The 143370-nt window shown below is 45.5% G+C and overlaps 4 protein-coding genes across 6 annotated transcripts; all 4 read left to right on the top strand.

The window, feature by feature from the left end:
• Positions 1 to 16718: 16718 nt before the first annotated feature.
• TTR (transthyretin) lies at positions 16719 to 21566 on the top strand. The gene is made up of 4 exons (XM_036885806.2): positions 16719 to 16866; positions 17676 to 17806; positions 19292 to 19427; positions 21296 to 21566. The coding sequence occupies exons 1-4, from the start codon at positions 16798 to 16800 to the stop codon at positions 21401 to 21403; spliced, it is 444 nt and encodes a 147-aa protein (XP_036741701.2). The 5' UTR covers positions 16719 to 16797; the 3' UTR covers positions 21404 to 21566.
• A 34327-nt stretch (positions 21567 to 55893) lies between these two features.
• On the top strand, positions 55894 to 121553 carry B4GALT6 (beta-1,4-galactosyltransferase 6). 3 transcript variants are annotated; one of them, XM_036885780.2, is made up of 9 exons: positions 55894 to 56144; positions 85691 to 85807; positions 91952 to 92065; positions 103585 to 103709; positions 108237 to 108353; positions 113830 to 114017; positions 117002 to 117124; positions 117408 to 117509; positions 121281 to 121553. In XM_036885780.2, the coding sequence occupies exons 1-9, from the start codon at positions 56030 to 56032 to the stop codon at positions 121411 to 121413; spliced, it is 1134 nt and encodes a 377-aa protein (XP_036741675.2). In that variant the 5' UTR covers positions 55894 to 56029; the 3' UTR covers positions 121414 to 121553. The 3 variants fall into 3 exon arrangements, with proteins under 3 accessions (XP_036741675.2, XP_036741655.2, XP_036741665.2); XM_036885760.2 differs by having other exon boundaries at positions 120795 to 121553; XM_036885770.2 differs by having other exon boundaries at positions 118024 to 121553.
• LOC118912537 (RWD domain-containing protein 4-like) lies at positions 63650 to 67919 on the top strand. Its single transcript, XM_036885791.2, has one exon. The coding sequence runs from the start codon at positions 65313 to 65315 to the stop codon at positions 66060 to 66062; it is 750 nt and encodes a 249-aa protein (XP_036741686.2). The 5' UTR covers positions 63650 to 65312; the 3' UTR covers positions 66063 to 67919.
• A 3895-nt stretch (positions 121554 to 125448) lies between the features above and the next one.
• LOC130684207 (coiled-coil domain-containing protein 86-like) lies at positions 125449 to 130252 on the top strand. The gene is made up of 2 exons (XM_057504330.1): positions 125449 to 125580; positions 128981 to 130252. The coding sequence occupies exons 1-2, from the start codon at positions 125449 to 125451 to the stop codon at positions 130250 to 130252; spliced, it is 1404 nt and encodes a 467-aa protein (XP_057360313.1).
• Positions 130253 to 143370: the final 13118 nt, after the last annotated feature.

Raw genomic sequence — 143370 nt, 5'->3', positions numbered from 1 at the left:
GTGCATCCTACTAATGAAGGAGAGAAATCCCAGAGGTACTCGAATATACAAAAGGGTTCACAGTCACAATGATGCCACAGCAAGAGAGCCACAGATCGTGAGTCCGTTCTGTCTTTTTTTAAAAGAGGAGTGTTTTCTAACACCTCTCACTCCCCAATTCCCTGCTGATCCTGCAGCTCCCATCCTAGAGGGAATGGGAAGCCAGGATGGGAAGAGCGATGTCCTCAGCTTTAACGGTGAGACACGGCTCCTGTTGTGTATACATCATTTCCTCCTGCTCACTGGCTTTCACTCACCCAGTGTGGCTCCCACAGTGTAAGGATTGAAATTGCAACCCTTATACATTGCTAAGACACTGGGATAATCCTCCAACCTGATTCGCACCATTTTTTACTGTGGCTTTCCCAGAAAGTCTGAGCTCTAAGTGCAGAGCACCAGCAAAGCAAAGTTGTTAGTGGCTTTGAATGTCACATCTCAGCCAAGAAGCCGAGCACAGGGTCCCTGTGCTCTCACGTCTGCTCCCCTTCCTGACAGGTGCAGCCTAAGCATTAGGCCCCCAAAGAAGCAGGGAGGCCATGCCTGGGCTGGAGAAAACACCAGGGCGGCGACATTGTGCAGCCCCTCCCGGAGCCCCCAGGGCCACAGCAGGCCGGCTGCCTCCAATTTTGGGGATTTACCTCTGGCTTAGCTCCAAAAGCTGCTCAGGAAAAGTGTCCAGAGCAATAACCACAGGGCAAAGCCAGGGTGTAATTACTAAGAGCGAGCCCAGGTGCGTTCCAGAGCACTTGCCCCTGAGGGTCCTGTGCGCCAAGCAGCGAGCCTGTGGTCTTCCAGCCCTAGGCGGCCCTTAGGGCCCCTCTTCCAGATCCTGCCTCACTCCAGTCTCTCCACTGAGGCACGGGAGCATTGCAGCTGACTCAGTATACCCTCTGTTGAAGTCGCCTGCTCTATGCCCCCCTCGTTCTCTGCTAGTGGTGGTCACAAGCCACAAGACAGGCACCAAGCCAGTGGGACCAGCGGAGGGGATGGGCAGAGGGAGTGGGGAGCTGAGCCCACAAAGGCGGGCTCTGGATGGGCTGTGAGGCCTGGAAATGTCAGGACTGAGAGCCCATCTTCCTTCCTCTCCTCCTTTCCCTAGGTCTTCAGCTCTTATGTGTTACTCTAGCCCCACTAAACTCTTTCCCCCACAAAGCCTTCCTTGTAGTGCTGCAGCCCCACACTGGTGCCACTCCTCTGCCCACGCGCATTGGGTGACCTCTGTGTGAACTGCCCCCCAGGCTCTTCATTCCACGCCTCCCGTTCCAGGTCATAAACCTCATTCCTAACAAGGGGTTTTAGCCTCTCAAGGACAAAATTAGGCTTGAAGTTTCCCTTGTAGCTGAGACCTTGTACTGTACTTCACCATGAGACATGCACTGACTGGGTGCTGGATGCCCCCCGCCCCCACCCAGCACACCCCCACCCACCCACCCAGCACGGCCCCACCCAGCACACCCGTCACAGATGCAGGCATTGAGGCTCTGGCTGGATTCACAAGAGCTGCCCCTTCAGGACCAAGTCTGTGACCCCAGGGACCTTGTACACATGGCACAGGGCCTGCTCCTCAGCCCAGCCATTGAAGGGGACACTTCACCCAGACAAGGGGTTACTATTTTTCAAACATGCACACACACATTTGATTCATAAAATACAAAGTTATTTCACAGCATTGCTGACTTTTTTGACTTTTTATTAACTTTTCTTCATAAATTTTTTTCTAAATAGGTAGATATTAGAAGTACAGATCCAGGAAATATTTTTACATTGAAAAAAAAATTCCTATGTCTATTAGAAAGGGATGGAACCACTGAGCCAGACAGCACATGCCAAAGAGTCCCTCCTCCACCCTGCAATTCACCAGACAACAAGCTGCTCACTGGGGCCCAGGGTCCAGATGCCCTAGATGTGGACTCAACCTGCCTCAGAGTTAGTTCCTTTAAACAGGTATTTTTTGAGCTTGCTTAGGACAAAGTTTAAATGCTGCTGATGCAACTGTCACCCTTGACCTATTCACTGGGAGCTGCAATCACACAGTCTAGAGCTGTGATTTAAAATGTTCTACTTAGCCGACAAGGAGCAACAAGGCCCAGTTCCGTAAACATAATATTCTTCATGTAATTGTAGATTAATGATGATAACAAAAAAAAAAAAAAAAGAGAAATAAAAGGGGGATTATTCCCTGATAGGATAAAACTAACTGCAAGTCAATGATTAATGCATGCTTTACATATCCTTAATTTTGATCTTTCAAAGGGTGTCAGATGATCAGCTATGGAAGTGCATTTTTCTGATAATATTCCTTTCTCTTAAAAAAAAAAAAAAGCAGTTCCTGTGTAATGATCTCCAATAGGTTCTTCACAATGGTATAAAGGTCATATCAAAATGTGGGCAAAGGGTTTGTTTGTGTTTATACAGAGGATCAAAGCCTAATTTGGCTACACAGAAAACAAATTAAGATATGATATGAAGAAGAACTTCCAACATCAACATCCTCTGGAAGAGTCATTCCAGAAGAGGAACATCAAAAAACTTCAACAAAGTTCCTGGTGCTGCTGCAGTTGTAGCTGCAGTCATCCCACCAGTTCCTGGGCTTGCCATTGGGATGAAGAAGGAGATATCTAAGCTGGCCTGTGCATACAGTAAAACAACAAATTTGACTGGATCTATACTGTCGGAACTCAACCAAGAATTAGGAGAAGTGCAAGTTGCAGTGCTCCAAAATTGTGCGACTATAGACTATCTATTGTTAAAAGAACACATGGGATGTGAACAGTTCCCAGGAATGTGTTGTTTTAATTTGTCTGATTTTTCTCAAACTATTCAAATTCAGTTAGACAATATCCATCATATCATTGATAAGTTTTCACAAATGCCTAGGGTACCTAACTGGTTTTCTTGGTTTCACTGGATATGGCTGGTAATTGTAGGTCTGGTTTTGTTATGTAGCTGTATTCCTATTATGTTAATGTATGTGCGAATTTAAATAGTAGTTTAAAACCTACACATGCTTATGTTACTCTACAAGAAGATATATCAAAGAAATAATCAATCTTCCCATGTTTTCTTCTGCCTGCTACTTCTATAGCTTTTCTTCTTCCTTCCTGATTATAACCCTTTAGTAGAATTCGTGCCTCATATAGAAAATTACCGAGTATCGTAATTCTTCCAAGTGGTAAAGATACCTCAAGACAAATGCTGGGCATAGAAGCCACAGGGCATAAATCTGCAAAGAAGTAAAAAGCTAACCTTTTCAAACAATATTGCTTCTCTCTCATTTACCAACTTTACATTTCCCTGTATGGCCCCAGAAGATGACTGGTTAGCCAGAGACGGGTAAGATTCCTCAAGGGAGGAACAACCTAAGACAGGCACAGTCACAGGGGGGCCATCAGGTTAGAAATTGGGGACCAACAGAGGAGAGGCTTAGAACCTCATCCCCCCTGTTTTGAGAGAAATCTTCTGCATCCGTGAATGTTTTGTTTTTCCTTGTCTAGCTTGGATTAATACTTAGTCTATAGGCACAGACCTGATCATCTACATTTGCCCTCTTACAGCACTAAATTATTTTTTCTACCTTTATCTTGCATCTACCTACCACTTCAGCATTTTATTTTAGAAAATAATAATAATAATAAGGGAGAAATGTGGGATTCACATATAAATCATGTATAAAAATCAAACAATCATATCTGACTTGATTATTTATAGTTCATGATGCGTGATCAAAACCAAAAGTTTCTGTGATGACTGCCCTTGCACTGTTCACCATGTAAGAACTTATTCACTATGTAAGAATTTGTTCTCCATGTAAGAACTTGTTTGTTATGCTTCAGAAGATTGGAGACTGTTGAGATATAGGCTTGGGGTTGATTAATGACTGTGCATTGAGTCCCCTATACAGAATTTTATTGTTGTTAACAACCATTTGATCAATAAATATGAGAGATGCCCTCTCAAAAAAAAAAAAAAACAAGGCCCAGTTCCAGTCCTGCTCCCTCCCCAGGGCAGACCACCCATCCCATCCTTGCGAGGCTAGGGGAGGGAGCCCACAGCTCCTCCGTGTCTCTCAGCACTAACAGAAACAACAGGCTCCTCTCCCTCCTTGACCTAATTCACTGCCTTTATTTCCACCGACTATCTGGCACGGTTGCCACCCAACAGAGTGAGGCCCACGGAAATAAATGGGTATCACTTGAATGTCCTGAGAATTACATTTCCACATGCTTCATAATCAAGAGGCAGCTACCAAGTTAATAAATGTCCAAATTCTGACAGGACTTTCAGATTTTATGATGTCAGTGTCTGCATTCTGGGCAAACATGAAATGGGTCTTCAGTTGTGTTGTGACCTAGTGATTCCCACCTCCAAGTCTGGGGCCTGGGAACAGACAGCCATCTGCTTGCAATCTCTCTGAAGAATATCTGCAACAAGTAGAGCCAAAGATTAAATTGCTTCAACAAAAATTAGCAGCCTGCCAACCTCCCCATCCACCTCCACTGACAAGGTCTAGGAACTGCTCTGTGCCGGTGAGCTTCCTGTGCTTCTTGCCCCTTGCCGCGGGGGTTCCCCCTCACAGGCAGATGCTGCTCTTATCGCTGCTCAGCAGAGAAGGCCATGAAACCTCACATGCTGTGTAAGAAAACCCAGGTAAAACATTTCACGTGTGGCCAAGTGAGAGGCAGACCTAGCTTTCTGGACGCCGAGAACATGCACATTTTACTACGCTTTGTTGCCGCCTCTCAAGAGAAATATGACTTCTTGCCCAGCAGCCCTCATGGCCAGGTGGGTGTGGACATATCTGGGTATGGCCCTTGTTTAAGACGGCAGAGATGCATAGAAGGGTTAAAAAGTGGTGGTACCAAAAATTCAAGCCGCCTCCTTCACGCAAGAGACCCAGCCCAGGTTTTAAATCAATAGTCCCTCAACCTGCCCAGCTAAGACACAGATTTCAAAAGCCGAATATGAGTAGATATGTCCCACCTGCTTATATTTATAACCTGATTGAGAAATGGTCAGTGAGTCATCAGTCCAGAGCTCCGAGTGCAGAGGCTGTTTCTAGCTGCTCTAGTCTCTAGGTGGAGGCTGTCAGGGAAGGGCCCTGGGGGCTGGGCCTGATGCAAGAGGCGGCTGCTTGCCTGTCTCAGGAGCTGGCTTCAGCCCCACAGCACCCACAGAATGGGGTAAGAGATTGCAAATACCGTGGGCTGACAGCAACGGTGCCATTAGGAAGCTGCCAACGCCAGGCAGCCGAGCAGGTCTCACCATCAGGGCGACTTCCAAGTGGTTCTCAGGACTGAACCGCAGGGAGGAGGCCAAGGGGGGTTATTCATGACTCAAATAAAGCTATGGGCATATTTATTTATTTTTTTATGCAGATGTTTGTCCCAACCAAAGAATTGTAGTATTGGCATGAATGTGCGATAAAGGAATAGAAGCTCAGTTGTGCTCCAAGAGAATAACTTGGGCTCTGCAGGCAGCGAGGGGCATGGTTTACTTCTCTAGGAATGAGCTTCTGTTCTCAGAGTGGCCTTGTCGTTTAAATTCCTTACACTGGGAGCACAATGCACAAACGAGCTCCTGAATCCCTAAGTGACTGTCTATCCACCAAGCCACTGCCTGGCTCATTCTTCTGCCTGTTGAAATCTGGGTTGATCACTGTTCATGCACCAGTCTTCCTAAGCTATTCGTATCTGCAGGTAGTTCTTTGTATACTGGTTAAAGAGACACTGACTCAATAGAACTCATATGTGGGGTCATTTGCTTAGCCTCTCTCAACACAGAATTTGGCAAAGAGCAAAGAGGTCCCTTGTGCCTCACAGGCACCTGCCAAGTGGACATGTTCCTGAGCAAGGGGGGCACTAGCGGTAGCCATGCACCTGGTCGCTAGCCAGCCTGCACTGCCCAGAAGCTCAGCCCTGCTCGCTGACACCATGGGGATTTGCATCATCTTTGCAGGTGCGCACGGGGCCTGAGAATGCTCTGACTCTATGTGTGATCAACTGATTGAAGAGTTTATCTTAGAGGGGAAAAACTAAGGGCCAGTGTGGTTAAGTAGCTTGGCCAAGCAAGGTCACCCAGCTAGGAAGTGGCAGAGCTGTTAAAGAAACCAGACAGTGGGCTTCATGGCCTGACCCCTCTCCTGAGCATGAGTTGTATCTAAGACAATGGTTTTCAAACTCCAGAGCACATTAGAACCCCTGGTGAGCTTATTACAGCAGACAGCTGGACACTCCACCACACACACACACACAGGGTTCCAGGTTCAGCACGTCTGGTGTGGGTCTCAGAACCATACATTTCTCACAAGCTCCCAGGAAATGTGGATGCTCTTGGTCAGGGACCAGCACGTCAAGAACCACTGAGCTCGGATGTTTGGTACAGAAGACATTGCTCCTCTGAGCCCCAAAACACAAAATATTCATCTAAAAACTCAGAATAAAGCATTTTGTTCCAGTTTTCAAATTTGTTCTGGACTAAGTAAGTTAGGTAACATAATCCTCTAGGATGCGTGTTCTAAAAGCAAGTAAATGTCCAGAGGAAAGGCTTCTATTCATCATGCTGACCGTGTGTGAAGGAGTTTGGGGTTTGAATCTGGAGTCAAAGATGAAGAAATGACTCTTCGAGCAAATTCAGGCCGGATAGATGCCCATGGAGAGTAACCCGGGTGAGGGTGAGGGTGGGCGCAGGGGAGCAGGCCGAAACAAGGGTACCTGTCAGGGGGCTAGACCCAGAGATCAGAGCACAGGTGCAGCCAGGCTCGAGCTGTGCAATCGAGAGCACAGGAAATGGCAGATGACTGAGTTATGTGAAGAAACGCCAGAAGTCGGCCCAGAGGACAATGTGAGTGTTGATTCATTGAGAAGGCAAAGCCTCGCTTCAACCAGGTGCAAAGAGGTGACTGCATATTCATTTACTGACTGGCTCCATGAGCTGTTAGGGACACTTCCTATCACCGGGCCCAGCCCTGGGCACCGGGGGTGAGAATAAGATGGCATTACCTCTGCTCTCAAGGCACTAGTGCCCCAGGAAAAGAAACCATGAATACCAACAGCTCTGAGGGATGCCGTAGGTGTTTAGAAGAAGCACAAAGGAGAAGTTTCTGCCTGGGAGAAGCCTCTGCTTCTGGCCTGTTCTGCTTTCCTCAGCAGCGAGCTGTTGGTTCGTCCCAGAGCTCCAGCCCAGCTTCGTGTCCTTACTGTGTGTCTGTGGCCTCCAAATGCTGGGATCCAGGCCGTGGGCTCAGCACTCCAAATCTCGGTCTCCGGCTGGTTCCTCGCAAGCTTCACCTCCCGCCAATCCCCAAAGGCCATCTGGGCATGGATGCCTGCCTCTCAGCCCCTCGGCCTCAACATGCCCAAACCCAGGCTCATTTTCTTTCATTCTAACTGTGCGTGCGAATGATTTTATAATCTGAACAGCTGTCTGGGCTAAAATAATTGCATTGGGGGGGCTCTTCGCTCCTCTCTGAAACTGCCACAAGGCTACCCTCCAAGGAAGGCTCTCTTTCACACGATAAAGGACCTCTGGGAGGCTTTGCTCACCCATCAGACAGTTGGCCGTATGGGGAACAGATGAGGAAGAGGTGGAAGGGCATGGGGGTGGCATGCCATGGGATCTGTGCAAGGTTCCACTGCTGGTTGGAGGACCACAGCAATAGATGAAGGTGGAGAAGGAGCACAGCTTGGCCATCTCTGAACGTCAGGCAAAGGACATTGACTTTATTTGGCTGGCCACCAGGAGTGAGAGAAAGCTTTTGAAAGACGTGGTGTTCATTAAGAAGATTACTTTGGCAATGGCTTATTGAAGAGATTATATGGAAGATAGATTAGCAGTCAGGAGGCCAACCAGGACACACTTGCAAAAAGCTACACCATCAGCAAGCAAGGTTTGAACTCGGTTGGCAGCTGTGGAAACTGAAAGCAAGAAATGGTGGAAATATTTTGGAAATAGAATTGAGATTACTTTTTAAATACATGCCAAAAACAGGGAGAATTTAAGCCTAGCTCCTGTGGTTCTAGCCCTGACTCCCCAGGAGAGCATGAGGCCACTTGGAGAAAGTGACGGGTTATGGGGAGATGGTCAGGGGTGGCAGGAAGTGCAGAGTTCAGATTTGGGCACATAGAGCATGAGGCACTGCTGGGGTGCCAAGGGAGTCACGGGGTCAGGGGCGAGTCGGGCAGAAGGGAGGAAGGAGGGTGCCCCTACACGGAGGTGCCCGAGCAGCCGAGGAGGAAACGGCCTCCAAGGAAGACTGGCAGAATACTTAGGCTTTCGTGCTGATAGAACAGCAGCACCCGTGGTCACCAAGGGCCCTGTGAGAGGGAAGTGGCAGAGAGACTAGGCCGTCGCCACTGTGCCACGCGAGGAGCCACAGTGGTGGTGTGGACTCTGCGGTGGCGACAGGAACGAGCAAGGCGGAATCAGCCAAAGGATGGGGGGGACCTGTCACCTCGAGCGACATGAGCTAATTTTCAGGCATAAAGGAAGGAAAGAGGTGGGTGAAAGTGGTGAAACTGAAATAAAGAGCAGGTCATGGGTAATCCCAGGAGAAGGAAAATAAATGGAGACCAAGGTCCGAGCAGCAGCATTAGTCTGGAAAGAGGAATGAAGGGGGAGGGTTGACTCCGACGAAATATTAAGCTCTTTCTGAAGCAAAAGGAGAGTCAAGGACTAGCTCATGGAAGAACGGAAGACTGAGTGTTTATTCCATCTTTGAGAATAAGTAGGAAGGGCAGCAAGGAGCCATCAGGCACAGGTAGGCATATAAGGGTTACCAGGCTATAACGAAGGTGACACGGAATTAAATGAATTCTTTCAAGGGTGCGATCAAGGTATTTGGTCAGTTTTCCCTTGGGCAAGCTCAGGACCTCCCCTGGGTGTTCTCCAGCCAGATGGTGGGGGGCAGCCAGCGTGGGGAAATGGTAGAGGATCTAGGAGATGAGGCTTCCAGGTGCCCGGTGAGAGGGACACAGACAGGACCGTGCCCGGGAGAGGTGCAGGCTGGGAGGAAGGCAAGGGAGCCGAGGGTGCGTGGCCAGGGCTCCCGGGATTTCTGCCACTCTGGGGAGAAGGCAAGCTCAGCTAAGATGGAGAGTAGACGGGCTACATGGGGCGCCAGTTACAGACACAGGGGAGTGTGGGTTCCACAGGACTGGAGTTTTCTGGGACTCAGGGGATGGAATGGGCAGAGGACCTACACAGCAGTGAGCCCAGGGAACACAAAGGCTGGAAAGTGAGAAGACAACGGAGGAGTTGCATCCGCGGGGTTGCAGGGAGCAGGGCTGATATGCAGCTTAACCCCTTCGGTTCAACGACTAGGTCTCCAGGTTCTGCCAGCTGGAGAAGTCTATCAGTCATCCCCATCTCTGAGCAATAAAGCAGATCAACCTAAGAAGGCCCCCAGTGTCACACTTCATGGTCCCCCCATCTAGAATGACCTCTTCGAGGACACTAAGGGCCTTGTTTTAGGAAAGTGTGGCTGCTGCAGGGATGTCTGACCGGAGTGGAACCTGCTTGGTCTCCTTAGTATCTGTCCTTAATTATTCAAATATTACCCATTCCAAAACTGAGACCTTCCACTTACTGAGCTGCTGTTTTGATTCACCGCCTTATGTCTCTGTTGGAGACCCTCTCCCATCTTAGGTTCTCAGATGGAGAATCATATTTACTCGCCCATGGTCCTTGGCACCCTGTGCCTCTGGCTTCACCTGCTTAGCACTGTCTGTTGAGCTAGTCCCTTCCTTCTAAACCAGAGCCGCCTGCTGGCATGGTAGGAGGGCCTGTTGCTGAGGTCGGTTCTCCAGGTCTTGCCCTGCTGGCCCTCTCCCTGGGGGGCGTTTCCTGGGTGAATTCACCAGTTCGCATCTCGACCAAGGTCCAAAGTCAACTGTGGAGCCACCGTTTCATCTGAAATTTCAGAGATGGACTCTGGCTAACCAAGCTTACAAACTCTGAAGTATAAATAAGAATTTCAGTGCAAGTAATAGTTCATAAGAAACCCAATAGTCACAGAGTTCAGAATGACTAATGTGTTCTCTATCTCCAGGGAAAGTCTTTGCAATGCTCTTTCCTACCCCAGTGAAAGTCTTGTCCACAGAACTATAAACAGGCAACCCTGCAACTTCCTCTTTATTTCCTTCTGCTAATAACCATTCCCAAGGATGTCTACCAACCTCTCCCTTAGGTATGCTAGTCGGTTCCACTAGATGACAGCCAGGCCATGATGGAGTAGAGGCCATTCTGTCTCTGCCCAAGTTCTTAGTCTCATTGCGCACAAAATTAAACATAGATGATTACCAAGGAAATCAATGACATGAAAATGATACTATTAAAATATTTTTCAATTGTGATATAGTAATATGTGTGTATCCTTATTAATTACACCATTAATAATAAGCTTAATTTCAAAATAATAATAATAATGATGAGCATAAAGGATATTTTATCCTAGATGTGATACAAAACTAGATACGACATGAAAATATCTGCATTTCCACTGGTGACAAACTCCCAGCTACTGCTAATAACTACGTGCTTTGCCATCAACATGCACAGTATAAGGAAATGCTAAATTGCTGTCAGGTATTTGTGTACATAAGGATGTAATTTTTTCCCATGGGTTTCAGCCTCCCTGAATTTTACCCACAGATACCAACCGTTTGTAGACCCCAGGTTAAGAATCCCTACTAAGGTGACTTGGAGTGGTTCCGTTTTTACCATTACATCCTGATTTCATAGTGTGTTTCTCACATTGCAGTTTCTAAGTTCTTGTACAGCTCTCTCCAGTCCATCCACAAATTATAAGGCATGGTCTCTATCCTCTCAAGAACATTGTTTCTTACATTTAAAATAGAGGAGATCATCACCAAAACCTGGAGCCGAATGAGGGCTCCACCAGAGGGCTGAATGAATAAATAAATGGTGGGATAGCCATTCAAATGAATACCACTCAAAAACTAAAATGGAACAACTAATAAAATATGCAACAGCACAGGTGAATTTGAAAAGAATTATGTCAACTGAAAGAAGCCAGAATCAAAAAAATATTGTGTGATTCCATTCATATGACATTACAGGGCAGGCTGAACTCCAGGGACAGAAAGCAGATCAGGGGCTGCCAGAGGCGGGGGTCAGGGGGGGAATTCACTGCAAAAGAGGGTGACCAACCTTTTTGGGTGGAAATATTCTAACTCTGGATTCTGGGTAGTTGCATATTTTTGTCAAAATTCATGTAACTGGACACTTAAAAAAGAATTTTTCTCTCTGTAAAGGATACTGCAGTATATCTTTTAAAACCATGAAAAAATATATGTGACCTTGACATAACAGAAATCATACTTTTCCTAGCTGTTCAGAAGGAACTACAGCTGTGCACAGAGACTCAAGGATCTGCCATGACTCCAGGACGGGGGTGCAGGTGACATTGGCCTGGATGCTGGAGACTAGACAGCCACATCACTAGCTTCTTAAATGGCCCCTCAGCCTGCAGATTTTCCTCCTCCAGACAGCATCTTTTTCCCAGTCAATCTTCCCAGTTTCCATCCTGCCACTCTATCACCCAGAACTCTCACTAAACCCTTTATACTGATTTGTTAGGGGAGGGAGATTTGAAGGTGACGAATTCCCATCCCCAGTCCACTGTGGAGCCCTGTCCCCAGGATTTCTGACCCACACCAGTGAGTTTTCCCAAGGACACCCTAGTGGCAGTGGGCTCACTGACCCCGTGAGGCAGATCACGCACCATTCCTGTACGTGCGGGAGATCTGGGGAAGCATCCAGGACCCTCTCGGGTCCACATGCATCAGACCTCAGGCTCTGGAATTCCTCCGGACCTGCTCGCTCTGCCGTCTCCACTACGCACCTACTGCCTCATTCCTGGTCTTAACCTCTCTTTCTAGCCTTTAAAAGTGACGCTTCTGTGAGGTTTTATACTTGGTTCCTAACTGTGGGTTTCAGGTTTTCCTCCATTCCATGCCCCACAGGATGCTTGCCGCTCACGTCCAAGGTGGAGGAAGAGGCTCTGGGGGGAAGGAAGGAGGCTTCCCAGGCTCTCCTACAGTCTGGCTGAAAGCATCTCAGAAAATTAGCCAAGTCCCTTTGCTCTAATTCCTTGCTTGCTCAGCAACCATGGATTATTAATTAAATTGGTATTATGGTTTTAAAATTAGTCTTTTCTTATTTTCTTACCATTAATCAAACCCCTAGGTCTTATTCACCTCAAGGGCACTAACAAAATTGAATTTTTAGCCTGCAAAGATCCAGAGCCCCAAAATACAGTCACCCCCCACCTCCGGCCCCCATGAGACCCAGTCCAAGCACTCAGCCAGCCCACTCTCCACTCTGGCTGACCAGCTTACCTGCAATAACATTAGTGGGCATTTTAGGGTCAGTAGATCATTGGTTAGCAGTTGACATGTACCCTCAGCAAGTAAGTGAAGGAGAGTTTATCTATGATATTTTTAAAAACTAATAAATAAACCTGGCAATTACAAGGGAGAGGGCAAAAGATCCTTAAACTAAAAGCAGGCTTGAGTTGTCCATTAGCCACCGCATGTTCTGGAGAAGGAGGAGGCGCATCACCACCAAAGTTGCCTTTTTTTTAATCCCAATTAAACATCTTCGCAATAGCCTGATGGCCAGACTGTGAAGAAAAACAGCACAGAGCTAAGAAAAGACATGAACGGATAGTGTGAATGCTTCACTAATGCACATTTTGTTTTCTGGCTACTGCGGCTGCTAGTCACCATGGAGCACGGGTGCCCCAGCAACCACTCAAGACTCCAGGAGTGTGGTGACCCATGACCTCCGAGCATCCCTCGCAGCTGATGCCCTGTAAATGTCTTCCTAAAAGAGCTTTCACAACTCAGATCAACAAAAGAAAGGCAGACCCTCTTCTCTTTGCATGGATATGCTTATCCATATAAACCTCTCTCTTCATAAACTGCCTCTCAGGCAGATGACAGTGGACGTTTCTTGTGTTCATACAACCGTGCCTTCAACCAAGAATGCCTTCCCACTCTCTTTTTTGCTTTTCCCCTCTACCTTAGGCTTGCTCTTCTCTCACCTAAACACTGTAAGCTTCTTTTCCTGGAACTTCCCCACTTTAACTTCACACTCTCTGCATTTGATCTTCATGTCTCTGCCAAAGTGTTTCTCTTGTGTTATTTAAATTCAAACTCTGTTAATAATTTTCAGATCAATGACAGTTCAGAAGGCAAACAAGTCAAGGTGGCCAAGGGCTTGGGGCTTGGAGGGCACCCTAATACAGGACTAATAAAAGAATAAGTATCAAATGTTGTCAATAGGATGGAGAGGCGGGGTGGAGCTCATAGGATGAGATGATCAAATGTCTGCTGGGTTCCCATGTTTGGTTACCATTCATAAATGATAATCACAATGAACTATGACCTCACACCTGTTATAATGGCTCTCATCAAAAAGAAAAGAGGTAAGTGTTGGCGAGGATGTGGAGAAGGGAGCCGTCGTGCACAGCTGGTGGGACTGTAAGTTGGTGCAGCCCTGGGAGAACAGGATGGAGGTTCCTCAAAACATTAAAACTTCAACCGTCACTTGATCCAGCAATCTTACTTCTGGGCAAATAGCCAAAGGAAGTGAAAACAGGACATCAAACAGGTACCTGCTTTCCCATGTTCACTGCAACCTTACTCCCCATAGACAAGAAACAGAAACAATAAATATAAATATTTATACCACATAAATAGAAATATACCATATAAATACAATGGAATATTATTCAGCCATGAGAAAGAAGAAGATCCTGTCACTGCAACAGCGTGGGTGGGCCCTGAGGGCATCATGCTGGGTGAGATAAGCTCCAGAGAGAAAGACAAATACCACATGATGCCACTCATGTGTAGAATTAAAAAAAAGCAAAACTCAGAAACAGAGAGTAGAAAAGTGATTGCCAGGGCTGGGGGACACAGGGAGAGGAATCGAAGGGTACAGACCTTCAGTTATGAGATGAGTGAGGTCTGAAGATCTACTGCAAGCAAAGTGACTATAGTTGTTAACGCTGACCATGTAACTGAAATTTGCTGTATCAGTAGAGCTTAAACATACGCACCTGCACGCGCACGCTCACACACACAACATACATAAATATGTGGGGTGAAGGATGTGCTAATTAACTAGATGGCTGGAATCTTTCACAATGTACACATATATCATATCACCACAGTGCACACTTTACATATCGTGCAACTTTGTCAAGTAAACCTTAATAAAGCCGAAAAAAACAAACTTCATGAATGATAAAGCATAAGCTGGTGACTATATGGTGGCTTCAGGTCGGAGTGGGTCACGTCACAGTGAGGGGGCGGCCCCAGGAGCAGAGTCCAAACGCGCGGGCAGTGGAGGGCTTTCCCGAGGACTAAGGCTCCGCGTCTGGCCCAAGTCCATCTGGGTCACGTGTCCTGACCACCCTCTTTGGGGAGAAAATGCTGGCCAGTAGGAACATGTCAGACGCAGAGGTTCTGAGTGGTCAGGGTTCCAGGAACTGTGTGTGAAGAGGACTCATTTAAAGCGAGACTATTTGGCAAAAAGAGCGTGGGCTGCCCCTCGCTATTTCAGCAGCTGTCTGAAGATGAGCGATCACAGACTCAAGCTTCCAAGGAGCCAGGGAGGAGCACCGACGGGGAAACAGGGCCTGCGGTACAGAAGTGCAGCTGGCGGCTGGCGGCGCGGCAGGACACGCTGCTCGGCCTCCGCTCAGAGGGGCCCTGGGAGTCTGGCGCCTGAGGGCAAGAACCCTCTGCTTGTCGTTGTGCATCTAGGCCCAGGGCTGCTGTCTGTCCTAACTTCTCGAGAGGAGCCGGGAACCCAAGTATTTACACAATGTGTCTCAATTTTTAATTTTGGCAACTATTTCAGATTTTTCCAAGAACCATTCCACAGGCCAAATATACTATGTCCGAGGGCCAGCGGCAGCCTGGGATTGCTGGTTCTCGATGTTACAGGAGACATTTCTAGGCTTCAACAGCGCTAAGATGCATGGACGGAAGATTTGCTTGGGATATAAGAGAATTTTTAAATGTTTAGAATTCATAGTCAGAAAACAGATTCCCCACCCAAGTTCTGAGCAATGGGCAATAGTCCGGAGAAAACTGCATGGCTGTATATCAGAGATGTTAGAGAAGAGGTTTTCTCCCTAGCAGAAATGATGACCCAAATCATGTTATGCTTTACACCAGGAGAGTGAATTACCATTTCCAAAGGGCTTTTGTATCATCTCATATTAAAAGTTATCAACACAGTCCTTTGAAGTAGAGACATAGGTATTTCTGTTTTACACATGCATAAGCTAAGTATCTGAGATATTAAATATAACTCAGAGAAGGTCATCCCAGGAACCAGGCAGCAGAACTGGGAATTAGACGACTCGTCCATCTAGCTCCAAATTCAACACTCCTTCCAGGCCTACTCCGGAGCCAGACGCCAAGGCGCGCAGAATCCATTCCGAGCTGTGCTGTCAACTGGATTTGCTTACTGTTGCTTTCCTATGGTCAACTCACTCTACCCAAGTCTTTGCCTACACATTCCCAGGTTGCTGGAACACCTTCCTGTCTTTCCGCTACACCCTGCAAGCTCTTATCCATCATGATATCTTGTTTCTTCCAGACTGACTTTGTCAGCTATGGAATGTTCCCCAGCCCTCCATGCTCCAAACTGGACTCACCCTTGACATGATTTGTCCAGAATTTTTGCCTGTCTTCTCTATGTCTTCTACATATTTGTCTCTGTAAGGAGAAAACATGTCTTAATTAATCCATGGACAAAACCACATACACATATGTGCACACACATACACACAGGAGTTGGTACTTGATCGATAAGTCATCAAATGATTGTAATTCCCGGACTTGTAAGCTGCCAGGAGGAAGAGAATCTGCTGTCAAGGGGGGCTTCTGATTTTCAAAGTCATCTCCACTTCCTTCCAGAAATTTTGATTCTCACTGAGATTTAAAACCCAGCCAGGTAGCCTAGTTTTTGCACAACCAATACAGGTAAAAAATATATGGTTCTCCGAATTTCGGGCTTTTTGATGCCAGTTTGAAATATGTCATCATTCCTTGGGTTGAGATGAACCTTGTCTGGGAAGAATACAAAAATTGTTGAGAAACTGCTAACTAAGCAAAGCTTCCAAATGACTCAGTTTGGCTAAAACAGCCTTTTAAAAATGTAAGCCCTGCAAAGGGTGCTTCCTGGTGACTCACGGACATGTATCAGGGGCAGTGGTGTTTTCTAATGCAGATGCACTGTATTTAACCCTGTGCAGCTAAATGTCATTCAGTATGAAATAAATTACTATAATGTGAATCTGTCATCTAAAATGAAAGACAAAATGTATAGAAAATGGAAAACATGGATAAAAATCAGAAAGGGAGGGAAAATAAAATCCCAAGAATGTTGCTGGATCCCAAGAATCCAGCTAAGCAGGGGCAAGAATAATTTCTACTTAGTTTTGTTACTCTGATTTGTTTTGTTTTAGTGACCTCGCTGGTCAAGTGACCTGTTAAGAATAAGAATTATTTCATAGAGCTAATGTTCCGTTGCTCTAATCTCTCTAGGCAAGGTTCATATTTGTGTGGGTTACTTATTCTCCCTTTGTTGACTAAGTCAATAATCGGAATCAGCAGGTTCGGCATCCCGCTGGCAGGAGTCCGCAGCCTGGCTTGGGACAAGTGTGCATAAAAGCCCCAGGCTGGGGCGCCCTCCCAGAGGCCCCCAACTCTCGGCAGGATGGCTTCCGCGGGCCTGCAGCTCCTTTGTCTTGCTGGACTGGTGTTTGTGTCCGAGGCTGACCTGGTGGTGAGTGTTCGATTCCATGAAATTCTTTTGTGTGTCTCCCATGCACACTAGATACAGAAGTGAATCCCAGCCATGCTCGCCGACCTTGTTCCTAGGACAGGGTACCCGGCAGCTGTCAGACAACAGCCATTCAGGCTGGGAGCCCAGGCGTTGGTACCCCCAATGGCCCTGCTGCTCTGGGGCTGCGGGCCTGACACCTCCCCAGGACTGCCCCGCGGGAAGGCAGAAAGGAAGATACAATGTTCATGAAGCGATTTAGGTTAACTTTTCAGAAACACATCCTTTTACCAAGTTTGTTTCCCTTTAGCTAATCAAAATGTATTTGTTGTTTCATCTTTGAAAGGCTTGGCAGACAATATTCAGGTCAGGTACCTAATTCTTAAGCGTTCTGGAAGAATGAGCTAATACAATAAAATAGGTGATAGAGTTGCCTGACATTATTTTAGGACGACAAGTAAGAGGGAATGGCTACAGCCACGACCGACTGAGACATTCTCAGGAAAAACGGTGTGACCCTTTTGCACACCAGGTACTTGCAGGGACTCTGCTCAGTGGCAACTGCCCCTGGGGCTCTACTCCGCTAACGTTCACCACGCAAGGCCCCAGAGGATCACAGCTGCCCAGACTTTGGGAACAATCAGGTCTGTGCTGGGCAGGTCAGGGAAGCTCATTCACTGTGGTGCTTGTGTTGCTGAAAACGGGACGGGCACAGACTTCCTGCCTTGGTCCCGATTCCCAGCACCACGAACAGAAGACCCTTTGGCTCTGAGCAGCCTTGCTGACCTCTCCCTGGTCCTCTCTACACCCAGGGCGGCAGTGAGTCCAAGTGTCCACTGATGGTCAAAGCCGTGGACGCCGTGCGAGGCAGCCCGGCGATCGGTGTGGCTGTGCGCGTGTTCCAGCAGGCGGCCGACCACAGCTGGGAGCCGTTTGCCACCGGGTAAGGGGCACGCCCGTCACCAGTGGGCTGCAAACAGGCAGGGCCAGGAGGGCCCTGAGGGCAGGACGGCAGGCAGCAGGGAGAGGAGCCTCTGCCCCCGGGGTGCGCCGCCAGTGTGGGCCCCACACCACTTCACAGTGACGGAAACTGGACTCCATGCCCCGAGAAACAAGCAGGCACACACAGATACATGCACATACATACACAGTCTCACACACACAGCGTATGCACACATACACATACACAAACACACATGCACATACACAGTCACACACATGCATACACACACAGTCACATGCACACACACAGTCACACACATGCATACACACATATAGTCACATGCATGCACACACATACACACAGTCACACATACATTCACACACATACAGCCACACAATGCATACACATACACCCACTCACATACACTCACACACATACATATACAGTCACACACTGAATACACACAGACACACACAGTTACAAAGTCACACACACACATACACATAAACACACATACACACTTACAACACGTATGCACACTCACACACACACAAGCACACACACATGCAGCTGTAATTCCAGGGGCGTCACAGATTCCCTGGTGCCCTTGCATAGCACTCGAGCTGAAACTTAGGGAAGGCGTACAGTTTGTGTTCATTCATTCATGAAGGGAAGGGAACTTCGGGGTGGCGCTGACGGGGCATCTGTCTGGGATTCATGTGCATCGCGGGATGTGGGGCCCCTGACAGGCCATGTGGGGCTGGGGCTGTGGCACTCAGGGAGTAAGGGCATACAACAAAACATGGCAATTCAATAGTTTCTTTCTGTAAAAGAAGAAAAGTTGAAGTGTGTTGGTCTGAGTCAGTAAAAACAACTCCATTTTTATCTGTCTTAGATTTTGTGGTTAGTGGAGAGCAATTTCCAACGTCAGCCTTGAGCTGGTACTTGTATGGAAATAACGGCGCCTGTTAAATCCTTGTATTTGCGGTCGGCAGTCACCCAGGAGGTCACGTGTATAGATGAGGAAAGGGTCAGGAATGGCTTCCTCTTTGTGTTTTGGGGTCCCCTGAGAGATACCCTCACACCATAGGGGAGAAGAGTGAGACCCGGGGCCACGGGAGCTGCCATCAGGCCGCTTCCAGGGGCGTTCAGCCAAACACCAGCCCAGAGTCGCAACGACTCTCTTAGAACTGAAACATTATCTTGCTCTGTATCTTATTCTCATAAGAAAAAAAACCTCCAACGCACTTTTGAAACATTTCTACAAATGTCTTGTTCATTAATTTCAGACAGTTATTAGAATTTTCCCTTTCCTGACCTGGTTGAAAAATATAGATAGATGATAGATAGATGATAGATAGATAGATAGATAGTTTTTTTTCATATACACAAACTGTGTGTGTGTGTGTGTGCGTGTGTGCACACATGGTGTGACAGCATTATTCCCTTAATGCCTGATTTAATCTGGATTTTTGTACCTTCTAGGAAAACCAATGAATTAGGAGAACTCCATGGGCTCACAACCGATGAGAAATTTGTGGAGGGGATATACAAAGTGGAGCTAGACACTAAATCCTACTGGAAGGCACTTGGCATTTCCCCATTCCATGAATATGCAGAGGTGAGCGCATATCATGGAAGCAGGTTTTTCCCTCTGTTTTCAGTCCCAGGAAATGAGCTGTTTGCACTCACGTGCCATGGAAACGTCCTAAGGAAGTAGTGATCCTGAGTGGTTCCCTTCCCATTGCTACAGTCAGACATGTGCAAAGCTAAAAAGCAAGTATGTTTCTAGGTTTAATGAAAACTCATTCAGTAACGTGGCCTGAACCTATGTAATGCTCTTGATGGTCTTCATTCATTCCGCTGTGTGTCCGCATGGCACAGGGCTGGTAAAGGGAGCAACTGGGATGTTTGCCAACAGGACCCAGGCTGTGGAATATTTGTTTGTTTGCTTACAACCCACTAAGGGGGTTATGTATCAAAAGGTACATGCATCATTTTACTTTTCTGAAATCTGAAAATTCTTCATTCCAAAACACATCTGGCCCCCAGAGGCTTGGATAAGTAATTTTGGGCAATGCATATAGAGACAGTGAATTCAAAATAATAAGGGCAACACAATAGGTAACATTTATCAAGCATAAACCAAGTACCAGAGACTGTTGTTTTTCTACTTAACCTGTTTAACCCTCATAAACAAGCTATTGCATTGATCTAATTAGTATCCCCATTTTATAGATTAAGAAGTAAAGCATAGGGAAGTTAAATATCTTGCTAAAAGTCACAGGGCTAGTAAGGAGAGGAGCAGGAAAATTAGCCAACAAGGCCCAGGCTGGGTGTAGCCTGACGCTTCTTCTTATAAGAAGCCAAGCTAAAATCATAATAGCAAAACCCCACTTGTAACCCCTGGCTCACACTCCCATCCTCTGCGTATGTGGCAGTAGGAACCTCAGGTATACATGGGCCCAATCTCCCTGCCTCCTCCTTGTCTGGAATTCCTTAAGTCATTCAAAACAGATGGTTGTCATGGAAATAGAATCCAGACATGTTGGTCGGAGTTAAAGATCAGCTAATCACTTCAAAAATAGCTTGGCATGAGAGGGGACCAGTCTCTCTGGCTTAGTCATAGATGAGCCCATCAATGACATACAATGGTTACTTGTCACGCAGTGCTGCCAGGGGAACGAGAGGGGCCTGTTTGACTTCCGGGGCCCACAAATCACCAAGGGTGTCCCATCCACCAAGGAGCAGGCCTCTGGCTGCTCCTCAGCCGGGCAGCAAGACACAGCCCCCGGTCAGGGGCAGGGGCAGGGGCAGGGTTTAGCTGGTGCCCACCGCAGGACATCTGCCTCTCCTCCGTCCCTAGAACCTCCCTGGAGCCCTGCCCACCCTGGGTCTCAACCTGATGGGACCACCTGAGACGATTCCTGTCCCCCTGGCCATAAGAAACCAGTCCTCTTCATTAGATGTTAGCCTCCTTGCTGGGCAGTCACTCCTTGAACATTCATTCAACAAACATTTTGGAAATAAAATCTTTGCTGTGTTAAACATTTTGCTGATGCTAGAGATTCATAAGTGAAAACACATCCTTTCCTGGGCGTGGAAGGGATGGGACTGGTGCAGGACATACCTGGCAGGGCCGTGAGCCCAGCTCGGAAGGGAGCCTGAATGGCCACAGAGAATGAGAGCAAGCAAGGAAACAGGCTCTCTGACTTCCCTCAGTCAGGCGGGGGCCATCCTGATTTGCAATGTGAATCTGCAAAAAAAAAAAGAACCCTGATTATTCAGGCAGCAATGAATGACAGCACGAGGCTCCAACAGCTTAACTCACTAGCATATTTGATTTCTGCCTTTTGCACAAACTGCTCCAGAACATGAAACCATAAAATAAAAATAAGTAATTTGGCACAGGACTCCCAGTGGTGTCTCTGTCTGTGACTCACTTTCAGGGGCTCGTTAGAAATGGGTCCTGTCTGTGTTCTCTCCCAGGTGGTGTTCACGGCAAACGACTCCGGCCACCGCCACTACACCATCGCTGCCGTGCTCAGCCCCTACTCCTATTCCACCACAGCCCTCGTCAGCAGCCCCCAGAGCTGAGGAGTAGCCTCCAGGCACTGGAAGAACGGCCGACAGGATGCCATGTGACCACTAGGATTCCATTGTTATTAGTCTTTTATTAAAATTTATAAAGCTTTCACTTTATAAGCTACGTTAGAAACGTGGCAGAAACAATAAAACATTCCTATTAATGCACTTCCCATTTCATCTGAACTTGCTTTTTTATTCCCTTCTTGAACTCTCAAAAAAAAAAATCCAGATTTTACCAAGAAGCAAGGGAACTTTAAAAAGTCTCTGGTTGAACTTGGAAATGGAAATTTCCAAAGTCTTTTAGGCTAAACAGACATTTAATATAGCCTGCAGCCATTGAAAATGCACATTCTGAAAATGAGAGGGCTTTATTTTCCTCCAGCCTCAAGTGGATAGCAAGACAAATTGTAAGGGCTTCCCCTTTACTCTGTGCATTCCCCTCAATTTCTGTACGATTTCAAGAGCAGCACAGTTCTTCTGGGACAGACCTGCAGAGACTCAGGCCCACTAGTCCAGGTCAAACCTGCTGCGCTCACCACCAGGTGAGAGGCCGCACACCCTCAGCTCACACTAACCCAGAGTTCATGCACTGAGAGACTGTCTTATATGCCAAGCACTGTTTTAGGTGCTCTGATCACACAGCATAGATTCAGTGTCTGCACTGAAAGCTTACATTCTTTCAAGTCGATAACTGTCCATGTGATTTGACAGAGGCTCTGGTACAAGGCACAGCCAGGGTAGGAAAGACGGAGCAGCAAATAGCCTGGAGAATATATATGAGCCTCCCACGTGTATGGGAAATCAGAAGAACTCTCACAACCTGAATGTTGGTTGGTTGTCAGGTAGAAAAGCGGGACGGTGTCCAAGGTAGAGAGAAAGGACAGCAAGGCCAGGCCGAGTGACACAGCTCAGCTGGGGGCAGGAACAGAAAGCACCTCGGAGCCTGTGAAACCCGAGGGCTGTTGAGTGGGCCTGATTAGCAGCCCCTAACTCCGGGCTTCAGCAAATTTCCCCTGAACTCCTGCCAAATCTGAGGCAGATGTTCTCAGTCTGGGGGCTTTCAAAGATGTCCTCCAGGTGTCAACTCAGGCCCCAGTTCGATTTACTCTGTAGATTCAAGGGGCACCTAGTCACAGGCTACAGGAAGGGAGGAAGGTCTGGACTGTCCCACAGACTCCCACTGACACCCCGCCAGCCGGACCAGCTCACAGTCCCACTCAGGTGCTCTGCGCAATATGGCTCCCGGCTGGGTCTTGTCCCCCACAACAGCTCTACATTCTGAAAAAGCATCCCTCCAGGGGGGCAGTAACCATCTCTGCCACACTTCGGCGGGATGGGAGCAGAGGGAACCGGAGCTGGAGAGAAGCCTGACGAAAGGTTCTTGTTAGAGTCGCAAATTTATCACAGAGAGCATGGATCCACTGACAGAGACCCAGGGATCTGGGGTGGGCAGGTCACTTCCCGTGTGTAATTTCCAACTGGGATTTTCCAGGAAAACCTGGGTCAGACCTAACGCCCAGGCCCAGGAATAATGAAGCAGACTTCCCATTTTTCTCCAAGGTCATATCTCCAAGGTCAGGGGGCTGCGTAGAGGGAGTATGAAATTTGAGGAGGGGAATGTAGGTTTGGACTACTTAACATGTACTGAGTTTTCCCACAAACACATAGATGATGTTTGATTTTATTCAATGAGTTAGCAAGTCCTTCCTCCATGTATATCAGGTTAATCCAGGTCAAATTGCCATTTTTGTACAACCAATGGTCAAATATTGGTAATTTCATAAGATTCAATCTAATACAGTGATTATATTGATCACTGACCTATTTACAAAATGCTACATTTCCATTTGGCTGCTATTAAATAACTATGGATTTTTGTAACCCAAGCAGTTTGAAAATATGAATCCCCCATATGTATACATATGCATATATATCTGAGTTGAATTGAATTTTCCTGCCTCCATTTCCTCCTGGTGTCAGCAAACTTGATCTTGTCCACTGAATTCAGCTCAGCCTGACCTCCACTTTAATCCCACCTTCTCTTTCTGGATTCCATCTGCCTTCTGGAAGCTCTGTAGCATCTCGGCATAAGGTGGAATATATTGTCTGGTCCCTCAGAGTCCCCTGTTCATGCTGTTTCCACTGAAATGATCCTTTTCTCCTTTTCTCTTGGTCATTTGGTGTTAATGTCTTGACTTATGCACTTTCATGACCACTGTTATGGGCTAAACTGTGTCCCCTAAAAAGATATGCTGGAGTCCTAACCCCAGAACCCATGATTATGACATTATTGGGAAATAGTCTGTTCAGATGTGATCAGTAAAGATGAGGTCACTCAGGTGGGCTCTAATCCACATGACTGGTGTCCTTACAAAGGGAAAATTCAGATGCAGACACACAGGGGGATGCCCTGGGCTGATGGACAGGAGTGTGGTACAGGCTGGGGACAGACTGCCAGCAACAGGCTCTCCCCCATCACAGGGAATGTGGCCCTGCTGCCACCTGGATTTTGGGCTTCTAACCTCCAGAACTGTGAGGCAGTAAATTTCTGTGATTTGAAGCCCCCTGACTTGTGGTGCTTTGTCATGGCAATGCTGGGGAGGTGATAGAGCCTGTCGGATTCTTCCAGATTTTACCCTGGATTTTTACTTATTGAAATCTTTGCCATTCTGACAGTCAAAATTCACATTTAATATTTGTTTCGATTTCTTTTTTTTTACTTAGTGAGGCTGGACATGTGAATCTCCTTTGTGAACTGTGTGTCCACCCACAGCCGTGTCATGGGGGGGCCCCACCGATGTGACACTAATGGATGAAAGCCCTCTGTGTACTAAAGATATTACATGTTGTACTTGAAAAGTAGATGTGACACAGACAGGAATGGTTGGCCAAGCTGTAGAAAAGCCCAGCAGCCAAGAGACCTTGATCATCACAAAGAGGAGGGTGGGAATGGGGTGGCCCATCCCAGTAACAGGACGTGTAATGGGTGGGTTAGGAGCAGGCCACAAAGTCCCTGAGGCCAGGCTTTTTGGGCTTTTTTGGGATAGCAAAGCTGAGATGCAAAAGGCTTAGTAATTTGCTCACGGCCATGCAGGGAGCTTTGGAAAGCCCTGAAAGGCCGAGAAACAGATTGGCCAGAAGGCCTCCAGTTACCAGTTAATTTAGGTGGTGAGAAGCTGCTCACCCAAAGCCTTAAGATAGCCAGGAATGCCAGTAAGAAAATCCTGCCCATGAGCCGTAAACACAGAAATAGTGCTTCTCACGCACCAGCCTCGGCAGCCTCTGGGCTGCTGCCCTCTCCTCCTCATCAGGACGCCCAAGAGAGAAAACAGTGTGTTAATTCCACACATGCCTTCCTCACTAATGAGAAACACAGCACCTTGTACTTTCCTAAAGAGGGTGTTCATCATGTTTATCAGTTTCTTAGTGATGTCAGGAAGGAGGACGTGACCCAAGATTTGACCTTGAGATGAGTAATTTTGGGAAGGGCAGTGTGGTGATGGATTCAGAGTGTTGGCTAGGTTGGTCTTGGTGCCCAGGTTTAGTCCATGCTGCTGTGGGGGCATTTTTTGTGTGAAGGTTATTTTTAGACATGATTAACATTTTTTCTCCAGCTTTACTGAGACATAGCTGACACATAACATTGTGTATGTTTAAGGTAAAACATGATTATTTATCCATATACATACATATCTATATGCATACAGATACACATGCTCAATAAGGTTAGTTAACACAGTCACCACCTCACAGTCACCTGTGTGTGTGTGTGCATGTGATGAGAACTTTTAAGATTTATGCTCTTAGCCACTTTCAAGTGTACAATACTCTATTGTTAACTGTGGCCACCATGCTGTACATTCCACCCTTAGGATGTATTCATCTTATAACTGAAAATGTGTGTTTTTTGATCATCTTAGACATGATTAAATTTACATCAGTGGACTTTGAGTATGCACATTGCCCTCCATGTTATGGGCTGGCCTTACCCAATCATTGATGTCCTTAACAGAAAAGACTGACGCAGCCAGAAGAAGGAAGCATTCTGCCTTCAGACACAAAACTGAGCCCTTAACTGTTCTCTGGGTCTCCTGCAAATTTCAGAGTCCTCAGCTCCCTCAATCACCTGAGCCAATTCCTTAAAATACATCTTCCTCTCTCTAAAATAAGTCTCTCATATATATATATATATTCAAATATTATGTTTACTTGAATATTTTTTATATAGACACTGTATCCATATATATAATATATATAATGTATATATGGATACAGTGCCTATATAAAAAATATTCAAGTAAACATAATATTTGAATATATATATATATATGAGAGACTTATTTTAGAGAGAGGAAGATGTATTTTATATATATATATATATATATGTATATATATATATATGGATACAGTGTCTATATAAAAAATATTCAAGTAAACATAATATTTGAATGAGACATTTACATGCAAGAACCTATTTCAAGATTATACATTTATGAACCAATATGCATTTATACGCCAGAAACTATTTCAGGATTACCTTTGTTTAAAGTTTCTCCTTTGCCATGTATTATACCATCAGGAACCAGAGATCACCATGAAAATCAGTGGGATGTCCTGAGATATAAACCAGAACTCACATAAAATTATCAGTCTGGTTGCATACAGATGAATTGACTAGTACTTTTTTTTCCCATTCAACTTCCCTGATATTTCAGGATGTTACATGACTAAAACCAGAAGAATAATTTCTGAGATAAGACCAGCCATTCAGCACTTTGGGGACACACAAGAGAAGAGATGAAAGAAATGTTGGAGATGGGAATATTGTACTCATAGTGCTTGACTTAGAGACTAGAAAGAATGCAGTGCTGCTGGACTATGTCTAAAAGTGGTTTTATCTCTCTAGTCATCCTCTCCTCTCCTCTCAGGACCCAGACGGCACTTTGGGATTCGAGGAGGCAGGGGCTGGCACTGAGGACTAGAGGGAAAGTAGCAGGAAAGAGACAAGAAATGAATGGAGTCATGTAAATCCCCACTATGGAAGGGGAGGCCTGGACGTGAGCACGTGTGCTCAGTATGGCTGCAGAGCACGGGGCAGAGCAGGACCAGCAGGCTGGACAGTGGACACAACATGTAACAAATTTTACCATCTTCACCATTTTCGAGTGTACCTTTGATGTGTTACACATACTCACATTGTCGTGAAACAGATCTCCAGAATATTTTCCTCATGCAAACCTGAAACTGCTTACCCATTAAACAAAACTTTCCTTTCCCCCTCATCACAGCACCCTGGCAACCACTGTTCCACTTCCTCTATGCATGTGGCTCTGTGGATCCTCATGTAAGTAGAATCATACAATATTTGTCTTTTCATGACAAGCATGACCCCATCTTAACTAATTGCGTCCAAATGACCCTATTTCCAAATAAAGGCACATTCTGGGGTCCTGCAAGTCAGGACTTAAACATAGGTTTTTGCAGCGAGCACTTTCAACCCATATCACTTGCCTTTTGTGACCTGAACACTTTTGAAGAGGCTTACCGGTTTTTTTTGGTAGAATGACACTCAATTTGGGTTGACCTGACATTTTTTCAGGATTGGAATGAGGTTATGCATTTTTCATTAGGAAACCACAGAAATGATGCCACATCCTTCCAGCAGTTTGTGTCGTCAATGTGGCATATTCTTTGCCCCGTTTGATGAACAGAAAAGTCTCGCCCAACGTGCTGGTGGGGTAGGGAGGCAGTCTTGCGGCCTATGCACAAGGAGAGCGCACATGACGTGGCTGGTGGTGCTGGTAAAGGCCAGGATTCGACCAGAAATGCAGCGAGAACGGCGTCAATACTGTCCAGCCAAAATCCACCCAGAAGATAGCTGTGTCGCTGAACCAGTGGGTTTATCGCTCTTTCCAGCGAGAGAGAACACAGCACGGAGAATGGCAGGTGAGGCACAGGGTCTCCCTTAGGGGGTGCTAGAGAAACTGCCATAGGGTTTGAGCCTCTAGTCGAGAGATATGGGGGAGAGTCTAAGGAAGGGGGACTTGGTCTAGATTGGACGCTGGCAGAAAAACAGGGACAAGTCTGTGATTCACTGTTTCCATGGTTTACCTGCATAGGCAGCAGAGCAGTGCTGAGAAAGAGCTGTAGCTGGTAAAGCAGAAGCAGGCGCTCCTGTCAGTGCGAGGGGAGGTCTGGTATTTCATGGATGTCCCTGCAATTTTGTTTACATCTCACTTTGTCATGGTCACAGAGCAACCCTGTTTGGCACTGACGTTCCGTGGGGGTGTCCTGCCCCAGGGACAGCCTGGCCCAGCTGGAGCCCGTTGTAAGGTGGCGCCCATCCCTCGCGGCTGGAGCTGCTTCCCCGCCTCCGCCTTTCCCCCTGTGTTTAGGATTGCAGGCCAGCAGATACTGCGGCTAGCTTTGTTGCGGGGAGAGAAGAATTAGAGGGACCCACGAGCCTGGGGCATCCATCCCGGCCAGCAGACCGAGTGGGCAGCAACTGAGCTCGGAAATACGCGCAGAGGCGCAGATCTGTGGTCAGCGATAGTGCGCTCAGTGTTGGCCATGCTGAGCTTGAAGCAATCAAACCAGCTTTTCATCTCGTACCTTGGAGAGTGGCATTGTGTGCACACACATAGAAAACAGAAAGCACTGTTAAATACCCCCGGAGTATTTGGATGGCCCCTCAGATAAGGGCTCAGACCATTTATGCTTCAACTGCATTGTCCTCTGAGCAGCGCCTCTCAGGGATTTTTACTTCCCCCCCGGACCCTCGGTTTTCCGGCCACTCCTCCTCTTCACTTCCATTTCACTGTTGATAGGGCGCCCTTTCCCCAAACCCCGTTCCTTGTTCTTCCTGCTGCTCAGAATGGAAATGAGCTCAGAAGCAATTCCATTTCCCTTGCTCCCCATTCTCTGTGGGCTAGAACTGCCCCAGTTAATTTAAAGCCAAAGCAGATGGTAATTCATCCTTGGCAATCAGCGCAAACACTGAGGTCTGTCCTGGAACCGCTGTCAGCTAGCGAGGTGAGAGGGTGGCGGCAGCCTGCTCAAATGAGCCCTGCAATGTGGCGCCTCCTCGGAGATCCGCAGTCAGCCCTGCGACCCTGCCGTGGTTGCGCTGACGTCACCCCAGGAGGCCGCAGGTGTGACCCGGGGTAGGCATGATGGGAGGCAACCCTGTGGCTGGCCCCGGAGCCCCAGGGCCGCCTAGATGAGGACTCGCGCTGAGCCGAAGGAGCCCACCTCCACAGCCTCCCCGGGAAGGTGTGTTCAGAAAATGTGCTGGAATGTATTTCAGTGTACCTGCAGAACAGTCCTGAGCACAGAGTCGGGGCTCACTCCGTACCTGCTGAAGGGATAAATGAAAGGCTTGGCTCCGGGGGAGTTGGGGGAAAACAGTTCTCATCTGCGCGCTCACAAGCCCCTTGGGGCTTACCAGTGTAAAGAAGTGCAAAGAGCAGCAAAAGTCAGGAAAAAGAACTAATAAAACCTAGCTAAACCCTAGAGCAAGAGCCACCCAGTTTTCCTAGAAACTGCCCGAAGCTAACACACCTGCCCTAAGTTAGATAACCAGAGGTGGGCAGTAGCCTCGGGACATAACCCATGATAAGTCACGTAGACGTGCTTGTGTGAGCCAGAGATTATGGAAGCGGTTAGGTAACTGGGGCGTTCTCATTTCAACTCCATTGGTAAAAATATAGAATATATAGAATATGTTTTAAAATTATTGGTTGTAGAAATGCGCGGGCTTCGGTGCAACAGCTGTGAAAACCCTATATAATCCCTACCTAAAGTTGCCTGGGGGTTGGCAGCTCGGACTCGGCCTGCGTGTCAGGGGAGGTGCTGTTGGCCCCAGCTAGCTGGCTGAATAAAGACTTTGCTTGGATTTACATCTCCGTGTCCGTGTGGTTTGCTCTCTGGGGAAACCCCGGAGTCCTGGACCCTAACACTTTGGGGGCTCGTCTGGGATCCGAGCGGCTTCCCTGAGAACAAAGGACGGCTGGAGGGAAGGTCTAATTGTCCGGACAGGGCAGTGTAATTCAAAGGTCGCCCCCTCGTGTCTGCATAAACCCATTATAAAGCGGGAGTCGCCATCCCGTGTATGGTCTCGGGTTAGTGACCCCGAGTGAGGAAGTCGGGGTTGGTAGTCCCGGCCCCCAGGTTAGCGACCCTGGGTGAAGTCCAGGTAACCAATCCTGGCCCTGGGGTCCGAGTGACTCGGCCTTGGGAAGGCAAGTCCGATCGGCAGGAACCTGGCGTCCGAGGAGGAAAAGATCGAGCTCGTCACCCTGCGGCAGTCCGAGTGGACGCCTTTCAGGAGAATCACGAGAGTTTTAGAGGATCCTGACAGTGGTGAGTGTGGTGCGCACCAGAGTGAGAGAAGGACCGGTCCGAGCGAGTGCGATCAGATGTGTGTGTATGTTTAGTGTTATTGTTGCTTGTTTTATTGTGTTTTGGTTTATATTTCTTTCTGCGCTTTTCATTTTAAGTTTCCCCTATTCTGAGGTTCTCCTGTTCTTTCCGTTCCTCCTTTCTGCCACTAAATCATTCCCCGTGGGCATGGGTCGGGCAATTAAGAGCCATTAGGGTGCCCGCTGCTAGAAGACTCCCGTGACAGGATAAGGGGGTCACAGCCACGAATCCCAGATAAATTCGCGTCCCCCACAGAAGAAAAAAAACTGTGCAATGACAGGCACCCATTCACAAGCACATACACCAGTCATCTTGTTTTAAGTGGCATCTCTATCCTTTGCCTTTGTCTTCCTCACTATGGGCCAAACTCAGGCTACTCCTAAAGGTCTGATCCTTTCCCATTTTCCAAAGGTCAAGGAATAGGCCTTAAATATGGGTCTTAGCATCAAGAAAGGTAAGCTCGACACCCTTTGCTCGGCCGAGTGGCCTTCCTTTGGAGTAGGCTGGCCGATGCAGGGGTCTCTTTCCTTGGACCTTACCAGCAAAGTCAAAGTCATTATCTCCCGGCCAGACCCTGAGGGCCACCAAGACCAACTTCCCTATATTCTTGTCTGGGAAAATTTGGCCGAGAATCCCCCTTCCTGGCTGAGGCCCTTTTTGGTGGGGAAACCTCACACTGACCCACTAAAGACCTCGGTCCTAGTTGCCCGGGAAGATTTAAAGCCCTCTGATCGCAGGGCCAGAACCCCAAGTGCGCCGCCCGTTCTCCCGGACAGTTCTCCCCTCAACCCACCTCTGTCGATTGAGTGGCCAACCCCGTATGTGGCTCCATGGGAGGGAGGGGGTGAAGTTGCCGGGGGGGTAGAAAACGAGGTTGGGGAGCCCAGCAGGGACCAGGCGGCCGCAGCTTCTCCAGATTCTTCAGCAAGAGAAGACAGGAGGCCAGGGAGAGTGGGAGGAATGGCCGCAGCTTTTCCAGGCTCTCCAGCAAGAGAAGGCAGGAGGACAGGGATAGCGGGAGGAAAGCAGTTAAGGCCTCGGGAGGCCAGGGAACAAGAAGGGGAGGCTCCCTCCTCCACCTCAGAAGGAGCAGTGCCAGTACTGCCTGTGCGTGCCATCGGTACAGGCAGTCCGGATGGAGAACAACAATATCAGTACTGGCCTTTTTCATCTAGTGACCTCTATAATTGGAGGACTCAGAATCCTCCCTTCTCAGAGGACCCCAAGTGTCTTATAGGTCTGTTGGAGTTCATTATGTTTACCCATTGTCCCACATGGGACGACTGCCAGCAATTGCTCCACACCCTCTTCACAATGGAAGAGTGAGAGCGTATCCTCAATGAGGCCAGGAAAAATGTCCTTGGAGAAAATGGAAGACCCGCTACCCTCCAGCCCATCATCAATGAGGCATTCCCACTTGCACGCCTGAATTGGGACTTCGGGACTGCAGAAGGTAGGGAGCATCTCCAGGTCTACCGCCAGACTCTGATGATTGGTCTCCAGGCGGCCGTCAGGTGGCCCACTAACCTGGCTAAGGTAAAAACTATTGTTCAGGGGGAAATGAAAAGGCCGGCTGCATATCTGGAAAGGCTGTTTGATGCGTACAGGCAATATACCCCCATAAACCCAGAAGCAGAGGAACATAGATCAGCTGTAGTCCTCTCATTCATCAACCAGGCAGCCCCCGATATCCGGAGGAAACTCCACAAGTGGGATGACCTGGGGGAAATATCTATTAGAGACATGCTGCAGCAAGCGGAGAAGGTCTTCAATGCTAGGGAAACTCCAGAAGACAGAGAGGAAAGGCTGAGGAAAGAGAAATGGGTAATGCAGGAGAAAAACAGGAAAGAACACAGAGATTTTCAGAGGAGGGAGAATAAGAAGCAGAGGAAGGAGATGGCCAGGATATTCCTGGCCGGGGTGAAGGAGAGCCCTAGATCACCTCGAAGAACGGGACCCCGCCAATCCCGACTAGGACGAGATCGATACACCCTGTGTAAGAGATATGGGCATTGGAAGAGGGAGTGCCCCAAAAGGAGGGAACAAGGTGGAGGGAACCCCGTTAAGACCCTACACCTAGGAGAGGAGAATTGATGGGGACGGGGCTCGGCACCCCTCCCCGAGTCCTGGGTAACCCTGTGCGTGGAGGGGACTCCCATTGGGTTCATGGTAGATACTGGGGCACAGTATTCAGTTCTCAACCAAGCCCACGGTCCCCTAAACCCAGGACGCACAAGTATGGTCCAAGGAGTGACAGGGTCCAAGAGATGTGCCTGGACTACTAACAGAAAAGTGGACCTAGGAAGGCATCAAGTCGCTCACTCATTTCTGGTTGTACCTGAGAGCCCTGCACCGTTGCTGGGCAGAGACTTACTAACCAAGGTCGGGGCACGCATCCGTTTTGAACCCAAGGGGATAAAAATCATGGACAAAGAAGGGCAGCCATTACAACCGGTACATGTGTTGACTCTATCCCTGGCCGATGAACATTGCCTGTTTCAGGTGGATCAAGAAGACGGGGGCCAGGGAGAACAGGGAGAAATTGACTTTTGGTTGCAGAGGTTCCCTTTTGCATGGGCTGAAACCGGCGGAATCAGTCTCGCCAAACATCTGCCCCTGGTTGTTGTTCAACTCAAAGCCGCGGCCCTACCCATCCGGGTCCGGCAGTATCCAATACCGGAAGAGGCTAGGAAAGGGATAGCACCCCATATCCACAGACTGTTGGAGACAGGAATCCTTAAACCCTGCCGATCTGCATGGAATACGCCCCTGCTTCCAGTAAGGTAGCCTGGCAGTGGGGATTACAGACCGGTGCAGGACTTGCGAAAGGTCATGAGAGAATAGAAGACATCCACCCTACAGTGCCCAACCCTTACACCCTACTCAGCCACCTGCCACCCTCACATGTGTGGTATACTACTCTGGACCTGAAAGATGCCTTCTTCAGTATCCCACTCTCTGAAGTTAGTCAGCCTTTGTTTGCCTTTGAGTGGCAGGAGCCAGGGGGAGGAAGAAATGGTCAGCTTACCTGGACTAGACTGCCACAGGGCTTCAAGAACTCTCCCACCTTATTCAATGAAGCCCTAAGCCAGGACCTGGAGCCCTTTTGCAGGAGCCACCCCCGCGTGACACTGCTGCAGTATGTGGATGACCTGTTGTTGGCCACAGAAACCCGTGAGGAGTGCAAAGAAGCCACGGGGAACTTGCTGGCTGAACTAGGCGCACTGGAATATCGAGCCAGCGCCAAGAAAGCCCACATCTGTCAGAGATCAGTGGTCTACCAGGGGTATAAAATATCTAATGGAGCCAGGTGGCTAACGCAGGCCATGAAACAAACTATCCTGACTATCCCCATCCCTTCCTCACCCCAGGGAGTGAGGGAATTTCTTGGCTCAGCCGGGTTCTGCAGGCTCTGGATTCCAGGATACGCAGAAATAGCCCGACTGCTATATGAGGCGACCAAAGAAGGGCCGGGCTGGCAATGGAATCAGGAACAAGAGGCTTTTGACAGACTGAAAGAAGCTCTCCTCTGGGCCCCCGCCCTATCTCTGCCAGACCCAGAAAAACCCTTCATCCTGTTTGTAGATGAAAAGAAAGGAGTGGCTAAAGGAGTCCTGGCTCAGCAGCTGGGCCCGTGGAAGAGACCTGTGGCCTATTTGTCCAAGCGGCTGGACCCAGTGGCCTCTGGGTGGCCACCTTGTCTGCGTATCCTAGCAGCCATCACTCTACTAGTAAAAGAGGCAGACAAGCTGACTTTTGGCCAGAACCTGAGGGTAACAGCCCCACATACTGTAGAGGGGATCCTCAGGCATCCTCCAGGAAAATGGATGATGAATGCAAGACTCACCCACTACCAAGGGCTCCTACTAGATTCTCCACGAATTGTCTTCTATGACTCGGTGACCCTAAATCCTGCCACCCTTCTGCCAGACCCAGATCTGTTGACCCCCATCCATGACTGTAGGGACATCCTTTCCAGAATTATCCAGGTGCGAGCAGACCTGAAAGACACACCATTACCAAACTGTGAGCTAAATTGGTACACAGATGGGAGCAGCTTTGTGCAGGAAGGGGTCAGGAGAGCAGGGGCAGCAGTAGTGACTCAGGAAGGGGAAGTTGTCTGGAGCGCAGCTCTGCCCCCTGGCACCTCAGCACAGAAGGCGGAACTTATTGCTCTCGCTGAGGCCCTGGAAAGAGCCGAAGGCAAGCGCGCCAACATCTACACAGATAGTAGGTATGCTTTTGGCACTGTCCACGTCCACGGTGCCATCTACTGAGAAAGAGGATTCCGTTTCACAGAAGGAAAGGAACTGAGGAATCTACAAGAAGTCCAAAGACTGCTAGCCACTATCGAAAAACCAAAGGCGGTAGCAGTTATACATGTACCGGGCCACCAACCAAAGAAGACACCTGAGGCCATCGGCAACAACCATGCTGATGTGGAAGCTAGGAGGGCGGCCCTCTTGGACTCCCTTGTACTTGCAGCCCTCGAGATACCCATACCTGAACTGCCGGCCCTGCCACCCAAACCTGAGTATTCCCCTCAGGACCTCAAGTGGATTAGGAAACAAGTCTCGGGGAAAGTGTTTGGGGAAGGAAATTGGGGTAGGGACCAAGAAGGTAGATTGATTCTGCCAGAAGCATTAGGACAGTATATGCTTCCTAATCTGCATAAGTCCACCCATCTAGGCTGGAAAAAGCTGCTTAGCCTTTTCCAGTCTGCACAGTTGGTGTTTCCCCACTAGAATGAGCCAGCTCGTCAGATCACGAAAGAATGTAGTAGCTGTGCAATGCTAAGACCAGTCCCAAGAGAGCTGCACCCAGCAGGTACTCGGGAAAGGGGGAAGGCTCCAGGGAGGAATTGGGAAATAGACTTCACCGAAGTAAAACCAGGGAAGTATGGATATAAGTATTTGCTGGTTATGGTGGATACCTTCTCGGGGTGGGTGGAGGCTTTCCCAACCAAGCATGAAACCAGCCAGGTGGTAGCAAAAAAAATAATTGAAGAGATCGTCCCCAGATATGGGGTCCCTGAAGCCATAGGTTCTGATAACGGCCCGGCTTTCGTTAGCAAAGTCCTGCAGGGACTAGCCCTGGCTTTGGGGGTGGATTGGAAGTTATATTGTGCTTACAACCCACAAAGCTCTGGGCAGGTAGAGAGAATGAATCGGACCTTGAAGGAGATCCTCTCTAAATTGGTATTGGAGACTGGCAGGGACTGGGTGACTCTCCTTCCCTTAGCCATCTTCCGCACTCGGAACTCCCCCTATGTACATGGTTTAACTCCATTCGAGATAATGTATGGGGCCCCTCCACCCATAACTCAGCGAGTGCAGCTTCCCAGTGCAGAGGACCTGGCCCCTGACTATCTGAATGTGTTGCAAGCTCTTGCTAAAGTGCAGCAGGAAATCTGGCCCCTGATCAGAGCATATTATGAGGGTGGGAAAATTCCGAGCCCGGAAAATGGCATAGTCCCAGGGGATATGGTATGGGTCAAGAGACACCAAGTGAGGACTCTCGAGCCCAGGTGGAAGGGACCTTATGTTGTATTGTTTACCACCCCCACTGCTCTCAAGGTTGATGGTATCACTCCCTGGGTGCATCACACCCACGTTCGGAAGGTCCTGCCTTATAAAGATCCAGGGGCCCGCAAGGAAGAGTGGAAGGTGCAGCAGCATCCTGCGAATCCCCTAAAACTACACCTAAGCCGAAGATGAAGGGGATCCTGCTGATAAGCACCTTAATATGGACCTTCAAGGGAACCGTGCTCGAAGGCACCAACCCCCCTCAGCCATGGGACCTGACCTGGATGCTGGTTAACGGTGCAACTGGGGAGGTCATCAGTACCACAGAACACACTGCGCCACTCGGAACCTGGTGGCCTGACCTGTTTTTCTGCCTTCGACGGATCAACCAAGGTTACCGAACCCTTTGGGGGCAGCCCAACGTCCCTCAAAACTTGGCTCGCTCCCATGGATTTTATGCTTGCCCAGAAGCAGGTAAAGGAGAGTCATGTGGGTGGGGGCCCTTCTGGTGTGCCAACATAGGGACTGTGTGACCTCGAACGATGGGGATCGGAGATGGCCAGTTACAAAAAAGGATGCTGTCAAATTTTCTTATGTCAACCAGAGCATCCCTTGTCACGTGCCTATGGACAAGTCTTGTGACCGAAGGGACCAGGATTGGGTACAAATTCAATTCACCGAGACGGGCAAAAAAACTGAGGTATCATGTTGGATAAAAGGACTAAAATGGGGGATAAAGTACTATAAATATGGGGGACATGGGGAACATGAAGGCTCAATCCTCACCATCAAATTAGCCGTGTCAACTCCCAGCACCACCATAGGTCCCAACCCCGTTATACATCCCCAGACACCTTCGATCCAGGACAAGGGCCTGGGCCAAAGGGACGAGAAAATGTCAACCGGACGTACACCTGAGCCTCACGCCCGGCTCAGCTCCCCGAGGGGCTCTCTGGCTGGCACCGACAGCTACATCCGCCGGCCAACCGCCGGAACACATGCCCCGGACCCACCTGTAGTAGTAGCCGGGGCCGTAGCCGTAATAGCCATGGGGCGAGTCGTCAGAGCCGCCATAGCCTGGCCCGTAGCCCTGCTGGTAGCCGTAGCCCTGGTTCCAGTAGATGCTGTAGCCCTGATTCCAGAGCCCACAAGAGGACCGGGTCTGGGTCCCTCCGGGTCAGATAACCCCATGTGGGAAATGGTGCAGGCAGTAGCAGAGACTCTTAACCACACCACTCCCTCCCTCACCGATCCCTGTTGGCTATGCTACCCAGGTTCACCCCCCTTCTATGAGGCAATCGGGATAAATGTCTCCTACACTATCAGCAACTCCCATCCCACTTACTGGGATGGGAAACCGTGGGGACTTACGATCGCTCAGTTTTCAGTCGCTGGTACATGTGTAGGCACAGTCTCAATGGCCCAGGGACAGGTATGCTCTTCTTACGCTTACACCACGTGGGAGCAGGAAAAGTGTATTATACCCTCCTTGGGCTGGTGGTTCTGCTCAAAGACAGGCCTCACTCCGGCCCTATCCACCTCTGTGTTCAATGCTAACAGTGAGTTTTGTGTGCTGGTGGCCATTCTACCTCGCCTAATGTATCATTCTCATGAATCTCTCCTTTCTTATTGGGAAGAAAGGCCGAGCCCCCACCGGAGCAAGAGGGAGGTTGTTACCGCCCTGACCATTGGGACCCTCTTCTCCCTGGGGATAGCAGGGGCAGGCACTGGGGTCGCAGCCCTTGTAACTCGGGAAAAAGGGCTCACAGCCCTGAGGCTGGCAGTCGACAGGGACCTAGAACAACTCCGACAGTCAATATCAGACCTGGAGCAATCCCTCACCTCCTTGTCAGAGGTGGTCCTACAAAACCTAAGGGGCCTGGACCTCTTGTTCTTAAAGGAAGGTGGACTGTGTGCAGCCCTAAAGGAAGAGTGCTGTTTCTATGTAGATAAGACAGGTGCAGTCAGAGATTCCTTAGCCAAACTAAAAACGGATCTGGAGAAGAGGCATAAAGAATATGAAAGTAACGAAAGCTGGTTTGAGTCTTGGTTCAAATACAAGCCTTGGTTCGCTACCCTCCTCTCAGCTGTTGCGGGGCCATTAGTCATCCTGCTGTTGTTGCTTACAATCGGTCCATGCATAATAAACAGGCTGCTTAGGTTTGTACAGGAGAGGGTTAACACCGTCCAACTTCTGGTCCTTCGTCAAAAGTATCAGGCCCTAGGTGCCGCTGTGGAAGATTCCTCAGTCTGATCAAGAAAAGGGGGGAATGTAAAGAAGTGCAAAGAGCAGCAAAAGTCAGGAAAAAGAACTAATAAAACCTAGCTAAACCCTAGAGCAAGAGCCACCCAGTTTTCCTAGAAACTGCCCGAAGCTAACACGCCTGCCCTAAGTTAGATAACCAGAGGTGGGCAGTAGCCTCGGGACATAACCCATGATAAGTCACGAAGACATGCTTGTGTGAGCTAGAGATTGCGGGAAGCGGTTAGGTAACCAGGGCGTTCTCGTTTCAACTCCATTGGTTAAAATATAGAATGTGTTTTAAAATTATTGGTTGTAGAAATGCGCGGGCTTCGGTGCAATGACTGTGAAAACCCTATATAATCCCTACCTAAAGTTGCCTGGGGGTTGGCAGCTTGAACTCGGCCTGCGTGTCAGGGGAGGTGCTGTTGGCCCCAGCTAGCTGGCTGAATAAAGACTTTGCTTGGATTTACATCTCCGTGTCCATGTGGTTTGTTCTCTGGGGAAACCCCAGAGTCCTGGACCCTAACACTACCCATCACTTGGGCTAAAGTCATGTTGACTGATGATATCTCCAGGGTACCCGCAGTAAGGTAGGTGGTTGGGTAATGTAACCTGTGGGTCCTCTCCTTTAAACTGAGTAGGACAAGGAGCATTTCATTTTAATTTTTTGTAGATGGGTAGGGGTAGAAAAAAGTAATGTGTGGATAGACATGTAGTTTTGGAGCCAGAAAGGCTGGGCTTGGATGTGAGATTTGTTTCCTATTGACTGTGTGATCTTGGGCAGATCATTTAATCTCTGTGTGCTTTTTCCTTATGTAAAAATGGGAATAACAATAGTATCTTTGCATCACTATTTGCAGATGAAATGCTACTATATATAGAAGACCCTAAAGATCCCACCAAAAACTATTAGAATTAATAAATGAATTCAGTAAAGTCACAGGATACAAAATCAATACATAGAAATCTGTTGCATTTCTATATACAAATAATGAACTGGTAGAAAAGAGAAATTAAGAAAACAATTCCATCAAAAAGAATAAAATACATAGGAATAAATCTAATCAAGATGGTGAAAGACCTATACTTTGAAATAATGAAAGAAACTGAAGATGACACAAATAAATGGAAATCTATCCCATGCTTATGGATAGGAAGAATTAATATTGTCAAAATGGTCATCCTGCCCAAAGCAATCTACAGATGGAATGCAATCCCTATCAAAATACCAGTGGCATTTTTCACTAGAGCAAATAATCCTAAAATTTGTATGGAACCACAAAGGACCCCAAATAGCTCAAGCAGTCTTGAGAAAGAACAAAGTCAGGGGTATTACACTCCCTGATTCAAGCTATACTACAAAGCTATAGTAATCAAAGCTGTATGGTAGTGACACAAGAACAGATAGATATATAGACCAATGGAACAAAATAGCCCAAAAATAAACCCAAACCTTTATGGTCAATTAATATATGACAAAGGAGGCAAGATATATAATGGGGAAAAGACAGTCTCTTCAATAAATGCTTTTGGGAACATTGGGCAGCTAAGTATAGAAAAATGAAACTGGATGATTGTCTTATACCAGACACAAAAACAGACTTAGAATGTACTAGAGACCTAAATATAAGACCTGAAACTATAAAAATACTAGAAGAAAACATAGGTAGTAAACTCTTAAACATCAACATTAGAAATGTCTTTCTGGATACATCTCCCTAGGCAAGGGAAACAAAGGCAAAAATAAGTGGGACTACATCAGACTACAAAAACTCCTGCTTCTCGTTATGTTACTGGGAGGAAATTCCAGGGTATGTACTAAAGGTTGAGTTAAATTACAGGCCTTGGATCTCATTATTCAGTTTAACAACAGGTTTGAGTGTGGAAGTCTCTTCAGGCATTCCCTGTCCTCCCTCTCATTACCTGTCCCAAAGCCAATTTCTGGAGTATTTTGATTGTATCACCCAGACCCGACACTCCCTCATTCCTGGAGACTCGGTGCCTTTTGAATTCCGGATTCCAGGCTTGCCTCTTCAGCTCTGCAGTCGAGTGACTGGTGGTTAAGAGAGCTGCGAGTCAGAAGCGTGGTAACTGGTGAGTCAGCCGTACTTTGGATGAACAATTCTCAGAAGCGCTCTTAGTCTCTCTCTCTGTCTTACTTTATTCCTATCTCCTTTCACTTACAGCACTAGTCAGTTGAATGAGCACTGAAATTGGAGCCCAGAAGACCTGAGATTGGGTCCAAGGTTGCCATTTACTAGCAGGTTTGCCTGGGAAATGAACAGTTGTTTTAAGATTCTGAGCTTCAGTTTTCTGATTGACAAAATGGAGAGACTCTTTGCCTTTCTTACTTTGCAAGCTGTGGGGAAGATCAAATAGCATAATGAAGGTGATAGTCGTGTGTAACTTGACTATAGAAAACTGTGATTCCATTTAAAAAGATAGTTCTAAAGGTGATAGCGATTCGGCTAAGAGATGAAACATTACCCAGAGGTGGGTGAACTATGATCGATGGTTTCTGAAATCTGAATGAATTAGTGGGGCCAGAAAACCAGTATTTTTATAGGGGGCCAAGGTGTAGGATTTCCAGAGAAAATACATATTGTATGGCACATGGGACATATACTAAAAAATTATTTGTTGCTCTCGGCTTTAACTGGGAATCTTGTATTTGTATTTGTTAAAGCTGGCCCTCCTACCCGGACAATTCTCGTGAACACCCGGCTTTTGGAGATCCTGACCCAGATCCCCAGTGGAGGCCGCGTAAATTGCGGGGCGCGAGCGCACCGCCTATAGGGCGGGGTCGCAGATGCCCCAGGGGGATGGATGATCGCGGCATTTCCCCATGAGAATCAAAAGCCCTCCTCACCGCCTCCTCTGGGCTTGACTTTTCACTCAGAATTTTATACACCGTGTCAGTATGCCAGGAGAGGTTAGAAACTTCGGGTAACCACTATTTACACCTCACTGAGCTGAACGACCTGAAAGCAAGGTGCTGGGAGCGGGGGCGGGGACCTGAGGCCGCGGCCTCCGAGGAAAGAGAAGGGGGGCGGTCCGACTAGTCCCTCCCGAGCGGGATGTGGGCGCTCAGAGCGCCCTCCCGCCCCCAGGCCTGCCGGCAGCGACTTTTAATGTTACTGGTTTGGGAAAATGGCAGGAATTTACATTTAAGTGACTATCATCCTGTTAGGATATCTGGCTATAAGATGGGAACAAACATTGAGCTTGAGCTAAATTCAGGCTGGTGGGAATAACCAGTCAGGGCTCTGCTCTCGAAGAGTCATCACCAAGTCGGGGAGAGGTAGGAGAGAACAGGCTGAGACGTGGGAGATACATGAGGACTGGAGACTTTGGAGGGGCATCCATAGTCTTTACTTTTCAATAATCCCATTTCTTTCCTTTTGGAATAATGTTTGAGAGAAAGAGTTGAATATGAGTTTACCAGGTGGACAAGGGGAGAAAGTGATTCCAAGATGGGGGCAGCCCGTTCAAAGGCTCAGAGACTTAACATCATGAAAATGATAAAGTTTTATTCTTCATACGCTGCACAGAGACAGTTGGTGGGACAGCATACATAAATAGCAGAGGCATGTATAAGGATTGGGGAAGTTTGGAAAGGACAGGGGAACGAGACAGAAAGACTGAACCCGACGGTGACATTTTGTGGTATGTGATGTGATCTTTCCCCTGTGCTACACCTAAACTTTAATAATATTACTAGGCTTAAGAAATGCTTGATGTTTGGGAATTATTTGTGAATACCAGTCTTAGGCAAGAGCTGAGACCATGGGACCAGAGAAAGAGGACAGACATAAAGAGCTATGAAGGCCGCTGCTGATGTTAATCTTTTTGCACACATTTAAAAAAGATACTTTCTGAGCCTGGATGGTTGCTTTGTGCAAACAAAGAGCATTGTGTCCCCAAGGCAGCCAGGGGCTCTTCTCTAGATCACCCCGCAGCAACACACAGCTTCAAGGACAGGGCCCTGGGGGGCCGCAGGGCCCTCTTGCCCCCAGGCTAGGTGGCCTTCTTCAGTGCACAGCCTGCAAACTCCATGTGTAGGCCCCCGCCCAGGAGGAGCTATGCATGGGGGCTCACAGGGTGCGTGGGTTTTGGCTATCACAGCTCATGGCCATGGGGTTTACACCAGATTCACCTAATCCCTAAAGATGCATGTGTGCAGGGTGTTCAGGGAACTCTGAGCAGATAAGCATTTTTGGAAACTATATTTCCAAAGAAGACTTTTTGTTTTTTAGGGCTGCCATGACACATTTTCACACACTGGGTGGTTTAAACAGTCAACATTTATGCTCTCCCAGTTCTTGAGGCCAGAAATCTAGAAGTCCAAAATCAGTGTGTCACCTGGAGTGGTCTCCCAGGTGGCTCCGAGGAGCATCTGGTCCACAGGCCTGCATTCCCTCTGGTGGCTGCTGGCACTCCTTGGCTTATAGACGCCACTCAGTGCGCCTCTGTGTTCACATCTCCTTCTCCTCTATCACAAGCACACCTGTCATCAGACTGAGGACTGTGCCGATTACATTTCCAAAGACCCTTTTTTGCAAGTAAGGTCACATTCACAGGTTCTGGGGGGTCATACCTTTTGGGGGCCACCATTGAACCCACTGCAAGGGGAATCATGGTAAGACAAGAGGCCGGTGAGCAGGCAGGAACCTCCCACCTGGTTACTGTGCGGTCACTGCACTGTTTGTTTATATGAATTCATGGTTTGCTGATACTCAAATATTTGTCACTTGGTACTTATTTCAGCCTAGGCAGTCTTTCCTCATTTTATAATTGTGTGGTTTGGTTTTATCCTTACAAGGCAATTGTTTTAATTAGACAAGCACAATTTCCATGTACACATTTCTAATTTCCAAAAGATGAAAAGTCCCTGACTTGCTGTTGGTTAGGCTTTGAGTTTGAGCCTGAATTTTTCTATTTGCCTAGAGCTTGTTTAAAATTGTTGATATCCTAAAGATATCATTTCCCTACTTATTAGTCTTTGTGGATTAATTTCCACTAAAAGACTAAAGACTTCCTGTCACTGATGACCTTCCGTATTTCAGAAAAACATGGTATCTGACTGCAGCTTGGATGAGAAAGGTCGCAGGGGGAGGAATATTTGCAGGCTGAATGCTCATTGCCAGGATGCAGATGTGCCAGTGGGCTTTTACACTAGAATAAAGAAAAGGCTCTTTTTTCTGAAATGGGGTTAATTCCAACAAGAAATAAATTGCTCTCTCATGGAATTAAACAATGTTAAAAGTGAATGCTTCTGTAGATTAACTCTAGCTCAAACATTTTATAGACAAATCTGTTGCAAGAGAGATTGACTTGTCAAAGATAACACAGAGTGAATGAGAAAGAACTAGAATCTATGGCTTGTCCCACTCACCTTTAGTGCTTAAAAGTAAGTTTGCAACAGTTGTGAAATTAAATATATAGATGGAAGTCCTGATGAAATGAAAATGTATTTAAAATAGGAATTCCTATTTCATAATGATGCATCTAGAATGGCAAACCTGGTCTCATCTTTTTTCAGTCACTAATTTCCAAACCTAAGAATGATCTCTCCCAGCCCACCATCACCATTCTGCATCTTTATAATTAAATATATTGGTTGAATACATGAGTTGTTTGTTTTCTTGACAACACTGTTTTTCCTTCTGCCAATATCTCCCAGTTGAACTCCTTTCTTGCCATAGTTTCCTTTAGCCTTTTATTTTCTACAAAAAAATCTACCTAATCTTTTGCTTTTTTTCCTTCCATTCAATAAGTGGAAAGGTCAGAGGCTGGGGGGAAATGAGGAAAGGGAAAGAGAGAAAAATAAGATTCTTTATTCCCAACTTTCTTTCTATTTCTTCTGTTCCCAGGTGTCAATATTCTTCCAGTGTTGTGTATAGAAAAGTTAAAAGAAGTGAAATCTCCATCAACAAGAAAGTTGTTAATTGGTTCTCAAAATTTGGTCTGTATCAAAATCTCCTCTAAACACTTTTTAAAATCTGAATGTTTGAGCCCCACACTAAACCTTCTGAATCTAAATATATATAAACTAGACATTGGCAGCAGGATAATTACTAAATTTCACAGGTGATATTAATGTAAGCTGAAATTTGCTAATTATACATTAAATTATTTCATGCAAAGGAATACTAGGCAGCCATAAAAAAGAATAATGACTGTGATAAAAGTCTACAATACATTGAGTGAAAAGGTCAGGTTAAAGAATGATCAGGTTTAAGATGGTCTCATTTATTTTCTAATATATATCAGGTATGCAATATATAGCATACCTATTATATAGCATATTATGCAACATGTATGTATATAATATCTGGAAGAATAAAGAGCTAATGTTCTACAGTGATATTAGAGACTTCTACTTTCTGATCAATGTATTTGCTTTCAAATTTTATAATGAGTCTATTATGAACTATGCATAATTGGAGAAAAATATTAAAAATAAGAAATTGCCTAGAGGCTCCTGTTCTTAAATGACAAGTCCAGGGAAGCATCTGAAAGTGATTAAATTAGTTAATACTATTTAAATAATTAATCACTGTGAAAAATGTTTTACTCCTCTCTTTCCTGAGCTTGCTCTTTTCAAACATTCTAAATTACAGGCAGCATACGTTTAACTTATCCAGTAAATTAACCTCTTCATATAGGACAGAAAAGAATACAGAATTCTTTGCTCACCTTTCTCAGTGTGGTAAAAGCAATATCGCTTAATGAAAATCTCCAGCTCCACTTGACCAACATCTATGAGTGAGAAAGAAATAAAAGTATTGTTTTTCAAACCAGATACATTGTTTGGGTTACAGGTGCCAGTGAAATATTTTATTATGTTCTAACACTATAGTATCTTGGAAAGTAAGTGTGTATGTTATTGAGGAAGAAGAAAGAGATTCTGTTTTTCTAGGTGGCATTAAATGTTTAAAAAAAAGAAGTTTAAAAATAAACCAGTTTACTATTACTCACAGCTAAGGGTATAGTTAATCATTTTAGGTCCCTGAGTAAAAAGTTCAGAAAAAGTTGACTTTCCTATTTTTATCTGCAAGGTAAACAGCTTCCCAGACACTTTGCTGTAGCCACTCCTATGAAGAGGGGGAAAATGCAGATTAGCTTTGTTTGTTTATGTTCCTCTGTGCTGGTTCCTTCTGCCTTTGGTCCCCCTCCCCTATGTATACCAGGGCCATGTGAGTAAGCATCCATTAAGTGGATGTTTATAGAAGTTCTTCAGGAGTTACATAAGGTTCTTGCTAGTAAATGTTTTGTGTGTAAGACATACACATCAATATTATACATGTTATATGTATATATGTGAGTATATATATACACACATCTAACATTTACACACACACACAGACACATATATATGTGTGTGTATATTTATTTCCTCTGTGAATAGTGTTACATTTTTATCTTATAAGGTTAGAAGAATTAGGGCTTGAGACTTAATAAAATTAATATTTATTGAGTATTTACTAAGTTCTAGGCATTTTGTCTCATTTAACCATCATAACTACCTGTCTAAATACAATTTTCAAAAAGCTGAAGACATCATTCTCCTTCTAACATAGAATGAACACATGCTAAAGATTTATTAACTCATTAATAAGAGAATCAGAAAGATAATAAAGCTGTTTAAACCATAGTTTGAGTACCTGGGTATTTATAGGCATTTAAGAGGAATGGTAGAATAAGGTTGATCTGCAGGGCAGTGAAAAATAACCCTTTGGGGCTGTACTTGCAGCTACACTGCCTCTACCTTCAAGTTAACATATAACTCCACAAAGTTTAAGATCTTAATTCATGTACAAATCATACAAGAAGTCTGTGCAAAAGTCAAACCAAGAAATGTTCCCTTCAGTAATGAAATAATCTGTGAGGGGACAGGCTAAACAGTGCTCCAGTTTAAGACATTGAAAGCATGTGCCAAGTTTTAGATAATCCTTTTCACATACCCTGTTGTGCAAATACTTTCATCGCCCTCATTGATTTGGTAGAGTTAAGGACATAAATCAGATTCAAATATGTTAAGTCGCAGTTTATAGGCAGTAAGTGGTCCAAGACTGAGCAGGCCCGCTCTGCTCTGTATTCCCGTCTATAAACTAAATATAGCTGCATTCGGACAGTTCCATATTTATGACCTGGCTTTTGTCTTACTGGTTTTGTTCGACTGATGTGGCACTGTACTGCATGTGTGATCTTTAGATGACAGCCTATGTGAAATTATTTTGGTGGGTAAACAAAATATTAATGTAAAATTATAGGTATAAAGATTTAACTTTGTATGTCTTTGTACAGTTCCCTCTATATCATTTTCAGATTGTAAGTTAATTATTAATCACCTGATTCTCTTTTCACTTCCCCAAAGCTCTGGGCCACTTAGCCCAACTGATTCTTGTATGTATTGTACAAATAAGGTCATTAGAGCTTGCTGAACTTTAATACAAAGAAACTGCAGTAGCCATTCCTGCATCCCTAAAGCAATTGGTTACTTCAAAAATATGTATTATTGCTTAGGCGACAACAAAAATCTACATATTATGTCCTCTAAAAATGCACCCCATCCTCACTCTTAGGAAGACAAATCCAAATACCTGTTTATCAGATTTTTAAATATTTAGGATTAGACATAACAAAAACTGTGCTAAGGACAGATACAGGCCTTTTTTGATACCAACAAGATCTCTTGCAAAGAAGCCCTCGTGCCTGTTGGAGGGAATGTAGAATGATGCACCATGGTAGAAAACAGTATGGAGGTCCCTTGAAAAGTTAAAAATAGAACCACCATATAACCCAGTAATTCCACTTCTGGGTATTTACATGAAAAAAACGAAATGCTAATTTGAAAAGATGTATGTGCCCCTATGTATATTGTAACATTATTTACAATAGCCAAAATATGGAAGCAACTCAAGTGTCCATCGATAGATGAATGGATAAAGATGATCTTTTATATATACATGATGGAATATTACTTATCCATAGAAAATAATGAAATCCTGCCATTTGTGACAACATGGATGGACCTAGAGGGCATTATGCTCAGTGAAATAAGCCAGGCAGAGAAAGACAAGTGCCATAGGATTTCACTTATATGTGGAATCTAAAACAAACAAACAAACAAACAAGAGAAATAGACTCATAAATACAGGGAACAAATTTGTGGTCAGCATGTGGGATGGGTGAATCAGGTAAAAGAGACAAAGAGGTGCAAACTTCCAATTACAAAATAAGTCTTACTGTGGTGAGCATTTCGTAATGTACATAATTATCAAATCACTGTGTTGTGTACCTGACACCAATATAATATTGTATGCCAACTATACTTCAGTAAAAAAAGAAATCTCATGCTCTTTTATGAATGATCATATTTTTTGCTTAACCAATTCTATTATTCCTTTATATCTTGAAGCCTTCTAGGTTCTTCAGATTAGTAATTAATTGTAAAGTTATTAATGATTATTATCAAGGTTCTTCAGATTACTGACTATTACTAATATTATTATTGTTTGTACTTGATACTCTAATTTATCATTTACTGCAAAACTTATAGGACCAGTTTTGTTGTCATTAATATTGTGTTTGCTGAAAATACAGATAACAAAAGATTAAAATCCTGGGCCTAGATCCATGATTTGCTATGATAGAAAAAGTCTGGCAGTTAGCCTCTTCTGCTTCCTAAAGTGCTAGCTATCAACTTCCAGGGTAGTATTTAAACTTCTTAACCCTGCTGATGTGCAAAAGGGTCAACGCAAAGTAGTTACATTCATAGCTTTACGTATTTCTCCACGTGGATTTTTAGAGACAGGCGGAACACCTGACTCGGATCCGCCCTCCAACACATTTACTCGGCTCCCCTCTAATCCTGCGTGTATCACACAGCTCCCCAGGCAGCCTTGAACTCTAGCTGTGTAAGCTCGCTCTTTTCTTAATACTGGCTTGATCTCTGGCCTCAAATATGCCCAAATCAGCCTCCTTCCTACGTTGGGGAAGATGTTCCAGGGGCTTATGTTTTCCCAAGTCAGATTCTGTCCCAGTTTCTGGTATAGGCTGAAATGTGTGTTTTGTGTCTGTCCACCTGTACCTCTTCTTTATTCTCAGTCCTCAAGCAGCCTAGCAGGAAACAGCCTGTGCTCCCTTCATCTCCTCCATTTGTTCTGACCACACACCGTGCACGCACGGTGGTTAACGCAGCTGGTTTGCTAAAGGACTGGTGCGAGCTGCTTTTCCACTTCTCTGCCGTCATTTCCCTCTCCCTCCTCAGCTCTCAGCTATCGCCTCCAGTCTCCACTTTCTGCCCTTCCAGACTCCCGCACTCTTTCCAAATTATTCTGAGTGTCGGTGATTGGCAGGATTGTTCTTTTGCTTTTTCTCTTCCCTTCACTTCTCAGACCTCCCTTTCCTCAGCCAGGATTGTCTACCGTGGTGCTTTATAAAACAGAAGTTTTCTCCCTAAAAGAAATTCTGCCACCATCTAGTTTTCAAAATCAAAAGAATAATGTGTGCAGAAGGTCACAAAAATGTCAACAGCACAAAAAAGAAAGCAGGTAGAGTATTATTTGCTTCCAGCCCTCCAGCAAAGACCCTATTTGCACGGTTCTCTTTCCTGAGGCCCCTCATGCCAGTCTTGAGTCCCTAATGATGTGCACATGCCCACTTTTCAAGAAGCAGAGGGTGAGTCCTCCCACACCCCCTCCGGGTCTGCTCTACCCTCTCTACCCTTCTTCCCCTGCTCAGAGCTCCACTACAGATTCATCCTCTCCTCCTTCACCTTTGGCTTTGTGGTGGAGAATCCAAGCAGGAGAACAAAAAGGTGGGGCCTTGGCCTGGCTTCCTCAGGGCCCGCTGGTTCCAGTAACCGTGACTTCCTTTCACCTCTTCAGGCCTGTGTGTGGGTCCCATGGCCTGCGCTGTGTCTACAGCCCACCCCCCACACCCTTCCCAGGTATTTCACACTGTCTCCTCGGATGGCCTAGTTGAATGTCACCTGCTGGAATCCTAAGTGGATATAAATGGGAGCACCATGTATGCGGTTTTCTGGAGCACCATAAATGTCAGGCTGTATCAATCCACATGACATCTACCTTAGGCCTTGTGACAGAGAAACACACAGCCCCAGCATGGCGTCCCTTCTGCTGCGCCAAGTCACCGAGTCAGGGCTTCACACCCGAACCTCTCTGCAGTTCAGCCTTCCCCAGAGATGCAGTCAGTCAGGAATTTTCTGGTCAGCATTGATAAGATAATGTTCCAAGTACCCTCTCCATCCCCAAAAGGAAGATGAGGGACTCTAGTTAGGAAGACCCTTTGTCCCCAAATGAAGGTGACCTCACCTGAAATAACCCTTTTTTCTGTTTATGACTTTCCTGTCCTGGCTTCAGGAACCTCTTTCTTTCCGTAACCCTTTGGAGCCTCTCTCTGCTCGCTAGGGTGGGATGCTGCCAGATTCACAGCTCGCTTAGTAAAGCCAATTAGATCTTCACAGTTACTTGGTTGAATTTTGTAAACAGCCTTTACAAGCATAATTTTCAATTGCATTGATGTAATTTATTTACCCAGTACCTTAATGTTGACTGTTAGGTTGTTTCCAGTTTTTCTATATTTATGACATTGTGACAAACATCCAGCCTTGTTTATATCTTTGCACACATGTGTAAGTAGAACTGCAGAATAATTTGTAAAAATAACGATTACTGTATCAAAGAGCCATATGCATTTAAAAGATTAGTAAGTGTTAACAATTGCCACCTTACAGGTTTGTATTATTTTGCCACCAATAGTATGTTGTCAATACAGTTTTTTCCTTACCAGACCAGTAAGTGGAAGATGGTATCTCGTTGCTATTTTAATTTGCATTTTAAAAATTGAGTAAAAGTTTAACAGTTTTCTATTTATTTAAAACTTTCTTTTTTCTCTGAGGACTCCTTTTCTGTATCTCTTATTGATATGGATAAGCTTTTATATACACTAAGGAAATTATCCTTTGTCTATGCATTTAAAATATTTGTTTTCATATTGTCATTGATTTTTGCTTGCGGAACATTTCTAATAAAGAACATTTAAATGTGTTTAGTATAGTAACATTTCTTAATAATTTCTCTTAATGTCTTTGTTAGAATACCTTCTCTATTCTGAAACAATCAAAAATATCACCTTGTTTTATTCTAGTACTTTTACAATTTTACTTTTGATATTTTTATGTTTAAAACTTTGAACTCTGTGGAAATTTTTAGTGTAAAAAATTAAGTAGGTCTAGTTTCTTCCAGATGTTAGCATTGTTCCTTCTCCATTTATTGACCGTTTGTGTCCATTTTCCATGACGTGAAAAATGCCACTTTCATTTATTTTGAATTTCCATATTCACTGGAGTCTAATTCTGAATTTCTATTCTGTTCTATTATTGTATTAGCCAAATTATTCGTTGCAATAGTCTATTATGTTGTAATATAAATTGTTCCTGAAGATTAAGGTGCTTTATTTAAAAAAGATTCATTTCTTTCTTGGATTCCATATTACTGTGGGTGGTAGGTCCAGATGGGTGGCATCTGGACCCTGCTCTACATGGTCACTCAAGAGATCAAGGATGTGGCTGCCACCATCTTATGACACAAAAGATAATCTATGTAGAACTATGACCAATATTACAAATGTCTCATAAACATAAGCAAGAGCATATTTTTTACAGGGTGTGGAGTCTCGTATTCATTTTAGATAAACTGTATTATTAACAATATCATTTTGTTGCCCTAAATCTTTATTCATGTCTACACGACAATGATAGGCTTAGAAGAGCAAATTAAAGATTTTTCTTCTACTCTTCTTCTATTCTTCTATTTCTTTAGTTTTGACTGAGTAATTGTAAAACATAACTTCTTTGAATTTAAAAAAATTATTGAGTTATAGCATACATGTAGTAAAGCACACACTCACTATATACGGAGACTGATGATTCCCTGAGTGATTTAGTTACTGAAAGGACAGAGAGGAAATCTTTGAGCCTTATGACATTAAGTAAAGTTAAAAAATTGATAGAAAATGGCTTACAAATGTCCTTCATTACTAGTTTCTCCTTATCACAACTCCATTTTTTGGATTTCTTTTGTCTGCCACAGTTGTAAGATTCTTGATAGAATGAGTGCCTCAACACTTATTACTATTCATCTGTATGTTTTATCGTCTACCTTTATGAGTCATTCACCTATGAAGATGGCTCTGCTGATGAGAGCTCTGGGTAAGTGAAGCTGAGCTCACTGGTACACCTTGTTACACTAACCCCAAAGGAATATACGGAACTATGGACAAGGTTATGCATATTCATTCATTCAGTCAGTAATTATTTGTTGCCCTGCTCTTGTGCTAGGCTCTGGGATACTACTGTACAGCATCAAAATAGAACAGCATTCAGGAAATGACTTTTTAAAGAATTAAATGACAGGATGGAGGGCAGGCTATGTAGACTGTAATAAGTGCTTTCTCAGGCACAGTGTCAAGTAATAGTTTTTTCCTTTTTTCTAACATGGATGTGTCTATCAATAAGAAACGTTCTCTTTCCATTACCCAGGATGAACAGTCACTTAGAACTGCAGGCAGCTTAGGATTGTGGGTTTTGTGCTGTCTGGGCAGCAGTCAGGTTCATGTACCTCTGTGCAGGGCTGAGCGGGCTGGCAGTGCACACACCTGAAGGGTCCTGGGGTTCAGGTCGCGTCTCTGTGATGCTCCACTTCCCTCAGCCTGCAAGAGGGCTGCGCGGGGCCTGGCAGGGGGTGTCCCAGGCAGGCCAAGCAGCCACCTGCATTTACCCTGCTGGGCACTTAGACATCCCTTCCCATGGAAGGCACCAGGTGCTGCCTTGTATGTGGTTCCACTACCCTTTCAGTTTCCTGTCTTCATTTTGTTCCCCCACTTTCCAACCGCATTTACTGAGCAGATTCTTGTTCCATGTGCCACGGGCGGGATTCTTTTCCAGGCCACCCAGAGGCCTGTCAGGGGCTGTTGCCTAGCAGTTCAGATTCCCTTTGAGACAAAACCAGCAATCTGTTGAGAAAATCTAACATTAAACTGAGAAAAAGAATGGATAAGCAAACACAATCTATTAATCTCCTTATCTAACTTATCAACTGATGGGACCAGGAAGTTGGGTATTAACTTATGTACCACATGGTACAATTTATGTACAAGCATACCTTGTTTTATTGAGCCTCACTTTATTGTGCTTTGTGGATGCTGTATTTTTTTACAGGTCAAAGGTTTGTGGTGGCCCCATGTTGAGGAAGTCCTACTGGTGTGATTTTTTCAACAGCGTTTGCTCATTTCACGTCCCTGGGTCACATTTTGGTAATTCTTGCAATATTTCAAACTTTTCATTATAGTTATTTCTCTCATGGTGACCTGTGACCAGTGAGTGATCTTTGATGTCACTGTTGTAATTGTTTTGGGGGACTCTGAACAATTGCCTGTGTATGAGGGTGAACTTAATTGATGAATGTGTGTGTTCTGACTGCTCCACTGACTGGCCATTCCTCCATCTCCCTCCCTCTTCTCAGGCCTCCCTGTGCCCTGAGACACACCAATATGGAAAGTAGGCCAGTTACTAACTTTATAGTGGCCTCTGTGTGTTTAAATGTAAGGAAGAGTTGCATGTCTCTCACTTTAAGTCAAAAGCTAGAAATGATTAAGCTCAGTGAGGAAGGCGTGTTGAAGCTGAGATGAACTGAAAGCTGGGCCTCTTGCCCCAGTCAGCCCAGCTGTGGGCGCAAAGGGAAAGGGCCTGGAGGAAAGTAGAGGTGCTCCCCAGTGACCACATGAGAGCTCAGAAAGCAAACTACCCTCGCTGCTGATGTGGAGAAAGTGCGAGTGGTCTGGATAGAAGGTCAAACCAGACAACATTCCCTTAAGCCAAAGCCTAATCCAGAGCAAGGCCCTGCAGGGGAGGGAGCTGCAGAAGACAAGTTTGCAGCCGGAGGAGGTTGGCTCCTGAGATTTACAGAAAGGCATCTCCATGACAGAAGTACAGGTGAGCAGCAGGCGCTGATGGAGAAGCTGCATCAGGTTACCCCGGAGGTGGGGCTGAGGTCACTCAGGAAGGTGCCGCGCTGACACCAGATCTTCCGTGTAGAGGAAATGGCCTCTGTTGGGAGATGCCATCTGGGATCTTCACAGCTGGAGAGGCGGAGTCAGTGCCTGGCTCACAGCCTCCAAGGACAGGCTAACTCTCCCATTAGCAGCTAATGCAGCTGGGGACCTCAAGCTGGAGCCAGTGGCCACTGACCATTCTGAAAATGCCAGGGCCCCTAAGAATTGTGCTGAGTCTACCTTGCCTTGCTCTGTCAGTGGGACAACAAGGTCTAGATGACAGCTCATCTGTTAAAACATGGTTTACTGAATGTCTTAATCCCATTGTTGTGACCTGCTCAGAAGAAAAGATTCCTTTCAAAATGTGACTGCTCACTGACTATACACCTGTCACCCAAAAGCTCTGGTGGAGGTGCACAACGAGATGCAGGTTGTTTTCATGCTGCTGACACAGCATCCATTGTTCAGTCCATGATTCAGTAATTTCTACTTTCAAGTCTTATTACCTAAGAAATATATTTCCTAAGGCTACAGCTGCCATAGGTGCATCTGAGCAAAGGGAACTGAAAGCCTCTGGAAAGGATCCATCATTCTAGATGCCACTAAAATCATTTGTGGTTCATGGGAAGAGGTCAAAATACCAACATTAAAGGGGCTTGGAAGAAGTTGATTCCAACCCTGAATGATGTCTGTGAGCGGGTCAAGGCTTCGGTGGAGGACGTCACTGCAGGCGTGGGAACAGCAAGAGACCTGAAACTCGAAGTGGGGCCTGAGGATGGGGCTGAACGGCTGCATCTCATGATTAAACTGTAATGGATGATGAGCTGCTCCTTATGGCTGAGCAAAGAAAGTAGTATCTTGAGATGGATCTGTTCCTGGAGAAGATGCTGTGAAGATTGTTGAAATGACAACAAAGGATTTAGAATATGACCTAAGCTTAGCTGACAAAGCAGTAGCTGGGTTTCAGAGGACTGACTCCAATTGTGAAAGTAGCACTACTAGACATAAAATGCCATGAAACGGCATCACTTGGGACAGAGAAATCTCTCAAGAAAGGGAGAGTCCAGTGATGGGCCAAACTTCACTGCGGTCCTGTTTTAAGAACTTGCCCCAGCCACCCCGCCGTCAGCAGCCCTGCTGTGGTCAGTTGGCAGGACCCTCCACTGGCAAATGACTGGAGATGCGCTGAAAACTCAGAGGACCGTCAGCATTATTTTGGCAATAACGTATTTTCTAACCACGGTGTATATGCTTCCGTTTTAGACATAACGCTACTGTACACTTACCAGACTGCAGTGCAGCATGGATGTAACGTGTGCGTGTACCGGGAAACCCGGGAGCGCGTTCCGCTCGCTCTGTTGGTTTAGCTGCGTCATGGTGATCTGGAGCTGATCCCCCAACTTCTCCAGGCGCTGCGAGTAGGTTTGCAGATGTCTGAGACAAAATCAGCAAAGAAAGTTTGAACGGTGTGTAGATTTATTTCTAGAAAAACAGAAAACTACAGTTAAAGAAGACATTGTCTCTGATAGGCAACGTTATCTGCGTGAAAACAGGAGCTGGCACGGTGCGTGGAAAGGGCACAGAGCCAGGCTGATCACATCTTGCCTCTCCAGTTGTGCTAGTAATGTTGCTCCAACTTTGTATTTCAGATTCCCCTTGTGCATCTAAATATGTTAACAAAACAGTCACTTCCATTCCCATTAAGTATCAAATTAGCCAGAGAAGTTGAGTAATGTGCAAATGCTCCAAAAAGAAAATATTAAAAAATGAATTTGAACTTGGCAATGCCATTCAGTCAACTAATGGGATGTACTGTTTCTCTTGTATGCCAGACATCATGCTTAGCACTTTACACAGGCAGTTTACTACCACAGCACTGCACAGTGGTCTCACACCCACCATTTATTGTTCCACAAAATAGGCTTGCAAAGGGTGGTAGTTTACCACGAGTTATAAACTCAGGTGTCCCATTTCCACCTAAGATAGTATTGTTTCGGAGACTATCTAAGGCATGAATATCTTGCCAAGGAGGGACCAAATTTGCTGGCAATCAAGTGATGGCTCAGTACCACTGCCTCTGGAAATAGCAAATAATGGCAGCAGGGGGCATCCAGCCGCCTCCTTCAGGATGAGTTGGAAATGAAACACGGGTACACACGGTGGAAAAGCGGGATACAGCTAAGGATCCGGACTGATTCAGCCAGCGTAAGAAGCAGCTTTGGGACAGAGAGAGACCACGGCCCGGAGGCGGATTTAAACGATGTGCCCCTCCTGAAGCCGGCTGGTGCGGTGGCCCGGGAGCTGCCCAGGCCTTTTCCGCCCGCCCAGCATGTACGGGCCGCGGCAGGGGGTCTACCGGCGCTCGCCTTCAGAGGGGAGGGCAAATCCCGTTATAACGGACACGCACGAGCCGCAGCACGGGGGCCGCGCGCCCCTCCAGGGAGCGCGGGATGGGGAGAGAGGGTTCTCTACGTGGGGCAGAAGGCACCCCGCTCCCGTGCGCGCAACCGGAAGGAAGTGACACCGCCGAAGGCCCTCCTCCAGACGCCCTTCCCCGGGCGCACCGCCCCATTGCCGCTCCACGCCGGGGCGCACCGAGCCTAGCGTGTCCTCCGCCCGCCGCAGCGCGGCGACCGCGGGACCCGGGCGCCGGGGCGGTGCTGACGCAGGGCGCGGGCCAATCGGCGGGCGCGGGGTTCCGGCGGGGCGGGCCGGGCCTCCAGGGCGGCCGGTGCGAGAGCAGTAACGCCGGCAGTTCCCGCGGCGCGGCTCCCCCGCCCTTTCGGGGCCGCCCCCCTGCGACCCGGCCGCGGCTCCGACGGCGCCCCGGCTCTGCCCCCGCGAGGGTCCCCGGCCGCTCCACGCCCGGGGTCCGGGTCCGTGGCGGCGCGGCGCGGCGCTGTTCGGGCGGCGGCGATGATCCTGCGGCTGCCGCCCTTGCGGCCGGGCGAGCGGCGGGCGAGGCCCGAAGCCGGAGCCGGAGTGCGCGCACCGCGGGCCGGGACGCCGTCCTCGCCTGCGCTCGGCTCCCGCGGCCGCGGCGGGGCGCCCGGGCCCGACGCGGCATGAGGACGGGGCCGCGCGCCGTCGAGCGCCCAGCCCCTCGACCGGAGGGGCCCCGGTGGCTTCCGCGCTAGCGCAGCGCAGGCCCGGGGGGCGTGCGCGCCGGGAACAGGTGCCTCCCTGTCCGCGGGGCCTCGCGGCCTTCCGCCCGCCGCCGCCCGCGCCTCCCGCCCCGGCTCTTAGGCGCCTGGGGGTCCTGGCCGCCGGTCCCCTCCTGCGCGCGGCGTCGCGACCGGGGGTCCCGCGCGTGTCCTAGGCGGCCTGGCCGGGGCGCCGCCGAGCCGCGGGCGGGCGAGGACGATGTCTGCGCTGCGGCGGGTGCTGCGCGTCTCCAACCGCTCCCTGCTCGCCTTCATCTTCTTCTTCTCCCTGTCCTCGTCCTGCCTCTACTTCATCTACGTGGCCCCGGGCCTCGGTAAGCTCCGCACCCCTCGCGCCTCGCTCGCGCGGGCGCCCTGGAGTAGGCGCGGCCACTCCCGGGCCCGGCAGCGCGTCGCTGGAAGTGTCCCCGCGGGGCGGCGGAGGCGCCGCTTCGGGCCCGGCGTGCGGGCAGGTGCCGCGGCCGGCCGGGTGGAGGGGCTGCGGCGCGGGGCGCAGCGGGCGCAACTCCCCGGGCGCCCGCAGCAGGCGGGAGAGGCAGGCGGCGGCGGCGGCGGCGGCGCCTAGGGGTGGGGAGCCCGGGGGGGGGGGGCGCCTCGGGGTGGGGGGCCCGGGAGCCGCCGCTCCGCCCGAGGGGTTCCGGGCTGCGAGCTGCTCCGTGAAAACTGGGCCCCGCTGCTTGGTCGGCTTCTCCAGGCTGCCTGTTAGGACGACTTCCGAGGTAAAATGATGTGACAATTATGTAAGATGGTTTGTAGTTTAAAATTTTAGCCTGTTTATCAGTTTTTGGCCTTCGGTCCGAAGTACACTTTTGTAGAATCTGCTTGAATTGGCTTCTTGGTTGAATACCTACCTCCTCAGGCCCCTCGGGTTGAAAACGCACCAGGGGAGCATTCTAATGAATGAAAAATAGGAACTTCACGTGGATGATAAAACACGTAATGTCTCCAGAACTTTTCTTAGTTTCCTCCGGTCAGTTTGTGTCTGATGTTAAATTACTTAAATTACTTAGGAACGGTGTGTGCGTCTGCTGTCATTTCCTTTTAAACATTACTAGTCTGCTGAGCCGAGCTAGCTAAAAATGGATGGCCTCTTAAGAGTGAAACACCTGCAGAATTTTGACATGGAATCGTTACCTTTTATTATTTTGCGTGGTAATAGATTACTGTAATGCATTGCGGTTAAGAAGGATGAAGCAAATAGCTCATCGAGACTGGTTTATTTCCTAAAACAAAACATTTCCTACAACATGACTTTTTCTTCATTAAATTTTCAGGTTCAAGTTCAGATGTGCAAGCTTAGATCAGGATGCTTGGAAAAACATAAATATTGTTGAAATCTTCATGTATCTCAAAATAGCAGTTTGAGGTTAACCTTTGAAGAAGTATGGATATTTTAACATATTATTTTCCTTTAATGCAGTTTTTTCCTTCAGGCAAAATAAAATCTCCTTGAAGCCTGTAGTGGAAATTGACAGTGGGTAGTCAGTGGATTTGACAACAGTTAGCCAAAATATTTGGCAGGCTTTTCCTAAAATCCTTTGCCATTTTGGAAGACTTGTGAATTAAGTCATTCTACAGCAATTTCTACTTTCTCTCTTGAAAGGTTGGACCTTTTTGGGGGATGTTATTTTGTCAGGCATTTAACTTTTTGAGAGATTTTAGAGAAAAAGCTTTTTTGCACTTAGATAAAAGCTTTCTTACTTTCTTGGTATTGTGAGTAACATGTTAGTTATGTTACTTAAAAAGCTAACCAAAGGAAATCAGAATTCCATCTGTCATTTGATAGGCATCTGTTTTATTTTGTTAGTGCATTAATATTATCTATAGATTCTTAAAATTCAGTTGATGTGAAGTATAATACATTTTTCTTATTTGTATGCTTAATATTTGTCATAGACTATAACTGCTATATAAAAAATTTTGCAATTTTCTCATAGGCACTTAGGTTGACATAGTTTAAACTACTGTTTTGTGGGTCTTATAACTTTAAAAATTGATTAAAGCCAGTAAGAAGGATGGAAGTCAAAGCTTATAAAATGTTACCAGTTTGTTAAAACTGAATCTATTTCCCAAGCCCAATATTACTTAGCAGAAAAAAAGTCTCCCAGTTTATCTTTGAAGTATTGGGGAGCATTTTTCCAAAATTCACATTTTTGCAAATTTTATCATTGGCAACAAATACTGTAAGTTTTTCTTGAAGTATCAGGCTCACTTTGTTCATTTTTGGGGAAATGTAGGTCAAATACAGAAGTCCAAGCAACCATAGTTTGTCAGTTGTCTTTTTGAGTAAAAATGAAGTTCCATGAAAAACGTGGCTAGTTTAGCTCACAGTGCAGCTCCCAAAGCACAACTTGATTTTCAAGACAAACATGGTACTTTGTTACGCTGCAGAAATGCTTTATGCATGCTTCCCATGTCATCCCAGATTTCTTATTAATAAGATGGACCCAGAACTCGTTAGGGTCTTATTAGTTCACATAAGATGTACATAGAATCTTCTTGAAATAACTTATATTTTAGCCTGAATTACATCTTTGGAAAAAATTCCCTTAGGACTAAAATATGTGTTGTATAAGAGTGTACTTTTTATTGATCCTAAGTAAATCTTTCAAATTTCTTCTATTAAAAAGTCCCTATTAATCCTATCCACATATACCGTTTAGTAGACATCAATTATATTTCCTTACCTTTTACACCCAGAGACCTGTTTTGGTTACATGCCATCTCCCAGGCAGTCCTTTTTCTTGTTAGTTACTCTTAGTCTTCTACACCTGTACTCATCCCTCCCTTTCTTCCTTCTGAGCAGAGAGTACCCCTTAGCTGTAGACAGTGTAATCTGTTTCGTTTCCAGTGTTTTCTCATGTTGCTAAACAATTTTTTGGCTATTTGGTTCTTAATATGCAGTGAGATCCATCAAACTCAAGGCTCATTAGTTTAAGAGTAGTTTGAAATATTTTCCTTGAAATTTACAGGAAACGCAGGGATAGTCTTTACACTGTGAACTTCAGTACCGAGGGAGACGGGTCTGCAGACACGCAGCCCTGCAGGAAGTCCCGGACAGACTGCCCCGGCCCGCCCAGCAGTCAGGAGCCACCAACTGTTTCTTGTTCTGTATGGTGACAAAATGAGCACCGCTTCCCTCCGAGGCCTTGACCTGACTGGGGTGAGAGGGAATTCCGTTCCGTGTGAAACAAGTTTCTGGTGTAACTTCCAACACGGATAGTTATTTTCCTGCTCTAGTATCACAGGAGAAGAGAAGCTGACTTGCAGATTCATTCAGCAGACATGAAGGGAGCACGTCAGATAGACTAGACCTCGCTAGAGGCACGGGAGGCAGGTGGCTAAGACGCGGTCCCTTCCCTCCCGCTGCAGTGGGGTGAGCTCCCGGGAAGAGCTGCAAGTCCTTGGGGAACACGCCCGGCCACGTGAGGGCTGAGTGAGGACTTCCAGGGGAGGTGGTGTTTGGAAGGCCGCTGAGGATGGATGGGATTCGTTTGGACTGAGCAAAGGGATTCCAGTCAGAGGGAAGAGCATTAGTAGAGATGTCCAGAAAATGGGAGTCCTTCCATCCAGCTACCACTTAGGGCGTGAGGTAGCAGATGGCCAGACTGGGAAAAGTTGGGGGCTTTCTGGCTCCGCCGGGTGTTCCAGTGCTTGAGGTCCCTAAAATTCCTGATAGGAAACTGGTGTGGGTGCACACGGCTTTTCCGAGCGGTCTGTGATTAAGAACAATGTCGAGGTGCCTGTAATCAGGGGGGTGATATGTGGGGGAGATTGCACAGCTCCCTTTGGAGAGGGGATTTCACTGTCCGTTTGACTCACCAGAGACCCTGACCTTTCCTGGACAAGCCAACAGGCCAATTTCTCCTTTGAGCAGAGCTGGAATCTGGTCAGGCCACTTTGGCCTGAATTCCTCGGGCCCTTTGAGGAATGACCCCGCCAAGTGCTTTATTGTTTGGGCCTCTGGGGAATCTGAGCTCTGCTGGGGTCTCTGGTGGTGGGGATGGGCCATCAGGGTTCGGGTTTTTTGTGCAGACATAGTGTTGGAGGAGAGGGTGCTTAGTTAAGTCCTTGCTCACACCCACCCCCACATTTTGGTGGGGTCTCTTCGCTAGTAGCTCAGAAGGAAGCTAAATGCCCTGCAGCCCTCTTACCACAGCACTTGAGCCTCTGGCCCTGGTTTGCCAAGCCTTCTTGTGTTCTTTTCAAGCTGTTACAATTTGCTTTGCTGGCCACACATCCTGTGCTAAAATTTTTGTCCTGCGTATAGCAGGAAACATCAGAAGTTTTGAGAAGGGGACTGAGGCAATCCTTTGCTTTAGAGCACTCCTAGCATGGAGTACAGGTCACAGAGGCAGAACTGGAGGCAGGGAGACCCAGTAGGAAGCTAGTTCAGTAGCTCAGACAACAAGATTAGAACCTGCCCAAGGAGGCAGTAGGGGCCAGGGCAGCACCGAGAGGCTGTAAGCAGTGAGAGTGAAGGAAGGGGGGTGCTCTGGGACGCTGCCCATATTCTAGCTCAGATCATAGGTGGCTGGTAATGGGGAACACAGAAAGGCACGTGCTTTGAGGGGCTACTTTGGTTTCAGAGCCATTGTGTTGGATGTCCATGGGGTATCTAGGAAGAACTTGTGAGTAGGAAGGCGGATGAAAAGAAGGGCTTGGAACCCAGGAGGAAAGGTCTAACGGGACAGAGATGGGTGGGTGTCTTCTGCATGTAATTCATTTCCCTGCCAACACAGCTGAGTGATGAAAGTGACTTCTTTCAGCAGAAATGACTCCCTAAGCTACCCTTCAACGTGGGATTGTAGGGTTAAATTGGGATATCAAGGAAGCCCAAGTGTAGTTGGAAAAACTTCCCATGAGGTGCTGTCATTCCTGGTCCCAAATGGGAGTTGACACCATGGAAAGTTCAGGTGGCCACGCAAGGAGGCTTGTGGAGGCTGAAGAGAAGGGGAAATTTAACAGCTTAGGGAAAATGGGGAAGCAGGCAGAGGAAGGAGGGCAAGACCATGCGAAGAAAGAGAGGGCACCTTGTGGCTAAAAGGATGAATGAGGAAGGTCGCTGAGGCAGGTGCTGCAGTGTGCTAAGGTCTGGAGGAGAACCACTGAGCGGCGAGCGGGAGGCCCTGGACAGCTACTACTTGAGTCAGTTTGTGGTGGCACCAGTCAGACTGCCGTGAGTTGGGAGTAAATCGAGGTCAAATGAAAGGGGCTCATTTAGTGGGAAGTAAGGAGTGAGGTAAAAGGTGAAGTAGAATCTTAGGAGATGGGAAGACAGCCTCTGTGGGGACTCAGGGAGTAAGGGCAGGGTTTGAAGATTTGAGCAGGGGAACAGATTTCAACACGGGGTCTAGGAAGATGTCCCTCATTCACTGATTCATACAGCAAATGTTTGTCTGCACGAGGCACTGTGGTTCCCAACTGAACAAGATCCACACTGTCCCGGTCTTCACAGATCCTGGAGCCAGTGAGAAATCCTCACAGCTGAAAAGGTAACTGTTCCAGAACAGAGTGTGAAATACAGCTGGCCATGCGGGCCTTGGGAGGTGGTGGTGCTGACCTAGCTCAGGCATTAAGGAGCAGACAAAGGTAGAGCTGCAGCCAGAACCTTAAGCCAGGTAATTGAAGGGTTGGCTTGGGGGAAAGTGCCTCAGGCTTGGAATTTTTGAGAGCTAAGAGGTGAGAGAGGAGTGGAAAGTTAAAAAAAAAAGGAGTGGTAAAGCTCAGAGGCATGTGGGCAAAGTGCAGAGTGGAGTGCGGGTGAAGCTGTGTGGATGAGTACAGACCCGGCTGCAAGAGATCCTTGTAAGCTGAGTTTGAGAACCGGGACTTTGGTCTGATGACAGTGACAAGCATGGAGCTTAAACTTTAAGTGGGAGAGTGACTTAATCAGATTTGCATTTTTGAAGTATTTAGGCTGTACTGGTGTGAATGGATTAAGTGGCACAAGATTAGAATCAGGAGAGCAGGTAGTGGGAGTGGGACCTGTGCATAGGTAGGTTAATGTTGGCGGCGGGAGGGGAGGCGCTGGAGATGCTTGTGAAAGCAAGAACTACACGGTGTGTGGAAGACACCGAGGGTGCTCGCATGTGGTGAGGGAGGCGGCTGAGTTACCAGTTTAGAGTGAGGGGCTCAGTTTATGTGACTAAGCCTTAATATAGTGTGAGTGGCTCCTCAGCTAGAGTCAGAGGCTTGGCTTCCACCTGGGCACACCCCAGAGCTTCCTAGAGAACTGAATAACCGAATGTTTCTGAAGAAACCGCCTCTCCTGCCCTGTCGGTCCAGCTGCTGCTTGAGCGGATGACTGGGCAGCGCTGTTCCGATGCTGCGTGTTCCCCTAGCGGACATGGGTGGACAGGGGCTTGGAACAGTGGAGAAAATGCCAGCACTGGTGCGTGTGCTAGTTATCTATGACCTTGTAAGAACTTACCCCCAAGTGTAGGGGCTTAAAACAACAAACTCATATTATCTCCTAGCGTGTGTGGGCTGCGAACCTGGGTGGGCTGGCTCTTTGCGTGCCTCCGGCTCAGGTCCTCTCGCTGTCCGTCAGCTGGGGTCGAAGGTCACATGGGGGATCTACGTCCAGTTTCACCCGGGATCCGGGCAGGATTCAGCTCTACGAGGGCTGCTGGACTGGGGCCCCCAGCTGGTCGCCGTTTATTCCCTTGCTGCGTGGGCTTCCTCAGGGCAGCTCACGGCCCATCACTTTTGTCCTGTTTTCTTTGTTAGAAAGGTCACTCATGCTGTCCAGGCTCGGGGGCTGGGGAGGCCTTCGCAGGACTGCCCGCCATGCACCGGTCGCCATTCTGGGGCAGCGTATGTAACTGCAGCGTGAGTGGGTCTGAACCACAGGGCACGTGGGAAACGAGGCAGTTTCAAACGAAAGTGGATTCACTGAAATCTGACAGTCTAAGTACCATTCTCCTTGTTTCTCTTTTGTGAATAAATCCGAGGCAGGATGAGTCAGCGATATGTTTATTCTGCAGTAACGTTTATCATTACTGCCTTTTAATGTTGATTAAAGGTAAAAATAACCACATCTGTGGATACTTTTAAAAGAGAAGCACCTCATCTGGCTCATCGTCCCGGTGTGGCACTCTTCCAAGCAGCACTGGAACGCGCTGGCCGGGAACAGGACGCCCTCCCCTCGAGGCCCCGTCGTGGGGCACGAGGTCCCTTATGGCGCCCTGTGCCAGCCTGCTGCTGCAGCGCCTCTCTGACGCTGCCCGGGCCTCGCGTCTGCGGGCCCTGGGTGCTGGTGCTCACAGCTGGCCTCCTGCTCTGCGCCCGGGACCCTGTGTTTGCCCCTTGGTCTGCGGGCACCAGACCACGGGAGCCTGGAACTGAGATGCTGGGTGTCTGGAGCCAAAGCTGGGTGCAGAGATGCCCCAGGAGAGCTGTCCCGGAGGCGACCGCGGCCCTGTCCCGCCGGAGCTCCCGGGGGGCTTCCCTGCCCACCCCACCCCTGCCAGCAGAACAGCCAGTTGTAAAAGAGGAGAGGAAAGGCCGTCTCCAGCCATGGCCACCTGCCCGAAGCCCCACACGTCGTGGTCGAGGGGCTGAAATGCACACCTGGGGGTATCTGCCTCCCTTGTGCCTGAGTTGAAGGGCTGAGCAGTGCTGTGCTGGAAAATGGAAGCTTTGGGGGGAAAAGGAGGGGGCTGTTCTCCAGCTTGAACAGCAGCTAGAAGAGAGGAAGCTGTTTCTGAATCGCCTCAGACAGCGTGAGGGGCGTTGGAGTGGACCGTTCCCGCTGAGCTGTGAACAGCGAGGGTGCCCGCAGGCACGCCCTCCACTGCCCGTTCGCAAGCCTGGGTTCCACGGAGCTTTGCTGGGGAGCCCCGTTCTCTGGGCTGTGCCGAGCTCTGCTGCCCCAGCCCACCCAGCAGAGGGCTGGGCCTGCTCCCCCCGGGGCCCTGACACCCACACCGCCTAGTGGCTCCTTGTCCCTTTCACTCCTGCCGTCCACGGTTGGCTTAACCTCGGGGACGGTGTGGAGGTGGGGGGCTGCTGTGTGGCTGTGGAGGGGGCACACCGCCAGTGCTCCCCCTGGAGCTGGGCTTTCCTGGGCCGCATCCAGGCCGGAGCAGGGAGAGCCCGGTGGGCTTCTCTGCTGCCCCGCCGGCGCTGTCCTCCCTGTCAGCCCGCTGCCATGGACCAAGTGGCTCCCGTCACCACTGCCTCGGACCGCAGGTGCCACTTTGACCAGAGCGGCCTGTCCCTGCCGTGCCCTTCACTCTGCTCTCACTGTCCTCTGAATCAGTTTTCCTTCTTAATTCCTGGAACACAGTAATTTAATATTTAAAATACCTTTTCTTTCCATCTCTGCCTTTTGTCAGGATAATAACACAGAATAATCTAGAGGTAAGGATTGTGGTTTGCGTGGACGATCGGGTACACTGAAGACTGAAAGTAGGTTTTCTGAGGATGCTCATAGCATGCCTTTGGAAAATTAAAAGTTGATCCCAATTAACAGTAGATCTTCTTACCTCATGTCTTGGGCCACTGGAGAACTTCAAAGAGCACCCCAATTTCATTGTCATCTGGAACGTAAATCTAAATGGACCTCGGTTTGCTGTCTCACAGACTTTTCAGTCCCAGCAAAATTTGGCAAAGTTTGATTTAAAGGTCCAGCAAATACCATCCTCACTTAAAATAGAAAAGATAGCTTGAAGGATGTTTGTCAATAGTTACGTTTTTGGCTGTGGTGGCACAGCAAAATGTTTAGGAAAACAGTAATTTTAAATCTTAAAATTGTAATTCACTTTTTTTTCTCTAGAGCATAATCAACATTGCTTTTTTGATCACACCTTTGTTTTTACAATTGATGACTTGAGTTAGTAAAAGTCTTTGGCTCCACCAAACTGTTGTTACATGCTCAGTAAGGATGAAACATAGATTCTTCTGTGTCTAAGTGAATTGTGCATAAATTAGAATGCTATATAAAAGAGGATGTATTTAATAGAAGTTAAATTGATATGAAAGGAAGACTCTTTTTTGCTTGTTAACAGTATTAATGATGTGTAGAGGTGCATTACCAGCAATGGCCTTAGAACATGAAAGTGCTTAAGTCTTCAAGTGGTCTTCATACGTCTGTCCCAGGACTTCTCACCACAAATTCTAAGTCCTATTTTGATTAACTTTTAATACACTACATATCTGGTAATTCTGGACCCTAGGAACTTTGTTTCTGACAAATACCCTGAGTGATGGGGTTAAAAGATACTAAGTGCCAATTTACTTTTCTAAATTGATTATCTTACATCATTTGATCTTTTGTAGAACTAAAAAACCAGGTTAACTTGTTTATAGCATCATTTTTTTTCTGGAGCTAGAGATGGCTATTGTGGTGAAGAATTTTTTTCCTTCAGAAAAGCAATGGACAGACAAGACAGATACATTGTATAAGATAAACAGGATCCTGTGTTTTCTTTGTGAGTCTGTAAAGACCACGTGGTTGAGTTACAGGTGGATCTTAAATGTGTTGTTTAGGATTTTTAACTATTAAGAATATACATTGTAGACCGCTGCCTTGCGCACAGACCCCAGGCGGCGGGAGGGCTGGGGCGCGCATGACTCGAACTCCGGGGCTAAGGGTGCGCCTCCTGCAGCCGAGGGCGCTGAAGGGGGACACCCCGGCCTCGGGGCCACCGCTGTCGCTTTCTCCTCGTTGTCATGAACGCCATCCGCCCAGGTGGCGCCCCCTGACCCGCGCGATGAGTGCCAGCGAGGACCAAGAGATGGAACTAGAAGCATTACTTTCAATTTATGAAGGAGATGAAAGTTTCCGGGAATTAAGTCCAGTTTCGTTTCAATACAGGATAGGTGAAAATGGTGATCCCAAAGCCTTCTTAATAGAGATTTCCTGGACAGAAACATATTCCCAGACACCTCCAGTTATATCTATGAATGCTTTTTTTTTTAACAACACCATATCATCAGCTGTAAAGCAGAATATATTAGCCAAGTTACAGGAGGCAGTGGAAGTTAACCTCGGGACCGCCATGACTTACGCTTTGTTTGAATATGCCAAGGACAATGAAGAGCAGTTCATGGAGAATCACCATCCCATTAATTCCGTGACACCCATAAGCACTATTGTCTCCGTTGTAACTCCTAACAGTGCCCCATCAAGTAAGAAAAAAGACAAGAAAGAACAACTTTCAAAAGCCCAGAAACGTAAGCTGGCAGACAAAACAGATCATAAAGGAGAACTTCCTCGAGGATGAAACTGGGTTGATGTGGTAAAGCATTTAAGCAAAACTGGCTCAAAAGATGATGAATAGTGCTTGGAGTTTGAGACAAGGTGAGAACATCCTTCAAAAAGTAACCTGGTTCAAAATCTTTCATTACTTCTATTGAGGTGGCTTTTTATAAAACAGAATTTTTTTGTATGTTTCTTACATAAAAAATGTTTGAAGCTGAAAGTTCATTAAGAGTTCTGGTCATATTAAATTATTTTTACAAACTTGCCTTAATAAAGGTGAAAATGTTACTTTTCAGTATACTTTATGAAGCAGTTGAACTTTGTAAATGGACAAACATTGAGAATAATAAATAATCAGTGTTAATTTATATGATCTTATTCTAGTGGATGTGATATTTTCTTAAAGGAGTATGAAGCCCATTTCAAACGCTTACCCCAGTGGAGCAGAACACTGAGTGAACGATTATTCCATGGCATGATCCATATTAATAGGCTTCTCATCTTAATAAAAGTTTCACCTTTTCTTTCTCTTAATTGCTGAAGTATAAATTGTTTCAGAGAAATTTAAATATTGGTATTTGGATTTTACACATAATATTCTTTTTAGTTTATTTTTCAAGGGTGAACTTCTTTTTAATAAATGAGTATCTTTATACTTTTCTCTTGGTTTGGGTCACAATGTTTGATCATGAGCTTTGAATGGTATGTGGAATAGGAGAATGTAAGACCAAATCTGCCAAATACATTAGAAAGCATTTTTATAGAAGTGCTGGTTCCCATTTCTCTCTTCTGCATATACCAAGATGGGAGTAAAAGATGCCTTAATGTTTAATTTTTTAATTAAACATTGTTTAATTAAATTGTATTGTTGTGACAGTGATTTTAATAAATTCCTATTTATTCGCTGTTGTCTCTTTTTAGTTGTTTGGTACCTGAGGTCTTCTAAATGGCTTAATATTAAAACCACATTTCAAATCTTGTTTCTTTTCATGTACCAAATGTGTTTCTCAGCCTGAATATCTTTGTAATAATAGACATAAAGGTCTTTCAAGTGCTGAGTGGTAGTACATGCTTGATTTTTTTTTTTAAACATTGATAAGGGAAGCTGTTAAGTATTGTTTTACCAGAAAGTTATTGATGTGTATGTGCGAGTGACAGTGATTCTGTATATGCTGCCCAGCTTTAAAAACACTTAGAACTACTACTGCTGTGTGTGTGTCTGGAAGGCAGATGCTGGTTTCTTAAGTCAGACCTTGGCAGTGATGGGCTAAGGATTTAAAGAATAATTAATTTTGAAAGCAGTTTCCTTAGCATAAGAGCAATGTAAGTTTATCCATGGTTTTTACTGGGTTAACATTGGCTTCAGTAATCGTTTGAATTATAAAGTAAGTTATAATTATGGTGAAGAAGTTTAATCTCATTCAAAAGCTGAACTACATTTGACTTCTTGAATTAATGTGATAGAAATATGAAAATTTAGAACCACTGGAATATGCCAACTTTAGGGATTATGTGTGTAGTTTCTGTTGTGTTGATTTGTTTGCCTGGTTTTCTTAAATTGCTACATCTGTTAGTGGAAGAAAATAACGTTGTTTTGTTCTGAAGATTCCGAAATTGTTCAGGCTATTGTGATTCATAGATTACAAAGAATAATGCTAGTTCAATGCCAATGAACTGTTTTTACTCTTTTTATATCAAATGTACAAATATTGGGGGGTGATGGCAGTGGTGCCTCTTACTACTTATGTAAAACACTTGAACAATCTCATCTATATTGCCATCATCTGTTTAATACTCCCAGTATATTTTCTCAGTCTGTTTACTTAAAATTGTATGGAATGACATATTAATAAGCAATAAAATCTGACTTGCAAAAAAATATATTATATATACATTGTAATTTATTTAACAAGATCAGCAAAAGTTATTAAAGCATGAGGCCTTATATGTTAGCCAATGGAAGTAATTTCCAAACATTTTATATACCATTTGACTAGAAAAGTCTTTGTGAAGAGTTATGTGAGTTTGTTACCTCAACCTGGTATCTTGATTGAAATATCATGTCTTGCTTTATTTTTAAATATCTGAGGCGTGTTAGTGTTAATGTGACTTTACTGAATCCATGTTATATGTACTGTCTTCCTGATAATTAAGTTCACTGCTCAGAAATTATGACTTACACAGTTTCCAATTTGACTCAGAGGAAGAGATTTGGACCTCATTTTCATTTGAATCCAGGGACCCAAGGTAGAGAAGTATAAGGTGCCTTGTTATTGATTTGAAATAGGCTCTCACTTTGAAAAACTTGGAAATTCTTTTCCCACAGTGTCCCTGTTTCTTCTGCTTGTTTTAGAGTCCCTGTCCTTTCACAAATAAAAGTTAAAATTTCAGTTGGTATTTTAATTGTGAAGACACAAGGAAATTGGGGATGATTGTAGAACCATGCTCAAACAGTTCTCCCTTTTATTTTTTTCTCATGATAGAATTCTTAAGTGGATAGTGGTTACATTTCACAGTGTACCCAGAAGTCATTAAATTTCAACAATTTTGTAATGTTACCTGGGTGTGTTGTTTATTTATAGTTTGGTCTTTTAGGCTGGAACTTTATTTAAGTTTCCATACTGATCAGGTTTTAAGAATCTATTTAATTTGCCTGAATTCTTCCTTCTCCAGTTTCCTCATTTCCTCCTAATTTTCTGCTTTTCTCCAGTGTGGTTTTTAACACTTAACTCTTTGTGCTCCTGTCATGCTTCAAAGAAGTATGTTTTTAAGAACAGAAAAGTGAATCGAATGACAGGGCTGGTAGCTGTCCTGTGTTAGTGTTTTCATATTTCTGGTTCAGAGACTCTTTTTTGAATTGTCAGCGAAGTTTAAACTAGGCTGAACTACTCATCTGGTTTTGCAAAAGTATTGCTAATGTTTTAGGCAGTTTATGCTTCTTTAGGATTTTTTTTTAACAAAGGAACCCCACATGGCCCTAGTTTCTGGTACTGTTTGGCAAATGGTAGGCATTTGATAAATATCTGTTGAATAAACACATCTCCACCCTGAACATCTTTAATAAGACTGTTGGAAAAGTCAAATTTTATTGAAAATTTTCACTTTGATCAGTATTCAAACACAAATTATCTCCAGAAGTAACTTAAAACTGTTTAAATTGCAGAGTGGACATGGTAAATGCACCTGTCATAAAGAATTTCTTGTTAATTTTTAGTGTCTGCCTCTGCAAAGCTGTGGCTGTTGGCTGGTATCTGAAGGAGATCTGCACTGGGTCTATAATAGCGAATACACAAATAGATCACTGCATTCATTATTGCTGGATAAAATGGGATTCTGAGCACAGAAACCTTTTCTTCCCTGTATGCACTAGTCAGCATGGTGTACTTGAAAGATGGGAAGGGGCTGTGCCAGGTCGATGGTGTTTGCCCTGCAGACTGCCTGAGCACATGCCTGGCTCTGAGTTATTTCCACCTTGGTAAGATACTCTGTTTAATAATACTTTGACATTAAGGGAATCATTTGTTTTATAGCTTGGCAAAGCCTAGTAATTCATTATTTTTTGTTTTTAACCCAAGCAATACTTTGATCCTGGGCAAAGTATAAATAATATTTCATAGGTAGTCTGGCCTAATCCTAGGGTTTATATCATTACTGGAGATTATCATCTTCATTTTACCAATTTGGATGAATAATTTCTGGAACTTTGTTGAATAAAGGGCTGGATGTGTAAATAAGAAAGCTTGTAAGCATCTGACACATTTGGATTATTGGGGGTCCTCACAAATTCAGACTGGCTCACATCTCTAGTTACTCAGGGAGCATGTAGAAGAGGTGTCCTGCTCTTCTCCTTATTGTGTGTTTCCTTACACGTTCCGTAGGTGATTTGGGCAACTATTTTCTCTCTTGTATCTTTCATGTGGCCTCTGACTTCCTCCTCCTCCTTGCAGTAGTTGAAATCTGGCTATCCCTCCCAATTTCACTTCCCTCTTATCTTTTTACATGGAAGATTTTTCCTTTTCTTTGTCCCCCCCTCTCCTCTATGACTCAGCTTTTGCTCCTTCCAAACTGCCACCCTACAGAGTCATGTGGGCCTGCACTCGAATCCTGCTGTTTGAATCCTACCTGCGTAACTAACTTCTGAGTTTGCTTCCTGATTTCATCATGGGTAAAGTTGTACCAATATCATGGAGTGGCTTCTTAGTTCCTTAGGGCTGCACACACTGAGCGGCTTAAAACAACAGAAATCTGTTATCACGCAGCTCTGGAGGCCAAAAGCCTGAGACCGAGGTGTCAGCAGCACCGCGCGTCCTGGAGGCTCCAGGGGCCTGTCGGCATCTTGTCTCCCTGGGCTTGTGGCCACAGCATCCCAGTCTCTGCACTGCTTGCTCCTGTGTGTGTGTGTGTGCACGCGTGTGTGTGTGTAAATAACACTGTTTTCCTGTACAGGCGCGTGTCACTGGGTTAAGAGTCAACCCAGATAATCCAGGATGATCTCATCTCTGGATTCTTCTCTACATGATGTCTGCAGAGATTCCTTTCTGAATAAAATAACATTCACAGGTTCTGGGGATTAAGACGTGTGCACATGTTCTGGTGGCCTCCATCCACCCTGCCACCTATGGGTGTCATGGGAATCAGGTGCAATAGGTGTGCGTGCGTATATCTGTATGTGGATTGAGCTCAGTGCCTGACGGGTGTAAGTACTCTGTGTGTGTTAATGCACTTCCCTTCTCTTTAGACACTGGTGTTTCCCCACGCTTGCATTCCGGAATGCCTCAGCAGCTGGCAGGGCCACCTTGTGTCGTGCCTCCGTTTATGACGTTCACAGGCTGAAGGTTTGTGGCAACCCTGCACTGAACAAGTCCGTAGGCTGCATCTCTCCAACGGCATTTGCTCACTTCATGTCTCCGTGTCACCTTTTTTTTTTTTTGAGAGGGCATCTCTCATATTTATTGATCATATGGTTGTTAACAACATTACAATTCTGTATAGGGGACTCAATGCACAATCATTAATCAACCCCAAGCCCAACTCTCAACAGTCTCCAATCTTCTGAAGCATAACGAACAAGTTCTTACATGGTGAACAAATTCTTACATAGTGAATAAGTTCTTACATGGTGAACAGTGCAAGGGCAGTCATCACAGAAGCTTTCGGTTTTGATCACGCATCATGAACTATAAACAATCAGGTCAAATATGAATGTTTGTTTGATTTTTATACTTGATTTATATGTGAATCCCACATTTCTCCCTTATTATTATTATTATTATTATTTTTAATAAAATGCTGAAGTGGTAGGTAGATGCAAGATAAAGGTAGAAAACATAGTTTAGCACTGTTTTCTATAAGAGGGCAAATGTAGATGATCAGGTGTGTGCCTATAGACTAAGTATTAATCCAAGCTAGACAAGGGCAACAAAACATCCACGGATGCAGATTTCTCTCAAAACGGGGTGAGGTTCTGAGCCTCACCTCTGTTGATCCCAAATTTCTCACCTGATGGCCCCCCTGCGACTGTGCCTGTCTTAGGTTGTTCCTCCCTTGAGGAATCTTACCCGTCTCTGGCTAACCAGTCATCTTCCAGGGCCATACAGGGAAATGTAAAGTTGGTAAGTGAGAGAGAAGCAATATTGTTTGAAAAGGTTAGCTTTTTACTTCTTTGCAGATTTATGCCCTGTGGCTTCTATGCCCAGCATTTGTCTTGAGATATCTTTACCACTTGGAAGAATTATGATACTCGGTAATTTTGATATGCGGCATGAATTCTACTTAAGGGTTGTAATTAGGAAGGAAGAAGAAAAGCTATAGAAGTAGCAGATGGAAGAAAACATGGGAAGATTGATTATTTCTTTGACATATCTTCTTGTAGAGTAACTTAAGCATGTATAGGTTTTAAACTACTAATTAAATTGCGTACGCACATTAACATAATAGGAATACAGCTACATAACCAAAGCAGACCTACAATTACCAGCCATCTCCAGTGAAACCAAAAAAACCAGTTAGGCACTCCAGGCATTTGTGAAAACTTATCAATGATTTGATAGATATTGTCTAACTGAATTTGAATAGTTTGAGAAAAATCAGACAAATTAAAACAACACATTCCTGGGAACTGTTCACATCCCATATGTTCTTTTAACAGTAGATAGTCTATAGTCGCAAGATTTTGGAGCGCTGCAACTTGCACTTCTCCTAATTCTTGGTTGAGTTCTGACAGTATAGATCCAGTCAAATTTGTTGTTTTACTGTATGCACAGGCCAGCTTAGATATCTCCTTCTTCATTCCAATGGCAAGTCCAGGAACCGGTGGGATGAATACAGCTACAACTGCAACAGCGCCAGTATCTTTGTTGAAGTTTTTTGATGATCATCTTCTGGAATGATTCTTCCAGAGGATGTTGATGTTGGAAGTTCTTCTTCATATCGTATCTTAATACTTTTTCTGGGTAGCCAAATTAGGCTTTGATCCTCTGTATAAACACAAACAAACCCTTTGCCCGCACGCTGATATGCCCTTTATACCATTGTGAAGAACTTATTGGAGATCACCACAAAGGAACTGCTTTTTTTTTTTTTTTTTGGTTATCATTAATCTACAATTACATGACGAATATTTTGTTTACTAGGCTCTCCCCTACACTAGGTCCCCCCCACAAACCCTTTACAGTCATTGTCCATCAGCATAGCAAAATGCTGTAGAATCACTACTTGCCTTCTCTGTGTTGTACAGCCCTCCCTTTTCTCCCACCCCCCCATTATGCATGCTAATCATAATACCCCATTTCTTCTCCTCCCCCTTATCCCTCCCTCCCCACCCGTCCTCCCCAGTCCCTTTCCCTTTGGTACCTGTTAGTCCATTCTTGGGTTCTATGACTCTGCCTCTGTTTTGTTCCTTCAGTTTTTCCTTTGCTCTTATACTCCACAGATGAGTGAAATCATTTGGTATTTCTCTTTCTCCGCTTGGCCTATTTCACTGAGCATAATACCCTCTAGCTCCATCCATGTTGTTGCAAATGGTAGGATTTGTTTTCTTCTTATGGCTCAGTAATATTCCATTGTGTATATGTACCACATCTTCTTTATCCATTCATCTACTGATGGACACTTAGGTTGCTTCCAATTCTTGGCTATTGTAAATAGTGCTGCAATAAACATAGGGGTGCATCTGTCTTTCTCAAACTTGAGTGCTGCGTTCTTAGGGTAAATTCCTAGGAGTAGAATTCCTGGGTCAAATGGTAAGTCTATTTTGAGTGTTTTGAGGAACCTCCATACTGCTTTCCACAATGGTTGAACTAATTTACATTCCCACCAGCAGTGTAGGAGGGTTCCCCTTGCTCCACAACCTCGCCGACATTTGTTGTTTGTCTTTTGGATGTAGCCATCCTTACTGGTGTGAGGTGATACCTCATTGTGGTTTTAATTTGCATTTCTCTGATAATTAGCAATGTGGAGCATCTTTTCATGTGTCTGTTGGCCATCTGTATTTCTTTTTTGGAGAACCGTCTGTTCAGTTCCTCTGCCCATTTTTTAATTGGGTTATTTGTTTTTTGTTTGTTGAGGCGTGTGAGCTCTTTATATATTCTGGACGTCAAACCTTTATCGGATGTGTCATTTTCAAATATATTCTCCCATACTGTAGGGTTCCTTTTTGTTCTATTGATGGTGTCTTTTGCTGTACAGAAGCTTTTCAGTTTTATACAGTCCCACTTGTTCATTTTTGCTGTTGTTTTCCTTGCCCGGGAAGATATGTTCAAGAAGAGGTCACTCATGTTTATGTCTAAGAGGTTTTTGCCTATGTTTTTTTCTAAGAGTTTTATGGTTTCATGACTTACATTCAGGTCTTTGATCCATTTTGAATTTACATTTGTGTATGGGGTTAGATGATGGTCCAGTTTCATTCTCCTACATGTAGCTGTCCAGTTTTGCCAGCACCATCTGTTGAAGAGACTGTCATTTCGCCATTGTATGTCCATGGCTCCTTTATCAAATATTAATTGACCATATATGTTTGGGTTAATGTCTGGAGTCTCTAATCTGTTCCACTGGTCTGTGGCTCTGTTCTTGTGCCAGTACCAAATTGTCTTGATTACTATGGCTTTGTAGTAGAGCTTGAAGTTGGGGAGTGAGATCCCCCCTACTTTATTCTTCTTTCTCAGGATTGCTTTGGCTATTCGGGGTCTTTGGTGTTTCCATATGAATTTTTGAACCATTTGTTCCAGTTCATTGAAGAATGTTGCTAGTAATTTGATAGGGATTGCATCGAATCTGTATATTGCTTTGGGCAGGATGGCCATTTTGACGATATTAATTCTTCCTAGCCACGAGCATGGGATGAGTTTCCATTTGTTAGTGTCCCATTTAATTTCTCTTAAGAGTGACTTGTACTTTTCAGGGTATAGGTCTTTCACTTCTTTGGTTAGGTTTATTCCTAGGTATTTTATTCTTTTTGATGCAATTGTGAATAAAGTTGTTTTCCTGATTTCTCTTTCTATTGGTTCATTGTTAGTATATAAGAAAATCACAGATTTCTGTGGGTTAATTTTGTATCCTGCAACTTTGCTGTATTCCGATATCAGTTCTAGTAGTTTTGGAGTGGCGTCTTTGGGGTTTTTTATGTACAATATCATGTCATCTGCAAATAGTGACAGTTTAACTTCTTCTTTACCAATCTGGACTCCTTGTATTTCTTTGTTTTGTCTGATTGCCATGGCTAGGACCTCCAGTACTATGTTAAATAACAGTGGGGAGAGTGGGCATCCCTGTCTTGTTCCTGATCTCAGAGGAAAAGCTTTCAGCTTCTCGCTGTTCAGTATGATGTTGGCTGTGGGTTTATCATATATGGCCTTTATTATGTTAAGGTACTTGCCCTCTATACCCATTTTGCTGAGAGTTTTTATCATGAATGGATGTTGAATTTTGTCAAATGCTTTTTCAGCATCTATGGAGATGATCATGTGGTTTTTGTCTTTTTGTTGATGTGGTGGATGATGTTGAAGAGTTTTCGAATGTTTTACCATCCTTGCATCCCTGGGATGAATCCCACTTGGTCATGGTGTATGATCCTTTTGATATATTTTTGAATTCAGTTGGTAATACTTTATTGAGTATTTTTGCATCTACTTTCATCAGGGATATTGGTCTGTAATTTTCTTTTTTGGTAGGGTCTTTGCCTGGTTTTGGTATTAGGGTGATGTTGGCTTCATAGAATGAGTTTGGGAGTATTCCCTCCTCTTCTATTTTTTGGAAAACTTTAAGGAAAATGGATATTATGTCTTCTCTGTGTGTCTGATAAAATTCCGAGGTAAATCCGTGTGGCCCAGGGGTTTTGTTCTGGGGTAGTTTTTTGATTACTGTTTCAATTTCTTTGCTCGTATTGGTTTGTTTAACTTTTGTGTTTCTTCCTTGGTCAGTCTTGGAAGGTTGTATTTTTCTAGGAAGTTGTCCATTTCTTCTAGGTTTTCCAGCTTGTTGGCATATAGGTTTTCATAGTAGTCTTTAATAATTCTTTGTATTTCTGTGGAGTCTGTCATGATTTTTCTGTTCTCATTTCTGATTCTGTTGATTTGTGTTGATTCTCTTTTTCTCTTAATAAGTTTGGCTAGAGGCTTATCTATTTTGTTTATTTTCACAAAGAACCAGCTCTTGGTTTCATTGATTTTTACTATTGTTTTATTCTTCTTGATTTTGTTTATTTCTTCTCTGATCTTTATTATGTCCCTCCTTCTGCTGACTTTAGGCCTCATTTGTTCTTCTTTTTCCAGTTTCGCTAATTGTGATGTTAGACTATTCATTTGGGATTGTTCTTCCTTCTTCAAGTGTGCCTGGATCACTATATACTTTCCTCTTAAGACCACTTTCGCTGCGTCCCACAGAAGTTGGGGCTTTGTGTTGTTGTTGTCATTTGTTTCCATATATTCCTTGATCTCTATTTTAATCTGTTCATTAATCCATTGATTATTTAGGAGCATGTTGTTAAGCCTCCATGTGTTTGTGAGCCTTTTTGTTTTCTTTGTAGAATTTATTTCTAGTTTTATACCTTTGTGGTCTGAAAAGTTGGTTGGTAGAATTTCAATCTTTTGGAATTTACTGAGGCTCTTTTTGTGGGCTAGTATATGGTCTATTCTGGAGAATGTTCCATGTGTACTTGAGAAGAATGTATATCCTGTTGCTTTGGGATGTAGAGTTCTATAGATGTCTATTAGTTCCATCTGTTCTACTGTGTTGTTCAGTGCCTCTGTGTCCTTACTTATTTTCTGCCCGGTGGATCTATCCTTTGGGGTGAGTGGCGTGTTGAAGTCTCCTAAAATGAATGCATTTCAGTCTATTTCCCCCTTTAGTTCTGTTAGTATTTGTTTCACATATGCTTGTGCTCCTGTGTTGGGTACATATATATTTAGAATGGTTATATCCTCTTGTTGGACTGAGCCCTTTATCATTATGTAGTGTCCTTCTTTATCTCTTGTTACTTGCTTTGTTTTGAAGTCTATTTTGTCTGATATTAGTACTGCAACCCCTGCTTTCTTCTCTCTGTTGTTTGCCTGAAATACGTTTTTCCATCCCTTGACTTTTAGTCTGTGGATGTCTTTGGGTTTGAGGTGAGTTTCTTGTAAGCAGCATATAGATGGGTCTTGCTTTTATATCCATTCTATTACTCTGTGTCTTTTGATTGGTGCATTTACATTTAGGGTGACTATTGAAAGATATGTACTTATTGCCATTGCAGGCTTTAAATTCGTGGTTACCAAAGGTTCAAGGTTAGCCTCTGTAGTATCTTATTGCCTAACTTAGCTCGCTTATTGAGCTGTTATATACACTGCCTGGAGATTCTTTTCTTCTCTCCCTTCTTCTTCATCCTCCTACATTCATATGTTGGGTGTTTTGTTCTGTGCTCTTTTTAGGAGTGCTCCCATCTAGAGCAGTCCCTGTAAGATGCCCTGTAGAGGTGGTTTGTGGGAGGCAAATTCCCTCAACTTTTGCTTGTCTGGGAATTGTTTATTCCCTCCATCATATTTAAATGATAATCGTGCTGGATACAGTATCCTTGGTTTAAGGCCCTTCTGTTTCATTGCATTAAGTATATCATGCCATTCTCTTCTGGCCTGTAAGGTTTCTGTCGAGAAGTCTGATGATAGCCTGATGGGTTTTCCTTTATAGGTGACCTTTTTCTCTGTAGCTGCCTTTAAAACTCTTTCTTTGTCCTTGATCTTTGCCATTTTAATTATTATGTGTCTTGTTGTTGTCCTCCTCGAGTCCTTTCTGTTGGGAGTTCTGTGTATTTCTGTGGTCTGTTCGATTATTTCCTCCCCCAGTTTGGGGAAGTTTTCAGCAATTATTTCTTCAAAGACACTTTCTATCTCTTTTTCTCTCTCTTCTTCTTCTGGTATCCCTATAATATGGATATTGTTCCTTTTGGATTGGTCACACAGTTCTCTTAATATTGTTTCATTCCTGTAGATCCTTTTATCTCTCTCTATGTCAGCTTCTATGCGTTCCTGTTCTCTGGTTTCTATTCCATCAATGGCCTCTTGCATCTTATCCATTTTGCTTATAAATCCTTCCAGAGTTTGTTTCACTTCTGTAATCTTCCTGGCATCTGTGATCTCCCTCCGTGAAAGGAAGGGAGCGACACACAGCAGCAATTCACCGGAGAATTCCGCTTTATTAGGGAAAGGTGCTGGGTTATATAGGAAGGGGCATGAGCTGATTGAGGTGTCACTTCTACGGGGCTGGTGGCTATTGGCTACGTGCTGGGATTGGGAGGGGGGCGAGGGGTGATTGGGCTTCAGGTGGCACCGACGGGAACCGAGGACCTGGAAGAGAAGCAGGAGGTTCGCCATCTTATGGATGGGGGCCCTTCATTCTGGACTTCATCCCTTAGCTTTTGCATATTTCTCTGTATCTCCATGAGCATGTTTTTTTTTTGTTTTTTTTAATATTTTTTATTGAAGGGTAGTTGATGCACAGTATTACATTACATTAGTTTCAAGTGTACAACACAGTGATAAAACATTTATATACATAATTCTAGGTTCCAGCTATCACCCTACCAAGCTGTTACAATATCTTGACTATATTCCTTATGCTATACATTACATCCCAGTTACTTATTTATTTTACCATTGGAAGTCTGTCCTTTTTTTTTTTTTTTTTTTTTTTGTGAGGGCATCTCTCATATTTATTGATCAAATGGTTGTTAACGACAATAAAATTCTGTATAGGGGAGTCAATGCTCAATGCACAATCATTAATCCACCCCAAGCCTAATTTTCGTCAGTCTCCAATCTTCTGAGGCATAACAAACAAGTTCTTATATGGAGAACAAATTCTTACATAATGAATAAGTTACATAGTCTGTGAGCATGTTTATGATTCTTACTTTGAATTCTTTGTCAGGAAGACTGATTAGGTCTGTGTCCTTCTCTGGTGTTGTCTCTGTGATCTTTGCGTGTAACTTTGCGTTTTCATGGTGATAGGAATAGTCTGCAGAACTGGGACGAGTGACGGCTGGAAGAACTTCTCTTCTTGTTGGTTTGTGGCCCTCCTCTCCTGGGAGAACAGCGACCTCTAGGGGCTTGTGCTGGGTATCTGCGCACAGACAGGGCTTCTGCTTCCTGCCCGGCTGCTATGGAGTTAATCTCCGCTGTTGCTGTGGGCGTGGCCTGGCTCGGGCTGCAGCTCCAAAATGGTGGAGCTGCGTTGGAGGGGTAGCAGCCGGGAGGCTATTTATCTCTGTGAGGGGCCTCCATGCTCCCTGCTGCCCAGGGGGTTAGAGTGCCCAGAGATCCCCAGAATCCCTGCCTCTGGACTAAGTGACCCGGGACACTTCCGTCCGGTTTTGGGGTCCCTGTCCCTTTAAGACTTCCAAAAAGCACTCGCAAAAAAAAAAATTAAAAAAAATAAAGCCACTCGTTTTTCTTTGTCCTCCGGCACCGGCCTCAGGGACCTGCTCACCAGTCTTGCTGCCCTGTTTCCCTAGTATCCAGGACCCTACACATGCACTGTGTCTGCGCTCTGGTCCGGATGGCTGGGGCTGGGTGTTCCGCAGTCCTGGGCTCCGTCTCCCTCCCCGCTGCGACTCCTCTCCTCCTACCGGGAGCTGGGGGGAGGGGTGCTCGGCTCCCGCCGGGCCGGGGCTTGTATCTTACCCCCTTCGCGAGGCGCTGGGTTGTCACAGGTGTGGATGTGGTCTGGATGTTGTCCTGTGTCCTCTGGTCTCTATTGTAGGAAGAGTTGTCTTTGTTATATTTTCATAAATATATGTGGTTTTGGGAGGAGATTTCCGCTGCTCTACTTACACTGCCATCTTCGGCCTCTCTGTGTCACATTTTGGTGATTCTCCCGGTATGTCAGGATTTTTCACTATTATATTTGTCGTGGTGATCCATGACCAGTGATCTTGATTACTTTTGTAATTGTTTTTGGGGATCATGAACGACGCCCATATCAGACAGTGAACGTGATGATAAATTGTGCTCTGCCCCCTGCTACCCCCTGCTGCCCCTCTCCCCCCACACACGTGGGCCTCACTGTTCTCTGAGATGCAACAGTATTGAAATCAGGCTGATTTTAACCCTACAATGGCTGCTAAGTGTTCAAGTGTAGGGAGGAGTCACATGTCTGTCACTTTAAGTCAAAAGCTAGAGACGACGGACCTCAGTGAGGAAGGCGTGTTGAAGATGAGATGGACTGAAAGCTGGGCCTCTTGCCCCAGTCAGCTCAGCTGTGGGCGCAAAGGGAAAGGGCCTGGAGGAAAGTAGAGGTGCTCCCCAGTGACCACATGAGAGCTCAGAAAGCAAACTACCCTCGCTGCTGATGCGGAGAAAGTGCGAGTGGTCTGGATAGAAGGTCAAACCAGACAACATTCCCTTAAGCCAAAGCCTAATCCAGAGCAAGGCCCTGCAGGGGAGGGAGCTGCAGAAGACAAGTTTGCAGCCGGAGGAGGTTGGCTCCTGAGATTTACAGAAAGGCATCTCCATGACAGAAGTACAGGTGAGCAGCAGGCGCTGATGGAGAAGCTGCATCAGGTTACCCCGGAGGTGGGGCTGAGGTCACTCAGGAAGGTGCCGCGCTGACACCAGACCTTCCGTGTAGAGGAAATGGCCTCTGTTGGGAGATGCCATCTGGGATCTTCACAGCTGGAGAGGCGGAGTCAGTGCCTGGCTCACAGCCTCCAAGGACAGGCTAATGCAGCTGGGGACCTCAAGCTGGAGCCAGTGGCCACTGACCATTCTGAAAATGCCAGGGCCCCTAAGAATTGTGCTGAATCTATTCTGTCTGTGCTCTAGAAATGGAGTAACAAAGCCTGGATGACAGTACATCTGTTTACAACATGGTTTACTGAATATTTTAAACCCACAGTGGAGACCTATTGCTCAGAAAAAAGGATTCTTTTCAAATATGACTGTTCGCTGACAGTGCACCTGGTTGCCCAAGAGCTCTGGTGGAGATGGACAATGAGATGCAGGTTGTTTTCGTGCTGCTGACACAGCATCCATTCTGCAGTCCATGATCAAGGAGTCATTTCTACTTTCAAGTCTTACTATTTAAGAAATAGTTTTCCTAAGGCTACAGCTGCCGTAGTGATTCTCTGATGGGTCCAGGCAAACCAAATTGGAAACCTTCTGGAAAGGAGCCACCATTCTAGATGCCACTGGGAACATCTGTGGTTCATGGGAAGATGTCAAAATATGAACATTAGCAGAGTTTGGAAGAGGTTGATTCTTCAGTGGAGGGACTGATGGGAGCTGGTGTGGGGAAACAGCAAGAGCTCTTGAGTTAGAAGTGGGGCCTGAGGTGGGACAGCTGGGGTGCATCCCAGTGGCAAACTTTGACAGATGAGTCGTCACTTCTAAAGGCTGAGCAAAGAAACTGGTTCCTCGAGGTGGAATCTACTGAAGAGGAGGCTGTGATGGCTGTTGAAGGGACAAGGAAGAATTTAGCAAATTACATGAATTTAGTTGATGAAAAGTGGCAGCGTTTGAGAGGATTGACTCCAGTTGTGAAAGAAATTCTACTGCGTTAAATGCTATCAAACAGCATCACATGCTACAGAAAATAGTTGGTGATAGAAAGAATTGATGGGTTGTTTCACTGTTACTTCAAGAAATTGCCACAACCACACAGACTTCAGCACCACCTGTGTATAGTCAGCAGCCATCAAGGTGAGGCAAGGCTGTCCACTGGCAGTAAGATTGCTTCCCACTCACTGAAAGCTCAGATGATGGTTAGCATTTTTTAGCAATAAAATATTTATTAAGGTATGTATGTTGCTTTTTTAAAAAAAAATGCTGCTGCATACTTAATAGACTACAGTGTAAATATAAGTTTTATGCGCCCTGGGAAACCCCAAATTCTTTGGACTCACTTTCCTGAGGTGGCCTGAAACGAATGCCTGACCTCAGTTCAGAAGGCTCCAGTCCCACTCTGTCCCCACGGCATCCCTGTTGGTGACCTTCAGGAAATCTACTCTTTGTCTTTCATCTTACTGGCTTGCCATACCTAGTCCTCACCACTGCAGCCTGCTGTCCCTGCATCTCCCCAAGCCCCAGTCTCTGGAACCTTCCGCTGCTGGCATGTTGTCACCTTGCTCGTGGTATACCCCTCGTCTCCTCAGTGACCTTCTTGCTGTTCCCTCACACCATGCATCCGCTTGGACCTTCACAGCCGATTGTTCATTGCTACAAACTCTATTCAAGTCGGATGGCTTGTCCCTAGACATGCTCTGTACCTGTGCACCTCAGAGCCTCTGCTTCTGCACCTCTGCCAGCGGAAATGTTCATTGTCCTCCTTCCTCTAACTTCTTGCAGTGCCTTAAATTTACATTTACTGTTGCTCCTTCCCTACAGGCCACAGTCATGCCCAGCTGCCTCTGTTCCAAAAACTCCCCTTGACCTTGTTCTTACTTATCTTTTCTGAAACTTAACTGCTGTCACTTTGTCACTGTCCGCTCTTTACTCTTCTTGTTTCCATTGCTCTCCTGAAATTGCTCCCGTCAGGGTGGACAGTGGTCACCCACAGCATTTCCAGGAGGCTGTGCAGTGTGGTGGTGAACAGCTGGACTGCTCCAGCCAACTGCTGGGGTTGGATTCCAGCTCCACCTCTTGCTAGGAACGGTGTGACATTGAGCAAGTTACTTGAGTCCATGCCTCAATTTCTTTATCTGTAAAACGGGAATAATATTAGTACCTACTTTCCAGGGTTGCCAGTAAGGATGAAATAGGTTGGTGTATGTAAAGCTCTCCTAAAGGTGCCTGGCAGAATCTACACTGAATATTAGCTTTTTATTTTTTTAAGCTATTGTTTTTTAGTCTTTTCTCTTAGCCACTATTGCATTTGACATGGTTGACCATCCCCACTTCCTTCACTGTGTTTCGGCTCAGACTAATTCATGTTGGGGCCTTTTATCTTTGTGCCTCCTATTTGTAGTCTGTCTCCATGCATCTGAACTTCCCCTTATCTCCTTTCTAGATAATCTTTCCTGTGGTAATTGGGCACTGCAGTTCCCACTTCTATATGAATGTCTCTCCAAATTGTATTTCTAGCCCCTCTTCACTCCAATCCTGTATTTATTAACTGTGTACCAGGATGTCTGACCAGTGAAATCTCCCTCTCAAAATCAGTTCTTCACATGACTCACTTTGTTCAAGGACCGGAGGCAGTGCGCCTTGGGAGTTAGGAACCTGGGTATCGGGGTCCGAGGGATGTCGTGTTTGGGTCCTCAAAGCTTAGGAAACTTTTGCAGGTCACCACAGGCTGTCATACTCTCCTGACCTTGAATAATTACTATGCTTTTGCTGAACAAAGCTGGATATGGAAAGTGGGAGGACACAGTCACAGCAAACAGGTGCCTTAGTTCCTAGGTCCTTTTGTTGAGAATAACACAAGTTCATAAACCTCTTTCCTCAGATGCCCAGGGTAGGATGCCCAGAAGGTGTTGTAAACTTAATTTTTGAAGGTTTTTTTTTCTCTTAAGTTGTAGTTTTTCTCCCCTGGAAAGCAGAACTGGGTAAATAAATTTAAGTCTCAATATAGAGGCGAATAACAAATGAACTAAGAGACCACGGCATGATTTTAATTTTGCGTTGTAAGTTGTTAGTGTGTTTCTGAGTCATCTTGAGACTGAAGGACAAGGCTGAAAAAGGTCTCCCTACTTATTTTCTGAAATGTAGCTCCTCTTAGTTGAAATAGAAATTTTGAACAAAAATTTCCTTCCACTGGCTTACCAATAAGGCATTACATTTTATGTTAATGATAATGAGCAGCCATCCAGTTATTTGGTGTGAGTCACATAATTTTATGGTGCTGGGGATTAGAGAATCGGAACCGTTCTCCATTGGAAGCTGGACTGGTGAGCCTTGCAGCACAGACACCCCACTGCCTGTGTGAACAGTGACTCTGTTTAAACACAGCTTCATTGCTAATAGGTTTTACTCTTTAGGGATTAAATCCACAGAGGACCGTTAACCTAAGGAATGTAACTCAATTAGCTGTAAATGATTTAAAAGAAGCTAACAGAGTTTCCATTTGGAGATCTTGGTGTCTCTCTTTCATTCTTTCTGTGTCCAGCTCGTGGGTGGGACCTGCCTCTGTCGGGAGTGGTTTGTCACAGGAGCCACTGGGAATCTTTTTTTTTTCTTAACAGTCTTGTTACCTGGTATTTTGAGAGTTTTTACGAAAATGTGTCTTCGAGTATTCACTTCTATGCTAGATCTTTTCCTCGCTACTTATATTTGACATGGTTTTCGGATGCTCAGCAGTTTTCTCCATACAAGTAGGTGTCTTAATTCAGAGTAACAACTATATCATTTTTTAAAATTCCATTTCCCAGACACACAGTAATGCACATATGCTCTTACTGGGGTCTGAGGTTTTCACCCCTGGCTCATCACTGCTATGCCAGGGCAGGTCTTTTTACAGTTTGGTGCAGAACAGGATATTTCTGTCACAGATAACAAATTTTGTATATGACTTTGGGATGAAATGCTCCAAGGTGCTCTGGCATCAGTGATCTATTTGGTGCTTTCTTCTTGCATCATTGCAGTTGAATTTTAGGTCTTGGTTGAGGTAGACTTGCTAATGCTAGCTTGGCTTTTGTTGAACATTTTCCTGTCTTTTTGGTTGTTGGCTGCCTTTTTGTTTCCATTTTTCACTTTGTCTCTTTTCTTCTTTTTAAAGTCCACTCAAGAGCGACGACGTAATCAAAACTTGCAGTGTTTGTAACCCTGATATAAAAAATTTAAGCCTAAACAAAGTCACATCTGATTACAGTACTGCTTTTTAGTGGGGATGCAGACATGCTTTTAGAAATGATGTGATAAAGCTCACGTGAAGCCTGGGTCTCTGCTCCTCTCGCACGGATCGAAGGTGCTGCTTCGCTCTGCCTCTCTGCTGGTTCTATTTACTCTGCTCATGTGTACTTTGAGCAAATTCAAATTCACGTAAAATTTCGGAAGGGAGGTAGTAAGCATATTTTGCTCATCTCTCTTGTACCATCTTGAAGAAATAGGACAGGACCCAGAATATTAGCTGGCGTTTTAACATTTTTTCCATTTGGCATTCATTTTTCAAGAGTGTCATTACTGTGTTCAGAGTCGCCTTATCTTAAAATTGAGTCATTAACTGAATCTTGCAGGTTTCTTGGTTTACCTTCTCCTCTTGTCTGATTAGAGCTTATGATTTTTTTGGCTTTATGCTTGGAGAGTTTCGAGTGGAGGTCTCAAGGACATCTGGGCAATACTGCCTGTTTTAGCTGAGGACGCTGAGACCTGGCCAGCTGTCCAGAGCTCGGCACGTGCTGGTCGGATCAGGACTGAGAAAGAAAGAAGGGGTCTTCTGATTGCTCTGTGCCTCTGGGGAGGCCTGGGCCCTCACGGAGCAGGGGACTGTGTGAGCTTTGCCAGTTTCACAGTTCCTCCCAGAGGAAGAAGTGAGGGGCCTGCTTTTGAAGCACTTTACTATAAAAAATTAAAGTGGCCAACTTGGAAACGCACATTGATTTTGATTTCACCTGCTCTCACTGTCCCTGCTCTCACAGTCCCGATGGGTAGGTTTGTGACTGAAAGGGAATGTAAAAGTTCAGTGATTAACTCTTGGAGATAAATTACCTATGTAAGTATTGATTCAAGGTCATCATGCTCCCTGTGTCCCTCCAGACACACTGAGAGCTTGCAAGGTCCACATCTGTGCTTGATAGTATGTGCGTCAGGGTACAGTTGTGGTTTTGGTATGGTTCTGGTTAGGGCTGGATAAGGGGTCCTGGCCTTTATGGGGCTGGGGTGTGCGGGATTAGTACAGAATTAGAGAAAATGAGTTTTATAACTATATGGTTGAATACCTATAATGCCTTTTGAAATTTCTAAGTATATCATATGGTAGAAAATCATTTATGGATAAGAGAATTCATTATGATATTTCAGTTTGTTCCTTAAGTCTCCTATTTGATGGATTTTACTATTTTAACTTTTTCATTTTAATTGTTTTAAAAAAACAGTTTGTCATTGTTTGACAATGGGAAATAGTCACTTTATGTTTCTGCTAATTGGGTCAGTTCGGGTTTATTGGGCAGTTTCCCAGTTCTGAATATTATTTTATTAAATATGAAAGCCACTTATTGAATAGCAACATGCCCTCTTTTTTCTTTTATAGCCAACACATATCTCTTCATGGTACAAGCTCGAGGAATGATGTTGAAAGAAAATGTGAAAACAATAGGGCAGATGATCAGGCTGTACACAAATAAAAATGCTACCGCCAACGGTACAGGTAAGGTCGCTTCCTCCTGGGTCTTGCTCAGCTTCCACCTTCATCTGTGCAGACCAGAGACCCTCAGGCCCAGCTGCAAACCGAGGCATCCAGCTCTGGCTTCGCCCCTGAGGCCTGTTAGGGATGAAGGTGTCTCTCGCAGTTCCTGTGTGAGCCGAGGTGGGCATGTATTTTAGGAGGCATAAAGGCACAGCCAGCAAGGGGATGGGGGTTTTATACAAGGATACTTAAGTTAATTGCAGATATAAATGCAACAAAATATGAAAAGCAGCTTTTACTTTTTAAATTCACCTACTGTATTGAAGAGAAATTAACCACAAAAAGAATAACTTCTCCAGATTAGCCTTTCTGGCATTTTCCTTTATGCCCATTCTAATTCCTAAAATGTTTGTCCAACTCTGTTGAGAAAATACTGCTTTTAATGATAGAGAATTCTTAATAATTTTATGACCTTTTTGGGAGGCTTAAGGAGAGATTATGTAAACTTGGAAATCAGTAGCTGCTCTTGTCTTTAAATTATCTGGAAATAGAATTTCCATCACATGAGGTTAAAGCCTAAGTAAAAGGCCGGATGAGAGATTTAATGAAGGTAGAATTGATATGAATGGATTTGACTGTTGTGGGGGAGAGTTTTCACTGGTGCCTGAAGCTTCATCAGGTGTCACTTGAAAGGAGTCAGTGGCTGATTGTCATCCTCTGTACTCTCATTTTAAACAGTTAACATTAAAGATTCAGTTTGTGTCAACAGCTCTCCATTGGGCAGCTGTAAACTACACGTACACACACACATCCTCTACTGGCAGGACCTCCTTCTCTCCTAACCCTAAATGTTCTTTCTTAAAACATATTTTAAGGCAGGTGAAGTTTTAGACCCTTCTAAAAATTCAAGACTGTCTCACATTGATTCTTAATCTCACATGTGCTTCTGTAAAATCCATTCTAGTCATTTGCCTAATTTGTTTCATGATGCCACGTAATGGTTTCCTTCCTTTTAACTTTCAAAGCATTTCTTTCAGACTCTCATTGTAGTTGATATTTTAATAGTACAATAAAAGTCTGCCTTAATTGGTCTTCTGAGTAATAGGCCATTTTTAGGAGAAGTTTAAACATTTTAAAAACTTTTTTGGAACGCTGAATAAGTTCACTGTGAGAGTATTAAAAGTTCACCCAGCTGAACAGACATGATGGGCACCTTCGGGTGTATTTGTGTGAGTGAGTGCTGAAAATCTGTGCAAAATCATTCTTTTCCTGGAGTAGGAAAAAGTTACATGTGTGACTTTTGAGCTGGACTAGGAGAACTGATTACTCGGCCAAAGCATAGCTCCCCCCACAGCACCCTTCATCTGAAAAAAAGAAAAAAAGAGAGGGCACCCTCTCCTCCCCACCCCTCGTGCCTCCATGAGAGACCCGTCGGCCAGGGCTCCGGTCAGAGCACATTTACTGTGGGAACCTTTGGAGACTTTTCAGGGTGGAAGAACTGTTCTCAGGAGACAGCCAGTTGTTGTCTCAGCAGCAGGTTTGGCTGTTGAAGGCCTGACCGCAGTGGTTTGACCCCTGAGGCTTTGTGTCGCCGTGAGAAGCCTGCACGTGGACTCTGTGGCTGCTGTGGAGAAAGTTCACATGCTTTCCGTCTCACGCTCTGTCTCACAGCTTCACAGCCTAAGCCGGCTGCTGGGGCACCTGTCTTCCTGCTTGTATTTGGGCCAGTAAGAAGGAGGCCAGGAAGAGGAACAGAGCACTCTTTTTAAGGAGCCTTCCCAGCAGTCCCACAGGGTATTTCTGCTTACATCTCATGGGCCAGAACTTTGTCGTAAGGAAGGGCACTGGGATCTCACCGTTTTTGAGCCGGCATGCTCGCACCCCGAGGGAAATTGGGGTTCTGTTACCTGAGGAGAGAGGGACAGGGGGTTTCAGCAGGTGACCATGAGGCCCTGCCATGTTCATTTATATTGAGCATTAATTAATTAATTATATTAATTAACATAGTTAGTATACTTATTTAGATATTAGAAACGTAATGCTAATAAAAATGTCCTCCCTTTATATGAGGATCTCCAGGCTTCTGGGAGAGAGAGAAACATAAATAGTTATAGTGCAGTTGTTTATTTCTGCACAGACTTATACAGATATAGTCTTCCAAAAAGGAGATAACGGCCAATAAGTATACAAAGAGCTGATTGAATTCTAGGAGAGCCTTAGTTAACATATACTGGCTCATTTAAAATTTAATACTTAAAGGCAAATACGTTGTGATATTTCCAAGTACATTTGGTTTCAAAAAGGAATTTTAATCCTGTACCCAACTTTTTGAAGCATCAAGTGTGTATAGACACTATATGTAGTATTTTTGAAAAGAAGTCACCCTTTTAGCTGGCATCAGTCAAATTAAGAAAACAAGATGTATTCAGTGAGTAGTTACTGAGCAGATAGTAAGGGTCATGCAATGTTAGAACCGTCAATCTGTTGCAAACAGCCCAGCACACTTCCTATGTGGTGGGCATATAGTCTGCAGCCCTCAGATGCTGCTAGACTCATGCGACAGGTTGTGGTAAACAGGCCAGAGCTCTCTTTGAGTTTCTATTGCCTATTTTAAGCTGCTGTGGGGGGAAAATGAAGCCCTGGAGAGACTGCTTGGTCCTCTTCTCCTTTCCCCTGAGTGATGGGGCCGGCGGAGGAGGGACCTGTCCAGCACTTTTCATCCTGAGCTTCCCTTTGGGTGTGGCTGTGGAAAGAGGCAGGGGGCCCAGACCTCATAGTGTTTTCATCCATTCACATGAAACGGTGTCTGCGTTTTCCAGCCATTGTTGTGGGAAAGTCTCAAACGCATGTTGTTGTGCACAACCTGGGAACACGGCTTCCAAGTTTGAAAGCAGTAGTCATACTGGGTGGAATAACGATTTTGTGGGTTTATTACAGTATGGCCTCCAAAAGCTTCAGTTATTGTTGGCTATATTATCAGTTGTAAAGTGTTCATGTACAGTAGTTTCTATGTTTTAGATACTTTATTAGATACTAGAAATCAGATGCAATTTGATTTCAAAGAAGAAGCAGTCTGACTAGTGGCAGAGGGTGGATAGACTCACTATACACAATATGTTGGGATGACTTAAATGCCCCTGGATACAGTACCCAAGGAGTGCGGAGACTTTAAGTCTGGCAATGAGCTGAGATCCTTATGACCATTAAAAATGATGTGGTCAAGAATAGCATGTTTAGTTACAAAACTTTGTACTTAAAGGAAGTGAATGTACTGATACTGCATGTCTTTAAGGGTTTTTTTCTTAATTTGGTTTTTTAGAAACTGATGAAAGTGATAACATGGATTCTTTCTCCAAAGATTCAGTCACTGTAGCCCTGAAACAGCCAGTGAAACAACATGTCAGTCCTCCTGTCACCCCAGACTCCCCAGGGAGAGCTGCTCTTAACAGTTTCTTCTGCAGAAATGTCTAGAGCGCTTCACATTTCTGTGAACAGGTTGTGGTTTTATCCAGTCGTAGCGTGTGGCTAAGGGATGGGGCCTGAGTGTTAATGACAAGGATGAATAACTCATGCAGAGTAAGAAAATACTCTTATTTAAAGTTAGCTGCATGACACTAAGAAATCACTGGCAGACTGCACTGGCGTGTCACCTGCTGTAGGGTTTGTGAGTTCCTGGAGTGCGAAGGCAGTGGACTCCTAGGCACAACCTGACCTGTTTTCAGCTCCTACAGGTGTGCAGTGTATAGAAGATTGTTAGCTAGGTAGGGTCCCCAGAAAAGGAGAAACATATTTTTGAATATTACTTAAACATTTGATATATATCTAGATACATTTTTTTTTCAATACACTGGACTTTATTAAATTAAAAACTTTGTTCTGCAAAAACTCATGTGAAGAGGTTAAGACAAGCTGTAGATGGGAGAAAATATTTGCAAACCACATATCTGACAAAGGACTAGTATTTAGGTAACATAAAAAGTTCTCAAAATCAAAAGTTAGAAAATGGTCAAAAGACATGAGGACATTTCACTGAAAAGGATATACAGATAGCAAATAAGCACATGAGGGGATGCTCAACATCATTAGTCATCAGAGAAATGCAAATCAAACCACAATTATATAATTATATAATTATATATAAGTACATAATTATACACCTATACACCTATCCGAATTACTAAAATCTAGATACATTTTTTTAAAAACATCTTAAGGAAAGAATGTAAACCTTATTGCACTTCCTTGCACTTATTTTATGTTTAGTATCTTCAAATCTTGCGGATATTTGTGGGGAACATACAGAGAATTAGCTCCTAAGGGGTTTCTATGGTGGTAGTCTGTCCCTGGGCATACAGTTACCCCAGAGTCCGCCTCCTTCCTTACCAAGGGCGTCAGGGCTCTCCTGGAGAGAGGACCCTCTGTAGACAGGCCCTGGGCAGGGTTCTCAGGGGCCTTCCCACTTCCTGCTGGAATGGGTCTTAGCTGGAGTACCCTCATTAGTCCCTGTTTACCACGTTGGCTTCTTCTGGCAGTACAGTTACCTTAAAGCCATACTGATGCCCTGCTGAATTCACAGCTGGGATTCCCATGCAGTCCTTGGTAACTGGACTTCTGTTCTCTCTCCCTTGGTACCGGCCAGATCCCTATACACCTGTGTGGGCAGCACCCAGGGCCCCTTCCAGCAGGAGGCCTGCAGGGGGTGCCTCTCCAAAGTGCCAGCCTCACTCCCCGGTGATAGCCCCAGCAACTCCGTTTTGGTGAATGACTATCTGTCAGGAAAAAGGGGTACAGGCAGGTGTTTAGTTTTCTGTGACTTGCCTCATATACCTGATACTCAATTTCCAGGTTTCTGCCATTTTTCCATAGTGAGAAGAAGGCCTAGCTTTTGCGGCTCTTAAGGTGTATGACTCAGACTTCTAGCCTGTCACTTGCTGGTCACTGGCAGACAGATTCCTCTCTCTCTCAGCCCTGTGCCAGTTCTTGTCCCTCTTTCCATGCAGGCCGGTTCAGACAGGAATCTCTGTCATCAGAGCAGATTACTGGAGATTTGGGATTACCTTCCCCTTTTCCTAAAGCATCTGCTATGGCTTCTTTCTGCAGGTACATGGCTTTGATCCAGGAGACGGATGTAGTTTAATCAGCTCTTTCCATCTCTGTCTCTTACTCACGGCATGTTGGTCTCATTCTCGGAGACCAGCTTCCTCTTGTAGGGTAGGAAACTGGCAGGTTGTGGATCCCAGATTTGCATCTGAGAACTTTGTTCCAGAAAGGACTGAAACATGATCTCTTTGTCTCCAAGTTCAGAATTCCTAAGGCTCTGACTGTCCCAGGTTGTTGGGTCAGGTTCTCATCTCGAAACCAGCCACTCACAGCTACAGTTACTGAGTATGGATGTGGGTCAGGCATTGTTCTAAGCACTTTGTACATTTGTCTAATTGAAACATGACGTTGGCACTGATGGGAAACTACATGGCCTTGCGGAGTGCCTCCAAGCTAGGGTGTGCTGGAGTGAGGATCTGCACTCAGCATGACCCTGAGGCTACACGCCAGTGCCCTGGCGTTGTGTGACTCAGTGCATCAGGAGACCGTGCCTAATGGAAGGATAGCTCCAGGGCTCCCTGGGGGCTGCAGCCCCTGGGATGGGAATAAATGAGGATTTCAAACGGGATGATTTTCAGAAGTTGAGTGGGTATATCTCAGCTCTTAAGTGTTGGGTGGTGAGAACACATGATCCCACCCTCTGCTGGTGGGGGCTGTGGTCGCCCCCAGTGCTCTAGGCTGTCGGATAGCAGGGAGCAGTCCCTGGCATGCTTCCACACTCTCTTTGCCTCCAGCTCAGTGGCGGGGGGCTGGGAGCAGGTGTGCTAACACCTCGCAAACAGGCCTGCTACGTAAGCATGGGGGACCAGGCCAGGCTGCTTTGGGCTTATCCTGTAGCCCCCTTGGGAAATCCTGCTGAGGGCCATCCTTGCAGCGTTGAAGGGTTGGGTGGGAGAGTAGCCATGTCAGCTGCATTTGCTTTTCTCTTCATCTTTATAATCATTGCTTTTAACAGCTTCTGTCGCTTGCATATTATAGGTCTTCTCAGAACCATAATGACGTTTTATACAAGGAGTGAAACAGAAAGGCAATTTCTTGGTTGTAACTTTTTTCTCTCTCTCCAAGATTATCCTGAAGGCAATAATTCAAGTGATTATCTTGTTCAAACAACAACCTATCTTCCGGAAAACTTCACGTATTCACCATACCTCCCCTGCCCAGAAAAGCTGCCTTACATGCGTAAGTGTCATCTAATATTGACTCAACTGTTTGCATTGTAATAAAGTAATAAAAATCATAGGATTCGAGCACACCGTGCTCATATCATTACTGTGGGTGCTAATGTTCATGTTATTTGACTCCTTTTTTTGCAAACCTTTTTTGGACTGGGGGCAGGAGGTTGAAAAGCTGAAGAAAAAGCTTATTCCCAACTTAGAAGTAACATCCATTGTGAGTTTAATGTGTATTCTTACAGTTTATTTTAAAATTATTTTTTATATAGCTGGCTAGTTAGCTAGAAAATTGTAATGTTTCAAACATTATATATAATGTTTTATATATATTGAAGAATATACGTAAATGGTCTTAAAATTGCATTTCATTCTGTAACCTGCCGTCTTAAAAACTCTTTGGAAACTACTCGCGTTGATACATACAGATCTATTTATTTCCCCTCACTGCTGCACCTATAGTACCTCTTTGGACAAATGGGCCACATCTCATTACCTTTTTGCCTGCTGTGGAGATTCAGGTCGCCCCCCTTTTTGCCGACACTGAGCAGAGCTCTCAGGAGCAGCGTGGCCCAGGTTTCCGGCCGTGAATGTGCGTGAAGGCTCCTAGCTGGGAGCAGTGTTGCTGGGTGGGGTGCTCGGCTGTGCCCCAGGTAGTTTGTATCCCCAGCAGCGAAGCCTGATGTGCCCGGGGTATTGACAGCCTGTTACACCTTTGCCAATCTGATAGACATAAAAATGGTCTCCCAGGTTGTTTCAGGTCTCGCTCCTCATCGCGCTGGCCAGAGCAACTTTCCGCGCCTCTGGGCGGGGCGCTGGGTTCTCTTGCCTGCGACCGGCCTCGTGGTGCGCGTCATCAGCGCGTTTTCCTCGTTGGTTCGTAGGTTTTGTATTGGTCAGTGGGGGTTTTCTGTGTATGTTCCTGCGGTGAGTTGCTCTCTGCCATACGTGTCATGACATCTTGTCACAGTTCCTGAATTCTTTTCATGTGTCTGTGGAGGCTTTTGTTTTACAGAAGTTTAAAATTATGATGTGTTCAAGGGCACCAATCATATTATTTAAGATTTTGCTTTTTTTGTATTTAGAAAGCTTTTCTTATTACCCCAAGACCATACAAACACTCTTTCTTTTTCTAATAATTTTACAATTTTCTTTTTAACTTGTGTGTATAATATGAGGTAGGGATCAATATACTGTATTTTAAACATATGCTTTTTCAAAATTATAAAAATAATATATTATCGTTAAAAAAACCCACTACAACCACTCAGAAGCCACATGTTCATCATTTTGGCATTTTTTTCTTTGTTCTCCTTCCCCCCAGTTTTAAGCATTACTTTGTGCATGTAAGCTTGTATGTTAAATCTTATATAATTAAAAATGTAAATATGTATTGTTTTGGAATTGCTCGTGTATCCTTGTGTTCTGAGGTCCTCAGTATCTACACTTGTTTTTTGCTGGTTTACGTGAGTTTCCAGAGGAAATTAGCCTTTGCTTGTCCTGTTTGTCGGACTTTTTTCCAGTTTACCATCGATCGATGTTATATAATCCATAATTAAAAAGGAGGACACACCTTCCGATATGGTGATAGGTCGCGAGGCCACCGCACAAACTTTGGGGTCCATTGGGATCACGTGGATGGTCGTGTAATACGGAATTTCAGGTTCAGAACAGTGAGAACGTGCCTTTCAAGCAAGTCCCCATGTGAGGCTAACACTGGTGGTCCTGGACCCACTGACCGAGAGTGGATCCGGCTGCACCGTGGCCTTGGGAACTTGTACAGTTCTTGGGTATCTGATTTCATCAATCTGACAGGGGGCCTGGGTATTGGGTATTTAAAAAAAAAAATCTCAGTTGATTGTGATCTTGCCTGCTCCCTGCTGCCACAGACAGAAAATGGTGTTGGGGTTTGGGGGCTGCATACTTGTCATCACTTTGTGTTTGCTGCATTGGTTTTCTAAAAATGAGTGTTTTTGTGCAGTGCTGAAACAACTGAGTAATGTTCTGCTGAAATATTGATTACAATAATTTCATTTTCATAAATTGCATATTCAAGGGTTTATGGTTTTAGGAAATCTTTCTGTTCTTGTTTTCATTGCCATTTTCTTAATTAGAGCTTTATGGGCACTAATTAAACCCTGTTTAAAAGCGTCTGCCTGCCTGCCCTTCCTACCAGGCTCCTCTCCTTCAGCCCCATCCCAGGGTTGGTACTCACTGCATTTTTACTGCATGTCTTCATGGGGCGCTCCTTCTCTCTGCTTCCCTCAGAGTTGCATTCTCCTACAAGAGAGGATCAGATAGGTTTGGACAGCCATGTTTGCACAGGAGGCCTCTTCACGGGTTGCTCGCTTTGGGTCAGCCTCAATCCATTGTCCAGTTAGCTGTGGCCAGTGTGATGGGGGTTACTTGGTAGAAAACACGGCCACATACAGACAAGTCCGTAGAAAGGGGCTCAGGGTATTGCCAACATAATGAGGCTCCTTCCCAGAGGGCCCTGCCTCTTCACTGGGTGTGTGGCCTCTGCAAAGTAGGACCTCTGTTTACCTATCTGTAAAATTTGGGTTTATAATATAAACTCCACCGTGTTGTGAGGATGGAGAGAAGCACAGTGCTTGAGGCTTGATAGACGTTAATTTGATATTCCTGTTCCTTGGCCTCACTTCCAGTGATGGAGCCAGACTTTACAATGGTCAAGGAGTGAGAGACCTAGGGGAAATGTGTGGGGTTGAGGAGTTCTATACTTAGCTATACATCCTTAATTTTTTTTAATTAACAGGAATATTTCCCACTCGTAATAGAGAACAGCATAATAAAATCCCAAGTGTAAAATCTCATTATAACATCACACAAAACAATTGAATATGACACTTCCCCCAATAATAGTTAAGGGAGGTCTGTGTAAGAAGGTCTTCTTAAGTGAAAGTTGTCAAGGATGTCAATATTTAATTTTCCTATAATAACAAAAAGTGATGCTGAGGCTTAAAACTTGTGTTGGATTATCTAGCTCTAGCTTCTTTTTGATTTTCCTTTAGTGTAGCAGTGGTTCTGCTGGCACTAGATTATCATAGAGTTCAAACGATGTTTGAACTTTTCCAATTCAGATTCAGATTTAATTGATTTTATGGATTTCAGCAATATTTTACATCCAATCAATTACAGTATAACATCTATTTTAATGTGTGTTATTTATACAATATGAGTCGATACCTCTTTGTTATTAGTAGTATTTATAGATTCCCTAGAGGGCATATCCACTCTCAGCTTTATCAAGTTTATGTGAGACTTTCCATGCTAACAGAGTAGCAGAAATTTCTCTTTATCCATAGCTGAAAAGCTGTGAGTGCTTTGCATGGATGTTTTGATTTTTCCAGGTGAGGTAGGAATGGGAGATGTCAGTTGTTCACTTCACATTAAAAAGAAGATGGATTTGCCTATGGCTTGTCCACCTTTAAATTCTTGGTCAAATAGAACACACTTGCAGTGAGTTTATGCATTTTCTCCTCACTGTTTGTGGCATAGTTCCCTTCACGGTTCAGCCTGGCAGTCTACGGTGGCTAGCCTTAGGAACAGAACAAGAGCCACAGGGCTTTCTGAGATGAGTTTAAATCGTTCCAATGAAGATCAGCAGAGAGCACAAAGATAAGCAAATAAACCTCAAAAAAGCTGAAATATGCTCAAGGTAATAGACCAGCACGCTTAGGTTTGTTGTGGAAGGGAGGCAGGGGCCTTAGAGTGAAGCCACGGCTGGTGATCGGGGGGCTGCGCGTGCGGGAGGCCCTGTGTTGTTGGTAGGTGCAGGCAGAGGAGAATTGAAGCTGAATGTGGTCCCCTGTGTACTGACTAGCAGGTGAAGCGTCGGAGGAGGGCAGTGTGCTAACTGCTCTGGAACGGTCATTCTGCGACCAAGGTAGACAGCAGTTCATTCTGGAAGGAGAAGGGAGACTTCAGAGAGGGACCGTTGGGCCTGGGTCTTGCAGAACAGTTCACTGGTGGTCGAGGGGAACACCCTGGGGCAGGACAGGCCCTGGATTCTGGGCAGGGGGTGGTGCACCGTGACCAGGGGCTGTGGAGTGGGGCGTGTGGGAGGCACGGCTGGACTGGGAGGGAAGTTCCTGTGTAAAGGACCAACCAGCTTGACATGGCACCCTGAGATGGGCCTCAGAGGCAGCAGAGGCGTGAGCACGGTGACCAGGGCGGTTTATGGCCTGTGTGTCCTCTCTGAGGTGAAGCTGCACGGCTTTCCGAGAGTGTGGGGCAAAAACAGGTGAAACACACACACACACACACACACACACACACTCACACACTGCTGTAGGCAGATGAGTGGTGGGACTGGGGTGGGGCTCAGAGACCTCGCTCTCCTGAGAAGTCACAGATGGGTGGGGGCGAGCCCGGGGTCAGGGAGCCAGTGAGGAGCTCACGCAGGACAGGGCTGGCAGGAAGGCACCGCAGGGAGCTGAGGGCGCTGTCCGCCGGGCGCTGTGACCAGCGGGGGGACCAGGGTGGGTGACGGGTTTCTGGCTCAGTGAGTGCTGACTGTGCAAGAGGCACAGGATGCACATCCCGTTGGGAGGACGTAGAAGGCAGTTCGGTGTTGGGCCTGTTCTGTTTAAGGCTCAGTGAGTCAACTTGGGGTCTGAGGTTCACCGGAAAGGCCTGGGCGGGAGAGAAGAGGAAGCGGGACCGGAGGAGGCCGCGGGGGCCCTGGAGGCCGTGGGCTCAGTGGCCGAGGGAGGGGAGCAGAGGTCTGACCCAGTCGCACCCCCAGGGCAGGCAGGATGTGGAACTGGGACAGGCCGCCGATTCCCCGGGGCCACCGCGTGCCCGACCACAGAAGAGCCGGGCAGAGAGCCAAACGGGCCGTCCTGAGGAGCTGGCGTGCGTGCGTGCGTGCGTGTGTGTGTGTGCGTGTGTGTGTGTGTGTGTGTGTAAACAAGCCGGGTGTGTGTGTGTGTGTGTGTGTGTGTGTAAACAAGCCGGGGTAAAAATAGGCTGGGTGTGTGTGTGTGTGTGTGTGTGTGTGTGTGTGTGTGTGTGTAAACAAGCCGGGGTAAAAATAGGCTGGGTGTGTGTGTGTGTGTGTGTGTGTGTGTGTGTGTGTGTAAACAAGCCGGGGTAAAAATAGGCTGGGTGTGTGTGTGTGTGTGTGTGTGTGTGTGTGTGTGTGTGTGTGTGTAAACAAGCCGGGGTAAAAATAGGCTGGGCGTGTGTGTGTGTGTGTGTGTGTGTGTGTGTGTGTGTGTGTGTATGTGTGTGTGTGTGTGTGTGTGTATGTGTGTGTGTGTGTGTAAACAAGCCGGGGTAAAAATAGGCTGGTGGGAAGGGAAGGAGGGAGGGGGTCAGGAACCGGGGAGGGGGGCTGTTGAGGCAGGAGGCCTGAGGCAGAGGCGCGCTTGTGTGCGCTGAGGCATTGTCGAGGCAGTGGGGCAGGAGAGGTGGGAGGGCAGACCCCCGGGCGCCGGGAGAGCACCAGCGGAAACGTGCGTGCCCCGGCCACAGGGTCGGCCGTGGGCAGGCGGCCACCGCCTCCCAGGAGGGCAGGGCTCGCCTGTGGGCGAGGGGCGGGGACGCCTGCAGTGTCCGTCTGTGTGCCCGGTGGCGGAGGCCACATGCTCAGAGGGGATGGCCAGGGGGGCCCAGCAGCTCAAAAGGAGGTGTAAATATTTAACAAGGTGTTGTAGGGAATCCAAAGTGGAGTCAACTAAGCATAAGTTAAAGGTGACTAATTGGTTAGCCCTGACAGCCCCCTCCCTTGTCCCTCCCTATTCGGGGATGCAGATGCACACATAGGCTGCGGCTTGTTTTCATTGGGAGCTTCCTGTGTTCCAGGCCCTGGATCAGGTGCTGTCCCTTCAGTAGTGGGACAGTCCATGTGCCTGCGTGGTTTTCTCCGGTGGTATTTACTGGGTGGAGAATTTGAGCATGGAAAATTGCTGATCAGGCATGGCAGGTCAGGAAGGGCAGGGTAGTAACAGTATTTGTGAGAGTATGGGTGTGTTATAGTCCATTTGGGCTACTAAGCAAGAAATCTCATAGACTGGATGGCTTAAGCAACAGATCCTTCTTAACAGTTCTGGAGGCTGGAAGTCTGAGGTCACAGGCTGACAGATTTGTGTCTGGTGAAGGCCTGATTCCTGATGCAGGTGGCTGTCTCCTCACTGTGCCCCACATCGTGGAAGTGATGGGGGCCACCTTTAGGGTCTTTTATAAGTCCACTAACCCCATCTATAGGGCTTCATCCTTATGACCTGATCGCCTCCCAAAGGCCCCACCTCCTAATACCATCACACTGGGGGGCAGGATTTCAACATAAGAATTTGGGGGTGGTGGGACAAGCATCAGTCCATCGCAGGGGGCTGTGCTTGGGTGAGGCTCACGGAGCTGTGTTTCTCTGTGTGGTTCAGGGATGTTCAGCTGGGGTTCTGGTTAGAAACGCAGGCCTCTAAGCCAAACCCCAGGCCCAAGAGAAAGTCAGGTTTCTTGGTTGCAAACTGCAGAAAACGACTTAATTCAGTTTAAGACAAAGGGGATCCATGAAAAGATGTCAGACAGCCCTCAATGCTGGGGGGCCACAGAGTTAGGTCCAGAGGCTGAGCAGTCAGAACAAGGCCCAGACCCTGCTGGGCTTTTCCTGCCACCAGCAGTGCTCAGGTCTGGAGGCCCCAGGGGCCCCTCCTGGTGCCCCTAAAGCCAGAACCTTCTGCCACCTCCTTTTCTAAAGGATGGTTTTTGCAAAGTGCGCATGTCCTCAGTTCACTGGCTTCAAAGTCTCTTGCAGGCGTGTCTGGTCACTTGACCCTCGCTCTCCACTGCTGGGGTCACGGATGATGGATGGGGCCGGGAGGCTGCCTGTCTAGCACAGTGGGGCATTGGGAGTATGGCTAACAGTCATAAACGTCAAAGGAGGTAAATCTGCAGAAGGAAGAAGCAGATGGCTTTTGTAAGGTACAGAGCACCTCCTCTGCTGCCCAGCCCTGGGGATGCAGACCTGGGAAAGTGGGCACTTAGCAGAGCTCAGAAGGAGGACACTCTCACTTAAGATGAGGACGGGGGTATTTCTAGAAAAATCACTGAGGCACTGTATCTGGAAATGTCTTGGCAACCAAATACATTTGAAAACACATTTGAAAAGCAGGAGGATTATACGATATGCCATATTTTCTTGACAAGATATATCATTACATTTCATAATGGCAGTTTGGGAACAAGAAAGGAGCAGTACATCCATTCAGTGCACACACTGTAGGGTCCGTCCGGGGTAGGATAGTGCACGTGAGGGGGTGCGTGTCTCAGAACTGAGGACATTTGGTGATAATGGCTGTAGGTTGCAATATTAAAGGAGCTCGTCCGCTGATAGTCAGGGACAAGAAAAAAGGTCTGGAAGAGTGTGAAGGGTGTGAGGCCTCCAGGGGTGGGCTGAAGGCTAAGCAGGTGGATTCCAAGGTGCAGGGGAGTGGATGGCAAAGCCTTAACGGGAGGCTGTGGCTGGTCATTCAGAGGGAAGCAAGTGAAAACCATCAGGGGAGGAAATTGGGTGTTAGGAGTTATACACCGTGGCCAGGGTCAGGGGATTAGAACTCGGGCCACACGGGGGGCTGTCATTTTGGATCAATCTCCGTGTGGGACACCTTCTGCACTAATGTCTGGAAGGCGTATTTTAGCTCCTGATGGAGCCATGCAACGGCAAGGCAGGTAGGCAGGAAGCAGAGAGAGAGAGAGAGAGAGGTGAGGTAAGATTGGACACACCAGCTTTGCCACTTCCACTCATTCACTCATTCATTGACTCATTCACACTCACACTCACACTCACACACTCTTACACACACACACACACTCATTCATCCTGTGTCCAAGCATTGCACTCAGTACTGGGGATGCGGGATGAAAAACTGTTCTATGTTTAGAATACTCTGATGTGGTCACTTGAAGAGTATAGTTCAATAAGAAATCATGTGTGTGAACAGACGTCACAAAACTGCAGATGTAGAGAAGCCTGAGTAAAGCCCTGGAGGTGGGCCATTTCTAAGTGTCGGCTGCAGAGGGGCCAGTGGGTGGTGGGACAGATGCCTCCCGCACTGGCCAGGCTGGGAGCTGCCTTGGGCGGCAGCCTGGAAGACAAGGGAGGGAATGTGCTGTCTTATCCCAAACACCGTCTCTGGCTTCGGAGAGGAATTCACCTGATGGGCTATTTCTAGGGAAAATTCAGGTCTTTCCCTGACGCCGTCATCAGATCTTTGGGTACATATTTTGAAACTGAGCGTAAAACAGTGGCAAAAGCCACAGTATCCGGAATTAGGTGTTAGACACCAAGAAACAGACATGGGCCCCAAACTGAATGAAGTGGTCGTTGAAAGCTGTTGATTTTTAGAGGAAACAATTTTCTAGCTGGAGATAATGCACGCTGGGTTTACTTGAAATGTAAGACAAAATGTAAATATGGGTAATTCCTATGTACCGAATGTTATCTTAAGACTGCCCGTGTCCTGTGGGTTTGAGGGACGATCTGCTGCAGCGGCGAGACGCGCAGCGACCCCAGGCGGCGCCTCGGCAGGTCTACGCCCAGGGAGCAGGGTGGCCCTGCTAGGCGGCCTCCCCCGCGGGCGGCCGGCCCTGCACGCTCCCCACTGCGCCGCCTGCCCAGGCACGTGGCCCCGGAGCCACCTCCCCTCCCAGCGCTCCCCTGGGGGGCGCCCCTTGGCCACGGGACTGGCCGGACCGCGGAGGAGACGCAGGGCCCCAGAGCTGCTTAGCTCGCCTGTTCAGAGCTGGACTCGGGCGCGTCTGCAGCCCTCACATCCGGCCCAGACACCCAGGAGGGGCTCGCTTGGAGACTAACAGGAAAGCACGCCCCTCAGATTGAGGCCCGCTGGCCCGTCTGAGCTCTTGAGCCCTGACAGTTGGGCCGGGGATGGGCGTGACAGCGGCCACAGCAGTTCCACTGCGAGAGACCGAGAGGCCTGACAGAGGTCGTCGCGGACTGTGTGCAGCTCCAGGACGTTCCTGGGGTACACGCTGCACCCACAGTGCCATCCTCCTCACCAGCTGTGCCGAGGAGCCAGGGCTCCTGTATCAAATGAAGACTATAGATTATTGCCTGCTAAACAGTGGGGTACAGGCCATCCACAGGGGTGGGCAGGGGGCCCCCTCGGCATCTAGCTCCCACTGCGGGCGCGAAGCCCATGCGGTCATTTGGATTGAGGGTGCAGTTTCAACACTGCTGCACAAAGGAAGCAGAGGCACAGGTTCTTCCTCGGAGACCCCAGAAGTGGGGGGCAGTGAGCCGGGGAGGGGCATCCTGTCCTGGGCCACTGGAGAGCCGGGGCGCGAGCACCTTATCTGTAAAGGCTTTGGGGCAGAGGGGCTTAACTCTAAGGTTATTTTACAAGGTGCTCTGGAAAAAGCAAAAGCAGAGGGAACTTTATGGTGGAAATCCTGAACTCAAGTCTTATCTATGTGTCCAAACTCTGGGTTGGGCCTGGTTATCCGGTAAAACGCCTTGGCAGCAACCCGAAAAATGAAGTTATTTTTCTCGTCACACCCCCCAGCCCTTGCCCCATAATCCTTCCTCCCCTCTGCCTCTCTGATCACTTATTTACTGTACCCTTTGGCAGTGCCTGTCCTGGAGGCCTGTCCCTGTTCCCTCCACCTGTACCGCCTACCCCTCTTGCCCCCCAATAGTGATGTTGGTATTACCGTCGGTGTGACTGACCCACTGGGTTGTCACTGGTTTCAGCCAGTGAATCAGTTTCATAGCAAAGAGCAGTAAGCGTGTGGGAAGTGTTGAGGGGCCGTGAGGGTGGAAGGGTGGGAGGCAGTCACTTTGGGGGTCTGGGCAGCAGAGATAGTAAGTGGTGGACATGGGAGGCCCTGTTCATTGAGGAGAGAGGAGGCCTGCCTCTCCATCTGCCAGCACATGTGTGTTTTAGATGAAAATTAAACTGCAAATGATGCTGGAGGAAACTGCTGACAGTGATGATTACAGCTGTTGAAGCAGTAGAGCTGGAAAAAAGGCAAAAAATCTGGTTGAACAGTGCATGAAGAATACCAACTTTAGTTACTTATGCAAACTGATTATTAGTTAGACTAATTACTCTCTTTTTAGCAGTCATGCATAACACAAATGCATCAGATTCATCTGTGTGCTTTATTTGATCACAGTGCTGGGCCTGTGTTTATCAGCTGAGCCATGACAGTCCACTTTGGTCAACCTTACATTTGACTTATTATCCTTTCTCTGCAGGTTCATGGGGTACTCCTTCCTTTAGGTAAATCTGACCTTCCCAACATGAGCTACTTTGCGTATCTTGTTCCACTAAAGAGTGGGTATTCGGCTGTGAAAGGCCACAGACATCGTCAGGGGAACAGGCGGGCACTAGAAGATGGCAGAGTTCTTTCCTATCTTACTCAGAAGCATGGGCATTTACATTTTACAAGACTGCTCAGTGCTTAGTGGAAGCTATGGATGTTCCTGTCTAGTTAGGGTGAAGGCGGGTGGGAGGAGAGGTGGCTGAGAAGCCTTACAGAGGGCAGAACAGCAGGGAGCGAAAGCTCTCCTTGGGGCAGGAGCTGAGTGATCTTCCTGTGGGGTCATGGCTGCAGGGGCTCAGAAGACTGAAATGGGAAACCTCTCAACATGTGTTGGTTTGTATTTTACAGGATAAGGTTAGAAAGAACTAGTTCTACTACATTTTGGTTCTGTTTTTGACTGATTAGTGGGAATGGGTTTCCATCCAAGTCATTCCTATTTCAGCGGTATACATTAGAAAAACTATTAGCAAAACAGCTCCAAGTAATATCATGTATTTGTTAATTGGACGAGTGAGCACCTGGCAGACCAGGGACACCTCACAAGTCCATATGTTTTCAGTTTTGCAAATCAAGGGGATACATAGTAGGCACTCAAAATAAATTTGTTGAGTTGTGTTTGCAAATTTTCCTAAGAAATGTTGCTGAAGTAGAGGACAGAAGTAGTGCTGACATTTATTGAGTGTGTACCTTTGCCTTATTTCATCTAGCGAATACAGCTATGTTGGGAGTTAGATATCCCCATTCCCATTTACAGATAAGGAAACTGAGGCCCAGAAATGTTAAATAATTTCCCTAATACACAGAAGCTGGGATTGAATTCCCAATCTGTCTGCGTAATTAACTCTTACATATTGTGCTCTCATGTCCCTTATGTTGACTATGTTGAAATTTAAAACAGTTCTGACTTACCTAGTTGTTAAATTGCAATAATAAACTGTTGTAATAACGTGCAGATGTTTCCCAAAGAATATGAAAATATTCACTATATTACTCAAAGCAAAAAGTTTAAACACTTGGGTTTTCTTTGGCTGATTTACCAAAGATAATAGGGTGACCATATAACTTATCATCCAAACTAAAACTGAAAGGGGTGACAATTAACAATTATATGGGGCTATTAGGAATGAACCATACCATCCTGGCAGCAAATTTATGCGACATCCTACTGATTGTTGTCTTGCTTCATTTTAAACCAAATCTTTGCATTTTTTTACCTTCTAGGCGGATTCTTCAATGTCAACGTAAGTGAAGTTAGTTTTGATGAAATTCATCAACTCTTCTCCAAGGATTTAGATATTGAGCCAGGTGGTCACTGGAGGCCTAAGGACTGTAAACCCAGATGGAAGGTGAGGTCATGTTTTGAAACATTATGTGAGTATTGCTGTGCATTTGAGGGAAAGCGTGCGTGACTCAGAAACATGGCAAAATATGTGGAGACTGTCACTGCGCCCAGCATATGCAGAATACATGCTCAAGGGCTCAGACTCCTGGAGGCTCTGGAGTAAACTCCTCACTGGAGTGTGGCTCAGAAAGCAGGGTTTATTCCCCTGTTGTATTCTGTCTGGAGAGAGGCTGTGATTTCTCTGCCTCCTGCAGCCATCCATAGTGATTACTGACACCTGCAGGCATCCAGGGCCTGGACCCGGTGATTTCCCTCTGGGTCTGGTATGGGGCTCCTCATGGCCCCAGAATTCCAAAGTGGCTGCTCAGAAGTCACTGTGGGACACGGAAAGGAGAACTTTGCGCTCTTCACCTATGTTTCAGAAGGCAGAACGCCAGCTTTTTTAATCTTTTTGACATGTCAGAATTCAAATTAATGCTTTGTTTGAAAAGCTATAAACTAGAACTTGCCTCTGCTGCTTAAAAAATGGGTTAGGGTTGCTTTCAGTACTGTGACACTGGTTAATGAGTGTGCATTCATAGTATGTTATGTCTGAGTAGGAAAGAGTAGTTATGAAGTTCATGTGGAAATAGCATATGATTAAATCAAATGTTACATCCTGAAGGATTTTGATGTAGCCTTAATCTGGAAATGGTTTTCAGTTCCTCTTTTAAGAATTAGTATTTTACTAAGATACTTGTTTTTTGGTATCCCCCCAAAAGAATTCCTTCTGGGAAGGAGAATTACATGCTATTAAGCTTATGATAAGAGCCTGCTGACTTAGCTGGCCTTGAGCCGTTCGTGTTGGGAAATGTGTGTTACTGCTATCTGCATCCATAATGCAGAGTGAAGTGTCTTGCAGGAGGTAAGCACCAACTCCAGTTTTGTTGAAGGAGTTTATGAGACAAATAAATAACCTTGTTACAGATTATTAAGTAAATTTTTTTTCTCCTGAGACAAGTTGTAAAACTGCTTAAATGGATCCCAGTACAAATTTTGGCAAAGCTTCTATTTCACAGTTGTCTTGCTCTATTTCCAAGGTCAGATTCAGTTAATAAATGAATCCTTCCATTGATTTTCCTCCCCTTTCTATGTAAAATATGGCCCAACTTACTTAATCCCACTCTTTAATGATGTCCTGGGCAAATAAATTATTTTTCTTACTTGGGTGATGAATAAGTATGTTGAATGCTAATGGAAGAGAAAGCATATTCAGTTAACTACCAAGGCCGTGGGGGTAGCATGGAGGTGGGTGCTTGGACTTGTATCCATGTGGGGTACCACATACCCCTCAGATGTGTGCTGTGTGGCGTAGTGGTGGAGTGATGTCAGATTGGAAGAATTAGCCCTTGTCCTTTCTTCAGTGGTCTGCATCAGATGTTAGATCTAAGATGTTGTGGTGTGCTTTCTTCTCATTTTGTGGGAGAGGTGTATCCTGCATGAGCAGTTCCACCTTAGAGATTTTAGTTAGGCTCTAACCTCCCTGTGAATCAGTAGTTGGCAGTCTTGAGTGTTCCCCTTAGAACAGGCTCATTTAGGGACCTAAAGGTCAGCTCGTTTTGTAGGAACGGGGTGGCGATGCAGCTCTTGCTTCAGCTCTGCACAAACCTTCTCAGAATAGGTTCTAGTTCTGAGCCCTGCAGCTAGAAGTATGAGATGAATTTGAGGATCATTTGGGTGACCTGTATGTACGATATTTAGTTAATTAATTCCTCCCCTACCCCAGCCTGCTTGCATTCCAGTAATGTCCCATTTTAGTCTTGGAACAGAGCTGAGAGAGAAGGAAAGAAGAGATAACTGGACTTTCATTAAACATCGGCCACCAAATTGCTTCTTAATATTTGGGGTCTTTTGCTTTAGAAAAAGCAATGAGTTCATTGACAGCCAATTATTTGGAACCGAGATCTAAGATTGGTGATTTCAGCAATCCCTAGGTACTTTGGACACTGCAGGCTCAAGGGGGAGATCCAGCACAGGTTGGGTGCCTTACAGGGGCAAGCTTATTTCTAAATGGGAGGCTGGAAAAGGTGAATGGCGAATGGCAATGCTTTCCAGGTCCCTAAAAGCGAAGTGCTCACCTGTGGCGTTGTCTGTCCACTCAGGGTTTGGGTGGAGGCCTGTACCGCTTCAGTCTAAAGGCTCAAAGAACGAGGCAGCTGCTTGATGTGGTTATCTGTTCAGCAGCCTGGACTTCTAGTTCTGGTCCAAATTGCTCAGACAGGTCTTAGCCATGTGCTTCAGAACTACCTGGGGTGTTTGGTAAAGATGAAAATTCTTGAACTCAGTCCTCAGATATTCAGGTTCTGTTGGTGGGAAGGGACGATAGCCTGCATTTTGTGTGAAGTGCCTCCTGTCGGCCCTGGGACTGAGGAGGAGGAAGAGGGACCAGGATGCGCTGCAGGGGAGTGAGAGCTGGGTAGCTGTGTGTCAGGCAGAGGGCAAGCGCGCCCTGACAGGAGGTTAGCTTGAAGCATGTCCCTTAGGGACGTGGGCTGTAGGTGGGCCCAGAACTTGGCAGGGGAAGTTTATGTAGTGAACGGTTTTCTTGCTAATCTCCTCTTCGTGAGTATGGGAGTAAATAAGCAAGGGAGAAAAATAGGTTCATAAATTCAGTAAGATTCATCGTTTTAAAGTGTGAGCAACCTGAATGGGATGACTTTGCTTGTATGAGAGGTAGTGAGGAGGGATTGATGAAGTGTTTTTTTAACAGGAGAGCAGCTCCATCAGCAAATTAGGGCCGTGTCAGAAAGAATGTCCTTAAACAAAATGAATTATCACAGAAGACATATCTTTTTCTAGACAATTAATTGTAAGCTGTTGACAGTCATTTCACAGCCGTAAGGGGCATGCCAAATGAATTTTTAAGATATGATTTAGCTTTATTTTAATAAAAACTTTGCTTTAGGCATATTCAAAGCCTTTGATAACTGTCTCATTAAAATGTGGACATTTATTTGCGATTGAAATGAGAGTTTGCTTATTTAAATTTGCCTAAACATTGGTAATTTCTTTCTCTTGTATTCTCAGTTTCCTTGTAAGTTTTAAGAAAAAAATAACTCTTGATATTTTAAATGCTTCATTGAAGAAATCACTATATTCGGGTCTATGTCTTTGCATATTCTTATGTTTGAGTCATTGCTCAGTTTAACCGTGTTTATTAATATGGACTCTGCAGCTATTTAATAGTGCTTCTCCCCTTAAATATCTATAATGCAACTTCACTGCTCTTAAAGCCCATTTACATTACCTCACAAGTGGCCAGTTTGTGGCCAAATTCAAAACCAGGGAGGGTAAATGTGACCCTTATTTCACCGCAAGTTATGGCACTGATAGACCTGAGGTAAGGGCGGGCTGGGGATCTGTGCTCACCATTTCCCTCCTCTCCTTTGCTTTTCGAGCAGTTTCCTGGGCTGTGAGTACACCCAGGGCCCCTGAGCCGCACTGGGACTAGTTTGATTTGGGAATTCTGTGAAGGTACAGCCATGGCTGCTGGGGCCCAGGAGCAGGTCCCGCGGTGGCCCGGGTGCGGGTGTGGGGGCCCCGCAGAGGTGGGGTCAGACTGCTCTGGCTGCCCCGCGTGCCTCAGGTTCACAGCCACGGGGTCCTTGGGGGGCAAACAAAAGGGAATGGAGCCACAGTGAGGCTAGCAGAGGCCCCAGAACTCTGCCCCTACCGCTTGCCAAATATAAAACAACGGGGACAGAAAGCCTCAGCCTCCTAGCCCTTGTCTCTTTCCTTTTCCACCTCTCATCAGCATTAAGGGAGCTAGCATGGCATTCCCAGGTTCGGCATCCTCAGTTTTTCTAAACCATCTTCTGTTCTCTCTTTAAATAAAGTTATTTTAATAATTTAAAATTTTCCCTCATGATCCTGGTGATATGAAATACACAGGTAAATGTTTCTATTTTCTACTGCCAGCATCTAATATTGTATCATGATTTTACAAGTAGGACTAGGTCCTAAACCTACATGCATTCAATACGTGAATTTATTCATTCATGAGTAAAATTTATTTGGAATAGGTGAAAGTTTAATAAATCCAAGATTCAATGTTTTCACATAATTTTGTTTTATAACCAGTTTAGACTGTATTTGAAAATGCAGAATATAGAGTGACATACAAATATTGGAAGTGGAAGTAGATATTTTTGACTGTTGCACTCTTTGAAAATCTAATTATTTTAGAATTTATAAGCTATAGAGAAATATTTGTTTAAATTTCAGTTTTTATTAGAAAATTCACAATTCAAATAAAGCCAGCTTAAAGAGCACCATCCTCAGTACGGCCCCCAGAGCCCGTTTGTACGTCCTCAGGTGCACTAGACAGCAAGGGGCACGTGGTTGCATCTGCTCACCGCTGGGTCTCTGGTGAGAAAATTCCAAAGGGTGTAAACATTAAAGCCACCAGAAATTGTTAGGATTAATTTTGATCTGTCCCTCCAGGGCTGGTGGCTGTGTTTATTTACATATGTGGCTGTTTTGTTCTTTAAAGGTGGCCATTCTCGTTCCTTTCCGTAACCGCCACGAGCATCTTCCGATTTTCTTCTTACATCTGATTCCAATGCTCCAGAAACAGAGGTTGGAATTTGCCTTTTATGTCATTGAACAGGTGAGAATATTTCTTTAAATGTTAATTACGTGGAACTTATAAATTCTTAGATATGGTGTGATTAAAAATTTTTTTATAAGGTTAATCCTTGGCTTTTCTCAAATATATAGTATTTGGGTAAAATTCCATTTTGAATTGAGCATGTTCTATGTAGTACTTTTGGTAATCCATTTTATCAGTTCACATGTTCCTATTATTTTGAGTCATCCTATGTCTTACCTATTAAAGTGAAATATTTTTCTCTGATTATTCTTTATATTGTCAGCTGATTTTTCTCTGACAATATTTTTCATATCTCAATATTCCATGTATACAATTTTCAGTCTTATGTGAATGCTTTGGAGATGTATTTTCCATAGTTATATTTTTTTCCACATCTGTCACTACCGAGTTTTATACTTAAAGTATTATCTGTGATTTCCTTCTTAGTTTTCTCCTACCCCACCTCCCACCTCCTAGGGTATTTGCTGAATTTATCACTGATTTCTGTGTAGCACTTCTAAAATGGTGCGTTTTGTTCATGTTTCAAATACATTGTAATTTGGGTACTTTTTGGTCTAAACACTGATGACCTCATTTTTTCCTGATAGTTCCTTCTTTTTTACTCACACTGAGCATGACTGAAAGTATATTTCCTTATTTACCAGTAGACAGTAAGTGACCAGCTTATTGCCTCTGGGTTTTCTTTTTCTTTTTTTGGTAGAAAAATACACAAATTTTATTCCTAAGATAGTTATTTTTAGTGTGTTTTCACAGCTCCTCCATGGCTTAGATCTTTTTTTTTTCTTTTTAATTTTTCACTCCTAGCTTTTTGCCTGTATTTTTTCCTCCTGGAAATACTTAGTATTTATTATTACTTAAACTTCTCTGTATGTAATTCCCCCTTTTATGGTTAGTTCCCATGCTTATAATAATGTATATAGGGCATTTGTACTTTCTAATGTAACAACTTATTTTATGAAAATTGACTACCTTTTTTTACCTGATAGCAAATCAAAATATTTTAACTACTTTCATGACAGTCATATAAACTTCCAGGTCAGTTCCCTCTTTTGAAACTTCATCATGTGTTGGGAGATGCGATATCTGCCTCTGTGTTTAAAAGGTGTGTTCTCCTGAGCGTCCAGCACCATTGAATTATTTTGTGTATGTGATGAAGAAATCTTTGCAAAGCAGCTAAGATCCGAATTTGATAAACCTGCTAAATCTGAATCTCAGCCTGAGTCCATATTAATTCAGGCCCCTGTGTTTGATAGTGTGTGGTTTTGAGCTGGTAACATCTTTACCACATAAGAGAAGGGTCATCCGTCTGCTGAACGGGTGTCCAGGCTTGCTAAGCAATTGAAGAGCAGCTCAGAACTCCTACTCAGATAACAGAAGTTTGTATACATATTTACCTCTTCTCCTTTCCAAACTCCTAAAATGAGTGTGAAAGAAAAAACTTAAAAGTCATTAAGCCACAAGGACAAAAAAGATGGCCATAGTTGAGAGATTTCATCACGCACTTGGAAGTTGGTCAGGAAGCAGCTGGGGCACAGAAATTCCCTTAGCATAGGATTTGAGCACAAACTCACGTGCTTCTGAGGGTGAGTGTGCCCGGAATGGAGTCTGTTTGCTGGGCAGACCCCTGCGAATCTTGGCACTTGAAAGATGTCATGGAAGATGGACTGAAGCACTGGGGGAAAAGGGACTGTTTAAAAGTTGTGACTACAGACAGTCAGATCCCCGGTTCCTCCTCTGTGTGTGCCAGGTGATGGCTGTGTTGTGGAGGAGGAGAGGCTTACCTGCCGGAGAAAGCCCATCAGAGGAGGTCCTGAGTTGCCGGCACAGCGGAACTGTGGGGCCTCAGAGCAGAGGGGCTGAGCCTGGGCACCTCAGGCTTTTTCCCTGCTGAGCATTTTGAAGCCAGCAGTTAGGTATGAATCTCCCCCAGCCCTCTAACTGAGGCCGGGCAAGAGTGGCATCTTCATTAGAGAAACAGATTAGCCCAGGAGCAAGATATGCCTGATCTAATATTTGGAAGTCCCTAAAGGGCAAGGCCAGTTCATCACTTTATTCCCTCCATGAAGCCCACTTTTGTTCATTCATAAAGGGGAGACAGCAGTGAACAGACCAGGTACGGGCCCTCCTGTTCTCTTAAGGAGAGACGGGCAATAAATAGTTGTGTGCTGTGTCTGGTGGGACCGGAGCTGAGAGGCGTGGCAGACAGAGTGGTAAGGGGAGAGAGACATGCTCTTTTATACACAGTCTCTGGAGGCCTCCTGGGTTGGTGAGGTTGGAGCACCCCTGAATGACTGAGGCGCAGGCCGTGCTGATGTCGGGGGATCTGCGTTCCAGGCAAGGCAGGACGGTGTGTGTAAAAAGGTCAGCGTCACCGGAGCGATGAGTCGGGGAGGTTGTTAGGGAGGAAGTCAGAGGCAGGTCATAGCATGTGACAAAGGACCTGCCAGGCCAGGGTGAAGATTTGGATTATCCCACGTGAGGTCAGACGGTGCTGGCGGGTTTTGAAACAAATGATGTGATCTAACTGATGGTTTGAAAAAGCGACTGTGCGTAGACTGAGTGGACAAGGGCTGAAATGAGAGCAGTTGCAAAGCTTTCTCGGAGGTCCGGGCAGAAGGAGGCAGGCTCGGGCTGCCGAGGAGGAGGACAAGGGGAGCAGGGGGGTGGTCTGGGCTACACTGGGTTCAGAAGCGGTGGTGTTTGCTGACTTGGATGTGCACTGTGAGCGCTGGTGGACGGAGGACAGTGGCACCAGGGCTTCCGCCTTGAGCAAGGGCATTGCCACTTTCTGAGCTTTGGACGCGCATAACATGGGGAAGAATGAGGAAGTGTTTGTGTTTTCACTGAGTTTGCTTTGGGAATTTGCTTGTGCGTGTATGCGCTGGGTGTACGTGTTTGGACCAAGAGGGATATTCTGCATGATCCTTGTGTACATATGTGGAGGTTCGGCCCAGCTTTTTAGAGCCTTATTCTCAAGCATGCTCTGGTCTCCTCCTCAAGTGAACAGGGTTGCCTTGCGTGGTCAGCTAGCCCGTGGGGGTGGCAGAGTGTGGCTTCTGAGGCTTGGCGATGAGACGTGGCTGCTTCTGCTTCGGTCTCTCAGATCTCCCTCCCCAGGAAGCCAGCTGCATGTCACGAGGACCCTCAGGCAGCCCTTTGGGGAGGCACCGGCTTGCCAGCATCATCTTGCTTAACTGTGTGAGCCCCCTTGGGAGTGGGCAGCCAGTGAGGTCAGACATGGAGGAGCAGAGATGACGCGTCTGCTGTGTGCTCGGAGTTCCGTAACCCAGATGCTGTGAGCATAAGTGACTGTTGGTGTTTTAGCCAACAAGTTTTACTGTGATTTGTTACAAGTCAGTAGATAATTAATATACTTACTAATCAAAAGTCTAGAAAAATACAGCAGACAAAATCGGGGGCTTGTGGGAGTGGGAAAAAAATGACCAAATAAGAAAACTGCCCAGAAACAAAGATATGAATCTTCAGATTAAAGGACCCGCGTGTGCTCATGAATAAAATACAGATCTGCTATGAAGCATATTATTTTGAAATTTTAGAATACAAATTTTAAAAAGTTATCAAAGAAGCTCTGTAGGAAAATTACCAGTGGTTATGTATCAGAATCGTATGAACCTTCTCAGCAATGCTGATAGCTAGAAAATTGTGGTGCACACCCTTAAAATTCTAGGGGAAAGTGATTTTTTAACCTAGAATATTTTACCCAGCCAAAAAGTCAATCAAGTGTAAGGGGAGACTATCAGTTTCAATCATTCACTGACTAAAAAATTACCTTTGTATTATTGTTCCATGGACCTTTACTTAAGGAAGCTGCTTAAGGATGTACCTGAGCAAATTGCAAGAGCCACATAGGAGATGTGGATGAGGTGGGGAGAGAGAGAAGTTCCAGGTGGCAGTCGGATCCGGTCAGACCAGGCCAGACTGGAGCAAGAATCAAGGGCAGCAGGAGCTGGTGCTGGGCTTGGTGGGTGGAGAAGGAATTGAAACATGACTTGGTGTGTTTGATTAAAAAGAATATTAATTATTAGAGGGCATCTCTATTGGGGCTTCTGTACAAAGGAATAAATAGTCATATGGAAAACTAAGGAAACAGAAGACATCTCAGTTTTCACTCAGCACTCAAGAAATAGTCATGCAGTCCTAATAATGCAAACACTGCCCGATACACCAAAAGATGTGATTGGGAGAATGAGTGGATAGGCAGTGGGTGTGGTAGTGTAAGTGCTCGATGACTATGATAAGAAGCCAGTAGACAATGTCTAAAGTTAATGAGGCCGGAAATGTTGGAGCTAAGTACCAGAATAAACCTCTGGAAGAGCTAAAACATATCACTCTTGGAGGATGAAGATGGGTCTGACATAGAGTTGCTTATTTTTATTATAAGCCATGAAGTATGATGTCCACATTAGTAAAAACAATTTTTTAAAACCTCAAAGAAGGTGATGGCGATGTACCAGCAATGACATTATAATTTAGCTCCCTTTTATTCTCCCCATTTCATGGGTGAAGAATGAAGCTGTAAAAAGCGATTTCTATTATCTCGAGTTGGTGCAGGAGCCAGGATGGAAGATAAGCAGTTTTCCACTGGAGCCCGTGCCCCTGTGGTGCCTACATAATATACCTCATCTGCTTCTGTCAGAATCCTTTTCTGCTTTGTATGTTGGAAATGATTTTGAGAAGTATTTCTAAGGCATAGATAATTGCTCTTTGTCTTCAGACAGGAAATGAAAATTTTTATTGCCAAAGCACCTTAGTATAATGTTCCTTGTAGGGAAGTGGTTATAATATACAAAGTTGGGTTCTGTGTGGTAAGTTCCCATTTTTTTTGTCCCTTTAAATGCTCTTAGTCTTTATCAGAAGCAAGAGTAATAACAGAAACTGTTTCACAGGCACTTTGTTGTATCTTCCCTAATAATAAAGGAAAATGGTTGCGATAAAGGAGGTTGAGTTTTGTGTAACAAGTTCCATTGTTTTGTCTCTAAAAATGTCTTTGTCTTCATTACAAGCATTAGTAAGACAAAATTTTCTCTCCATGACCTTGTTATATAAAAGAAGGGTTATTGCCTATTGAGTCACTTTTAGCTTCCTGCTTCTCCTTAGTCTTGGCAGCATATGGAAGGATGCAATAAAACACACAAGCTGCATTATTTTTAATGGCTTTATTTTTTCTTTCCTGGTCATAACTAATATCCAGAAACACAAATTATATCATTATATGAATGTGATCTACCAATGTTCTAAGTAATAACAATGTTTTCTTGTATGTTACCCAAGTATAAAATAATGTAGTGCTTTTAAACAGTATATTTGAAAATCCTGAAGTATGTTTATATTTTATCTATTTGATTTGGGTGTATTTGTTGTTATTATTTTACCATGATTCCACAGATTAGAAAAATACAGAAAAAGGTTAGATGACCAGCCTGAGTACTTTTCTGTTTTTCTCTCTGTGGAGACTGGCACACAGCCTTTTAACCGTGCAATGCTCTTCAACGTGGGCTTCAAAGAGGCCATGAAAAACAGCATGTGGGACTGTGTAATCTTCCACGATGTGGATCATCTACCTGAAAATGACCGAAACTATTACGGGTGTGGAGAAATGCCGCGTCATTTTGCAGCAAAGCTGGATAAATACATGTATATGTAAGTGAACTCCCGACGCTGTACAGTATGCCTGCAGATCCTAACACTGAAACGGCAGCAGTATCATCTGCCTGGGCCTGAGGGGGTCAGGAGACTACAGAGCACTGGTAGCTGCAGCTGGCCCTCTGAGGGGGCTGGGGGCGGCACCCAGCCTCCCTCCGTGAACGCCCACAGAGGTTGAGTGTGCAGTGGTGGAAAGAGAGCCTGGTTCCTGAGGTCAAGCAGACATGGAATGGACTTCAGGTTTCGTCTCCCAGTGGCAGGGCTCGTCTAGTGGCTGGTGTCCTCGGGGTGTTGGCGCCCCCGTGGTGCGGGGAGCGCCCCAGCCTGGCCACCCCACCCGGGGCACAGCCCCCAGTCCCCTGGCCTCCACCCGCACAGTGTCTCCGTGTACGGAGGGCCCTGCCGTCTGCGGTGAACCTTCTTCCTAAGCCACGACTCTTGCCCTGCCTTTCACACAGAAGAAAGGTTTTCATTCCCAGCTAGAGGGTCCTCGAGAGGTAAACAGTGGTGGGTGGCCGGGCTGTGAGAGGGGCTGAGACCGTGCAGTAGCCGCAGGCCTAACCTGGGGGAGATCAGCGTTCCCGGCAGCGAGGCAGAGGGAAGAGACGGCTTGGAGCGGGGCCTCGCGGCCTCCGCCATGCACTGCCTGCTGCCTACCTGCAGAGCAGAGAGGCGGGAGGTCTGGTGACTTGACCCAGGGGGTCAGCGCTAAACAGGAAAAGGGCGCCTTATTATCGTTAGGAAGAAAGCCAGGTCCTTATTACTGCAGAATATGAAGTACAAGTCTGGTGTCACCCTGGAGGAAGCCATTGAGCGTCAGGATCTGGTTCTTAGCACTTCTAGGAACTCAGTTTTGGCTAGCCCCCAAGGGTCCGATTAGAGGCAGGGGAATCGATTTTCACTAAAAAATATAAAGGTCATATAAACTAAGAATTCTAAATTTTTTTACTTGAAAATATTAATTGCTAATGAATTAAATGCTCCTGTTTGCCCAGACTGCTCCCGGGGCTCATAGGGTATCTTGGAAGTTTGAGTTGAAGTTACAGTGTGGCTTAAGGAAGCGTGTCAGCGGCTTAGGGAGTGGTGGGCCAGGTAGACCTCAGGCCACGGGGTGAGGCCGGATGGACATCCATGCCCCACAGCGGTGCCCACAGGTGGTGGTGGCTGCTGACCAGCCAGCACAGGCCCCAGATGAGTGTCTCTCTCCCTTTGGACAGTGTAGGACAAACACCACTAGATTTTTGCTAGTTGAGCTTCCATTTTTCCTTCTTTAGTTTATTGTACCTTCATTTGACCTTTCCCCATGCTGGGTCTATCTCACTTGATCATTTCTACTTAAGCACAATAAATGGAATTCATCTGCTCACCAGGTCATTCGTCATACATGTCAGTGAACACACACATGCACATCTACCTCTCTGCTGACCTCACATTTCTCCCACACCACTAGCCTGGGCAAGAATAACCCAACTGGTGTTAACTTCCCAGGCATGAACTTCCTAAGGTGACCAGGGACACTGTGGCTGCCTTTGGAGTCAGTGTCGCTCTTACTGCCCTGGGTGGGGCCGGGATTGCTGCCTCCTGCCACCCTGGAGGTCCACGTGGGAGCTGCCCCTCCCGTGCTCTGCGGCTGCTCCAGGCCCTTCCTCTAGGGAAAGGGTGAGCGTCCCCAGGAAAACCAAAGTCTCTCTCCCTTCCTCGGAGGCAGCTTTGCTCCAGCCCTGCAGGTTTCCCACAGCTCCATTTCTGATGCTACAGCCGTATTTTTTCACGCTGGCCCCCCATCAGCCTGACCCATGGGGGTGCCTGCTCACCACTGCCCCATGGTACATTTAGGGGAGCAGGCATTTATTCTGGACTGCAAGTCTGAGGCACTGCCTTGACACCAAACACCAGTCTGTAGCTAAATGAACAGCTTAGTTTGACAAAGTTCTTGGAGTAAGGGTTAGGGAAAGATAAGGAAGATAAAACCCAGATTAAAAAATACAGTCGTTTCTCAGAGAAGACGTATGCTGTATGATCTCACTTACATGTGGAATCTAAAAAAAAAACCTCATAGATAAAGAGAGCAGGCTGGTGGTTACCAGGGATGAGGGGTGTGGGGGTATGCGAAATAGGTGAAGGGGGTCAGGACTTCCAGTTGTAAGTCCTGGGGAGTGATGTACAGCGTGGGGACTGTAGTTAACAAAGCTGTGCTGTACCTGTGAAAGTTGCTGAGAGAGTGAACCTTAAAAACTCCCATCACAAGAAAAAGAATTTTGTAACTAGGTATCGACAGATGTTAACTAGACTTACTGGGCTGGACCTTTCACATTGTACACATATATCAAATCATGTTGTACACCTGAAACTAGTACAGTGTTACATGTCTATTGTAGTTTAATTAAAAAGTCTTTTCTCTAAATGTTAGTGCATTAAAAATAAATATATTTGTAAATATCCACAAGTATTTTGGGAGTATAATCCAAACAGATAAGATTATTACAGGAATAGGCAGCTAGTCATTTCAAACTTAAATGCTGGGGTTGTCTTTACAAATTTACATTTATCCTGGTCTGTGTAATAAATGGCACATTTATAATCAAGCTCAACTAATTTAGCAAATCATATGAGCTTAACCACATCTGACATTGTATCAACAGCTGTGGTATGTTTCATCAAGTTTACATTGGAGTGAAGATGTTGCACAGTTTTTGAGCTCTGAGTTTTAAGTCTTACAAAGTACCAATACTAAATATTAAATTATAGCTTTATTTTATATTTTACATAACACATTTAGATGTACTTGTTCCACTGGAGTATAAAAATGTTTATTTCCTGGTGCACATCACATTTCCCAGAATGTGATTTAATCAACACACTTGTCTATATGGAAAACACAGGTATACTTCGCAGAGTACATGAGAGACTGAAAACCTGACTGTGTGAGGCAGACTGTCTTGATTTCGATTTTAGAATGCTGTGTTCTGCTTTCTTTATAGCCTTCCATATAAAGAGTTTTTTGGTGGTGTCAGTGGACTGACCGTGGAACAATTTAGAAAGATCAATGGTTTTCCTAACGCCTTCTGGGGATGGGGAGGAGAAGACGATGACCTTTGGAATAGGTATGTTGAGGTACAAATCGGTGAAGAATAGAATTTCTATAAATTTCTATTCGGTAATTTGAACTTTGTTATTCCAAGAATAGATTCTTTGGGGTGGAAAATTTTTGAGGTTCCTAAATCCTATTTTGTGTTTTCCTCTTTCTTCATTAAGAGTGCCTTCTGAAATTACAGTTAGCATATACATTAAAGCCTTCTTTTTATTTTAAATTGAACTCATGTAATCAATTTTTATGCCAAATTTAATTTTTTTATATTTTTATTTCCATAAATACTGTATTTGTAGAGTTCACTATGCTGGATTTAATGTCACAAGACCAGAGGGAGACTTGGGAAAATACAAGTCTATTCCTCATCACCATCGAGGTGAAGTCCAGTTTTTAGGACGGTAAGTGTAATATTGTCTTCAGATATAACAAGGTTTCAAAATAATGGATGAAAGAGTTTTTTAAAAGCATTGCACCCCCAAAAAAAGTCTTCTGAAGGGAATTTTCTGTTGAAAGCATTTTCCTGTATAGAAGTGAAACATTTTTGTTCTTTTTAAAAGAGATAATACATGTACATATATATTTGTGTTACATTAAAGAGGCATTCTTTATATAAAAAGTGTTTCTTTAACATAAAAATATTACTTTATAAAACAATAACATAAAACATTTTATTTCTTAAGGATGTCTAAGTTGTAAGCATGCCAAATAATTTTTTCAGGTGGCATTTTAAGAGTAGCAAACTTGCTATTTTAGAATAATGGTTTAGGAAATTTTTAAATTTTGCATGAAAAACAAAAATTGTAAAGAGCTTTAAATACCTTAATTATAAGAATGACCTTGAGCATATTCCTCATCAGGTCTTCTTTTTGAACATGATCCTGTTACTTTTCCTTTTTTTCTCTAACACTACAGGTATAAATTACTAAGATATTCAAAAGAACGTCAGTACATCGATGGGTTAAACAATTTAATATATACGCCAAAAATACTCATTGATAGGTTGTATACAAATATATCTGTAAACCTCATGCCAGAGTTAGCCCTGATTGAAGACTATTAAAAGAAGCAGCTCTCTTGGCCTACGGACCACAATGCCGGGTCATGGACGGGAGCGTATTCTCCACCGTGGCAGGAAGGGGTGTGCCCGGTGCCGTGCTCTGGGCAAAGAGCCAGCAGCCTGCAGTGTTGCCCGTGGGATTGTGTCCAGCCAGCCCTTTCCCACCCATCACCCATCCTCTGCCCTGAGACACACCCCATGATGAGCACTGCAGAGACTAGAGGTCACCGCTGAAGTTGGGAAGTTAAGAGAGCTCCTTGCAAAGAGAAAATTTTTATACTAAAGTCTAATTTAATTCAAGAGAATGCTTTATTTCTGTTTAAACATATTTTGTACATACGTGATGTAAATTAACGTGTTCACATTGTTGAAAAATAAGATGTGTTGCAGTGTTGCATGTGATTGGTTATGCCTTTATTGGACTTTCACAGACATTTTTTACTTGCATGGAAAAAAAGCACTGTACATTAATGTCCCTGAACAAAGGTTGACCTCTATGTGAAATGAAGGGACTGTCAATGATTGACAGCTCACCCAGGAAACCCTTGTGCTGGTCTGCAACTTTAGACCTTCAGCCTTTTGTGTGGAAGAAGCCACAGTTTTCTTAGGGTTTTAAAGCATAAGAAGGAAGGGCTTAAACAGCTTTTCTTCCTTCCAGGATTACCTGATTTTTTCCTTGCTTGTGGCCTCATCAGATTCGCTAAATCACAACCACATTGTTTATGCATATTGCATGATTATTACCAAGAAAATCTTTAAAGTTGTGATGTGACATGATATAAAGGACCTCTTTATGTTAAAAGTCTTCACATACTGCTGATGTTATCAGGGATTTTGTGCCTCAAAAATGTCCCTGAGGTGGTATGTGTTTGTACACTGTAGTTTTTCTTTTTTTTAGTCATAGTGAACAGCACTTTTGTTATTTCTATTTCAGAAGAGCCAAAAAAAAATTTCCCTTTAAAAAAAATCAAAACAGTTTTTGTAAAAAAGAATGAACTATGGAAAACCCAGTAGTACTTAAAATATACAAATGAATTATACTGTTAGATAAGAAATGCTCTATTTTTATGATGATACATGCTTAGCAGATAAAAACAGATTTTAAGTTTAATTCTCAGACTCAGACTTTCAAGTTTCAAAGGGAACCTTGAATGTCAGCCAGTTTTGTTTGAACTGTATGTAATTTTTTTGCTTTTAAGAAATTACATCTCTGGTATTTACTTGAAAATTTTCCTCACTAAAAGCATAATTGAATAGAACTAAATACATAATAGATATTTAAATGCATTGATGTTATAAAACACTTCTTGGAAACAGGTCTTTCCTGGCATCTGGCATATTTACTGTACCTTAAATTTGGATGGGGTTTTCATAGCAAAACAAAAAATATCCTTACTTTAAAAATTATCAATTATAGTTAGCCAAAGATTCCTTAAAGTATCTTGATATTTTCACAAATTTAATACAGAAAGTTACATATCTATAAAGTGAATCTTCAACAGTAATGAACACTAGAACTCTGTAGATGAGAGATGTTTGTATAATATTTGCCTCATGGGTTGTTCACCTGCATCAGGAATGTGGTTACTGACCTCAGGTTACAGTTATAATTTTGAAGTGTTGTTTCTATGGCGATATTGGTAACACAGATGACCACAGACAAAATCGTAAAGTAATTGAAATTCTTATACTTTGAGAAAACCAATAGCTCTCTCTCTCTATGTAAATACCAAGAAATTTTTTTTCACATTTATTTCTTAGAAGTATTCCCAAAATATCTATCTTTCGTTTTTTTGGTGGTACTCAAAATTATGAAAACAATTTTCCAAAAAGTAAGAAATTTGTTCTTAATTTGTATATCTGTTCATTTTCTAAGTAATGTAGTTTTTTAATTTGATGAAGTGACATAGTTGGGAGCACTGACATTTGTTGAACACCAATGAGGTGGTAGGGGTGCAGGAGCACAACTGACCCAATAATACTTAAATATTTTAGTTGTGAGGAAAATTAGGGCTATTTCTGAATCTTATTAGGAAAACATTTTTATTCTTTTTAATGTGAAGCTGCCCACATTTTGGAATCTTTTCATTTTGATTTACATCTTACAGTTTCAAGAGAATTTGGTTCTACTAGTATCTGTCTTATTTTCCTAGACTGCGTCTAAGAGTGATGGTCTTAGGAATGGGCCATGAATATTTCTCTTTTTTTCAGTTTTGAATAGGGTATGAATTCCTGTGAAAACCATCTCATTAGTATGCTCTGTTTTTTGCTTTCAGTTTTGTTTTGCTTTTTAAGTGCTGGCCTAAAACTGATTTTTGCCCATACAGAGTGATTTTTTGTTTCTCTAAGAGGGTTAGAACTTTGCCCAGTTATCTTCATTGCATGAAGATAAATCTATTCCAGAAAAAGTAACAAATCCATTGCAAATGCAAACTTTCTTCTTTGTAGTTAAGTTTGGCAGCTTTATCAGAGAACATGTACCTATGGCTCACTCTGTGTCACGTGCGATGCCAGGTAGATACGTCTACTGAAAAGTATTTAATTTCTATACAAATCTGGCTGAGCCAGTGAAACCTTTCTGAAGGTATGAACACATCCTCTGATAATGACCTGTTGTATCTCTTAGTTTCAAAGTCATACACACGTGGACATTGAGTATCAGGGGGTGCGGCACCCCGGGGAGCTTACACGGTGCCTTTAAGAGAAGGAAGGAACGATTAACTGACCTGTTCACAGGAAAGGACCAGCAGTGTACACAGCTTTGCCGTGGCGGCATGTCGGATTCACAGTAGAAACGGTCATTTAAGTCTTTGCCAAAACTAGGGCTTAATGAATATTTTTTTAAATCTAAATTTAATTTTCTATTTGTATTTTTGTGAAAAATGTGTTCAATAAGAAAACATTTACAATATTATGTAAATACAAAATTACGTATTAAAAACTAGCTTAGACTCTTCTCCCAGCCAACACATTGATACCCATTTTAAAACAAAAAGGAAAAATATCCGATACAATCTTCTCCTCTTTGGGGGCTCCCTACAAGTGAGAGCAGGTCTTGTCATTTTTTGTGGTCTTTGTTTGCATCTGTTATATTTCTTTCTGTGCTTTTCAGCCAGATACTGGTACTCTACGATATATGGCCTTGTGTGTGCAAGCGTGGCACTGACAGGACTAGAATGGCCCCCCAGTGGCGTTTGTCAGAAAGAGGAAGGGCACCTAACATCAATGGACTCACTAAGACCTGAGAGGCTTCTACACAAATGCACTGAAAATAAATGCTAGTGATTTCTTGTATTCTCTCTCTCTCTCTTTTTTTTTTTTGCTTCTCATGGAAATGTTTGTACTTTTTTATCATTGTCTTTGATGAAATATAATGTTCTGAAGATTTTGTGTGACGATGTAATTGTTTTCTCTTAGGACCTTTTTTGGGGTTATCTGGGTTTCTTGTGTGTGTGTGTGTCTGTGTGTGTGTGTGTGTGTGTGTTTTCCTCAATCTCAGGGGAATCGCTGATGAACACCACTAGGATCGCAGCACAGCCGTAAGCTGATCGTGGCGCCTGCCTTTCAGATGGTTTCAGTTAAGTCCATGTCGCAATCCCCTTATAGGTTTTACGTGAGAAGAGACACAGGAATATTTACATTTTTTCATCAAGACAGTTAGTAATTTACTTTGCCGAGGTGAATATTTAAGAAACCACTTTCAGCATAATATATTCCTGCACAGCTTCAGTAAACCAAGCTGGCATGTTGTGGTCCAACAGCCTCCCCAGTTCTCGGGTATCAAGTACTACTGAAGATCTTTAAGGCAAACGGTCAAATCTCAAAAACACCTCAGGACTCAATTTCTATTTGGGACTAGATTGTGAGATCATGACTTTTATCAACTTAAATTATTTGTGTAATGAACTCAAGTATTAATTTTTATTCATAGTATAAGCCCCCAGGATATTGTCACAAGTAAAGGACACCTCACAAATAAAGCCAGTCATTAAATCATAATCACCTAGTCACTTAAGTTGCACACAGCCATCTAGCTGCATTGGCTGGGTCTGCTTCTGGTTCCTACCTATGGTGGTGTCCTCCGGTGACACAGTCCAGCTCAGTTTAAAGATTTTTGTATAGGTTTTTTTTGTCCTGCCTTCACATGGGTTTACTTAAGGGTTTAAGGTTTAAAACCAAAATGGTTTTATTAAGAGAGGCTGTTCCTAAGGAGCATGCACTGTATTGTCCATGGTTTAATTGACTTCAGAAAAGATGATGCTCTGTCACTCAAAAGTATACTACAATTAAAAGGAAAATAGATGGGTTGAAAAATAAAACACACGTTTCTTAACACATTGCTATAACATGTTCTGGCAGACCTGAATGCCATTGCTAACTTAATCTCTCCAATCCCATCAGGCAAAGTCTGCACCCTGGAGGATCTCTGAGAGGTGTCAGACACTGCCTGCCCCCAAGGAGCTTATTGTCTTCTGCGTGTAGGACTGCCACAGGGGGAACGACCGAAAACCCTCATGCGGTCAATGAGGTGCTCAGTGTCTCCGCAGACACTGGGTTTGCATTTCACTAAAGCAATATGAGGAACAGTTTTCCTGCAGGCCTTGCTGTAAATGCTACCACTTCAGAAAGGTAGCTGAGATCATTGTTTTTCCGAAAGACACCTTGAAGATTTGCAGGTAACTGTGTAGACTGTGGTGGTTATAGGCAAATTCTCTAAAAATCAAGCTGATCAGTATGAATTCAGAGACCCCATATTATTAGCTCTGAAATTTTAACAAAATTGTAAACTTCTGTGGCCCTCAGTTTCCTGATGTCACGGTTGATAGGAATTAAGTGGAGGATCATTGCAGAGAATAAATCAGTTCATTCTAATAGGGCACTTAGCCCCATGCCAGACACCAAGCAAAAGTTGGCTTATATGAAGTCAGTTGTCAGCTTTAGAGTAACAAGCTTTCCACGCAAGTCATCTTGGGTCTCTTTTAAGAAGGGCAATGCATTCTTAAATTCTACTAAGAAATGAAGTCAGTGATTACCTAGACGTGTTAAATAGTAAAAATTAGTAAAACTGTTAAAGTGCATAATTAAAATTTGGCAGAAATGGGCATGAGAAGGAATGGAACCAGTAGGAATCAGGCCCCTTTTCCTCAGGGTTGTGTGGTTTAGACGACACGGAAAGCACCTATTACATATTTACTTCCCAGAAGGCCTCTCAGCATCACAGCAGAGGGAGTCAGCCTCAGCTCTGGGGCCTGCTTCTCTGCCTGTCCTCTCAGTCTCCCTGGCAGACCCGCTTCCTCTGCCTTCCGTTCTGCCTGCCTTCTCTGATCAAGGACTCAGTTCCTCGGACCACTTCCTAGCGCTCCTGTGGAATGTTCCCTGATGGTGAAATGTCTGGCTGCTGCCCGGTATGGGGCTCAACACCCACAAGTGGCTGGTAAACACCTGAAATGGGACTACTGTGACTAAGGAGCTGGAGTTTTAATTTCATTAAATTTTAAATAACATATTTAGGCACATACAGCAGGTGATCTCTCACTCTTGCAAAGCTCAGCTGCATGTTCTCCTGCGTAGATACAGCAGACTCCCAAGCCGTATCTCTAGCTCCGAATTCTTAGCTTCCGACCCACATAATCAGCTTACTAGTCATTTCCACATGCTTGTTCACAGAGACTTAAAACTCAGCATGTCTGAAGCTGAATATCTCATATCCCCCTTCAGAACCTAGCCCTCCTCCGATATTACCACTCAGTAACTCAGGGACCAGTCTGTGAGTCGCCTTCCCTTTCTCCTCTGTGTGGTCAGCATTAACTGCCTCTTAGTCTCTCTCCAGTCCATATGGTCTTTTGTTTCCACAACTGCCTGGATCCTCCCCAGTCTTGTCTTACTGCAAAGGTTTGTCATCTTTGAATCCATCTTTCATATTGCCACAGAAATTGTATCTTTTGTAAACTATCTTGCTTAAAATCTTTCAGTGGCTCCCCATTGGCTATGGGATAAGGTCCACGTGTTCTGCTTCTCGCTCCAACTCCGTGATGATCGGACTTCTTGCTTCTCCAGGACCAGAACTTCACTGTTTGTCCCTACTGGGCCCTTTCATTCCAGCTGTCTGTGACCTGCTCCCAGGAGCTTCCATCATGCCCCTTTGCCCCTGCACACCATCTTTCTTACCCTCATCCACTGAGGACCTGCTGCTTATCTCCTAGAACTCCGGAAGCTTTGCTGAAGCCCTCGGGCCAACCCGAGTGAAATTGGCCACTCCCTCCCCCGCACTCCTGCCCTGCAGTCCACAGTTTAGAGCATGCCTTACACTATTACATTTGCTTGTTTGCATATTTTCTTTTTCTCCCAGAGACTATTGGTTCTTGAAGAGCAGTGGTCTGTACTCCCGGCATCTAGCACAGAGCTCAGTGAGTGGATGATTCTGTCACGGGAACGGTATTTGCTGCCTAACAGGGCAGAGCACTCTAAGTTATTGTCCCATTAATCCACACGTCACATCCACTTACTGAACTGCGTCAAGTAAGACCAGTGTCTTAATTATGACTCTAACGGGCCATCATCAGCATTTGACCTGCTTACAAATACATCTGAATAGAGGCAGGCTTGTCTTTTTACTCAACGTATTTTTAAAATTTAAAGATATTTACTGAGCTTTAAAAATTTAATATAGATGTGTCTATAAAAGAAAACCAGAAGAACTCACCACCAAGAGAACTTGTGTTAAAAAAAAAAATCAAACATGGCAAGTGAAAGTCATCTTAAATGGCACAAGATGTGCTTAGCGTCTGAGAGGCCATGCCTGTTGGATGCCTGTTTACTGACCGAAGAGAAGATGTTCCTTTTCCTCTAGAACAGTTTCCATCTGAGGTAGTTAAAAAAACACATTCAGTTCATTCCCAAGGCTTCTGACTTTCTTTTGTGCACCTCCCTCCCCTTCCTCCCTCCCAACCCCCTTTTCCTTCTCTGTTCTTCGCTTCCACCACAGCTGTTAGACTCAGGAAAAATCATGTGGCTTTACTTTTCCTGGCGTCTTTATGAAATCCTGTGAGAGTGGTTGTTCAGGCAGAACAGGGTTGCTGTGGCAACCAGGCTTGGCCTTCATTATCCTTTTGTCCCTTGGCCTTGCATAAATGTCACTTAGTATTGGGTAATTATACAGGATTTTAACTTTTCCAGCACCTTCTGGCAGCCTTGCCGCTAGTCTCTCCTGCTTGGGTATCTTGGGCTTTTCTTAAGCACCTGCTGTGTCCCAGGCCCTGTGCTGCTCAAGGGTGCTGAGCATGAGTAAGGTGCAGTTCCTTCCCCAGGTGAGCTACACCCTGGTGAGGGCGACACTCGCCAAGGGCTCCCCAGGGGCCAGACCCCTTTTCCTGCAAATCCAGAGCCCACTTGGAAACCCAAGAAGAAGCTGGGTGAGTCTCAGGCCACCTGGAAAGGGGGGCAGCCCCCAGGCTCTGGGGACAGCAGGCCTTCTCTTCACCTCTCGGATCTTGGTTGGGTGTGTTCATGGCTGTGGTCTGGTGGTCCATGAGGGAACAGGCCAGAAAGCGTGTATCCCACATTGTCCAACTCTCAGAAAAAGAAAGGGAATGTTCTGTCTGTTGACTGACTGATGTCAGTATAGCGGCTGTGACATTGCCTCTGACTTCAGCATAGGGACGAGGACCGGGTGCACGGGGCACAGGGCTCTCTCTGTGTCACAGCTGCACATGAGTCTACAATTTCCTCAAAATAAAAAACTTTATTAGAAAAGAGGTAAAGGGTCCTATCTGGAAGATGATCAACTCCACTCACAACAAGAGAGAAGCAGATTAAAATAATATTGAAACACCAATACTGACCTATCAGATTGGCAGAAATTCCAGCGTTTCGCCAACACTATTGGTGAGACTGTGGAGAGCCAGGTGCTTTCATACAGAGGGCAGCAAAATGTCACCACCCCTAGGAGGGGAATTTAGCAATAGCCAACAGACTCATTAAGGCTTTCACCCTTTGTCTCAGAATTCTTTTCTGTAGGCACCTACCCTTAAGACACATGTCTACAGAGGCTAAACAACATGCTCCTAAATAATCAACAGATCAATGAACAAAATAAAACAGAAATCAAGCAATACATGGAGACAAATTAAAATGAAAATTCAACCATTCAAAATTTGTGGGATGCCACAAAAGCGGTTCTAAGAGGGAAGTACATAGCAAGACAGGCCTGCCTCAAGAAACAAGAACGATCCCAAATAAAGTCTAATCTCACAATTAAAGAAACCAGAAAAAGAGCAAATGAGGCTCAAAGGTAGAAGGAGGGACATAATAAAGATCAGAGCAGAAATAAGTAAAATAGAGAAGAATAAAACAATAGAAATAATCAGCAAAACCAAGAGCTGGTGCTTTGAGAAAATAAGTGAAATAGATAACCCCCTAGCCAGACTTAGCAAGAAAAAAAGTGAGAGAGAAAAAAAGACACATTTCTACAGGTATAAAACAACATAGTACAAGTTTTTTTGCAGAGGTGGTATTCAGGGTAGGAAAAGACGAAGCACGTGGATGTCTATGCAGAGGCAGCTGGTTAAACAGGCTCTGGCGCCCCCCTCTGCACCCCCCACCTGATGGAGCACTTTGCAGCCATATAAAAGAGGGGCATGAATTTCATGTACTCATATGCACTGGTGTCCAGGCTAATAATGCCCTGTGGGGAAAATAAGGTCAATACACTATATAAAATGCTGCCTTTTGTGAATGAAAGAAAGAGGGAATAAAACAATATGTGTGTATTTGGTTATTTTTTTACAAAAAAGTGGCTGGCAGCGAAAAATAAAATTTTCAGAGCAAACTCTAAAATTGATTTGAAATAAATTCTAAAAAGTTTGTGAACAAAGAATGAGAGTTGTTTAGGAGTTTGTTCTTTCATTAACTAATGATGGACCTTAGCAAGTGTAGGGTAGATGATCCCTGTTCAGTCCTGGTGATGCTGGGGTTCTTTGTTCACGAAGCCGAAGAATGAGCTTCACAAACACTCAAGGTAGGAGAGCAAGGTACAGGCTTTTATTTAGAGATAAAGTGAAAAGACAGAGCTCCCGGCTCACACCAGGAGGGGACAAGAGAGTCCATGGTGGTGCGTTGCCTAGGGGGTTTCATAGGCAGTTGAGGATATTTGGGAATGTGAAAAAGAGTTTAGGGGTGTGGACTTGTTAAGTGGTCTCTGAATATTAAAAATTAACATAAGGAATTTCCTGCCTTTATTTATCTCTGGGACACCCGTGCCTTGGTCCAGAAGCACATCAAAAGGCTGCCTGTGTAAGAATAGAAATGGGTTAGCATAAGAGTAGCCATCTTTAGGGCCTAAAAGCCATTTCCTGAGTGTGTGAACTGAAACTGGGTAAGGCTGGGAAAAGCAAGATAATCAATCATGAGCACTGGAATAAGGCAACGGTGACCCTTGGTCCGTTAGCCTTGGTCAGTAAAACCTACATACCAAGCTTATCGTGCGGAACCACCCCGACAAAATTGAGGGATGGTCTTACCCTGACCTCTTGCTTAACCCCAGGATGTATGTCCGCCCTGACAATTGAAGAATGGTTTTATCCTGCCTAACCCCAGGATGTAGTATATATGTCTTGCAAGAATAATGTATAGCTGTAGGAAATTACTATGAGTTAAGTGCTTTGAAAATGATATATAAACCCTTGGTTTCGAATGCTCGGGGTCCTTGTTGAAACCCGCTGTGTCGGGCAGACACTTGGACCCCAGCTAGCTGGAATAACAATAAACCTCTTGCTTGTTGCATCGATCTGCCGTGGCCTTGTCTCCTCACTGGGGGGGAAGCGCAGACCGGAATAAGGCCGTTGGGTCTTACATTTGGGGGCTCGTCCGGGATTGCGTGCCCCCCCCGGAGGGACGACAAGCCAAGGATCGGAGGCTTGCCCTGGCCAGGTATTACTGTGTTTGTATCCGTATCTGTCTTTTGTCAAATCTGTAAGAACGTTCTGTGTTTAATCAGAAAGTGCCTTGCCGGCTGGTGAGCGCACTCACTGTTTTGTTCGCGAACAAACCTGAAACCTGTACAAGCCTGTGGGAGCTCCAATCTGTTTCTGGGTTGGCATAGACTTAGGCGGACGCGCTGGCAGGTCGCCGACCAGGGGTCTTGGGAGACGTCCCTTGCCCCCGTCTGGAGGACGAAGTCCTCATCTGTGAGGGAAATCGGCTGCCACTGCAGTCCGACAGGCCCTCAACCTGTGGGAGCTCCAATCTGTTTCTGGGTTGGCATAGACTTAGGCGGACGCGCTGGCAGGTCGCCGACCAGGGGTCTTGGGAGACGTCCCTTGCCCCCGTCTGGAGGACGAAGTCCTCATCTGTGAGGAAAGTCGGCTGCCGCTGCAGTCCGACAGGCCCTCAACGTACTTTCAGGTTTGTCTTCGCGGCCGCGGCAGACTTTTCTCTGTAGGCGCCTGTCTGTTATTCGTTGTGTTTATCTTAGCTTTGTTGCTGACGGAAGAAATGGGGCAGACGCAGACGACTCCGTTAGACTTGACTTTAAGACATTGGGGAGACATAAAGAGTAGAGCACACAATCTGTCTGTTCTTGTTAAAAAGGATAAATGGAGCACTCTGGCCTCAGCCGATTGGCCTGGTTTTCAGGTTGGCTGGCCTCCCAAAGGAACTTTCTCTCTTCCCCTTATACAGGCAGTCAAGAAGAAAGTTTTCGGTACCGGATCCCATGCACGCCAGGACCAGATTCCTTACATTCTTGTCTGGGAAAACTTAGTCACAGAACCCCCCTCTTGGGTTCAGCCCTTCTTACCCCACCCATCTTCACAGGTTTTTGCAGTCCACAACGGCCTGAAGGAGCCTAAGAAAGTTCTGCCTCCAGCCCCCGACACAGATCTCCTCCTCCTCGATTCTCCACCTCCATACCCTCCTACCGCTTTCCCCCAACCTGCCGCTCCCCCGGTCCCTATTCCTTCCCCCCCTCTCTCTCCTGTTCCTCCTGTCCCTCCTGTTCCCGTTATTCCCCCACCTCCTCCGACCCCTCAGGCCAGTAGAGGGCAGAACGTCGGCCCCGCCGGAGGGACTAGGAGCCGCCGGGCCCCCTCACCAGGGGCCGCTGTGACGCTTCCCCTTCGAGCCCTCGGCGCCCCCTCTGAGGATGGCCAGCAACTCCTACAGTATTGGCCTTTCTCTTCCTCAGACCTCTACAACTGGAAGACCCAAAATCCCCCTTTTTCAGAAAATCCCAGAGGGCTGACCAATCTGATTGAATCTTTGCTTTTCACCCATCAGCCCACTTGGGATGACTGCAACCAGTTATTACAGGTCCTGTTTACAACAGAAGAAAAAGACCGGATCCTCCTAGAAGCCCGGAAAAATGTGCCGGGAGTCGATGGGCGACCCACTCAGAACCCAGCTATTATAGAAGAGGGGTTCCCTCTGACTAGACCTGATTGGGACTTCAACACCCCGGAAGGTAAGGAGCACCTGAAAGTCTTTCGCCAGGCTCTGATGGCAGGTCTCCGGGGAGCGGCGAGGCGCCCCACTAATTTGGCTAAGGTAAGGGGAGTCCTTCAAGGACCCGATGAATCCCCCTCAGCATTTTTAGAGAGGCTCATGGAGGCTTTTCGGCAGTACACTCCGTATGATCCAGTCAGTGAAGAACATAAAGCCACAGTTACTGTGGCTTTTATAGATCAGTCTAGTAAAGACATCAGGAAGAAATTGCAAAAGCTAGAAGGACTGCAGGACAAAACCCTGCGAGACTTAGTACAGGTGGCAGAGAAAGTGTATCATAATAGAGAGACAGAAGAAGAGAAAGAGGGTAGAAAGCTGCGGGAGACTGAAGAAAGAGAGCTGAGGAAAGAAAAACGGCAAGAACGCAACCTCCATAAAATCCTCACCACTGTTGTGAGAGAAACCAGAGAACCTAAGCCAGGGCCAGGCGGCAGGAGGCAACAGCTGGATAAAGATCAGTGTGCGTACTGTAAAGAAAAGGGGCATTGGGCCAGAGAATGCCCAAACAGGAAAAAGAAACTTCCGCAGTGGGAGAAACCCATTGCCCACCCCAAAATTCTAACCACGCACGGAGACAGTGACTAGGGGGGACGGGGTTCGGAGCCCCTCCCCGAACCTAGGGTAACCTTAACTGTGGAGGGGAAACCTACTCAATTCTTAGTAGACACCGGGGCACAGCACTCAGTATTACAACAAACTGACGGACGACTTTCAAATCGGAAGTCGTGGGTCCAGGGAGCCACGGGAAATAAATTGTACTCTTGGACCACCGCACGGACGGTGGACCTGGGAACAGGATTAGTGTCTCATTCTTTTCTCGTGATCCCGGATTGCCCATACCCTTTATTGGGAAGGGACTTGCTCACAAAAATGAAAGCCCAGATCCATTTCCTGCCAGAGGGGCCACAGCTTAAAAGGCCCACAGAGAATCCCATCCAGATATTGACTGTGATGTTAGAAGATGAGTATAGACTCTTTGAATTCGAAAAAGAGAACCCAGGCATGGGAGACCTCAACCTGTGGCTAAGAAAGTTCCCCCAGGCGTGGGCAGAGACAGCAGGAATCGGGGAGGCTAAACATAGGCCGCCCGTCTATGTTGAACTAAAACCACAGGCCACTCCCGTAGCCGTTCGCCAGTACCCTATGCCGAGAGAAGCCAGAGAGGGAATCCGGCCACAGATCACCCGATTACTCCAGTTGGGGGTATTGCGCAGATGTCAGTCTGCCTGGAACACCCCCCTTCTTCCTGTCAAGAAGCCAGGCACAAACGAATACCGCCCAGTCCAAGACCTGCGAGAAGTTAACAAGCAGGTAATAGACATTCATCCCACAGTTCCTAATCCTTATAATCTTTTGAGTTCCCTGCCACCTCTCCGAGGCTGGTATACTGTTTTAGATTTAAAAGACGCCTTCTTCTGCCTCCAACTTGCGCCGAAGAGTCAAGAGCTTTTTGCGTTTGAATGGAGAGACCCAGACGGAGGAGTGACGGGGCAGCTCACATGGACCCGGCTCCCTCAGGGATTCAAAAACTCCCCCACCCTCTTCGATGAAGCTCTCAACCAGGACCTGGCGCTATATCGAGAAGCGAACCCCCAGGTAACCTTGTTGCAATATGTTGATGACCTTTTGCTTGCAGCCGAAACGAGAGAAGATTGCCTGAAGGGGACGGAGAAACTTCTGGCAGAATTAGGAACTCTAGGATATCGGGCGTCAGCCAAGAAAGCACAAATCTGTAAACAACAGGTAAGCTACCTGGGCTATGTGTTACGAGAAGGGAAGAGGTGGCTGTCAGATGCAAGGAAAGAGACTGTTCTCCATATCCCCCCGCCTGAGACCCCTAAGCAAGTCAGAGAATTCCTGGGGACCGCAGGATTTTGCAGGCTATGGATCCCTGGGTTCGCAGAGATGGCAGCCCCCCTTTACCCCCTCACCAAAGCCGGACCGTTCTCTTGGGGAGAGAAAGAACAGAAGGCGTTTGATGCCATTAAGTTGGCATTGATGTCCGCCCCAGCTCTGGGACTCCCCGATGTGACAAAACCCTTCCATCTGTTTGTGGCAGAGAACAAGGGGATAGCTAAAGGAGTGCTAACTCAGAAGCTCGGACCGTGGAAACGGCCTGTAGCATACCTGTCTAAAAAATTAGATCCAGTAGCTGCTGGCTGGCCTGCATGTTTGAAAGTAATCGCGGCAGCAGCATTGTTAGTCAAAGATGCGGACAAATTAACCCTAGGGCAAAATCTAACCGTGACTGCTCCGCACGCGCTAGAAAGCATAATCCGGCAGCCCCTGCACCGGTGGCTTACAAATGCTCGGATAACTCACTATCAAGCCCTGTTGCTCAACTCCGACCGGGTGACATTCTCCCCGCCGACCAGCCTCAATCCGGCCACTTTGCTGCCAGACCCTGATCTTGAACCCCCAGTGCATGACTGTCAGCAAGTATTAGCCGAAGTCCATGGGTGGCGTAAAGATTTGACTGACCTGCCTTTACCAGATGCTGAAGCCACCTGGTTCACAGATGGAAGCAGCTACCTAGATCAAGGAAAGCGTAAGGCAGGAGCGGCTGTAGTAGATGGAGAAAAGATAGTGTGGGCTCAGCCCCTCCCCGAGGGAACCTCGGCACAGAAAGCTGAGCTCATTGCTCTTACGAGAGCGCTAGAACTGGGGTCCGGAAAGAAAATTAACATCTATACAGATAGCAGGTACGCCTTTGCGACAGCACACGTGCATGGAGCCATTTACCAACAAAGAGGACTCCTCACCTCTGAAGGAAGAGAAATAAAAAATAAGCCAGAAATCATGGCACTCTTAGAAGCTCTGCACAAGCCAGCCAAAGTAAGTATAATTCATTGCCCCGCTCACCAACACGGGAGGTCTTACATCGCCGTAGGCAATAATATGGCTGATCAAGCTGCCCAAGAAGTGGCAGCAAAGACTGTAGAAATCTTCCTCTCTGAAACCCAGCCTGAGCCGAGCCTGCCACCCTATCAATATAGCCCAGCAGACTTAGAATTAATCTCCAAAGATCGTACTCACTATTTTGATGAACAGAAGAGAGCCTGGTGCACCCAAGATAAAAAAATCATCCTGCCCCGAGCAACTGCCAAAGCCGTAATTAAACAAATGCACCAGTGGACACACTTAGGAGCGCACAAACTTGTCCAGACTGTTTTAAATTCTGGATGGTATGCGCCGAACCTGCAGCAGATAGCTGAATCTGTAATTAAGCCATGCATTCCTTGTCAAGAAACAAACTCGCCCGGGAAGAAGAAATGGACTGGGAAACGGGCAAGGGGGGACCGGCCCGGACAGTTCTGGGAAGTAGATTTTACTGAAATTAAACCAGGAAAGTATAAGTTTAAATATCTTCTAGTGTTTGTAGATACCTTTTCAGGTTGGGTTGAAGCCTTTCCGACAAGGCAGGAAACGGCTGCAGTAGTAATAAAGAAAATATTAGAAGAAATATTTCCTCGGTTCGGGATACCTAAGGTAATCGGATCTGACAACGGACCTGCTTTCATCGCCCGGGTGAGTCAGGGAGTTGCTAAGTATTTGGGGACTGATTGGAAATTACATTGCATGTACAGACCCCAGAGTTCAGGGCAAGTAGAAAGGATGAATCGAACCCTAAAAGAGACCTTAACTAAATTGACCATAGAGACTGGCTCAGACTGGGTGGTGCTCCTTCCCCTGGCCTTGTTTCGAGCTCGGAACACCCCTACTCATCTCAACCTCACCCCCTTTGAAATTTTGTATGGCTCCCCCGCCCCGCTTACTTGCCTGCATGACCCCCTCCCCGTTACCCAGACTGACAATCGCGATTTATATAATAGGTTGAAAGCTCTCCAGGCAGTCCAAAAAGAAGTGTGGACCCAACTAAAAGCAGTCTACGAGCCTGGCACTCCAGAAGCAGCCCACCCGTTCCAAGTAGGAGACTTTGTGTTTGTAAGGCGGCACCGAGCACAGACCCTCGAGCCACGGTGGAAAGGACCTTACTTAGTGTTGCTGACCACCCCAACAGCAGTCAAAGTCGACGGGATTGTCGCCTGGATCCACGCATCTCATGTGAAACCCATTACCTCAGCCGAGACAGCTGACGATCATCTCACGTGGAGAGCCCAATCTACTGAGAATCCTCTCCGGCTTAAAATCACCAGAAGACCCCTAAAGTGACCAGGTGCACGTCTAGAGACACCAGCGCCGTTCAGCTGACCCATGCACCGTACCCAAAAACTCTGCTCCAAGATGATCACGTCAGCTGGACAAAGACAATTTACAAAAGCTAAGACTGTGCCGCTCATCTTATATATTTTGTGCCTTTCCCCCATTGCACTCAGTAACCCTAACCCCCATGTTCCTTATCAGCTCACCTGGGAAATAGAGAACTGGGAAACTCATGAAATCTACAACCGCACTTCCCACACCACCCCCTTAGGCACGTGGTTCCCTAACCTGTACTTTAACCTAGACAGAGTAGCAGATTTAGAAAAGAGAGGCGGGAAGGGCAAGAGCCAGCATTCAGGCCCCCCTCTTCCCTGCGCCCCTCAGTTCTGTCCAGTTGTAATGGGAGGGGGAGACTGGCGAGAGAAGCAGCGCCGAGTCTCTGTGAGTCGAAATGGGTTTTATGCGTGCCCGGGGTTTCGAATGGGGCCAGAGAGGCAGCAGTGCGGAGGGGCCGAGTCCCGATACTGTGCACGCTGGAGTTGTGTTACCACCAATGACGGGGAGTGGAAGTGGCAAGTAACCCCCCAGCTCGTCACTCTCTCGTTTGTTAAACCGTGCACCCGAACTAGGTATAGCCCAGACTGTAATCTGCTCAAGCTCCAGTTCACAGAGCAAGGGAAAAAAGACACCCGATGGCAGACGGGGTTAGTCTGGGGCATATATCTTTACCAGACCCCTCCTTTTGGAACCCTTATCCGAGTCAAATTAAAAGTTGAGCCTGTAGTTGAGATAGCCTTGGGTCCAAATAAATTATTGAGACCCGAAGCACCGAAAACCCCTAGACAGCCCCTTAAAGTGACACAGCCCCCTAAGTCCTTTCCCCAGAGCCTGAGCCCAGCTTGGACACCAGCCCCCGCTACAGCAAGCCAGCCATCCCGGCTTCTTAGTCTGATCAGAGGCGCTTTCCAAGTTGTCAATAATACCCGTCCCGAGCTAACTCACTCCTGCTGGTTATGCTATGATGTTGCTCCCCCGTACTACGAAGGTATAGCGTTTGTTAATGCTCTCAGTCAGTCTTCTGACCCCTCCCAGTGTAGATGGCAGCAGAAAGGACCGAGACTCACTTTATCCTCTGTAAGTGGGCAAGGAACCTGCATTGGGAAAATTCCTAAAACTTACACCTCCCTCTGCAACAAGACAGAGGTAATAAGCACCACCCCAACTTACTATATTCCCCCCCCTAACGGGTGGTGGGCTTGCCAAACCGGAGTCACCCCATGTGTTCATTCCCAAAAGTTAAGAGAAACGTCTGACTTTTGTGTTCTAGTACAATTAATACCCCGCCTTATTTACCATCCTTATGACGAAGTCCTGTCCCAGCTAAGCCAGTCCTCGCCCCGAGTCAAACGAGAACCCGTGAGTCTGACTATCTCCCTCTTACTGGGCCTCGGCCTGGGGGCAGCAGGGGCAGCCACAGGAGCATCCTCACTAGTTCTCCAGAACCAGCATTACCACAGTCTCAGAGAAGCTATAGATGCGGATTTAGAAGAAATAGAGAAATCCATATCCACTCTGCAAGACTCTTTAACTTCTTTATCAGAAGTAGTCCTGCAAAATAGAAGGGGGTTAGACATGTTATTCCTCCAACAAGGCAGACTGTGTGCTGCCCTTAAAGAAGAATGTTGTTTCTACGTAGATCATTCAGGAGTAGTAAAAGACTCCATGGCAAAAGTCAGAGAAGGGTTAGCTAAGAGGAGAAGAGAAAAAGAACAAAACCAAGGGTGGTTTGAGTCCTGGTTCAACTCCTCACCTTGGTTAACTACCCTCATCTCTACGCTAGTAGGGCCTTTAATAATCTTAGTATTAATTCTAACCTTTGGCCCCTGCATCCTAAACCGCCTAGTTACTTTTATTAAAGAACGCATTAGCACCGTGCAAATCATGGTGTTGAGACAGAACTATCAGAGTGTTGACCAAACAGATGACCTCTAGTTTCATGATTGAAATAGATACAAGAAGAAGAGGGGAATGTAAGAATAGAAATGGGTTAGCATAAGAGTAGCCATCTTTAGGGCCTAAAAGCCATTTCCTGAGTGTGTGAACTGAAACTGGGTAAGGCTGGGAAAAGCAAGATAATCAATCATGAGCACTGGAATAAGGCAACGGTGACCCTTGGTCCGTTAGCCTTGGTCAGTAAAACCTACATACCAAGCTTATCGTGCGGAACCACCCCGACAAAATTGAGGGATGGTCTTACCCTGACCTCTTGCTTAACCCCAGGATGTATGTCCGCCCTGACAATTGAAGAATGGTTTTATCCTGCCTAACCCCAGGATGTAGTATATATGTCTTGCAAGAATAATGTATAGCTGTAGGAAATTACTATGAGTTAAGTGCTTTGAAAATGATATATAAACCCTTGGTTTCGAATGCTCGGGGTCCTTGTTGAAACCCGCTGTGTCGGGCAGACACTTGGACCCCAGCTAGCTGGAATAACAATAAACCTCTTGCTTGTTGCATCGATCTGCCGTGGCCTTGTCTCCTCACTGGGGGGGAAGCGCAGACCGGAATAAGGCCGTTGGGTCTTACACCTGCCCAACCCCTAAAGTGGGCTGAGGTATTGTCTACTTGCTAAAGAATCTTGCCTCTTGAACTTCCTGGGTGTTAAAATGCAATCTTCTACAAAGCCATAGTAATCAAGACAATTTGGAACTGGCAGAAGAACAGAGCCACAGACCAGTGGAACAGAATAGAGACTCCAGACATTAACCCAAACATATATGGTCAATTAATATATGATAAAGGAGCCATGGACATGCAATGGGGAAATGACAGTCTCTTCAACAGATGATGCTGACAAAACTGGACAGCTACATGTAGGAGAATGAAACTGGATCACTGTCTAACCCCATACACAAAAGTAAATTCGAAATGGATCAAAGACCTGAATGTAAGTCATGAAACCATAAAACTCTTAGAGAAAAACATAGGCAAAAATCTCTTGGACATAAACATGAGTGACTTCTTCATGAACATATCTCCCTGGGCAAGGGAAACAAAAGCAAAAGTGAACAAGTGGGACTATATCAAGCTGAAAAGCTTCTGTACAGCAAAGGACACCATCAATAGAACAAAAAGGTACCCTACAGTATGAGAGAATATATTCATAAATGACAGATTCAATAAAGGGTTGACATCCAAAATATATAAAGAGCTCACACACCTCAACAAACAAAAAGCAAATAATCTGATTAAAAAATGGGCAGAGGAGCTGAAGAGACACTTCTCCAAAGAAGAAATTCAGATGGCCAACAGACACATGAAAAGATGCTCCACATCGCTAGTTATCAGAGAAATGCAAATTAAAACCACAATGAGATATCACCTCACTCCAGTAAGGATGGCTACCATTCAAAAGACAAACAACAACAAATGTTGGCAAGGTTGTGGAGAAAGGGGGACCCTCCTACACTGCTGGTGGGAATGTAAATTAGTTCAACCATTGTGGAAAGCAGTATGGAGGTTCCTCGAAATACTCAAACTAGAAATACCATTTGACCCAGCAGTTCCATTCCTAGGAATTTACCCTAACAATGTAGCAGCCAGTTTTAAAAAGACATATGCACCCCTATGTTTATCGCTGCACTATTTACAATAGCCAAGAAATGGAAGAAACCTAAGTGTCCAAAAGTAGATGAATGGTTAAAGAAGATGTGGTACATATACACAATGGAATATTATTCAGCCATAAGAAGAAAACAAATCTTACCATTTGCAACAACATGGATGGAGCTAGAGGGTATTATGCTCAGTGAAATTAGCCAGGCGGAGAAAGATAAGTACCAAATGATTTCACTCATCTGTGGAGTATAAGAACAAAAACAGAAGGAACAAAACCGCAGCAGAATCACAGAACCCACCAATGGACTAATAGTTACCAAAGGGAAAGGGACTGGGGAGAATGGGAGGGAAGGGAGGGATAAGGGTGGGGAAGAAGAGAGGGGGTATTACGATTAGCATGTATAATATGGTGGGGGGGAATGGGGAGGGCTGTGCAACACAGAGAAGACAAGTAGTGATTCTATAACATCTTATTATGCTGATGGACAGTGACTGTAATGGGGTACGTGGGGGGGACTTGGTGAAGGGGGGACCCTAGTAAATATAATGTTCTTCATGTAATTGTAGATTAATGATAACAAAATTAAAAAAATGCAATCTTATGTTTAAGATGGAATTCTTCCTGCCTTTTACCATGCCGTCTACAGCTGGGTATGCATGCTAAGTTAGTTGCTCAGTTTGCAAAATCACCTTGTCAGATCTGAAGGAGGAAAGACAGCACATAGGCCTGGGCCTTTTAACATGCTAAAGTGAATCTTACACATGGTTACAAATGATTAGCATAATAAAATATGTGCTACTCTTCTTTATCTGGAGAACATTAACTGATCTCACTGAAGAATGATTCTAGAGCTCAATGTTTAACATAGAGTTTTAGTTGGGGGGTTTCCTTGCATGTAGTTACATTGCTCTGACTACAGATATCCTGCCCTGCCCTCTCCAGAGGCCCTTACCCTACTCTGACTACATCCACGGTCCCTGTCTCACTGGCTCCTCCTGCTCTACGTGAACGTCCCTAATACTGTGTTTGCATGTTTTACATGGTCTTCTTTCCTTCCTGCTTTTACTGTGCATTTTCTTTTTGCACACAGTTAACTTTGTATGGTCCACATACCAAAGGAAATCACTACCCTTTTGTGGCCATTTCTGTAGGCTTGGCAGCCCTTCCCATGGGCATTGCCCAGAGAACCTGCCGTAACCCCCTCCTCAGAGGAGGGGGCCTGGACACCCTGTGCCTTTCCCAGCTGCAGCCCGCTGGGCGAGGGCTGGAGGCTGGCCCAGAGAGAGCGCTACGTCAGCAAAGCCAACCAGAGTCTCAGGCGTTTGTAGGCGCACAGGGACCCAGGCAGTTTATTTGCAGGTGGGGTGGGGGTTGAGCCCAAACATCTTTCCATGTGGCTAAGTGAGCAGAGAAGCTGGTCTGCAGAGAGAATGAAGACCCTCTTGGGAATCATGCAGGCCAGACACAAGAGGAGTGGGTGGTGACTCCAGTTCCTGACGGCTTTCTGGACCCAGGCACTGGGAAGCCCATTCCATCCCATTAGTGTTTGATGAAGGGTCTGTGAATCCCAAATAAATCCCTTGTCATTCAAGTCAGCTGGCACTCCTAGTTCAGTAAGTACTTGATAAATGAAACTCTTTCAGCTGTATCCTTTTGAGTTTTTAAAAAACTTTTTCTCTAAAACAACCAAATATAGACTGGGGTGGGGTGGGCACAGCCTCAGTCTGAGTTGGACTGGAGTCATTGTGGGCAGCCAGGAACAGTGCTGCAGGGCGCGGGCCCTCAGCAGGGCCTCTCCGGGAATCTGACTCAGGCTCTGCAGGGTGAGGACATGTTTAATGAGATGATGCTCTTAGCTGGCGGGTTTCCATGCTGGCTGACATTGTAATTACTTGGGGAGCTTTTTCTAAACTGTAGTTACTTGGGCACCACCTCCAGGGAACTGATTCAGTCTGGGTTGGGGTCCAAGTACAGATATTCTTCAAAATATTCCCAAATGACTCTACAGTGCACCTGAGACTAAAAACCGTGGCAGACACTGAATCATTGGTGTGGCCTTGTGGCTGATGCGAAGTCACACCCGTGTTGACCTTGTCCAGCCAGAGGGACTGACATTCAAGAAGCTGTGCTTGCAGCTACAACAGCCTCAGGGGGACCTGCGGAGCTTATCTCGTGCATGTCCCTCCCCTTCCCCTGGCTGGGTCATGAACTATGATTATTTCAGAGAAGAGGGTTCTGGAGACTCCTAACAGACCATTTAACATGACAGTTATCCTGAAAGGTTATTGAACATTTCATAGGCTAATGTGTCAGTTTATAAAAAGCTGCCCATCGATGGTAATCTTCCACATACTACATGCTTCCAGTGAGCCAGGTACTTTGTGAGCGCATCCCACGTAACCAGTCATACTGGTGCAGCAAGGGTCGGTCAAGAAGCCACAGGAAAGAGGCCCAGCGGCAGGAGAAAGAAAGTTAAATGCTGTCCATTCAAGAGAAGTCAGAAAATGGAAGTGGTTGAGGGGGGTTTGAGGGCCTACTGAAATGGGATAAGAAACAGGGTGTGGGTGGGAAATTGTACAAGTACCAGAAATTCACAGGCCTTGTAAAAAACTTTCTAGAAACAAATTCCTGACTCTAGACTTTAACCTCCAAGTCCAACAATTTATTAAATTAAGAAAAAAACCTGAACAACAAACATGGATCGATCTTCCAAGTGTGTGGTCTTGATGCCAGGGTTCTTGTTTATGAAGCCGAAGAATGCATTTCACACTCAAGGTAGGAGAGCAAGGTACAGGATTTATTTAGAAATAAAGTGAGAGAATAGAGCTCAAGAGAGTCCGTGGTGATGCGTTGTCTAGGGGGTTTTATAGACAGTTGAGGATTTTTTGAGAGCATGGAAAAAACTGAGGGGTGTGGACTTCTTAAGTGGTCCCTGAATATTTAGAATTAACTTAACACAAGCAACTTCCTCTGATGATTTCTCCCTGAGATACCAGCATCTTGGTCTGGGGGCATATGAAACAAGGCCACCTGCTCAGCCCCCAAGGTGGGCTGAGGTATTGTTTGCTAAAGAGTAAGTTAAGAATTTCTAATGTCTTAACTTCTTGGGTATTAAAATGCAATCTTATCTTTAAGGAGGAATACTTCCTGCCTTTTACTGTGTTTATGCCTGGGCTTACTTGCTAAATTAGTTGCCCAGTTTGCAAAATCACTTCATCAGATCAGAAGGAGGAAAGACAGTACATAGGCCTGGGCCTTTTAGTATGCTAAAGTGAATGTTTTAGTAGGGGGATTTCCTTGCGTGTAGTTACATTGCTCTGACTGCAAATATCCTGCCCTGCTCCCTCCAGAGGCCCTCACCCTACTCTGACTACATCCACGGTCCCTGTCTCAGTCTGAGGGGTGGTGGCTCCTGGTACAAAGGGTTGGGCAAGGCTTTCCTACTGCATTTTTGTAAGGAAATAGTCTATCCAAAGGCTTTCTCGTATTCGTTGGAGGAAATAATTGACTAAACTTTAATAATCATTTCTAGTAGCTGCTTATCTAAAAACTTCTGTAAATCATTTCCAGAGGGTTAATGTAATTTTTTACTCCAGGCCTAGGAGCTGAAGAATTACAATTACCAATCCCCAAGGTGAAAAGGCATCATGGCACCTCCGGGTTTTTAGATGAGGAGGGGAAGTTTATAACTATCTAGTTCATTTCCTTTTCTTTCCATTTGTTTTATCAGATATCAATTGTAAGATAAATTCTAGCCAAAATAAGCAGGCGACAAGAGGCAACAATGGGCCAGGCAGTTTGAGTGCAATTCCCGGGCAAGGTTCACACACGCTGGAGAAGTCCACGCCCAGGAGGGGAGGAGGGGAGTTTTTAAGAGAACAGGGAAGGGAGGGGGAAGTGGGCCCTAAGGGTATGTGGGGAATTTTTATTGGCTCAGGGTAGGGTGATGGACAGCCAGAGGTCTCCTCCTTCTGGATGGAGGGGGTCTGCATCCGGGGTTTGTCGGCAGGTCACGGGACTGGAATCCCGGAAGAGCTGTCTGTTCCTTCCTTATATGGCACAGAGCTACTTGGTGCTGTCTTTGTTCCGTTTGCACTGTCCTCGCTTTCCTCCCTCCGGTACCTCCAGCCTTACATCAATTAAAATGAAAAGAAATATAAATGGAATTTACCACCCCTTCCCTGGACAGCTGTCAGTGAGCAGCCTTGAGGTTCCCCAGCTACAAGATGGGGCTTAAAGCTGACCCCATCATTCCGCTGCTTCCCTGCGACCCATGTGCTCCTCCACCCCTTAGTGTCAGCCTCCTGCTGCTGGATATGAAATACCGGCTTCTAACTAAACCCAGTCACTTGCCTTCACTGAACAGGTGATGTAAGCTCGAGGCTGAGGGCTTCTGCAGTTTGCCTGGTGCCTCCTGCTTCGCTCCTGAGAAGCTCTTCTGTGCCCCGTCAAGCCTGCAGCCCCCAGCAAGCAGCACAACCTTTTCTGTTCTGCTACCCTGGCACTGGGAATGTTTTTACCTCAGTGCCAGCTTGCTTTTCTTCCTCTCCTTCTGTCTTCCTCCCTCCCTCTTCCTTTTTTCCATCTTCCTCACTTCCTTTCTTGCTTTCCAGCACCTGGTGCAGGTGCTCAGCAGGCATGAGCTGAATAACTCAGTCCCTGTGTGCTGTAGCTGGAACAATGCCCCCTCCCGCAAAGGTGTCCACGGGGTAATTCCCGTAACCAGAACCAGGCACTTTGTAGCTGCAATTAATTCAGGGATATTGGGATACAGAAATTATCCTGCATTATTTGAGTAACCCAATGTAATCACAGGGTCCATAGAAGAAGTGGCCTCTAGAAGCTTAAAAAGGCAGAGAGGGCACCTGGGGCCAGGCATCGAGAGGGAACTCAGCTCCATCAACACCTTGATTTTAGATTTCTGGCCTCTAAGAGAGTAAATTTGGGTTGTTTTCAGCCACAGAATTTGTGGTAACTTGTTACAGGAATGATAGTAAGCTAATACACACGCCTATATGAATTGTCATGGACCATTAGACTACTAGACAGACTTTAAAAATTATTAAAGACAATAGACAATACACATTAAAAAATAAAGTTCAGAAGAAATGTTCATTCCTAGTAACCACAGAAATAAAATTAAAGCAGTCATGTGATACAATGATATATCTGTTAAACTGGCAAGATATTTTTAATAAGCAGAACAAGGAAGGCATCGTGTCACCAAATTTATTACATTCATGTGCTCATACTCTAATATTACTCCAAATAATAATACAGTTCTTGAGAACTTGCTATGTACTGGTGCATTATGGCGACTGGTCTTTGAAATAACCCTCTGGAGGTGGTGCTATGATTATTCCCATTTTACAATGAACAAAAAAAAAGACCAAGAAAGTATATGATATCTGTCCAAGATCAAACAGCTCGGTAATGTTGGAGCCAGGTCTCCTTGCCAGGCAGTGGGAGTCCAAGGCCCCGTCCCACTCAGTGCAGGAGTCATATATTCCTAGAAGTGTTAGGCCACTCGCTTCATGCAACAGAAGCAAAAAGTCGTTTGCTTCACCAAGACGTCACTGCAGCCCTAACTCCAAGTACAAAAAGTTGAGACTAAGTATATCACGTTATGAAGGAAGTTTAATTAAATTTATTACTTAAGATAGTTAACTTAAAAAAAATAAACATTACAAAGATTACATAGAAGTATGAGAAATTGTTCATGATAAAATAAGGCATGAAAACAATTTCATAATGTGGTGGCAACTTTCTATAAATATGTTTATGGTATTCTACTAATAAAAAATGTTCTCTTGGAGTACAACTAAGGGTTACTATAATTTTAGTTTCTGGAACATTATTAAATTCCTTCCAATGAAAGTATAATAAAATAATTACCTATAAAAAAACCACCAGTTTT

This window comes from Manis pentadactyla, chromosome 6 (assembly GCF_030020395.1).
Source record: "Manis pentadactyla isolate mManPen7 chromosome 6, mManPen7.hap1, whole genome shotgun sequence".
Classification (NCBI taxonomy): domain Eukaryota; kingdom Metazoa; phylum Chordata; class Mammalia; order Pholidota; family Manidae; genus Manis; species Manis pentadactyla.
This window is presented reverse-complemented; position numbering and strand designations above follow the sequence as displayed.

Excerpts from the sequence above, each read along its gene's own strand:
- TTR (XM_036885806.2), top strand. The coding sequence starts at position 16,798 with ATGGCTTCCGCGGGCCTGCAGCTCCTTTGTCTTGCTGGACTGGTGTTT. Across the intron at positions 17,807-19,291 it reads TGGGAGCCGTTTGCCACCGG|GAAAACCAATGAATTAGGAG; the intron begins GTAAGGGGCACG and ends TGTACCTTCTAG. Across the intron at positions 19,428-21,295 it reads CATTCCATGAATATGCAGAG|GTGGTGTTCACGGCAAACGA; the intron begins GTGAGCGCATAT and ends GTTCTCTCCCAG.
- B4GALT6 (XM_036885760.2), top strand. The coding sequence starts at position 56,030 with ATGTCTGCGCTGCGGCGGGTGCTGCGCGTCTCCAACCGCTCCCTGCTC. Across the intron at positions 103,710-108,236 it reads ACTGTAAACCCAGATGGAAG|GTGGCCATTCTCGTTCCTTT; the intron begins GTGAGGTCATGT and ends TGTTCTTTAAAG. Across the intron at positions 117,510-120,794 it reads GAAGTCCAGTTTTTAGGACG|TTTCAAAGTCATACACACGT; the intron begins GTAAGTGTAATA and ends TGTATCTCTTAG.
- LOC118912537 (XM_036885791.2), top strand. The coding sequence starts at position 65,313 with ATGTGTTGTTTAGGATTTTTAACTATTAAGAATATACATTGTAGACCG.
- LOC130684207 (XM_057504330.1), top strand. The coding sequence starts at position 125,449 with ATGAGTAAGGTGCAGTTCCTTCCCCAGGTGAGCTACACCCTGGTGAGG. Across the intron at positions 125,581-128,980 it reads GAAACCCAAGAAGAAGCTGG|GTTTTTGCAGTCCACAACGG; the intron begins GTGAGTCTCAGG and ends CCATCTTCACAG.